At 37.1% G+C, this 144,179-nt stretch overlaps 1 protein-coding gene and 1 long non-coding RNA gene across 7 annotated transcripts; both read right to left on the bottom strand.

The window, feature by feature from the left end:
- Window positions 1-76,800: 76,800 nt before the first annotated feature.
- Window positions 76,801-127,411, bottom strand: LOC105092905 (CDP-L-ribitol pyrophosphorylase A). Of its 6 annotated transcripts, none has more exons than XR_010381664.1 (12): window positions 127,063-127,411; window positions 125,014-125,118; window positions 122,590-122,721; window positions 122,252-122,360; window positions 107,842-108,009; window positions 106,984-107,096; window positions 104,700-104,839; window positions 104,116-104,324; window positions 101,609-101,695; window positions 93,945-94,095; window positions 93,704-93,809; window positions 76,801-77,889 (listed from the first exon to the last, which is right to left on the bottom strand). XR_010381664.1 is itself a non-coding variant. In XM_064487525.1 (11 exons), the coding sequence occupies exons 8-11, from the start codon at window positions 104,137-104,139 to the stop codon at window positions 77,403-77,405; spliced, it is 588 nt and encodes a 195-aa protein (XP_064343595.1). In that variant the 5' UTR covers window positions 104,140-104,324; window positions 104,700-104,839; window positions 106,984-107,096; window positions 107,842-108,009; window positions 122,252-122,360; window positions 122,590-122,721; window positions 125,014-125,118; window positions 127,063-127,411; the 3' UTR covers window positions 76,801-77,402. The 6 variants fall into 6 exon arrangements, 4 of the variants coding, with proteins under 4 accessions (XP_064343595.1, XP_064343596.1, XP_064343593.1 ...); XR_010381665.1 differs by having other exon boundaries at window positions 104,121-104,324; XM_064487525.1 differs by lacking the exon at window positions 101,609-101,695 and having other exon boundaries at window positions 76,801-77,709.
- Window positions 127,412-128,726: 1,315 nt separating this feature from the next.
- On the bottom strand, window positions 128,727-134,349 carry LOC135321749 (uncharacterized). Its single transcript, XR_010381787.1, has 3 exons — window positions 134,323-134,349; window positions 133,911-134,004; window positions 128,727-129,120 (listed from the first exon to the last, which is right to left on the bottom strand). It is a non-coding gene; the product is annotated as an uncharacterized LOC135321749 (long non-coding RNA).
- Window positions 134,350-144,179: the final 9,830 nt, after the last annotated feature.

The raw sequence follows: 144,179 nt of genomic DNA, 5'->3' as shown, positions 1-144,179 counted from the left end.
CTCCCTACTTGAGGTTACTTGATAGAGCATATGTATTGTAACCAGCCCCTTGGAACCCACCCCTTACACATCCTCCTCACTCTTGGGTATTTGGACACTTTTTAATACTGACCAGAGCCTCCTTTTGAGTCTAGTCAGCAGGAAATATGAATGTTGGCTTAGTCATGAGCACAATTTAAAGACCCAACAGTAATCTTGAAAACCAACTGGATTTCTTTTGCAGTTACATAGCACTCCTTCCTTTGTCTTGCCTTTTCGCTTCTAAGTGGAAGGAAACAAAAGTTCCTGTTTATTTCTCTAAAGTGCCTGCCTGCCTGTAACACTGGTTTGTTCATTTTGAAGTGGAGAATGGTTGAAGCCAGCAGCCGTGTGACTTACCATTCGAAATAAGTCTTTCGGTCCATCTCAACAGACGGGCTCGTTGAGGCTCCAAGGCAACAATGCCTGGGTAAAGTGGTTTATCATTAACTCCGGGATCACATGATGCCAAATGCTGGATTTTTAGAGTCATAGGTGTTCTGTGAAACCCTCAATGCCAGGCGAGACGTGCCGAATACATTCTGTGCATTCTGGTAAATACATCAAGGTAATAATTACTTCCACATTTCCCCTTTTAAATACACATTTTTACTCAGGGCCACAGTTTGCCCTTACATACACCCAATGCATTTCAGATTCCTGTGTAATTTAAAGAAAAAGCGTTACTGAGGTGAGCCAAATTTATACAAAGAACTCATATAAGTTATTTCAGAGCTGCAAAGGCTGTGTGGACCCACTTCTGCGCAGTTTGTTTCCTCACAATGGCTTTCTGCCATCAATTGGAATACCCTTCTTACAGAGCCCTAGATCCCAATATGAAAAAAGTTTACTTATTTTTAATTTTCTAAAGAAAGACTTCTTATGTATGTTTCTAAGAGGACTGGTTTACATTTTCAGTACCCTCAATCTGGATAAAGTAGAAGAGGTGATAGGTTGGAGGGGGTGGGGATGGTGACTTGCAAGGCCAGGCGAAAGAATGGGATAGTTTTCTTGTTCTGGGAGCAAAGGAGAACATACATGATTTTTTTTCCCTCTATGGAAGCTGAAGACAAAAACTGTTGTATTGTGTGTATTGTGTATTCAACAGTGCAAATATAATAAAATATTTCTTTAAAAAACAAAGTAAATTTATAATTATTTATAAACAGAATTAGCTTCTGTTGTACTCATCTTCTTTGAAGAATGCATAGCCACTTAGTTTCCTAACACTTTGAAATCTTCCTTACAGTTATAATTCATATTACTATTTACACCGCTCTCTGTACAGTATTGAAAAATGTCATTTAAGAATGACATGATTCATCTCCATAGATTTTGGTTTCATTAATATTTAGGAGTGGCTTTAATAGTTCTTTGGTCATAGGGCTTTCATATAGAATTAGTTTTCTTGGTTTCAGTTGCTCCTTCTAGTTGTATTTGACTCGAGAACTATTGAGACTTGATTTGAAGGCTCTCTTTGAGCAATTTCTACATTTTCCTATAACAGCTGATAGTTTATGGATGTATTGAGAAGTCACTAGGTTTTACTGTGTTTCTTACTATTGGCCATGCTTTCTATTAAAATACTTATTGAAAATAGCACAAAATGTTGTCTGTGGCTTTGGGAACATTAAACTTAAGTGCATCTTGTGCATCAAATATGTGTCTGTTCAGAGACAATCAAAAAGGAAAGCAGTTGAAAACTCAACTGCAATGTTATGTTTTATTGAAAAGAAGTTTTTTTAAAGCCAGTTATTGTGGTGCCAGATACATTACTTTAATGATTAACTCCTTGATATCCTGTCAATAGATAGAACTTGTATCTGGAATAGCTTGATGGGATAAAAATGTCATAGCTTTGATTTTACTGCCTCTGGCTATAGAAAATTATTTTAACTGTGAATGTCATGTGGTCAGCACCTTCCATGGAGCTTTTGTGGAGAAAATTTCCAGGATGTATCATTTTTGGGGTGTCCTTAGATTGTTTGAGTAAGCTTTAAGTTAAAAATGACTTTTGAATATCTTAACTTGAGATAAATTCCATCCTAGACTTAATTGGTCTGTTATCCAAGTGAGAAGTCCGGAATTCAGTAGAATCTCATGAAAGTATCTTTATTATCTTTACTTGAAGCTTTTGCATGAGTAAATCAAAAGACAGTAAATGTATTTCGTAGCATGTATCCCTTTACATTTATTTCTCTATTGTAATTCATGCATTCGTATCCGACTTTCCACTTAGGCAGAGGATATTTGGAAAGTAAGAACAATGTATCTTTATATCTTCAATGTGAGAAGTGATACAACTGGATTAATATAAAGAACTCGAATGCCTCCTCTGTAAAAGGGGCCAGTGTGATGTAGTAATAGGTACACGTCATAAGTGAAATACTTAGGCCTGGTGTTCACCAAATGCTAGTTCCCTTCTCTGAGTAGTCAGTGACCCATTCTCTATGAATTACTGAAACATGCATCTTCCATTATCATTTGCCTTAGTTAATCCTCCAAACAACAACTTAAAGCAAGTTGTACCTGAAGAAGGGGGAGAAAGAGGAGCTGGTGCTACTGAACGCTAACCGCTTGCTACATGTCTCCGAGACAGGCCAGGGTGTCTCATTTGGGTTGGTGCTTCTGATTGTTCCTAGTCCCTTTCCTCTTCTTTAAAGAGAGGATAGTCAGGTGGTTAAAAGCTTTGGCTTCAGAATCACATTGAAAATGTTCAAATACCACATTTTATACTTGATAGTCACATGCATTTGGGTAAATTATTTTGTCCTTTCTGAGCATTCATTTTCCCAGGAAAATTTGAATAAGCTTTAACCTATATCTAGAACAGTTGGGAGGATCAAATGAGATTAATGCAAGCAAAGGACTTATCTTAGACTATGGCACATGGTAAGAGTTGTTCAGTCATTCCCCAAGTAGTAGAGATGAGGTTGAAGTACGGAGTGGGGACTGCACTGATGAATGGCATACAGTATCATTTGCTACCATTCTGGCAACAGCATGAAGTTGATAAAATTTAATATAGGTCCATCCTTATCTTCCCATCTCTCCTAGTAGTTCTCTTGCAAAGATCTAGTAAACTGAGAAGCGAAGCCGGCATTGGGAGCTGCCCAAAGACAGTGGCAAGCTAGAAAATGGCGACTATCTCTGAGCGCAGTGACTTCCCACGTTGTTTATCCTAGAGAGGTGGAGGGCGGGGCAGGTGAGCACTTGGTGAGACCACATCTGTTAAACCAGTTGCTCTTGATCACACTTAACAATTGGGAAAATTGAAACATGAAAATTATGTGCAGTTTATGTAAATCCACAAAATTTCCAAAAAGAAAATGCAAGTCATGCCTATGTTTTCTACAAAAGGAAAGTATAGTACCTGTAAACCCTTGCTCATGGTTTTGGAGAAATTGCAAAAGAAACATAATTAGCAACACATATATTTACTGAGGTGTTTCCTTCAGGAAAGAATTCATATTATTTAGAGGGCTAATGCCAGTATAATATAAAAGTGGCTGTCAGTGTTAAAAAATGACCCAGAATATTTTCTTAAACAATTGATGTAACAATTTAGCACACTTGCATGTGGAATGAAACTTGAGAGGGAACATAGTATCACACCTCATTGTTCAGAACAAGTCTGTGCACAGTCTGGCCTGTAATCTCTTGTTTCTGTTTTAGCCTCTGTCTCTCCACCCACATTTTAAGTTCTTTAGATACAGTGACCACCATCCTCTTGAATAAGGAACTGGTAAGAACAGTTCCTACTAAATGACACTGGTTTTAAAAATAAGTTGTTCTTCATCTGCCAAAATGTTGCTACCAAGGCATTACACTCAACACACACGCTCGGAGTTACGTCCCTCCAGTGTGGATGGTGCCGCTGAGTCACCCACACCCTGTCACCTGATGCCCTTTCTGATCAACAACAAACATTTGCAGAACAGCTGGCTGGCTGGATGGTTAACTGCAGTATGAGCAGAGTGCTACTTTTTGTTTTTGTTTTCCTATATGGCTCTAAAGGGATAAATATTACAACTCTGGCATCATTAACACAGTCTTCTTTACAACCACTGAGCTGCATGGTGAAATGTGTGTTTGAATTGGGACCAAAGTCACAGTGGCATACTAGAATCATTTTAAACTCTCTTGTATTGAGAAAGCCAAATCAGAATTTCTATGTGTATTTTGTGCCTAGAAGATTGGTGGACCAGAGCAGTGGTTTAGGAGAAAGAGATGTGGGTTCTAGGCCTAAATGAGTTATCCTTCGCTGGATTAACAATTTTCCTTTGTCTCAATCTTCATAGCTGAAAAACCAGGGATTGGGCTAGTTTGTGATTCTCCAAATTTACTGAATCTTTATAAGCTCACCAATTGCTGGATAATCCTAAACATTGCTATTCAGCAGGGATAGATCCTGTGAATTCATGGTTTTATCGAACACTCCAAATAACTAATCAGGTAAGAAAAGATGAAATACTGGAATAGGTGTTGTTTGATTTCCCTGCCCCCAATCTCAAAAAGTCAACAGTATGGAAGGTGGTCATTATCACATTGTTATTAGCACATTCATCTACAAATGGCTGTGTTGAGAAATTTACCTAATTGTAATGACAGAAAACTCCAAGAAATAAATTTAAGAACCCCTTATTTTCTTTCATTGTGTAACTAAATGACAAGATATACATTCACTAGTACACTGAAACCGACTGATAGGATGTAGTAGTCCCTAAAAGACATGGAGTTGAGTGAAGTCTGTTAACGAGAGGGAAAGCAGTTTTACTTTTCTGCTCTCTAGTCTTGCCTGTAGTCACAGATCCCTTTGCAACACACTAATTTTAGATCTAGAGCATGATGAAGTGTTATAAAAATCATGGAAATTTAGGCTCAATATGAGCGCAGCTGTGAAGATTCTGAGCAAAGCCCTATTAAAGGAATGCATGATATGAAACAATACCATTTCCTAACACGCACACACCTTTGCTCGTGCATGAATATCCACACAAGCCTGCACACTCGTGCCCCCACAAATATGAACACGTGTACACCCTCTTCAGAACACATGCTGTGTCACACTCTCAACCCTGGATTGAGTTTTTAGTTGATTAAACACATGAAACTGAAACTATCCAAATAAACTCTTTTGGCAGTTATTGAAAGTCTTTTGAAGTAAGCCAGAATGCGCCTACAGTCAGTGTTTCCATACTGAATCAGTCCCTGTCACAGTGATACTATGTTTATTTTTTATGTTGGAAAGTAAAGTTCTTCTTTCATTGCCCCAGCTCTGCAGAGGTAAAAATGAAAGGTAGTAAGGCCACATTCTGTGGGTTTGAAATCCTCTCTGGGTGAAAGCTGGTGCCCTGATTCTTTGTGTCATCTATAGTAAGAGTGCGCTGCTACTTCGTGGCAGTAATCTCCAACTTCTTCTATCCCCTCAAGAAGGGAAAATACTTTCTTGCCTCTGTGAACTAGTAAAGCTTCTTCATACTTGACGAATCCCCCATTCCTTTTATGTTTCCAGGCCATGTGGTCTGTTTGAGCTTGTCATCTGTGACAGGAACTGCCTGGGAGGGACCCATGTGGGAAATTCTCAAGGTAATTTTGAAGATTTCCTCCAAATCTTGTTTCTTTTTTCCAGAGCCCTTTACTGCTCAGAAGCAAAACATTTTGATATACCAAATTTAGAACTCGAGTACAAGATACAACAAAATCAAATATTTCCAAAAGTTAACTCGTGACTTTCTACACCCCGCATAAAACCACTCCCTTCCTCCAAAAGTTGCTTCAGATAATGGCATCAACTGAAGACCTAGCCTCTCATCCCTCCCGACTCACCAAATCCAGCTGTTCCTCATGAGCTATCTATTCTACCTCCAAATTTCTGTCCGTTCTCCTCTCTGTTCTCACCTCATTGCTGAGTAGAATCTTACTGAATGTAACCTGTTCATTTCCCTGCCATTTCTGCTTCCCAAAGTTCTAACCCTGTTGCCAACAGTCTTACTTCTAAAGTATGAATCTGATCTTGTCTTTAGGAACTTTGTAAATAGGGTGAAGAACAAATGCTCTTCTATTAAGATTGTCATCACCTTATAACCTGGCCATAGTCTGATGTCTCAGACTCATCAGCTTGCATTCCTTTAGCCCTCATTTAACCCTTCCAGCCCCCCTTTAGGGACACTGACCTTCTTACTATTCCCTAAACATGCATTGTTGTCACCTGGAATATCTCCTCAGAGGTGGCCTTCCCCTGCCACTCACATGGTTACACTTCTGCCCCAGTCTAGCAAACTCCAGTTCAACCTTCAGTATTCATCTCACGTCACATTCCCAATGATCGTTTCACAATTCCCTCCCAGAGTGCTCTGTTCATACTCTGTTACAGTACAGATCATGTTATGGGTAGTGCAGTGAGTTGAATGGGGGCCCCAAAAGGGTACATCCACCCCCTAATCTTCTGAACCTCTGAATGTCACCTTGTTTTGAAAAAGGATCTTGGCAGATACAATAAAGAATCTTGAGATGGGATCGTTCTGGATTATACGGGTGGACTTTAAATCCAATTCAAGTGTGCTCATAAGACATATAGAGGAGAGAGACACAGAGGGAAAGGGAGACTATATGAAGATGGAGTCAGAGATTGAATTGACCACAAGCCAAGAAACTCCTAGAGCCACCAGAAGCTGTAAAGAGACGGGAGGGAGCATGGTCCTGTGGACATCTTGATTTCAGACTTTGGGCCTCCAGAACTATGAGAGAATACACGCCTTTTGTTTATAGCCACCAGTTTGTGGTAATTTGTTGCAGCAAACCTAGGAAACTAATAAAAAATAGTTTATTCATACATCTGCCCCAAACTAGATCTTGAAATCTGAGAAAAAAAGACCATAGATTTTTTTAAATTAATAGCCTTTTTTAAAATTAATAGCTTAAGTTTTATAGAACATTTGAGCAGTAAGCACAGAGTGTTCTCATATACTCACCTCCTCCAGTTTCTCCTATTATTAACATCTTGTATTAGTGGTATATATTTGTTGCAGTTAATGAGCCAACACTGGTACATGAGTATTGACTACAGTCCATAGTTACAGGGTTTCACTCTTTGGTATATTCTATGAGTTTGGACAAATGTATAATGACGTGTATCCATAATTACAATGTCTTAATGGTTTCACTGCCCTCAAAAGCTCTGGTGGTCCATCGATTGACCCCTTCCATCCTCCCAAACCCTGGTAACCAGTGATCTTTGTACTCCCTCCATCTGCCTTTTCCAGACGTTCATATAGTTGGAATTCTATAGTATGTAGCCTTTGCAATTAAGGTTTCCTCATCTTTTTTCATGGCTTGATAGCTCATTTCTTCTTACCATTGAATGATATTTTAATCATCTGGATATAAGATCATAGATTTTTATTTCACCTTTGTAGCCTAAGCACCTAGCTCAGTGCATGACACACAATCAGTGTTCATTAAATGAGTGGGTACGTAAGTAGGTACATGATAGATGGATGAATGGATAATGAACTGTGAATGAGTTCAAATGATTTACTGAATATAAAGTGAAAGCATGAAATCCTATAAAATGACCAAAGTGAGTATTATTTTCTTGTCACTGAAAGTACCCAATGGCTGTTTTTCAGGGATTCTGGATTAGTTCTGGGTTCTGCCTTGCTTTGATGTGATTTGTATAAGACCCGAAAGCCAGGGGACTAAACATGAACTGATTGTGAAAAGGACACCAAAATGTCTGTCACATGAGAAAAAGTAAACTTAAACCTCCAAAAGGCATGTAATTCATATTCATGTGTTGAATAGGGTTCAAGTTTTATTACTGATAACTTTGATTATTTATTTTTGTACAGTTAAAAGGTAACTAATGTGACATTTAAGAATCTCCTTTAGAGCCAGATTTCAGGCCATTACAACTGCTCAGCCCCATAGCTGAATGGCTAGGATCAGATTACCCTCTTATTTTGCCCCCCCACCACTTTTTTTTTAAGAAAAAAAGTGTCTCTTAGGAGTGGTCACTACTGGTGAATGAAATGATATAAAGTAGAAGTTTTAATAAAAAATAATTTGTGTAGGTCTTACAGGAGAGGTACATTTGAAAGATTGGTCCTGAGATGATAGGTGTTGAATGTGAGTGATAGAAATATGAGGGTTTGTTTTATTATTCTCTGTAAATTTATAACTGTTTGAATTTATTTGTTTTATAATAAAGAGAATTTCAACATACTTTAAGGTAACTATATCTTAATGTGAATTGAACTCTATTCTATCTCGAAGCAGAAGTTTTTATATCCCTAAAAAGCTTTGAAAGACCAAAAATTCTGTATTAGTTAAGCAACTTAAGGATCTAAATGCAAACAATGTATGTATATACATATATATGTGTGTGTGTACTGAATTATTTATAATGAAATATATTCTTAGAAAAATAGATATTCCAGGATAATGATGCTTTTCAAAGTTACCATGTGGCAATGGACAGAAGCAGATTGATCATTTCCTTTTTGAATAGTGGAAAATATTCTCTTCAAAATGCCCCAAAAATATTGAACAAGAAAAAAAAACCCTAGTGTTTTATGTACAATTTCAAATGATTTTCAGTATATGAAGTCCTACAACATAAACTTGCTTTGATCAAGCTAATGTTACTTAACTTTATTTCTCCTTAGTAAATGTATTTATACTTATATAAGAAAACCTCATTTAAGAAAAGAGCAGAAGGAAAAATCCCAGCCCCTGGTTTTCAGAAAATGTATATAGCTCAAACATAGAATTTTGGTCCCCCGTAGATCTCCAGCCAGCCCCCTCTCAACACCTCTAACTCTGGTCTTCTGCTTTTGCATTCTTCTCTTCCTCCACTGTTTATGATAAAAATTTCTGGTACATTTATCATCTTTGGTAAATTGTTGAAATCTGATTTGCTGCCAGTTTTCTAGTGAACATGGAAAAGAACTGAAATCTGTTTTTTTGGAATAACATTTTATTATTTGGTTGATACTTCCTTTGTGCCTGAAGCAATGTTATTTTGGTTTTGCTTGTTTTTAAACTTCTTTGATTTTGCTGCATACTTTGGCATTTGACTAATAGAAAAATGTTTGCTTCTTTTCTTAGTCATCGTATGTCAAATGATTTATTTTTTTCTGCCTTTTTTTTTTTTTTGGTGGGGGTGGCTAACATCAGACATGTTTAGTGGTGCCTCTAAATTTATCATGCAACTGTGGAAAAAAATTTCCTCATGAGAATCCTGTGTACTTTTACACTGAAATGCACCTATTTAAAAAAAAATTAACTAATACTTTAATGTATATAGGATACATAACAACATCTCTGAATCCACTGCCTGTCCCAGAAGTCAGAATAGGCTACAGAAAAGACTGTTCAGGTATGATGATTTTTCTAGTGATTGGGGTTATAAGTAGTCACTACCTTCTTAGCCCCATACACCTTCCTAGTCATTAATTCAGTCTTAATTCACTTAGTTATTCAATAAACATTTGTGATCACTGCTTTTTTGCTATACATGAGGTTAAACATTGAAACCGTAAGATGAATAAGACATGGTTACTGCATTCAAGTAGTTCACACCTGAGGCACATCCTTGTTTAAATGGAAGAGAAGCCGATGTTAAAGACATGAAAAATGAAAGTAATAACGACTTTCTCTGACATAAGCATAACTGAAAAACTGAAACTGCAATATAGACAACTTTGGAAAGAAAATGGACTTTCCAAAGAACTTTAGATTGGAAGCAAACATTTGAATTTAAATACGACGTTTTCTAGAACCCACTCAAGTTGAATTCCAAGGGTCTCTGGTGACATTCTGGTAACAGTATGCAGCCAAGTAACATATGTTGATAGAGTATGGAGCTCACCAAGTGGAAGTGCAGGGGTTTGAAGTGAACAGAGACAGAGGGGAATTAAGAGACATGAAAGGAAGGTGAAACTGCTAAAGCTTGAATATTTAGAAACTGGGTTCTCTACCCAACTTGACAATATTTTTCATATCTCTTACCTGAGATTTTTTATGTCCCCAATCTACACCTTCTTCATATTTGAGCTCATTCTTCCCCTTGGTTTAAGTATAGTCTCTAACTCCTAAGTTTATTTTTCTGGCCTAGCTTTCTCATTGGAGTTCCATAGCCATATATCCAACTGCCTTGACGTTACCATTGGGCATCTTATAGGTTCATTAGATCTGCAGTCTCCACCTCCAGTGCCCTTAAATCACAACACCATTCACCTGGTTTTCAAACCAGAATGCTGCTTCATCTGTCTTTCTTGCCACGTCTCTGTCCTTCAGTGTTTATATCTAATCCATTATCAAGTCCTGTGGATTTTGACTCTGTCATAAATTTTGTAATTTTTTTCACTGTTCTTCATCTCCACAATCACTAAGAGGCCTCTCTGGTTGTGTTCTGGGTACTTTTCCAAACCATTCTCAATATTGTCTCCCAAAGAGATGTCTTTTGTTCTTTTTCTTTCTTAAAAAAAAAAAAAGTGCCTCTTTAAATGCTTGACTGTTTATTCTGCAAGACGTCCCATTATGTTATATTAAAATTCAAAATCCTTAATAGGACCCAAATGATCCTATATGGTCTAGTTGCAGCTTGTATCTCCTGAAATTCCTTGAGCAGCTCTGTCCTTTGCTCACTCCACTTCACAGTGGACTGACTTCTTTAAGTCCTTTGGAAGGACATTGTCTTTCCTAGCATTGGAGCCTTCACACATGGTCGGTCTTCTGCCTGAAATGCTCTCCCACCATTTGTTTTTATATTGCCTTTTATAATCTTAATCTGTATATTTCTTCACAAAACAAAAAGCCTTACCTTAAATCCTCCTGTAATAAATAAAGCCTACTTGATCCACATCCCTTTTTCAGAGGTGAAGTAAACTGTTGGGAATATAGGCTGCTGGTTGTTCATAGTTGCATCTTTCACTGGAAATGGTCATCTGCAGAAGGCTATACCATGTCTGAGGAGGGAATAAAAATGGTTGGCCCTTTGCCGTAAGTTGGGACAGCTGAGCTCCAGATGTCCATGTAGTGGTGACTGAGGTCTCAGTTGTATGGTGAATCAACATCTCTCTCTGTCCAACCCTGTCTTCCCCACTTCTTCACAGATAGCTCCTTAGAGCTCTTCCCAATAAACTTTTAGGACACAACTTTTTTTTTCCCCCTCAGTTTGTTTCCAGGGAACCCAACCGAAGATAGTATCAAGAGTGGTCCTAGGAAGCCAACTATAAAGTGAAAACCTTAGCACTGAAATGCTTAGTGTATGGGTGGCATAAGGACACTTTCACTGATGTTAAGATGAGCATGGGTCACCTCTGGCTTGCTCTAGTTTAGATAAACATTCACTGGTGATGAACTGGGATGGAATACCGGGGGGAGGTTACAACATCAACTGTAGTGTTTCTGGCACATGAGAGGGATGACCAAATTAGCTATAGTGCGTGTAGGAATAGGTGACTCCTGATGAGTTCCATTGACTCATTGAAAAGAGATGTCAGGCTCGGAGTATTTATTCCCAATTTAATGCAAAGTATAAAACCTACAGGGCCTCATCAGATGCACTTAAAAGAAAAAACCCTCATCCCCTGTGGCTGAGGGAAGACAGAGTGGAGGATCAGATACATGACTCTGTCCTAAGAATAACAGCTTCAGATGAAGCTGCCGCCTTAGCGCAGCAGCTCTTCCACACCAAGGTTAGAGCCCACGCAGGAAGAGAGGGACTCCTCGGGTGCAGAGTGAGGATTCCTAGATGTATGTTGTCGAGAACTTCGAGTTCCCAAATTACCTGACCCTGTTGACCTACGAAATTGAACATATACTCTTTTTATTAGAATTTAGGGGCTTCCCTTACTTGAAGATTGTGTACAGGCCTCAAGTAAGGCAGATGCTTTGCAAGACAATGCTTACCCCTCCAAAGATCTACTGCCACCTACCATCCTAGAAACCATTTCAGTAACCATATCAGTTTTTAAAAAGTCACATCCCATTGTCCCTGAACAGGAATGAAAGTGATCTGCTCTGGAAGGAGAGGGACACTGAAGGAACTCCAGGATCTGGCTGATACATACCAGCCAGAGCAGGGAGAGAATGTACGGAACTGATTCTGAGATGCACTCGGGGAAGCAGACATAAAACCGATAAGAAAGAGTGTATTGATGTGGGTGGGATACGTTTTGTGCTATAAGACGTAAAAATCTGACCAGAGTCCTAGGAGATAGTACTAATACATGGCTAAGGTGACTCTTGGAAACTGCTAAAAATATTTAGTGCTGGTAACACCACCCCAGCTGTAGGGAAAATAGGCTGCTGAAGCTCACGGTGTATCTCTCAATGTGAATCTCCCTCGGCTGCAGCAGAGAGCACCTTACCGTGGTTATAAACTCTTCCAGCAGAGCAACCTATAGCCAGAGGCTACAATGATGGGAAGATGCAGAGCTCTGTTCCTTTACCTCAATATGAGGCATCTTTGAAGGGCTATTTTAGCAACCAGATTTCCCATAGGATCATCTGAGACTTCAGGTGCAACCATGTTGTGGCCCAATGTCTACATTAATCCAATTCTGCTTCTTCAGTGTCTTCACAAGTCACAAAGAGAGCACTTTGCAGTAAGATTTCTTTGTGAAGCTCCCATTCTAAATCTGTTTCCAGGGCATCCAGTGTAAAACATTCCACCCTTTGTGTTCTCAAAATTTTATTTTTCTTTCAGAGTAATTAATACCATTGGTATTTACACATTATATGAGTATTCATTTATTTCTGTCTCAACTACTAACATGATTGAGGGCATAGTTACATATGTAACTATTTTGTTCACCCCTGTATCTCCTTATACATGATACATAATTGGTACTTATTAAATAGTTCTTAATTTTCTTTCTTTCACTACTCAAACTAGGTAACATGATCTATTTTTTTCAGCTCCTCTCTTAGTAATACATTTACCTTCTTCTAATGAAGTCTTCAGTTAACAGTATAGAAAAACCCCAAGCAGGCACGAATACAGTTGTCTGCCTTCTGCAGGATGCTGAATTCTCCTGGAGAAAATAGTACCAACTCCCAGGTCAGGCCATGAGCTGTAGCCTCAACTTGCTCCCCAACACTGTTTACTGATCCTGTTAGATTCCCCTACTCTGTTTTCCCTTTTACAACAAACAGCTAATTCAACCTTCTCTGAGCTCCTTTAGCAACTCTCCCTTCTCTCTGGCTTGCTGTATCTTTGCAGAGGTCTTCAACTTCTTGATTCTGTATTCATTTGCAAAATGTAAACACCTATGCCTACTTTTTTGGTGCCAGAATCATGTAGGAGTACTTTTTGTCTAAGCTTATCAGCCCTATTGATGTATCCTTTCTGGCCAGCACTCATTCTTGCCCCTGCCCTTCACAGATGAGCTTCTTAGACAGTTGTTACATTTACTATTTCTGCTTCTTCACCTTCCAGTTTTTTCCCCAGTCAACTTCAGCTTGCTTTGTGGAGTCCTTCATTCCATTGAAATTACTCATACCAAGATTGTCAACAATCTCATTGTTAATAAATCCAACAGAATCTTTTCAATCAACAGATTACTAGTCCTTTCTTAAAAATGCATGACACTTGTCCTGTCCCCTGAAATGCCGTCTTTCTTGGCTTTCATGATACAGCGAGCTTTGTATTCCTCTTAACCACTGTTCAAAATTGTGTCAGGCAGCTTTATTGACCACATCTTTTGGGACTTCCATGACTATTGGAGTTTTCCTGAGTCGTTGGCTCTCTTCTCTCCATATTTTAGGATAATCCCATCCAGTTCCTTGGCCTCATTGATTCCATCCATACCCTTGGTGCAAATCTCTTTGTGAGTGTTGCATTCTGCTCCATCCCCACACTCCTTAGTGCAACCCCACATTTCCAAACTCAAGTTTCTCATCTTTCTTTCTCACTTACTCCTTCTCCAGTATCCTTGTATACACATCCCATTCACCCAGCAACACAAACCAGAAACTTAGGAATAATGTGTATTTTTCACTTTTTTGCCTCCAGTTCACCACATGACTACCAGAGGGAGCTTTCTGAAACTGCACCAAATTATGTCAACTCCTCACTTATATCCCCTCAATGATCTATCTTGTCTTCAAGATGAAGCCCTATTTTGTTTGTAAAACTCACTAGACCTTTCATGAGCTGAACTCCTCTCACCAGAAATATGTTAATCATCCATCTCTATCTTATCTAGAAAGGCAGGATATTTCAGAAGAATCAAGCTGCCTAAATTTAAATTCATTGTGTACCATCTTTGTAACATTTATTTTCTGTGTGGGGCAAGAGAATAAATCTGTCCATGTTTCATTTTCCTTTAATGTTGAAAGGAATTAATAATAGTATCCATATGTGTATGTGTGAAAATTAATTCATATGTGACATGTAAAATTCTACAGTGGTGCCTGGCAAGTAGGAAACACTCAACAAATTTTACCTGTATTGATTATTATTACCAGCAGTAGTAGTAATATCTCGTTCTAGACATTAAATTTCTTCAGAGAAGGTGCTATGGTAGGCATATAATAGATATTAATTAAATGATTATTGTATGGATAAACAATAGAAGAGCTCTACTTTAGAAAACAAATGCATAATACTACCGAATATTTTACTACTTTAAACTCTGAAATAATTGCAAAAGTAAGCACATCTCAAAGAATTTCAATAAGTGTAAACTCTGAAATTATGGCAGGAAGAAAACATTCTGGGACATACAAAATGAGAAAGAACAGTAAGGCTATCCCACGAAGACTCAAGTACTTCACACATAGAGGCTTGAGAAGCAAATATTTTCTGAAATAATCAAGAAAATGAAAAGTTCTGCCATAAATTTATCATGCCTATGACATAGGAGAAAGCAAGTTTTGCAAAAGAAAGCTCAACCAAAGATGACTTTCAAACTTTGTTATTTAAATCTGGCAGAGACTGAAAACTCAACAACTTGGCTTATCAAAGACCGCAATCAGTATAGCAAGGCTTAAGAAGGATGGGAATGAGCAAGCTGCTCTGCAGACTGTGAAGGCTTAGAGTTTGATAGCATCAGAGCCAGCCCGCCATATGGTTGCTGAAAAATGCACTCATCAGGAAGAGCCATAAAATTGCAGTATATTTCTAAATGCATAAAATGCCTACCTATTAAGGATTTAAAAAAAAAAAAAAACCCGCAGAGAACTTGCCAGGAAGGAAAGTGAATCAAGATTAGAAGTCTTCTGAAATGCTCTTGGAGTGTTTGTGCTGTGTGCAGCTACACACCAGGCAACAGAGTGTGTCTTAGTGGCAGCAGAGATAAAGTGATGCATAGAAGTTCCAGGGTGTTTGCGAATTGTCTTCAGGCACGACTGACTCAGTTCTCACCCACTGCTGACGCGTGCCCCTCTGATGGCCTTTTCACCCGCTGTGTGTCCTCACTCAGCTACTGCCATGCGTTTCCTTTTATTCCACAGACCTTTTGGATTGAAGCAAGTACTATTTTGTTTGAATAAAACCACAACATGTAGGTATCAAAACATATGTATCTCTAAATCAAAATAAATTTGACTCTGAATCACTGGTGAGAAATTCAGTCTTTCATATTGCAGATTCCCAGGTCCCCCAAACTATATAAAATCTATAACATTTAAAGAGGGCCTCCTGTTTTTTTAGATGTCATTTTCTGTTGGTGTGTATTGATCAAGTGGGACTGGTCTCCTGAGGTTGGGAGGCACCACTAGTTCCTCACCAGGCTTGGGAGAAGGCATTTTGCCTAAATTTGTGGCTTCAAAGGCTGCCATCTGGTCTTCCAGGAATGCCCTGAAGCTAGGATCCTCTGAGGTCCTGCTACCCCCTCAGAAGTAGCAAGAAGCATGCATTGTAACTGATCAAAATGCAACTTTATTTTTGTTTCCTGCTCCATTAAGTCAGTGATAGAATTCTTCCCCATTTTTGGATGAAATCTTGGATAAAGTCAAGGCCCCTTCATTTTTATTCATTCTTTATGTAATTGGTCACTTTGTCACGAGTGCTGTCGTATTTCAGTTAATAGCCTGTCCAGACCAGGATTTTTATTAGAACTCTCAGACTGATTAAACATAAAGCTCTTCTCTAGCCTAGATCAGCTTTAGGCTGGAGCTTGCAAAAGGGGCCAAAAGAGTCGGAGTGAGATATTTTAAGTCCGCAGTATTCCTGGTCTTGATCCATGGTTAAACCTGACTTTCTCTTGTGAGGCAATTTCACAGGTTCTTCAGGGACCCTCACCTCTGGAGACCTCTAGTCTGCAGCCCCATGCTAGTCTCTGTTCTGAGCAGAGACTTTGCATTCTTCTTTCAGCATCCTGTGATAGACGCTATCAGGTCTCTCTCAGCTGAGGTCTCCTCTGTCTTCTAATCACCATCGTTGGCATCATCTTAGATAACCTCATGCCAGCTCACAGGGCCCATCCTGATCTATAGCACACACCCTTACGTGCTTGGCCCCGAGAAACTCTGTTTGCAATCCTGCAGCAATCTCCTGGCTTGTCACCAAGCAGTTAGTTTGCCCTTCTCTTGCCAACTCATGCTTTCTTTCAGTGTGACCCCCCCTCACCCAACTACAGAGACACACACATGTTCACTCTCCAGTCTTCGTGTGAAAGTCCTCCCTCCCAGGCTTGGGTAAATGGTGCAGACCCATGTGCCTTTGGCGGAGGGTAAAGCTCGCAACACTGTTTTCTCAACAGGTATTGTCCTCAGAGATCTCTCTCCGTACTTCAACCTCTTGCATAACTTCATCTGCTGGGAGTTCTTGGAGTGGTGACACTGGAACTCAGTTATTTTATGACTGTGTTGCATATCAAGCTGTGTCTCACGTCCATTCTGGTATCTCAGTCTCTCTTACTGGAGCAATTGAGACTGCGTCAGCACGAGTCTTGTTCCAGTATCTTGTCATGGCAGCACGACCTGCTAACACCATAGAGTTTTCAGTCTGGGGCCACGTTCCCAGGCTTTATACTCCTGCTGCTTTTTTCCTCCTTGTTGCTCTCTTCGTCCTTAGTGCTTTCTAGAAAAACAGACACAGTTTCTCCTCAATTTAAACTGGCTTTTAAATCTTCTATTCTTACATTGGAGTGGGTAAACAAGATGCTAAGATCAGTCTTAAATTTTTCTTGTCAACTGACCCCACTATATGAATAATAAAAGTGAAAGCAAGAGTTTCACATAAATAATGTAGCCACATAACTATACAGATCAGTAACTACTGGGAAATTACATACACACACACACACACACATACATACATACATACATACACACACACACTTATATAACTTCCCAATATTAGAAGATACATGTGTATGTGTGTATACATTTAAAAATTTCACTATACAAATATCCAGTGTATTTGAAAGCGTTAATAATCTTTGCAATGAGTGATAAATCTTTAGTACTATTGGAACATTCCTTGGGCTTACCATGAGCATTCAAAAGGAAATTTAAAATTTTTATGGAGCACAAATATAGCAAAATCAATAATCACAATTAACAACATGTGGTTATTCCCAGAGGTACTCTGACAAGTGAGAGCTAAGATCATTCATCTCTAAGATATCTCTCCTCTTCTTTCTCTATTGTCAAATAAGTATATCTGAGTCTTCGTTGTGGGCAGAAGTATAAACAATGCAATGAAGAATCTTACAGGAGGAGCCATTGATTTTTCAGTTAACAAAAGAGAAAGACAAGGACCAATCTGAAATGCTTGGCTGGGATCCCAGAGCTGAAGCTTGATACCTGCATTTTAATAGAAGTTTGAAACTGAACCAAGTATTGGAACAGAAGTATATTAAAAAAATGGCAATGCTATCAATTATTTGAGACATCAGATAAAATAATATCAAGTAAAAAGTTCATGTGGAGAACGAACTCTACTACAGATGAGGGTATTACTTTGTTTCTTAAACATGAATTATAATGCAAGGAAAAGGGAAGAGATATTTAAACTGCCAAATAAATAATGCACTTACCTCCCTCAAATACAATGAACATTCATTTAGTTCAATTCAAAATTATGTTTCTTAAGCCTCATTGCTTTAGTTTGTCATTGAATTTGTGTGTCTGTGTGTGTGAGTGTGTCTTGTGTGTATATATACAGAGAGAGAGTGTGTTAGCTCATTAATGGTAAGGAAGTAATTCAGTTGATGAATCAAATTGGCAATGTGGGAGGAAGGGTGGTTCATTGTAAATATTATACAAAATACGGTATTTTCTGATCACAGATAATTACAAGTCAGGGAGTGATGGTGCTCCTACCCTCTGCAGCAATTGGAATGTGTTTGAAGTGTGCTGAATGATACGTTTTTAAGTGTATTGAGATGAACATTAACTCACTTAACAATGTGTAATTAAGAAGATAAACATGACACCAATTTACATTTTAAAAATGACAGAAAGAGCTGAAAACATTTTCTCCGGAGAGTACAGTACTCGGTTGGATACGTAACCTGAGGAGCATGAGTATTCTCTTCACGTGTTTGAAAGTACCATGTGGAACAGGAGGTAGACGTTTCCCTAGATGTCAGAGAAAATGAGCAAAAGGTAAAGGGAGATGATGTTTGGATCAAAGGTAAAATGGGATGTCTTGGAAGGAAGCTCTCTGCCATCTGAGGTGTTTCAGTAGGAGATGTTAATCATGTCTGAGATAGAATTTCGCTCGACTCATGTTTCTAGGCTCATGAATCCTGGTCCATCACCTCCTAACACATTAGACTCATATGGAACATATTCAAATAGCTTAAAGAGGCAAATGTGTAGGGATGCCCCTTGGCTCCCTACCCCAGGTAGGGGCCTCATATTGACTCCTACTGCTGAGCCTGGGGCCGGGAAGATCAAGTGTCCAAATCACAAAATTCGTTTGTGTCTTAGACCCTTCAGAATGGATGGCTTCCTCCACTGGGCTCTGAATCAATTGCAAAGAGTCCTCTGTTTCTTTGTTCAATTAATCCATACCCTCCTTCTTTCGTTTTCAATCGTGAAGCTACTCTTTATGGATTTCATAACTTAAAAATTCATGTGATACATTGACAGACCAAGAAAGCACTTTCCCTTTTCAACATCTGTAGTATTGTGATTTATGACCTCTCTTTATTTGGTTTTCTGTCCTACGTTTTTTAAGCAGTAGGTAGAAGAATGAGAATCAGTTCTTTGAACTGTATCGTATATAAATATCAGAGCTGAAGTACAATGACGGGTCTGTTGTGCATCACAAAGTAGAACCAGTAAGATAAATAGTGTAGCCACATAAAAAATACCTTATTATTCATATTATAAACACCTCTGATTTTACCTAAACATGGCCAAGTACAGAGTAGCCGTGTTATCTTGGTGCTGTGCATAGCAACCTTGAAGCATATAAACTTGTATGGGTATTTTCAATATTTTCTAATCATTAAATGGAGGTTAGAGTTAGTTCATCTTTAAATTCAGAACATTATTCTATACATATGGTGCTATAACATTTTTTTCCAGATGGTGTTATATTTATTTCTACAAAGGAAAAGTGATGACAGAATTTTTTTTTAAAAAAGATTCCAAAAAATATGTATTAAAACAACAGTAGATTTCCCATTAAGCAAAGAATTCAGTACCTCATTTTTCAGCCAGTTGAAGGAGCGCCGAGAATGTACTGGCTTTGGAAGATACTTCTTTCCAGCCAGAACTCTGCAGAGAAGTTCAGTAAGAATAATTTCCATTCAGGAATTCCATCTTTCATATGCCAGGTGTCATCACTGTCAAATCTTTGGACTGTTTAGTCTTATCAAACCTACTAAAACAATCATACATAACCACTAGGAAACATTTTGTTGCTCTTTTCTTCACAGCATCACTTTTAAGTTCAGCTTGGTTTATGAAAAACCAGTTTTGCATTCTTGAACATCTTGTTCAGATTTCTAAAGAAAATTTTCTTGAAAGCATGTCAATATGAGGAGTTACTCAAATATACATATAATACAAGAGTGATATTCAGATGCTTATATATTGAATGTAAACTATGAGTTGTGGAGTCTGAATGGTATTCCTTCTGAGGAAAAAAATTGGTGGTAGAAACCTTTTAGCCTTATCTTATTGACAGTTCATGGGGAGTCAGATGATGCTGGCTGGATATTCCTTTGGGCCAAACTTTTGAAAGCAAAGTGCAGAAAAGGGTGTGCAGATGGCCTCTTTGCACCGTGATTCAGTTTTGTGATATGACGGCTTCCCCTGTGGAGCTTTGAGTTAAAGGGATCCTTGTTTTCCTTATTTCCTAGAACTTGTAGTTCTACAAAAGGAATGGGTGGAAAGAATTTCTCAAATATTTTGTATCGCCTACAACTGATATTGTTGAAACGAGTTCCTTGACTTAATAACATTTAATTAAAGTCTTCTAATTTCTCCATCAATATATTGGTGAAGAAGAACTCTATTTCCAGAGGGGGCTGATGCCATTGCTCAGTGTTGCTCCAGCATAGGATAAAGCGTGATATAGACTGCATTTTTATAATCTTCTCTGGGTTACACTTTTCTGTACTTGTGAGAGAATACTATAAATCACTCCTTTGCATACCTGTCCTGGAATGGTTGTAGATGATCTTAGCAATTCTTGGATTGTGCCAGATTATGGGCCAGGTGTTTTTATCCATATTGTCTCATCTCACAGTCTCAGTTGCCCCTGAGGTTGTCAGCCAGTCCTGCCTTGAGTTAAGCGGAAGTCTAACCTGTAACTTGTTTTCAAACCACTGGTCCAGTAGGATTTTTCTGACCATAAATTATAGTTCTAAATTCAAGAATTCTGCCTTAGGTTTAAGACTGAGTCCCTGACCTCTGCATCAGTTATAGTAGGTGAGTGCATGGTTTATTCCTTCAATACTGACCTGATACTTGAGTTCACCCAAGAATGATTGATCCTGTTTGCTTTAACCATGTTTCTCCAGAGACTTGTGTTCAGTTTTAATAGTTGCCACTGAGTCCTGATATTTTATTGTTGACTTTCAGAATGTCCAGTCATCTATCTGTTGTAGCCTCTATGATAAGAACCATCACTTTGAAATTACAACTAGTAGCTAGTGGACTAATAGAAGTATTTGGAAGCCTGTATATTCTCATAGCAGGGCGATGCATTTGAACATCAGCTGTCACATTTGTCATGTTAAAAAAAATTTGAAAATCACCATTTGTAGGAATTTTCAAGGTAATGTCAGAGCAGATTTTGTCATTTTTGTCTCCTGAGTTCATAAAATCCTCAAAGCCGGAGAGCCCTTTTCATCTTTGTATCCTTTGCAACTGAAATGGCACCTGGCCCCAGATGCCTCTGTCCTTTCTTGAAAAGGCAGGTCTAGTTCCTACATCCTAGTCCTTTTCAGCCTGTTTCCAGAGTTTAGTCCCAATATCTAATCACTTCTTTTTAGAGCCTTGGGAACTTAAATTAAAAAAAAAAAAAGCTTAAATGAGATTAGCAGTTGTGGAAGTTGGTGGCAGAACAGAGCAAAAAGTTAAAAAATTGAAGTGCAAGGGAGAAGAAGGTATACCTCTTCCTACCTTTAGAAGCATCATAAGTGATTTGGTGATTGTTCATAGAACCACATTTGACAGATAGCATTTAGCTTTAAAAAAAAAGTTGAGTTCCAAAGTCTAATTTAAAAAATGGATCTACATCATCTCCTTGAAGGATTCTTAATATGCTTTAAGTAGTTTTTTCCATTTCGGTTCCCATGGCAGTTGATGTCCTGTACCTGACACTGTGTGGTCATACCCACGTTCAGACACCAAATCTAGAATTTTCTCCCCAGTGGTCAACAAAGCAAGGGAGTGAGGACAACACAATACAGACAATGTATTCTTGGTTCTTCTCTAATCACTATTTAAAGTAAAACACAAATTTACAAATTTTGCACATCCATTCTTGTCAGTAGGAAATGTTTAATCAAAAATAAACCATTATTAATAATCATTATAAAATAAAATATGGAGTGACTATTAACCAGATGTGAAGGTAAATCTTTATACTGCTAAGTAAGTGCAATTTGAACACAGAAATATGAATTATCGCCAAGGACTAATTTAAGAAATGCAGGAGAAATCATTTATTGGGCAAGAGAAACACTGTATATTTTAGAGACTGTATTTAGCCTGCTTTGGTCATGAATAGTACATCCTCTCAAACATCAAGCTGAATGATCATGGAGTACAAAAGAAAGTATTTTTGGTATATGCCAAAATTTCATAAATTAATATGTGCAAGTTTCATAAAAGAATTTCTAAGTGATAATTTTTACATGGAGATGTACAAACATTCTTGTAGCCGACAGAACTTCACCCTTATTGAAGAAATATTCTTGAATATCAAGGATTATTTACTGAATTTTATAAGAATATTAAAAGTAAAAGCCAATAATTATATATATACATATATATGAGAAAACATTTTTCAGAAAATGTACAGAAATAATTAATATGGGATAGAAAAAGCATTCCTCCAGAACATAGTATGAAGAGGATGATACCAGTAAATATCTTAGCAAAATGTTTTCATGGAATCTCAGTCACATCTATGTTCTTACCTCTTGTCTAAAATCTCCAGCTTTTCACTGAAAAATTTTAGTTGAAGTTTTAACAGAGATTGAAAGCTGACTATGTGAGAGTATATGTGTGAGACATCTTCTAAAATGAGTGCTTTTAACATGATGTTTGTTTCTGTGTTTATTTTACTCATACTTCTACTCTTCTATCCTTTTTTTTTTTTTTAACATATTTTCCTTCAAACTGTGACCTGCATGTCCAGAGGTGGTTCTCCCTACTTCCTGACACTTGAAGTACAAAACTTTCTCCCTCCTTACATCTAGTGGGAACCATGGTCTCTTGTTATGAGAAGGTGTGTTGTGAGATTCCATCTCTGGCCACTCAACATAACATCTTTCTAATCCCTGGTGATGGTCAAAGGTCAAGGTGGCATATAATACTGTCACGTACACCACAGTGAAACACAAAAGATGAATATTCATATTCAAATGCTTCAAAGATGTACACAATGACACAGTTGTTAGTAGTGTTTCTGAGAATCAAATTTAAAAAAAAATACTCAGCTAACCTATCTTCAGATTTTTTCCCATGTATAATTTTAACATATCTTTATGCTTTAAAAACAGAATCTTGAAGGAAATATCATAAATATGATTCATGAAAGCTCAAATAGTGACCAGAAAATATTTTCAGCAAGCTGCAAACTACATTTTATTAATTGCTCACAAAAGGGTAGCAGTTTGATTATCTTCAAACTTAGTGTTGAATTCCTTTAAAGTGTTTGAAATTATTTTCCTATTTCTAAATTTCTCATCATCTATGTAGAATCACACTTAGAGTCAGCAGCATTTCATAAATGTATGTTACATGTATATTATATAAAGATATATGTGATATATATATATGTCCATATATACACATACTTTGGAGAATAGAATATTTATTGGTATGTTTCTCTGTTCTGCCTTGACTTTCAATTCAAAACCTGTGTTTTGAATAAGATTGTAAGTGGTTTATTTGTTAAAGTTTAATGAACAGCTCTTCATTTTCTGCATGTACGGTCTCCTTAACGATGATGCTCACTGTTTTTCGCTAGCTTCTCCACTATAAATTGCCATTCCAGATGGCATTCCATTGTTTCAAAATTGATGCCACTTGCCTTCTTTTAGGAAAAGATTGTATTTAATAGGAAGTCTGGGCAGTGTTTTTCTACAAAAAGGGAGAGAGGGTGTAGCTTGAGGAACAATATTAGGCTTTGCAATTGAATTGTTCTTGTATGAATTACTTCCTAAAAACTGATGTAAGCAAATAACTCTTCCAAGTCTCTAAGAACTGCTTTACAATAGGAAGTATCTCAACAATTTGCTCAAAGTATTTTCATCTCTTCACTCAGGAAGCAAGGATCAAAAGTGATTATGATTTCTTTTTCCTTAAAGAAATACATCATAGGTGCTGTGTGTCATCCGACACACACCCGAGCTGTGGGTGTGTACCTGTGTTGAGATACGCTAATACACTCTTGAAAAGAAGCATCTCCCTTCCCCCCATATATGTTTTTAAATAAGTGAAATGTAAAGATCACTGGGAGTAGGAAAAGACAGATTTGCTGTGTCCATCCCAGTGCCTCTCTCAGGGTCTGACACAGACGCTTCATAAATATTAACCAGATGAACGAGTGAAAGCTGTTCCGAGTCTCAGCTGCTGAGTGGAAATCTCGGAGTAAACCAAAAGAAGCTGTGCCCTCTCCTCCCTCACTACATCCTCCCCATAGTTAAGCGAGGCCTCACAGATCTCTCAGTGTTAGTTTACCCTTTCAGGTAATAAGGAGGTAAGAATTGCCTGTCTTGTACCTGGGGAACACCAAATATGCAAATAAAGGCTGTGTAGAAAATTAGGAGGGAAAAAAACAAGACTGAGCCAGGCAAGGTACCTTTTGTTGAGAATCCAGCCGATCACTGGCCTGTTGTTAGGTGAAGGACATGGTCTGGGTGTCTGGTCTCTGTCAGGCTTTATATTCTGTCGTTCTGTGACCATGTTGCCCACAATACACTCTAAGTTTGCGTATATTCATGGGTGTTCTTGTACTAACGAAAAACAGACCTAGATAAGATACCTTAGGAACTGCCTGTAGTCACTCAGGAATGTAGAACCTGGAGGGTCCTTCCCTAGTTCTGCTGTGGACATTTCTTTCCATGTAGAGTAACTTTTACTTCAGGTTTAGTTTAACACTCCCTTTGTAAGTTCTTTCTCAGTTGAGATTCTACAGAGTAATGACTTTTTTAAGTCCTGTAATAATAACTGTTTTTGAGGAAGAGATTTTAAGCTTATAGTTGTTAAAAATCCTGGTTCATCAATAATCATTTCCCATTTTCCCTCTCATCTGGACTTCTCAACTGGCACCCACTCGACCCTCGTCTCACAAAGCCACACTGCTCTTCCTCTTCTAATGTTCCAGTTATCGATAACATTGATCTGAATGTCCCAGTACACTTGGTTTTTAGAGAAAATGGGGATGATAGGTTTAAATTTTTTTTTCACTTGTATATGCTGGATACTAGAGTTTTATGGTTACCATTTACATATGAAATACTATCAAAGAATTCTGAGCACTTCACTCATTTGTCACATTTCTTATATTGAGAAAAGACAAGTGATTGCTTCTACCAGGCCCTTGGTGACAAAGCTGGAGCAGTTCAAGTCCCCCTCATTTCCCTTCCAGGTCACTCCATGTGGCTTCACTCTGCTAGGGGTCTTGGCAGGGACAACTAACTCACTGTTTATAACAAGTCCAGCAGTCTCCCTTCTTCTGATATAAACACCCTGATTTTCCTTAGGGAGCCACCCCTCCCCAAGTCTCAACCATGTGGTTAGAATGTGCCCAACATTGCTACTAGATTCAGGACTGGCCATGTGCCCCAAGTTTGTCAGATCATTTACATCACACTGACACAGGTTTGTTCAAGGGAGGTTTGCCACTCAAGCCAAATTAATAAAACTCCATTCTAGAACTTTATTTGGAACTATTAGGAAGAGAAACTAACTTTTACTGGACTTAAAGGTGCCATAGATATTTTAGGCACCATAATGTGCACGAGTCTTTCTTGGGACAGAGGATACTCCAGAGTGTTGAAAAGAGATAGATTGAGTTATGACATTATCCAAGTCATGATCCGGCTACATCAAAGCCACAAATCTCTGCAGTTTACAAATATATGAGGCAACAAATACCCTTTTTCTTTAATGAGTTTTTTAGGGAGGTAGAGTGGTGCGGTAGTCAGAAAGTAATAGAGAGGGGTAAATTGTCACTTGCAACGGACAGCATCTTAAGTAGGTAGTTTTACCTTTTGTTGCTGGAATTTAACAATAACTTTAAATCAGATTCCTTCATCCATGTACAGAATAATAAAAACTTGCCTAAACCTCATACATTATACCAAATCATCTGGAAATGGGCATGGACCTAGGTATAAAAAGTAAATCTATAAAACTTCTAGATGAAGCATAGAAGAAACTGTGTGAACCTGGGTCAAAGAGTTTTGTGACCCATGTTTGATGAATCAGACACCAAAGCACAATGCATAAGAGAAAAAAAAATGATAAACTGAACTTTATTAAAACTAAAATTTCTCCCTGCAAAATATCCTTTTAAGAGAATGAAAGGACAAACTACAGTGGGGGAAAAAACAAACAAAAAACCTGTGCAAAGTATACATGTGATAAAGCTATTGTATCTAAAATATTTTTTAAAAAACTAAAACTTCAACAATTAATAAGCTAATAGCCTACATTTTTAAAATAGGCGAAAGATCTGAACAAACACTTCACAAAAGAAAACATAAAGGGCAAATAAGCATATGAAAAGATGTTCAAGATCATTAGTCATCAGGGAAATAAAATGCAGATTGAAACCAGTGAGACATCATTACACATCTATTAGAATGTGTAAAATCAAAACAGTTAGCAATACCAAGTAGTGGTGAGCATGCTGAGCAGCTGAAACTCTCACACACTGCTGGTAGGGTTTTTAAAAAGTCTCAGCCATTTCCAAACTGGAATAAAAGTTTGGCAGTTTTTTTTTTTTTAAATAGTATTCAACATAAACCTTTCATATGACCAAGCACCCCTACTCCTAGGTCTCTACCTAGAATTTAAAAAAAAAAGGTATATTCACACAAAGACATGAGTATTTATATAGCTTTGTTCACAGCTGCTAAGAATGGAAACAGTCTACATGATCTTTAACTGGTGGAGCCATAAACTGCAGTGTGCATGTATCTGCAGTGGAGTATTAGCCATGGAAAGCAAACTGTTGGTCCATACAGCAGCATGGCTGAATCTTAAGTATATTTTGCTAAGTGAAAGAAGCCAGTCCATATGGCAAATGACAAGTCAGTGGTTGTTAGGAGCTGGGGAAGGGGAGACAAGGTCGTCTATGAAAGTCTAGCTTGAGGGCAGTGCTTAGTGATAGAACTGTTCTACATGGAACGGGTGTGGTGAGCAAACGACTTTACGCATTTGTCAAGACCCATAGGACCGTACACAGTAAAAAGTAAATTTTACAAAGTGTAAATTTAAAATAAATCAGCCAGGATGTGGATGTAGGGGAGGAAGGAGAAACGGTATTACAAAGAAATTATTTAATCACGTTCAAGGGGATGGGGACAGAAGCTGAAACAATGTGTTCTAGTCTGTAAATTTGCTTCTCAGGGGTATGGATTAGAAGTCTAAAATTATTTTATTTATATACTAGGGTTGAACAAATAAGTAAGTAGATTATAGATAATAAGAGCTAGGTCTCAATATTTTAAAAAAAATGAAATTTCTTGAACATTTAACCACTAGTAGGTTATCAGTGCTATTCACTCCATACTGCCAGTTTGAGAGTTTTTATTATTTAGAACATTTACTAATTTTCCCCACTGTTCTCTGTGATCATAGAGAAAACATGTTAGTATCTCAAAACATGATGTATATAACTTTTATTAGTTAAGATTGACTAAGGTGTTGTATCAAACAGGCACCAAAGACTCAGTGACTTAAAAACTACAGTTTATTTCTCTATCCAAAACAGTACAGGGTGGGCCTTCCAGGGTATCAGGCAGCTTGGGTCCATAGGGTAATTCAGAGACCCTGGTTCCAGTCACATATTTTCTTCATCATCCTCTAAGGTGTCTTCTTCATGTGTTATCACCATGTCCAAGTTAGAACTGGTAAAAAGTGGAAAAAAAAAAAAAAAAAAAACCTCAGGAAGCACTGCCTGGTCTTAAGAAATTATTCTGGAAGGGTAGGGGGTACAGCTCAGTGGTAGAGTGTGTGCTTAGCATGCATGAGCTCCTGAATTCTATCCCAGTACCTCCATTAAAAAAAGAAAAGAAAAAAAAGAAAATGATCCTGGAAGTGGCATATGTCACTTTCACTCACATAAACTGAGACATTTGTAAGGATGTCTAGAAACTGAATCACCTTCAATTCTATTGCTACAAAAGAAGGTAAGAAAGAGTTTGGTGATTGGTTACCAACCTCTAATACAAGAAGAAGGAGCATTTTTAAAAAATTCCCAATTTAACAATTGTTTAAAATAATGAGGATCTTTATACATAGAAAAGAATCTTTAAGAAATATGAATGTTACTAATATTAATGATAATAGCTGACATTTGAATAATAGGTTATACTTGAAAAATTGATTTTCCTCTGAAATGTCACATTTAATTCTGTGAAACTCATATATTAATCCCAGTTTACAAAAGGAGAAATTAAAGCAAAGAGAGATTAAATATCTAATGGCATTGCAAGAATACAATTCTAGATTTTCTGACCCAACGTGGGTATTTTCTTTACAGACTATTTTACATACCCTCAGTTTAATTGCTAAGAATGGTTTGAAAATTCAAAAGTAAAACTCTCACCTCAGTATCATTAAAATCACATTGTTAGAAAATTGTATACTCTGTTTACAGGGAAATAAGAGTTTTAGAGTGAGTCAAACTGTCCTTCTGAACATGACTTAACCATATTTGTTCAGTGTATAATGACCGAATGTTTTATTTAGCCCAAAGAACCACCAATTCCAGACCCTGGTTAAAAGCCAGACCTCGAAGTCTCCTATTATTCCAAGACTACATTTCCAAATATTTTATTTCCTTAATTTGTCTCATGCACTAGTTTTGTCCCAGGCAGTTCTTGTTCAAACAAGAGCCTTCAGTCTCACAGTCTCTCATCTCTACCCCAATTTGTTTTGGCTGATTGCCTCCCATCGTGGCCTCACTATTTCTCTCGTTTGCACAGTCGGCACTATATGTCACTGCTGTTTGCAAGGGAGTGCTTGACAGGGTAGGTTGCTTCTTAGAGAATGTGGTCGGAGGACAGAACCCAGAATGGAGGAACTCTTCAATCCATTACGTTCCATTATCAATCCCCTCACTGTGGAGTGATAAAATAAGTGTCACCCCTAGATAACACAAGATTCTAAGTATGTATGCTGGCCCTTTCCTATCCATATAAAATCAATGTCATGACTGTAATGAGGCTGCACAAAACGCTAATTTGAGTTTGCATTATTGGAAGTTTAGATGTCCGAATGGAGAAGGTGGTATATATTCTTGCTCTGTGATGGACAAAGCATACCAGAAACATTAGGCTAAATTCATAGTCTCATAGCTTAAGAAACCTGTTTAGACCCATATTACTATTAGAGAGGTGAAAGGACTCAAAGACATTCCAAGAGGAGTAACAAGGGCTCATACTAAGACTGGAGAAGAGTTGACTCCAAATATCTCAAGAGCAGCCCTAAAGCAGCCTTCAATAAGGCATCATTTTGTATTACCTAATAGAGAAGGCAGGCTTTGATAAATATTAGAAATCAGATATTAGTTCAACATAAAGAAAAATAAGAGGTGTCTTAAAAAAAAAATGGTATCTGCAGTGAGCTTTTTCTCATCCCTTGAAGGGCTTCAAGCAGGAGGCAGCACTGTGAGAGTCTGTGCTAAGAGGATAAATGCTGAGTCACACTGTCTGGGTCTGCAAACTTGGACATATGATTCTTTAGTGTCCTTGCAATATACGTGGAATAATAATACCACCTATCTTACATAGGTTTATTAGTTTATACACAAAGCACTGAGATGAATTTTTAGTACATACTAAATGCTCAATAAATATTTTAAATATTTTTGAAAGCCATAACTAGAGAAAAATCTGGTGTAAATGAGAAAAAAAAATAGGAGATTGAAGAGCTGCATTGAAGATAACAATAGATTTGTAAACTCCCTTTAAGACTTTCTAGGTCTGCTTTTCATATTATCTTGATTAAATTGCTAAGTATCAGAGGGCAAAGGGAATGTTCAAAGAGAATGCCAGTTGGAAGCCGGAGCTGAACATGAGATAGTGCAGTTTTACAACCAGTGAGCCATAGCTTACTCATGGGATGTGAATGGGTTACAGCTACAGTTACAAGAGATAACACAATTTAAATCAATTTTATAACCATTTAAAATTTTTATTAATTGAAGTTATTGCATGTAGCCATTTCAGTCATCAACATTGATACAAAAAAAAGTTACGTTCATTTAGCAAGTTTAAGTTGTTCATTAAAGCTTCTGAAAACATGAGACATTTTATTACTGATAAAGTACAGTGTTTCTCATCAAGCCTTACATAGACCATCTCCCTGAAATTACTTCCTGATAATGCCAATGTGCTAATTAAAAATAATTTTCTACATGTCATGATTATCAAAATGTATGAGAAGTACTAGATTCCATGCTTTTTTTTTTTTTTAATATAGTAGTCCCTGGTATCTGCAGAGGATTGGTTCCAGGACCCTCCCCACAGATACCAAAGTCCAAGGATGCTCAAATCCTTTGTATAAAATGGTATAGTATTTGCATATAACCTATACACATCCTCTTAAATACTTTGTTATCTCTAGATTATTTATAATACCAAATACAATGTAAATAGTACGTAAATGGTTGTAAATGCAATGTTAATGCTGTGTGAATCATTGAGAATACGCAGCAAATTCAAGTTTTGCCTTTTGGAACTTTCTGGAGTTTGCTTTTATTTTGAGTTTTTAAAATATTTTCCATCCATGATTGGTCAAATCTGCAGATGTAGACCTTGGAGATCAGAAGGCTGACTGTAATCATTTTTATTTATTTGTTTATATCTTTTACTAAATCCCAATATAAAAATGACAGTAAAGCCAGGTTATTCTGGCCAAAACAGTGGCATAAGTTTGTCTAGATACTTTCCTTCCAAGGAACATAGTTTAAAAATTATGTAAAACCACACTGCAGTGATTTTTCACGGTATGGGCTGTGATCTGCTGGGCAGGAAGAATTTACCCAATGGGTGAAAATTGACCTAAAATGCAAGTTTTTTCTTCTATTCTTATGACCAAATGATGGTCAGCTCCACACAAGTATATATTTGTGTGTAACTTAAAATAACTTTTTAAAGTAAATTAGTATGCTTTACTAAATGTAGCATTTATAAATAAAAATTCATACATCCCTCTTATTTGCTGTGGGCTTTTTCTACTATGAAGTCTGGCTCCCAGACAACATTCAGCAGTGTTGCAAAGCTGCTGTTGAGTGGTACTCATATACGTCGGGTGGAAATTTGGCAGTGTCCAAAAAAGGCATCATTTGTTTTAGTCTTGAGTTGGACATATTTTTCAATTGCTTTCCTTGCTTTCTAATAAATTCTGCTTTTAAACCACCCTGAACAACTTTTCCTTATACTGTAACAATCTATTTTTACTACAATTGCTCCTCCTTTCTCCACCAATAATAAAGTATAAATGAAAAGTTTAAGAGGACTTCATGCATCTAAATGTATAATTATCGAAAAGACTTGGGAGCCAATAGTATAGTGAAAGAACATGGAATCTTGAGTCAGAATGTTTGACTGTTAATTATTAAATTACTTTAGACAATTTATTCGGCTCCACTGGGTCTATTTTCCCAGTAGTAAAAAGAGAAAAACAACATCCCTATTGTAGATCTGTTATAAACAAAGAGAATTAAAGAATGGATACACTGTAGAAGCTTAGTGATGTGAGTTGTATCTGTGTCCAAATATTTTTAATGATCAGTTTAGTCTTAACATTGTAATTCAGAAAGGGGCTACCAAACAGAAGCCATGGTAAACAGTCTCCAGTAAAAGCAAATGACATGAAACAGGCTCTCCTTAAATTGTTTTCTCCCAGAACGTTGGCTGACTAGCTGTGATGCAGGCATTTATTTATAAATACATTCAGGTAAAGAGTATAATAGTAGATGGCTGCAACATGGCTGACAAAGTTTGTTTAATCATTTTAACAATCATCTTGGGTCTATTGCTGAATTTATTTGATTACCTGCACATAAATTTGTTAAGATAAATGTAAATAAATGCTAATGAACCAATTAAAGCCAAAAAGAAAAATTGGGGGCGGGGGGTGTGGAATGAAGAGGTAAATACAGGTTAATTGTGAAATAGCAAGGTGTGCAAATTAATTCCTAGATATATATCTTACACTGTGATTCAGAATTGTATAATATTCAATATGAAACCCCAAGAACGGTCAGAAATTTAAAACAACTTAGCAAGCATTGATGGATGTAAACTTAGTTACAGATGTACATTGAATATAGTTGCAACACTGAAAGTAATAGAAGTAAAGTCATGGCATACATGTGGTTCTGTTAGATGTTGTCAGGAAACTGCATGGGCTAACAGATGCATTAAATGTTCACGGTCAAAAAGTCAGCACTCTTACTGGTCAAAATATCCCTGGTGCTTAGGGAACAGTGATCCAATGAATTCTGTGAGAACAGTAAAGATTTAAGGTTATTTGATTAGACTTAACAAGCAACATAGACAAGATAGTCTTCTACAGCAAACCTTCAGGTTCCATTCCTCATCCAGACCATACCTGTCAACTCTCCCAAATGCAGTAATAAGGAGGGAAAGCAACATCACATGACTGGTAGCCTCAACTATGCCAAGGAATATTTGTTGTTCTTTCCTACGAGGGCTGATTGCTCTGAAGAGCACCAGCAGAGTTAGATGGGCAGCTCTGTGAGGAAGAGCCTGTAGCCAGAGGAAATTTTCCAAGCACTACTTAGAGGGGGCTGATTTTCTATTACTAAAGAAAATTGAAAGAAAAGTTTGTATGTTTAAATCTTATGCCCATTAACTTCAGATCACCTATCCCCAAGAAACAGTCAAGCTGCTCGACTTTTTCTTCAAGAGTAGTTTGGAGTTAATGTATGTACAGCAAGGTTGTACAACATGCAGAGAAGACTACAGCACTAGCAATTACAGAAAAATTACTTTGACTTTATTATATTCATTGTATGTGCTGTTTGGAAAATATAAAAAGCATCACGTTGTGTTCAAATAAGTAAATAGAATTTGTTAAGACCAAAGGATCCTAAAAAACAGGGATCACACTTTTATGAGCTTGCTGTGCTTTGAAAAATAAGGTAAACTATCCTGGTAAGCTGATTAACTATCCTTTGCTGGGTTGATAATTGACCATTTTTGTTGGGTTGACAAAAAAAAAAAACAAAAAAAACCCCTAAATCTGTAACACTAAAGGGCTTCCAAAATTCTGTTTAAAATACTTTTAAACTTTAAGGAAAAGAATCCCAGTATTTTGAAGACAAATAGAATAGGTTTCTTATACGGGATACAATTTGGCAGAGAGTCAGTGTCTCCATTGCTCTGGGGCTGGATGCCTTATTGAGATTTTAACTCCTTTTCTCCTTCCCCCATCAGGCAGGTAAATAGCTCTATATGTAGTGATTTTAGGAAAGATATCAGGCAGAAAAGAGGAATGAGCCACAAGTCTTTGTGGACTTTTCTCCCAGTTGTTAAGGTCTTAGGAGAACCTAGAGATTTTATGATGAAGCCAAATCTTCCTTGTTTTCATAGGTATAAATTTTTGAACAGAGGGAGAAGGATTATCCTTGACTAAGATGTGCAAAAGAAGAGACAGAGCTGGAGATTCACAGACAATGGGAACCCCATCTTGTTCTTCAGCGGTTCCCCTGTGGAGCTGACAGGCTGGTAGGTAGGTAGGTAGGTAGGTAGATGGCTGTTACTCAGCTGGACACACAAGATCCATGGAAGGTGTGCAGAAGGCTCCTGTCTGCTGAGCAGCAAGGAGCTTCTGAATTCAAAGAGCCTGTCAGCCTTCTACAGTAGTCAACATAAAAGGAAACCATAGGAACCAAAGACCAGGGTCTACATTTAGGATGACTTCATGCCCCAGGTTACCTAGGACTTCCCCAGTTTTAGCACAGAAAGTGCTGTGTCTGGGAAACCCCTAGGTCTCAGACAAATCAAGACGTTTGTCATCTTCCCCTTCTATCCCACCCCCCACAATACAACGTTAAATAAAGTACATGGACCTATGGAACAAGTCTAAGATGAATATTTCAAAAAGGACTAAGATTTGTACCTGACCTAAGGAATGGGAGTTGAGACTTAGAATTCAAAAGGAATAATGGGAAATAGATAAAGTTCTACTTTTTATAGACCATAGCTTGTGTACTGATAGTGACAATAATTGAGTACTAAAAGAAAAGAGTTTTCTAGTGAGAATTACTAATGTTAAATTCTATTTTAAGTGAAAACATTGTATAGAGCCACCAAAGAAACTGTGCACATTGCAAAATTCAGAAAATCTAATAGCATTCCTGAAAAAGGTGCTTGAAATACTATTAGTTAATTTAGAAATGAATCAGAAGTATAACTTAAGAATTAGAAAACTGTATAATAAGAATTACTTTAATTTACCAAAAAGTCAAAAATTACAACATTTGATTTTATAATACATAGGGTAAAATGTCTAGAAATCATCATTTGTAGATTTTTTTTTAATGAAAGAAAAAGCAAATGGCAAGATAAGAGAAATAGGAAGACAGTACGTATGAGATCCATAAAACAATTACTAAAGTAGGTCTAGTCATGTTACTTATAATGAAGGTTAGTGAGTTAACTCCTTAAATTATAAAACTCCATTTACATTTAGAAAATAATGTATTATATGCTGTTATAAGAGAAATGCCTAACTTCAGAGATATCTTTGTGTCATTGAATACTGCTGTCTCTTGAAAGCCTTCTGTAGTATCACTAAAGAGATTATTTTAAAAGACATAAACCCACAAGAATAGAGAAAGTAGGAGTGGAGACAGTAGGGCCAGGGCTTTGAAGCCTGGAAAGCATATGAATGAGTGACCTGGTACCACAGAATCTTCAAAAGTATCAGAAATTGATGTCCACGGCGACTGCAGCAAGTGGGGGTGCTGACTGAGAAAAGGAACGTTGGATGGGAGCTATTTGAGAAGCAGCTGTCAGCCTAGATCTCCTCTCCCAGTCTCTGCCTTAAGCGCCCCTCTCTTACCCTGTTCGTTGTCTGAAAGTTCGCTCCCTGGAAACTTGAAAGAGAGGCTCTGTAGATTGAGGGACACAAGGAAAAGTTGAGGGCAGATGTGCTATGACAAAAAAACCCCCAAAACCCAGGGAGATCAAGGGAACACCTGCAAACTGGATAATGAGACTTCCTCCTCAAGACCTCGTGCCTTTTTACCAGAGTGCTGCAGTGAGGACTTAACTTGTGGGCAGGGCTTCAGAGAGTTGTTCAGTGGAAGATCTGATCACCCCCCAAGAAGGTGAGGCCTAAGGAGACTGACAGAGGGAAGCACAATAAATGGCCCAGTCAAATTATCTTAGTGTGACCCTCAAGATCAATAGGTCCCATCACAGGTACAGAGTTTATAATCAACTTTTTAGGCCCTTCGCTCTTAAATACAGTAAAGAAGCCAGGATTACCAGGCATTTTAGGAAAGCCTAAATATGAAAGATAAGGGCTTAAAACAGAAAAAGAAAACTATACGGAGGAAAAGAAAATTGTGAAAAGAAAAGAAAAAATAATCAGAGGGAGGTACTGAATCTGAGATTCACGCATATAAAGACTGTATTATGTATGGCATTCTAGTTTTAATCTGTTTAATAAAGGTTAAAAACAGTAATTATTAATGATATAAAAGGTGTGAAATACTTTGCCAAAACTTTGTAGGAAAGAAATCTGGAGTAGTAAACCAAGTGACGTGTTTTTATGGATCTTTGCCCAGAAAACCCAATTCTAGAAAATGATCTTAAGTAAATAATTATACATGCACAAACTGATATATAAGGCTAGTCAATCTGAAATTATTTGTAATAGCAAAAAGTGGGAGAAATTCCCCATGTGCATCATAAAGTGGTTTGCATATAAAGTGACTCAAATTGTTTTAGTCATTAGAAATCATATCATATAACAATAATTAAAGACTTTGGAAATTTTTGTTAATAGGATATCAAATTAAAAATTACTTATGTATTGCAATTCCAATTTTGAAGAAATGTTTGGGTATGTGTGCACATGTGTTTCTGTATGTGTGTGTGTATATACATATATATATAAAACTATCAATGCTAAGAAAGAAAAAGAACTGAAAAATATATCAAAATTTAACTATTTCTGAGTAATGGGGTTATGCATTAAATTTAATTTTTATCCTTTTTATTCATGTTCTACTAATTTTTAAACTCAAAAATAGTAAATATTATTTTAAGTAGGAAATTGAAATCCTCTGCAATGAATTTGGCAAGTGACAAACATGGAATGAATGGTTGTCCAAAGCATTTGATTTGCTATTGTAGACTTAGTCTTCCTACTGACAGAAGAAACCCAAAGTAATCAATAAAACTTGTTCACACAACTGTGCTGACAATGATATTAATGCCTAGAACAACACAATAGTTAACGAAGAGAGAACCATGCTGAGTTCAACTCAATGAGAACCAGAGGAAGGTAAAAGCAAATGGAAAAAAGATGAAATTGACAGGGAAAGGCAACATTCAGTTCAAGCTCCCGGCCTGGGTGGGCAGTTTGGGTGGGAAACTAACCTCTCCAGAGTTTGGGTTCACTGACCACAACTGGAACAAAGGTTTGCAGAGCAGGCCAGATTGAAGTAAGTAGCTATAAAAGTGTTCTGCTTTGTGAGTACCACCCTGCAACATAATTAGCCACCTGAACAAAGGAAAGCGGTGCCCAGGGTTTCTCCATTCAGGAAGCAAATCTGAGGAGCAGGAACAGGAGCCATGTGCCAACACTTCCTCAAGATCAAAGGCCAAGAAAATAGCATAATATCTGAAAAACAAATCTGGTCAACTTCTCATAAGACTTTCTAACTCAACGATTTTAAATTGGCAGTATATTGCTAAGAATCTGGGTATTTGTTCTATCCTAAAACCAGGAGATATTGTGAGGTTATGTTTACATGGTAACAGACTTTGCTAAGTTATATGAATTATCATTTCTGACTTTGGAAAGAGAGCTAGTCTACCTGGATTGTGGGACTATAACTATATATATATAATTAATAGCCTCAATTCTTTTTTTGATTAATTCATTTGAGAATTCGGTCACTGTTATATATACATATATTGATTATGCCTAGGCATTAATAAGTATATGAAAACTTACAAGTCACATGCATTCTTACTCAAATCTAATGGGGAAGGAATAAGATTAATATGTAAATACCTGATTTATATAATTACGTGTATGTGTATATATAGCATTCTTACTAATTAGGAGAGCTAGGCAATGTTGTAGTAATTGGGGGGAAAAAAAACCCTTGATTTATCAGTGACTTCACATAATAAAGGTTTATTTGTCAGTCATAAAAAGTCTAAAGAGGGTAAGATGTTCTCTAGAACAAATCCTACACCAAATGGTGGCTCAAGAATACAGACCAAAACATGGCCTCCAAATTTGCTGCCAAAGAGAAAAGAGATGGAAGAGTCACACTGACTCTTAAATATCACAGATCAGAAATGATACTTGTATTAGAAGTGTGAGTGTATGTGTGTGGGGGTGAGAAGACATAAATAAGATCTACTCTCAACAAATTTGAAGTATAAAATACAATGTTACTAACTATAGTCACCATGTTGAATATTAGATCCCCAAAATTTACTCATCTCATAGCTGAATGTACCCACTCATCAGCTCTCTCCACTACCTCTAGCCCCCTGCCCCTGGCAACTGCCTTTCTACTTTCTGGTTCTATGAATTGAACTTTTTTAGATTGCATATGTAAGTGAGATCATGCAGTATTTATAATTCTGTCTGCCTTATTTCACTTAGCATAATGTCCTCCAGGTGCATCTATGTTGTCTCAGGTGGCAAGATGTCCTGTTTTATGACTAAGTAATATTCTACTGTGTGTGTGTGTGTATATATATATACATATACACACATATCGATATATAATATACATATATAAATATAATGTATTTTCTTAATCCATTTATTTCTTCATGGACTCATAGATTGTTGCCATATCTTGACTATTGTGAATAATGCTGCAATGAACATGACAGGATAGATATATTTTCAAGATAATAATTTCATTTCTTTTAGAAAGATGCTCAGAAGTGAGATTGCTTATACTTCATGTTTTTTAATGAAAGAGGATGCAAATAAATGTTTTATGCTAGAAACTATATTTACCAATTATATTTTATTTCACTTTTTATTGAGCTATAGTTGATTTACAGTGCTGGTTTAGTTTCAGGTTAGCAAAGTGATTCAGTTACATATATATATGTGTGTGTGTGTGTATGTATATATTTGTATTCTTTATTGGATTCTTTTCCATTGTAAGTTATTACAAGATATTGAAAATAGTTACCTGTGCTATACAGTAGGTCTTTATTGTTCATCTATTTTATATGCAGTAGTGTTTATAGATTAATCCCAAATCCCTAATTTATTTCTCCCCCCTTTACCTTTTGGTAACCATAAATTTGTTTTGTATGCCTGTAAGTGTATTTCTGTTTTGTAAATAAGTTCCTTTGTATCTTTTTAGATTCCACATATGAGTGATATCATATGATATTTGTCTTTATCTGACTGACTTCACTTAGTATGACAACATCTAGATCCATCCTTATTGTAGCAAGTGACATTATTTTATCTTTTTCATAGCTGAGTAATATTCCATTGTGTGTCTATGTATATATCACATCGTCTTTACCCATTGATCTGTCGATACTTAGGTTGCCTCCATGTTTTGGCTATTGTAAATAGTGCTGTCATGAACATTGAGATGCAAGTGTCCTTTCAAGTTAAGAGTCTTCTCCAGATATATGCACAAGAGTGGGATTGCTGGATCATATGTTAACTCTTACTAGTTTTTTAAGGAACTTCCGTATTGCTCTGCAAAGTGACAGTACCAGTTTACATTTCTGCTAGCAGTGAGGGAGGGTTCCCTTTTCTCCACCCTGTCTGCAGCATTTATTATTTGTAGACTTTTTAATGACTGCCATTCTGACCAGTGTGAGATGATACTTCATTTTAGTTTTGATTTGCATTTCTCTAATAATTATCAATATTGAGCATATTTTCATGTTTTTGTTGGCCATCTGTATGTTTTCTTTGGAGAAATGTCTTTTTATGTCTTCTTTTTATGTCAGTTTTTGATTGGGTTGTTTGTTTTTTAATGTTAAGTCATATGAATTGTTTGTATATTTTGGAAATTAATCCCTTATTGGTCCCATCATTTGCAAATATTTTCTCCCATTCTGTAAGTTGTCTTTTTGTTTTGTTTATGGTTTCCTTTGCTGTGCAAAAGCCTTCAAGTTTAATTAGGTCCCATTTGTTTATTTTTACTTTTATTTCCATTATTTGAGAGGACAGATACAAAAAAAGATTGCTGTGATTTATGTCAGAGTGCTCTACCTATGTTTTCCTCTAGGAGTTTTATAGTTTGATCTTACATTTAGATCTTTAATCCAGTTTGAGTTTATCTTTGCTTATGGTTTTAGAGAATGTTCTAATTTTATTCTTTTACATGAAGCTTTCCAGTTTTCCCAGCACCACTTACTGAAGGGACTGTCTTTCTTTCATTGTATATTCTTGCCACCTTTGTCATAGATTAATTGACTATAAGTGCATGGGTTTCTTTCTGGGCTTCCTATTCTGTTGCATTGAGCTATGTGTCTGTTTTGTGCCAATTCCATACTGTTTTGATTACTGTAGCTTTGTAATACAGTTTGAGGTCAGGGAACATGATTCCTCCAGCTCCGTACTTTTCTGTAGATTGTTGTGGCTATGTGGGGTCTTTTTTGTTTACATTCAAATTTAATTTTTTTTGTTCTAGTTCTGTGAAAAATGTGATTGGTAATTTGATAGGGACTGCACTGAATCTGTAGATTGCCTTAGGTGGTATGGTCATTTTAATAATATTGATTCTTCCAATGCAAGAACATGGTATATCTTTCCATGTGTTTGTGTCATCTTTAGTTTCTTTCATTAGCATCTGATAGTTGTTGGAGTACAGGTCTTTTGCCTCCTTAGATGGGTTTACTCGTAGGCATTTTATTCTTTTTAATGCGATGGTAAATGAGATTGTTTCCTTAACTTCTATTTCTGACATTTTGTTGTTAGTGTATAGAAAAGCAACAGATTTCTGTATATTAAATAATTTTGTATCCTTCAACTTTACCAAATTCATCGATGAGATTACTAGTTTTCTGGTGGTGTCTTTAGGATTTTCTATATATAGTGTCATGTCATCTACAAATTGTAACAGTCTTATTTCTTCCTTTCCAATTGGATTTCTTGTATTTCTTTTTTTTATCTGATTGCTGTGGCTAGGACTTCCAAAACCAAGTTGAATAAAAGTAGTGAGTGGATATTCTTCTCTTGTTCCTGATCTTAGACGGAATTCTTTCAGCTTTTTATCCTCAAGTATGATGTTAGCTGTGGGTTTCTCGTATATGGCCTTTATTATGATGAGGTATATTTCTCTATGCCCACTTTCTAAAGAGTTTTTACCAAAAATGGATGTTGAATATCATCAAAACCTTTTCTTCATCTATTGAGATGATCATATGGTTTTTATTCTTCAGTTTGTTAATGTGGTGTATCCCATTGACTGAGTTGTGTATATTGAAAAATCCTTACATCTCTGGGATAAATCCCACTTGATCATGGTATATGATTCTTTTAATATATCGTTGGAGTTGGTCTGCTGGTATTTTGTTGAGGATTTTGCACCTATGTTTGTCAGTGATACTGACCTGTAATTTTCTCTTTTTTATGATATCTTTGTCTGACTTTATTATCTGGGTGATTGTGGCCTCACAGAATGCATTTGGAAGTATTTCTTCCTCTGCAATTTTTGTAATAGTTTCAGAAGGAGAAGTCTTAATTCTTCGAATGTTTGGTAGAAATCACTTGTGAAGCTGTCTCTTCCTGGACTTTTGCTTGTTGGGAGTTTAATTACTGATTCAATTTCAGTACTGGTAATTGGTTTGTTATATTTTCTATTTCTTCCTGGTTCACTCTTGGGAGTTTGTACCTTTCTAAGAATTTGTCCATTTCTTGTAGGTTGTCCATTTGATTGGTGTATAGTATCTTGTAATAGTCTCTTATGAGCCTTTGTGTTTCTGTAGAGTTGGTTGTAATTTCTCCTTTCCTTTCTGATTTTTTTTTTTTCCCGTTTGTATTGTGTATTGAGAAAAACACCAAAGGAAAGAGGGAAGAAAATATGACCGTTCGACCATAATAGAGAGAATCACATTTTTGTTACAAACCTTTCCTCTGACACAGCTCCTCCTGCAACACTAACTATATACCTGACCAATCCAGGATGTCAGTTGCTGGTTGGGTTCCAGGTGGAATGTTGGTGTGTTCCCCGGGGCTCGTTGTGGCTGGTAGATCCATGGTAACTGGGCAGAGCCCTGTGGAGGATCAGTGCCATGGAGGGGCTGCCATCCTCTGTGGAGCTTGGCTTAGGGCTCTTCTTTGGGAAGCTGAGTGAGGTCATGGAGTTGCTGCTGCCCAGTGACCTGAGTTCATGGTTCACTTTCCAGAACCTAGAAGGACAGTGGCATGTCTGCATTTCATAAGCTTATTGGTGGGTATTTTATGTACTTTCAGACTTGTTCAGTCTTGTAGAAGTCAACTTTAGATAAATGATGAGGGTCAACCTGAGCTTGAGGAAGGAACTCAATCCTCTGGACCAAGAGAAAGTTTCATTTCTGATTTGATGGATTTGGCCCACTCCCTTTTTTTTCTTTGAGTCTAGCTAAAGGTTTATCAATTTTGTTTTTCTTTTCAAAGAACTAGATTTTAGTTTCATTGATTTCTTCTTCTTTTTTTTTTTCTAATTCATTTATTTCTGCTCTGATCTTTATGATTTCTTTCCTTCTGCTAACTGTGGGTTTTGTTTGCTCTTTCTCTAGTTACTTTAGGTGTAAGGTTAGATTATTTAAATTGTTTCCTGAGGTAAGCTTTATTGCATTAAACTTCCCTCTTAGAACTGCTTTTGCTGCATCCCATAAGTTTTGGACCATTAGTGTTTTCATTTTCATTTGTCTTTAGGTATTTTTTGATTTCCTCTTTGATTTCTTCAGTGATCTGTTGGTTGTTTAGTAGCATATTGTTTAGCCTCTGTGTGTTTGTGATTTTTACAGTTTTTTTCTTATTGATTTCTATCCTCATAGCATTGTGGTTAGAAAGGATACTTGATATGATTTCAATTTTCCTAATTTTACTGAGGTTTGCTTTGTGCCACAGCATGTGATCTATCCTGAATGTTGCATATGCACTTGAAAAGAATGTGTATTTTGCTGCCTTGGATGGAATGCTCTATAAATCACAATTAAATCCATCTGGTCTAATGTGTAGTTGAAGGCTTGTGTTTCCTTATAGATTTTTTGTCTGGATGATCTGTCCATTGATGTAAGTGGGGCATTAAAATTCCCCACTATTATTGTGTTACTTTTTTTTTTCTCCCTTTATTTCTATTAACATCTGTCTTACATATTGAGGTGCTCCCTTGTTGGGGGCATATATATTTACAATGGTTACATCTTCTTCTTGGATTGATCCCTTGATTATTATGTATGTAAAGTAACCTTCTTTGTCTCTTGTAACAGTCTTTACTTTAAAGTCTTTTTTGTCTAAGTATTGATACTCCAGCTTTCTTTTGATTTCCATTCGCATGGAATAAATTTTCCATCCCCTCACTTTCAGTATATATGTGTCTCTAGATCTGAAGTGAGTCTCTTACAGGCAGCATATATATGGGTCTTTTTATTATATTCAGTCAGTCAGTCAGTCTTTTGTTTGGAGCATTTAGTCCATTTAGATGTAAGGTCATTATTAATATGTATGTTCTTATTGCCATTTTGTTGTTTTGGATTTGTTTTTACAGGTCTTTTTTTTTTTCCAGTTCTTTAGTTTTCTTCTCTTCTGATTTGCTGACTATCTTTAGTGTTATGTTTGGATTCCTTTTGCTTTTTTGTGTGTATATCTATTATAGATTTTTGGTTTGTGATTACCATGAGGTTTTTGTATGTTATGCAGTCTATACACATATATATGTATATATGATTGTTTTAAGTTGCTGATCTATTAATTTCAAATGCATTTTAAATACCCAACATTTGTACTCTCCTCCCCTTATGGTTACTTGTTTTGATATCATAGTTTACATCTAATTGTTTTGTGTATCCCTTAACTGCTTATTACTGATACAGATGATTTTACTACTTTTGTCTTTTAGCCTCCCTACTAGCTTTGTGTGTGGATGATTTCCTACCTTACTCTATATTTGCCTTTACAATTGAACTTTTTCTTTTTGTAATTTCCTTGTTTCTAGTTGTGGCTTTTTCTTTTCTCTCTAGAGACGTTTCTTTATCATTTGTTGTAAGTCTGGTTTGGTAATGCTGAATTCTTTTAGCTTTTGCTTATCTGTAAAGCTTTTGATTCTCCATCAGATCTGAACAAGAGCCTTGGATAGAGTATTTTTGGTTGTAGGGTTTTTCCCTTTTATCACTTTAAGTATATTGTGCCACTCCCTTCTATCCAGCAGTTTCTGCTGAAAAATGAGCTGATAACCTTATAAGATTTCCCTTGTAAGCTATTTTTCACTTTTCCCTTGTTGCTTTTAATATTATCTCTTTATATTTAATTTTTAAAATTTTTCATTATGATATATCTTGGTATGTTCCTCTTTGGGTTAATCTTGTATAGAACTCTCTGTGCTTCCTGGAATTGGGTGATTGTTTCCTTTTCCAGGTTAGAGAAGCTTTCAGCTATTATCTCTTCCAGTATTTTCTTAGGCCTTTTCTCTCTCTCTTCTCTTTTGGGACCCCTATAATGGGAATATTAGTGTACTTGATGTTGTCCGAGAGGTCTCTTAAGCTGTCCTCTTTTCTTTTCATTCTTTGGTTGTTGTTGTCCAGTGGCAGTGATTTCTACTGCTGTCTTCCAGCTCACTAATCCATTCTTCTGCGTTATTTAGTCTACTATATATTCCTTCTAGTGTAGTTTGCATTTTAATTATTGTATTCTTTAACTCTAGTTGTTCTTTATATTTTCTAATTCCTTGTTAAGAACTTCTAACTTCTCATTCTGTGACTCTATTCTCCTCTTTAGTTCTTTGATCATCTTTATGATCTTTACTCTAAACTCTTTCTCAGGTATATTGCCTATATCCATGTCAGTTCTTCCTCTGGAGTTTTTCTTGTTTATCTGTCTGAAACATATTTCTCTTCTACCTCATTTTGTCTTAATTGCTATTTGTACTTTTGTGTATGTGGTAAGTTAGTTATGTTTCTAGACCTTGGAGAAGTGGCCCTTTGTGGGAGACATCCTCTGTGTCCCAGAAGTGCAGTCCCCTCTCACCACACAAGGGCCAGGGGCTAGCTGGTCCCAGGGTAGTGTCTGACCTGTATTTGCAGACTTGTTCCGCAAACTGCAGGATTATACTCTCCTTGCTTCTGATATCTGCACCCTGGTGAGTGAGGCTAATGTAGAGGATTGTGCATGTTTCCTTGTGGGAGGGGCCCATGCTTGCCCACTGGTGGGTGGAGATGTGTCTGCTTATGAGTGAGGCTGTGTCCTGTCCCAGTTAGTTGTTTGGCCTGGAGGCTAATGGGTGGAGCCAAGTTTTGGAATCGATGACCAAATATGTTACCCACCCCACCAGGAGAGCTCACACAGATGAATGCTTTCCAGTATGTCTGCCACCAAGTGTCTGTGTCCCCAGGGTGAGCCACAGCCGCCCCCCACCTCCCAGGAGACCCTCCAAGACCAGAAAGTATGTCTGACCCAGCCTTCTATCAAATTAGTGCTCCTGCCCTTGGTCCTGGTGTGTGAGAGATTTTGTATGTGTCTTTTAAGATTGAATTCTCTATTTGTGCCAATACTGTCAAGCTCCATCAATTAAGCCCCACTGGCTTTCATAGCCAAATGTTCTAGGAGCTCTTTTTCCCAGTACCAGACCCCTGGGCTTGGGAGCCTGATGTGAGACTCAAAACTCTCATTCCTGTGGGAGAACTTCTGAAATATAAAATTTATTTTTATAATAAATAAATAAATAAAATAAATAAATAAATAAATAAATAAATAAATAAATAAATAAATAAATAAATAAATAAATAAAATTTATTTTCCATTTAATGGAATGCCCTCCCCAGGGCTATAGGACTTGATTATATCACAAGCCCTCCCTCTCTACCTGTCTCATTTTGCTTCCTTTATCTCTTAGTTGTAGAAAATCTTTTCTGGTAGGTTCCAGTCTTTTTCACCGATGGTTGGTCTGTAGTTAGTTGTGATTTTGGTGTATTCATGAGTAGAATTGAGCTTAGGGTCTTTGTACTCAGCCATCCTGGTCACTTTCCTGGTATTTCTATTTTTAATTTTTTTTGTGGACCCTCCAAACTGTTTTTCATAATGGCTGCACCAATTTACATTTTTGCCAACAGTGTAAAAAAGCTTCCTTTACTCTACACCCTCCCCAACACTTGTTATCTCTAATCTTTTTGATAATAGCTATCCTAACAGGTGTGAAATGATCTCTCATTTTGGATTTGGTTTATAATTCCTTCATGATTAGTGATGTTAAGCACTTTTCATTACCTGTTGGCTATCTGTATGTTTTCTTTGGAAAAATGTTTACTGAGGTCCTTTTCCCATTTTTAAATCATGGGGTTTTGTGTGTGTGTATGTGATTCCGAATTTTATGAGTAACATATTTTGGATACTAATCCCTTACTAGATATATGGAATGAAGATATTTTCTCCCATTTCATAGGTTGCATTTTCAATTTGTTTATTGTTTCCTATGCTGTTCAGAAGCCTTTTAGTTTGATGTAGTCCCACTTGCTTAATTTTTAATTTGTTGCCTTTCCTTTTGGTGTGCTATCTAAAAAAAAAAAAATATCATTGCCAAGCCCATTGTCAAAATCTTTCCCCTATATTTTCTTATAGAAGTTTTATAGTTTCTGGTCTAACATTTAAGTTTTTAATACATTTGAAGTTCATATTTTTGGTGTCTGGTGTAAGATAAGGGTCCAGTTTCATCCTTTTGCATGTGGATTTTGAGTTTTCCAGATAAAATTTATTGAAGAGATTATCCTTTCCCATTGTGTGTTCTTGGCACCCTTGTCAAGGATTAGTTGACTGTATATTCATGGGTTTATTTCTGGGATCTCTTTTCTTTCCATTGGTCTACGTGTCTGTTTTTATGCCAGCACTACAGGACTGCTTCAGGTTCTGCAATTGGATGGAGTTTGGTGGGCCTGCCTCCAGCGGCAAAGATGAATGTTTCTCATACCAAGTCTCTGGGTAGGCAGGACAGCTGTCAGACCATAACTGAGAGGGGCTGAGGCTGAGTTACAGAGCCATTTCAGGATCTGCTATAGACACTGCCCTCAGACGGAGGGTAGTGGGTCTTCCTCAGAATGGATGGGTAGGGGAAAAGATGGATGTGTCTCCTGCCTGGTCCATAGGTAGGCAGAATTGCCTCCAGATCTCAGTTAAGAGGGTCTGGAGTGAGGTAACAGGATGGCAGCCAGCACCAGTGTCAGAAGGCCTGTTAACCAAGGCACCTTGGGCATGACTTCTGCTGGGTCCCTTGGTGGATGGTGCTGGTGGCAGAACCAAGGCCGAGTGGGGCTTGAGCCAAGTCCACAGGGGAATGGGGCTATTTCTGGGTCTGTATCCAGGACTGTGTTTGGTGAGTCAGCCACCCAGGCATGGGCCTGCTTTCTCAAAATAGTCCCCCTCAGTCTCAGGCTCCACTGGGGTTTTACAGTCTCCTGCATGGGTCCCAAGTTTCCCACAAAGGGACTTTGGTCTGTGGATGGCTACCAAATTATTGTTGCTGAGAGAGTATAGGAGCAGGGGTCCTAATATTTTGCTAGCTTGCTGACGTGACCTCTCTAATTTCTTATTTTTGTATTTGACGTAATAGACTTAGAAAAGATATTGAGACCATTTATTTAAAATTATATATTTACTAATGTAAATGAAGGAGCTTGCTTAGCAGAATGCCAGCACATAACAAGCTCTTCATGACTATTTATTTTGACACATATTACCTAAAGACCAATATGAAAATGATTCCTTAGCAAGCACAAAGTAATATCCATGTCTGACATGGTTAAGTGTTCAAGAGATTCTCTTTAACAATAATAAACTGATTTAAAAGGAACTGGAGGAGATAAGTAATCAGGCAGAGATTCTAGAAATGTAAGATCAGCCCTCGGGCCCAAATCAACCGAAGTTTCAATCCAAATAAGAAAATAAGGCAATTTTAAAAATTCAAAACCATAGCAAACATAATAATTTAAGTGACTTTTTCCACAGAATTTTCTACTCACAACTTTGTAGAAATTTCTCAACAAACCTTTTTTCAATCTTAATGTTTTATCCTTTTTTCTTCTCTGTTGTTAGTTGGCTCCATTTCTGTGTAATTATGCTTCTCTCATATGACAATTTCCCCATTAGATGACGCAGAACTACTGTGCTCTGTGATTACTGTCAAGGTGGGCTATGGCCCAGTGTTCCCACTGCTCTTTACTCTTCACTAACCAGTACCGAGAGAATGGTACCAACTTTAAAATACATAGTACTTGGGTTTAAACAGACATCTCTGTTGCAAAACTTGCTAATGAATCTGCAAACAAAATAATGTACTAAGTTTTAAAGATGAAAATGCAAACAAATACGTATTTAATATTTTACCCGTAACCGTATGCCTTGAAACTTGGACTTCTCTGATTCTGATGTCCTCTCTCATTCTAACAAAGAAAAATTCCAAAGAGGAGTAAGTTCCAAAGATAATAATAGCTGATGAACAAAATCTTAAAACATTGCTCCTAAGCATTTATCTTTAGAGTAGCCAGAACACAGCTCTCCACGGGCTTTAGCTGCCAAAACAAACCCCAAAGAGTTTATCAAAATCCAGGAAATTCAGTTCAACTGTTTAAAGCATATTTTGGAATACCTACTATGTGCTGGGCCCCACTGGCCTCTGGAAACAAATGTGTATGGCATTTTCATGTTGACACTGAAGTAAACACATTTAATCAAACTCTGATACCAAGTCTGGATAAATTATTGTTATCTGAAGAATATTCCCAAGGGCATCTATTAATGTTATGACTCAGTCAACACTTGTGCTTAAATGATAATTAACAATCATTTATTAAGCTCTCACAGCATTCTAGACTCTGAAAACCACCTGAATATACAAAACTCTCACTTACTCTCATAGTGATATTAGGAATAATGGTCCCATTGTGCTAAGATCTCTCATCCCTAATTACTTCTTTATCTGCAAAAAAAAGCACTATGCTCATTTAAATGCTTTATTTTACTATATTAAATGAAAGTGTACACATGGAGACTGCTAAGTATTCTGTACATATGCTACACTATTTGTCCTTAAGTCTGGGGATTTCCTTTACTTGGCATGAATTATAGGAGAGGTGCCTAACACTCAGACTGAGTGAGTTATACTAGCTTATGGTGGTGTCGGAGAGAAAAGCGCATAAACCAGAGGATGTCATTAGACCAGTGACAATGGAGGAGAAAATACCCAGTGCTGACAGCCCCGCTCACTTGCAAGCTGATTGGTGTCAACATGCAGAGCAGTACAGACAGAACGGCTTAGGAAGGGGTTTGCTGCATCTGGCGAGAAAGGAAGTGTAACAGCAAAAAAGAGAACAAAATATTGTATGTCTGTGTTTGCTCCACCTAGGAAAAGCAGACACAATGAATCTACAGTATGTATAGAGAAGGAACTAACCACATGTATTAATACAGTCTTTGTGCCTCAGCCATAAAACTGGTTCTGGGCTTGGAGTTAAAGTGGCTGCACAGATGGGGCCCTTTCCCCTTTCTTTGCAATATTCCATATTCTAATTATGATTTGCAGTGCTTCTGGCACGAAAGCAAGGCCAGTGATGTGGCCCCAGGAGCAGGCATGATAAAAAGCCAGGCCCATGAACTCGTGTGACTGCTCTTTTCCACTTCCCTTCTCCTCCCTCAGCTAATTCAGTCTGGTTTTTTGGACAGCATTTGGAATTCTTCAAGCTGTCTTTGGTTGCTTTTCACTCAATGAAAAAAAAAAAAAAAAGTCAGATCTTTAGAAGTAACTCTATAGTTACTGGCAGGAGAGGAGGCGCAGGCTAGTTAACAATGTGGTATAAAACCCCACAAGCATATAAAGCGCTAACAATTGATTCCACTAAAAGGATCTTGTGAGAGCTAGTGGAATCGTAGCGTTCACAGTAAAATCCAAGTGTAAGAGCCACGTCATGGGTGACAGTTTGCCCCACTTTAGCCCTAAATGTTTGGGTCTTCCATGTTAGAAAAAAAAAAAAAAGACATCATAACATTAATGAAAATTACTAAATAAGATGGTCTAAATCATCTTACTCTGTTTCTGTTATCACTAGTGGAAGCTTGCAAGTTTTCTGTTCTATGTAAATTAGTGTTTAATTATTGAGTATTGGGAGATGCATTGAACTGCACCTTAGTATCAAGTGTTCTTACCATTAAGTGAGCACCATGTAAGCTTTGTAGCTGTAAATATAGGAGAGTATCCTCTACAATTTTATGTTCTAGCTCTTTGAATATAGTACTAACATACTATAACATAATTCTCAGGTAGAGAATGTAAATGTGATCTTTTTATAAATATTTAAAACTTTTCCTTTCTCTTTTTCTCTTGCAGTCATTTTTCCCCTGAGCTCTCAGTGGTTTTGGTCATTTGGTAATTATTTGCTAATCAGGAACCTTGTTATATTTATTCATTCATTCAGTTACTCATTTGAGAGATATTTATTGAGAGCCTGGAAATACGGAAGTTAACACACCAGAATGAAACCCATACTCTACCAAAAGGAGATGGGTAATAGATAAAATAAACAGGTAAAATGAATGGTAAGTTAGATATTGATAGGTACTATAGAGGAAAAATAAAGAAAATAAGAGGAATAAGGAGTAGAATTTTAAATATGGTGGCCAGAAAATGCTTCAGTGAGAAGGCTATTTATACTCCTGTAGAGACAGACAGAAATCTAGTCATGTACAGTTATGGTAGAAAATTGTTCTGTGGGAGAAACAAGTTCAAACGCTTTGAAGACAGGTTATTCATAGCATGTGAGTGGCCAGTATAACCAGAATGGAGCAACCAGCACAGATGACCAGAGCCATAACCAGGACCAGATTATGTAGACCAATATAAGGACTTTAGCTTATACTCTGAGTGAGATGAGAGGCCATTGGAGGGTTTATGTAGAAGAGTGTCATGTTTGAATTCATGCTTTGTAACTTAGCTATATTGATAATAAACTTTTGGTATTACAGAAGCAGAAATGTGAATACTAGGTAGAAGCTTGTTACAATTATTCATTCAAGAAATGATGATGACTTGGACTAAATTGATAAAGTGAAGGGAGTCCAAAATGATTGGATTATAGGTATATTTTAAAGGTGAAGTAAGCAGTGCTTGGTGATGGATTGAAAGCAGGTGATGAGAGAAGAAAAATTGACTCCAGAGATTTGGGGCTTGACAAAGGAAGTGTGGAATTGCTGTTTAGTGATTTGGGGAAGACTCTGTGAAGAATAGATTTGGAGGGAAGGGTAAGAGCATGATTTGGGACTTGCTAAATTTGAAATGTCTATTAAATATCTAAATAGAAAGATCTTGAATTGAGATAAGAGGTCTAGGATGGAGATATCCATCTAGGAGTTGTCAGTGGAGAAGTGATTTCTGAAATTATGCAGATGATAATGCCAAAGTAGTGTAGGCAGAAAAGAGAAGAGTCTGAGGATTCAGCCCTGAGGTACTCCAGTGATTCCTGGTCAGAGGGATTAAGAGAAGCTTTCAAAGGAGACTTAGCTGGAGCAGCCAGTGAAAAAAAAGAAAACATGAAGAGTGTAGTATCCTGGAATCCACATGGGGAGACTTTTGAGGAGGAGGGAGTGATCAACGATATCAAATTCTGATGATGGGAAGAGTGAGATGATGATAAAGAACTGATTTGGATTTAACAACATGAAAGTCAGTGGTGATTAGATAAAAGCATTTTCATTAGTCTTGAGTTCAAAAGCCCGACTGGAGAAGGTGTAAGAGAGAAAGGTAGGAGAAGAATTGAGGACTGTTAATTTAGACAACATTTTGAAAGTTTGGTTTGTTTTTTTTTTTTTAAATGTAAAAGAGAATGAGAAATTCAGTGGTAGCTAAGTGGAATGAGAGTCAAAATCATTTTCCCTTCTTCAGATGGGAGTAATAAGAGCATGTTTGTTACGACTGATCTAGTAGAAAGTAGAGGACAATAATATAGGAGGGAGAAGAATGTTTAGAAGGAGAGTGAACAAGCAGTCTCCTGCTGAGTGGAAGAGTTGTCTTTAGATAGGACCACCCTTAAGTCACCCACTGTCAACGGAACAGAGGCAGGTAGATGACTAGTTATTCTGGTAGGACTTTGTTGATGCTCTCTTCTGTTTGTTTCTGTTTTATCTGGAAACAAGGTCATCAGCTGGGAGTTAGGATTTAAGAGGAAGTATTAGAAGTTTGATGACAGAAGAAAAAGGAAGTATTTTTCAGGGAGAGTGGGAGAATATATAATATGGGGAAATATAATATGGGGAAATATAATATGGGGAAATATAATATGATTGCCAGGCAACATTAAGAGCCCACCTGAGATTAGAGGTCATAAATTTAAAGGAAGACAATCATTATGGTTGTGTTTTTCTGCAGCCATAGTCGGCTGTATGGGAGCAGATGTGGAGTAAGCAGAGAGATGGGTTTAACCATGGGTGAAATTCTGCAAGACAGAATGCAAGGAAAGAGAGAGTGCGTAATTACAGTGATGAGTCATGGGATATAAAGTAGGTGAACAAGAAAGAGCGTTCATAAGTGGGACAATGATAAAGTGGTGTGATCAACTGATCTTAGCCACTGTGGGGTATAAATATGCATGAACTGGAAAGATAAAAGGTTAAAAGTCATGGAGAGAAAATCCTGAAATTGCAACTTTTGGGAGTTAGGAGTTTTTAGTGCAGGGAGGGTGATAGCTCAGTGCTGGAGCACGTGTTTAGCATGCATGAGGTCCTGGGTTAAATCCCCAGTAGCTCCATTAAAAAAAAAAAAAAGTTGTTAGTAAAAGAAACAATTTGGTGTAACCTTGGTACTGATTGTCTTATGTAGACAGAAGGTGATCATTTTAGAGGGAAGTCAAGGTACCCAGAAGCTAGGTAGAAGGAGCATCTACACAGATTTTGAAATCACGGAGAATTAAGACAGAAGCAGTTCAGGAGAGAGTGACTTTTATCTAAGAATTAAAGTCTCATAGGAGAAAAGGGAAAGCGGCCTAGCAGTCAGTAAATGGGTGCTAGAAGGAGGGGTAATATGAGCTGTGACAGCAGGCGCTTTAAAGCTGGAAGGAGAAAGGACTGCGTAGAAGTGACAGCGAGGAACAAGTGCATCTGCTCCATCTCCAGGCCCCGGGGTAGGAGAATGTAGAAAAGAGCCACTAATTAAGGAGACTTCTGGAGAAACACTGTCCTTTAGGAAAGAACCAATTTCAGTTATAGGCATGGTTCTCAACCTTAGCTGCCCATGTCCTAAATAGATTAGGTAGCTGACAGGGAGGATGGATGGATGGATGGATGGATAGACAGATGATAGATAATAACAGATGATAGCTAGCTAGATTTATTCTAGATAAATATTTTTCAGTTTCAAAGTTTCTTCTGAAAATTCTCATAGGAAGCCTGCCATATGATTAAAATAAGTAATTTTTCAGTCAATTAAATTTCGTGAATGACCTTACTTACAGTTTCTATTGTGTAGTGAGCAAAGTATCCACACAATCAGTTTTCATTATCCCAGAAGAATTAATCAAACGTAATTAGGCAGGAGATAATTCCACTGAAACATTCCTTTGGTATTAAGGAGGAATTCTCCAACAATAATAAAGACCAGTCCTTCTCCATATGTTATACTGAAGCTATGGAATTGCATGTGTCACTGGGTACAATTCTGAGATGGTGACTGATACAACTGTAGGGAGGCCACGGAGCCACATAGAACTGGACATCCATACTGCATCCATCTTCCAGGCACTGTACCCAAGAAGACCTAGAAATAGGATAGCAGTCTCCTACACTAGTGAGAAAAGGCGAGGTGTGGTGGTATACAGCTCATTGTGAGTTAATGTACAATTAATGCTAGAGGAAAAAGTTCAAATGCTTAACTGTAAAAGAGCCAATTCAAAACCTTTTTAAGGTTGAATATTTTATCGTTTTAAAATTTATTAATTTATTCCTTCAGACGGCATGTCTTGTGTGTCGTCTCCTATATGCGAGTTTGGATAATGGGCACAGTAGCGGTGAATGAAACTCTTAACTTCTCACAGTTTACATTCTTCTTTACTCTGGCGAAGAGTCTTTTTTATTCACCACCCAAAAAGGCAAGATCTATGAATGTGCCCATATAAATACAGGGGGCAGGAATCAACTTTCAATTGGATATTTCCTCTTAAAATTATTTCCCCATATCCCTTGTGAAGATATTAGATCTACAGGAGTCTTACAAAACTTGGAATGAGAAATCACAAACTCAGAGAAAACTAGGTTCGGTTCTTAGTAAATCTCTTGTGATTTTTGTGATTTGAAAAAATCAGAAACAAATGTTTCTGTCACCCCTAACAAGTGGATGAGGCAGTTAAAATCAACTCATTCGTCTTTGTTTTTTTCTTTTAAAGATGAATACTAAGAACATAGATGAGATTAAATAAGAACAAGAGAGATCTGAGGGTTTAAAAATAAAAAATGTGGCCATAATTCCTCTGAGAGGAAGAGCTAAGACAAAATAAGAGTGGTGTTGCAGAAAAGAAAAGAAAATCCCCAGGGCAACCCAGCAAAGGAAGAAGAAGTTCTCTTAGAGTATAAATGGGTCTTTGTTAAGTTTAACAAGCCCTCAAAGGACAGATTCCTGGAGATGTCTGAAGTTCTTCATTTAATGTGAAAATACTTTACACTTTCCTTTAAACAAAGAAATCACCCCACTGGCCAGGAGCCAGAGCTTGCACATTTTTTGAGGCACCACAGGAAAAGAGAAAAGAAGAAAAAAGCCGAGCACTTCCACATTCACCCTAGGGGAAGAATGTGCCCCACTTCCCAGCGTTCTCATCAGTGGCAGTTCTCGATCCTGATTAATGAGTCCTTCCATGATCCTGGCTTTGCTGCCCCCGCTGCTGCTCTACAGTTTCAATTTTCACCCCAAAGCTGGAAGTGCCTCCTCAGTGAAGAAAGCCCTGAGATGATGTGGAGGGAATAAAAGGGAAACGCAGATACTAGTGCTACCTGACCAGCAGGAAATTTGAACTGTATCAACTGAGATGGCCCAAAGAGCTGTTGAAATGTAAGATAAAGTTCAGAACGGGATTACTATGCCATGAATTTGGGGGCGGGGGGATGGGGAGCAGAGTTTGAACTAAAAGTTTACGAGTCGATGTGGCACACTGTCACTTTTTCATTGCTGCAGTGAAGCTTTTTACTTAACCTCTTGAAAAGGACTTTCTGTGTCTTTTGTGTGGCTGAGCAGGGATAGCTTATCTGTATGTTATGCTTTATTTAAGTATGTGAATATGATATTCATGGATATATATATAATCATAATAACACCTACATTTCATACTATCTGGGCTTTATAAATATAATGTAAATAAATCTCTACAACAAGGCTATTTGGCATACAAAGGGAAGCACAGGGAATGTCTGCGATTCACTCATGGTCCCACATAGGAGGTGATGGTCCGGGTTCTAGACTGTGCTTTCAAGCACTCAACCATTTGCATTTCCTTTCCAAGGGAAACTTGGATAGGAGCACGAATCATCATTTTCAAAGATGCACAGATGCTCCTTTTGTCACTGGCAAAGCCCAGCGGGGTCCCCGAAACAGAGGACAGGACCTAGGTAATAAGGTCTGTGCTCTTGTGCTGAGTCTAGTTTCACCTGCCAGTCGGGGTACGTGTGCAGAGGTCTTGCACCTACCACGTGGGACTAGAGTTCCCAGGGCAGAACAGCGGCGCCAGAGACCCCAGTTTGGCAGGCTGTGTGCGGAAGTTCCCTGCAGCTCAGCAGGCCATGTGCAGAAGCGCTGTGCGCTGCACTGCAATTCAGGATGGATGGAGCAGGCCACATGCAGAGACGCAGCTCGCAGCACTGCCAGCTGGAGCCCTGAGCAGCACAGCTGCGCCTGCCCAACAGGAACTCCGCCTCCCGGCTGACAAGGTCCCTGTAAAGCAGCCCCGCCCCCAGCCTGCCGGGGAGAGCATGTGCTCTGGAGCGAGAGCTCTCCCATCTCCATTCTTTGATCAAAGAATAAAGCTTTCCTTTGCTTCTGAACCCAATTCATTCTCATTCTATTAGCTCAAATGACACTGGGCAGGAGTACCCTTGTTAAGGACCAACTTAGGAGGTTAAGTAACACTTTCAAGAGAAACTAACATTTTTATAAAAGTAGAAAAGGCAGGAACACCTAAGAAGGCAACACAGAACAGTAGTTAGGAGTTAGGGCTGAGTTTGGATCCCATCTTCTGCCTGTTTTCCAAGCTGTGTGACCTGGGACAAGTAGCAACCTTCTTAAGACTCAGTTTTCTCATCTGTTGAATGGGGGTGGTAATAGGTTTGCTTTAAAGATTAAATGAGATGATGTACATTAGGTTACAAGTACCCAGGACAGTAACACTATAATAAATTGTGGCAATTAATTTAATGTCTTTAACATACATTGCCCCGAAACAATCTAATAGTGAATTCACCACAACATAATTGAAAGTTTCCTTTTGTTTTATTCCTAAATACTAGAAGATTTTTTTATAGAGATCAGGGATTTGAAAATGGCAGAGATATTTTTGTTTACAAGAAAGAATTGTGCAAAGTAATTTTAGTACATCCAAATTCTGACAACAAGCTGAAAACAGGAAGCAAATAACAGAAGACACTGAGAAGCAGTTGACTGAGATAAATCAGAACAAGTACTGCCTCCTTCTTAGTTCGCTCCCCAAATTGCCCGAGTCTTAGATTTCTTCTGGGCTATGTAGTTTACAGTCACTGTGTCCCTGGAGCAGAGCTGCTTAGAGCTCAGCATCGTGGCTTCTAGCACCAAAGGAAGGTTTATGACCAGATCACCCTAAGTCACTCTGTTTCAAGCCGCCAGAGCAGTTGCGGTTAAGAGAAATGGTAGAGGACTTCTATTATTTAAGACCAGTTTTTTTTTTTTTTCCCATTGGAGTGATTCAGTGTGCATTGTGTGTGCACATGTGTTCCAGTACAGATGGAGACTCAAATGACTATCAGACCCTTTGGTGTGAGTTCAAATTTCCTGAAGGTGTTGGAATGTCTGTAAAACATCAGATGCCCTTCTGCATGAGTCTTTTTTCTTTTTTAAGTAAATATATTTTAATTCTCTGCTGATTTGAAGTCTCACTTTACTTAGGGATAGACTGGACAGTCTTTGAAAAATTGTTCACAAAAGAGTTTTTGAGTTTCTGGCAGGTAGCAGACTTTCACATTAAGAAGTTAGATATGATTTGTCTGTAACCAAAAACCAGTCATTGTGTTTGTGTGTTTCCTCCCCTGAAAAAAAATCTAAAATCTTTATTGTTCCAATACTATTAGTCATATTTTATAGAATTATTGGTGAGCTGCTGTCATCACTCTTACAATGCATTTTTCCTGCTTAAGCTTTAGAAAGTGTTTTCAGGGAAGCTTGGACAATGTTATCAATATAAGTGCTGAGGTTTTATTTCTAAGCTTTTCGATCACTGAAGCATAGCTTCCTCGGACTTCTTCATTTTAAACTAATCTCATTTGTTAGAGGAAAGAACCCTCCCCCAGCGTTGAGCTGTAGTAAATTGTGCAGTCAATGACTTCCACCCAGCTACATTTGTAGTTGAGAATCTAAATGTTAAAAAAAAAAAAATTGCTGTGAAAAGATGGGGGTTTGGGGCAGATAGAAATTTTAGTTCACAGTATTTCCATTCTCAGCCAAAACCTGAAAACACAAAAATATCCATCAATTAAAACACCATCAGCAACCAACTGCAAGTATGCTGAATACGTAGCTGCTTACAGCATGCTTTGAGGCGTGTGCATGGCTTCTATTTGCCCAATTATTCGTCTGCATAAGATCTCTTGGTCCCTGTCCCATGACAGAAACTACCATTACAGTCGCTCTCATGGATTACAAACCAAAGATTAAAGCAATGCACTAGGATGCCCCTGTGACAATGGAATGTATGATAATGTATCACTCAGGATATGCTAGCTTACGCTGTGGTAGCCAGTGAACTCCAAGTCACAGTGACTTCAAGTAATAAAAGTTTGGTGAGAGGCTTCATGGTATGGAAGCTAGAGGGAGGGATCGGATCCTGTTTGTTTGGAAGCAAAGAGCAGATGTTAGAAAAGTTAAAAAAAAAAAAAATAGAGGGAAGTCAATTTACTATGCAACTTTGCTCATACCAATTTTTCTTAAAACTACATTGTTGCAAGTAGTATCAGAGCTTTTTTAAGGTAAATATTAACATACTTTAAAAATAACACAAGATAGTAAATATTGTATATAAGAAGATTATCGTAAAAAATATTACCTATTTTGTGGACCACTACACATAACCAAGCCCAGTCATTCATTATTTGCTTAGCATCAAAAGAAAATAGCTGAAATTTGAAATATGCATACACTAAGGTTTATGTGTACAAAGTTCTGTTTGCTTAGGTAAGTGTGTTTTATAAGTATCCTCAGAATTCACTAACGTGGATAACTATTTGCCTGGAAATCAACTTTTTTTTTTTTGAATACTATAAGAGGAGGTGGCTACTTAAAGTTTATTTCAACCTTAGATGTCAATGTTTCAGTATTTTCATAATTAATCATACTTTTACTTATCGTCACTCTCTGGAACCATGAAGCTACCTATGAATGCTAAATTACTTCACTATTTTTTTGTTGTGTCTCAGGAGTTAATTCCTTTTTTATGTCGAATAGTATTACATCGTACAGATGCATAACAATTATTTATCAGTTCATCTGTTGAGGAACCAGTTTTTGGTATTACACATAAAGGTGCTTTGAACATTTTGGCACAAGTTTTATACAGATGCATGCTTTTGGTTCTCTTGGGCATATACTTAGGACTGGAAGGACTGGGCATAGGAAAGAATTTTTAACTTTTTAAGGAATTGCCAAGCTGTCTTCCAAATGATTGTACAATTTTTGATTCCTTTGTGCGTTGTATGAGAGTTCCAATTGCTCCATATTTTCACAAACGTTTGGTATAGCCAGTCTTCTTAATTTTAACCACTCTTGTAGGTGTGTAGTAGTATCTCGTTGTAGATTTAATTTGAATTTCTCTAATATTCAGACTGTTTTCCTGTGTTTATTCATCATTTGAAGTGTTCTGTTAAGTATCTGTTCACATCTTTTATTCTTTCGGTAGTGGTGGTTGTTTGTAATTTACTTGGAAGAACTCTGCATAGTCTTGATACAAATCTTTGTCTGATATATGTGTTGTGAATAGTTTCCACCAGGCTGTTGTGTTTTTTTTTTTTTTCCATTTTCATTTTCTTAACTGTGGTTTTAGAAGGGCAAAAGATTTTTAAAAGTACATCTTAAGTTAGACAGTAGCTTTTCTAAAGAAAAGGACTGCTCTCAGAGTTGCATCACATTCCTTCTGGGTCTAAGCTATTAGGCATCATTAAGGTATAAACAGTCCAGAACTAAAGATAATCATAACAAAAACCACCACCACAACAATGTCCATTTCCTGAGTGCTGAGGCTGTGCCAAGCAATGTGGTTGGCTATTTAAATAGGAAGTGACTGAGACAGAAGCCTTCCCAACTACAAAATTATACAATTTTTATCTCTTCCAAAGCCAGCACATTTCTGGTGGTGCTTCATGGCTACTCTGACAGCTTGAAAAACAGTGGATAAAAAATACGCACTTGCAAATACCCATTTCTGTGACTCTGACTCTTAAATACTGTGATACTGAGATGGAAAAGTTGAATCATGACAGTGATAATCTCAAAATGCAAGATCAAATCTCTTTGCATTCATCTCACTTTTTAAGAATCGATTGGGCCAGTAATATAGCATTACATCAAATGACTAAGAGGGGTTGCTTGTTTTCATTTATTTTTAAATTATTTTTTCTTCAGAGTTACCTAACTTTTTAAATATTAAAGCAAACAAGTACACTGTGAGGAAAACCATATGAATTTTTAAAGTAAAATACAAAGCTTGTGGAAAATACTATTCTTATATTGGATTATTTCAATTGTACCCTCCTGGCAAAGTGTTCTTTATTCACTGGTATTTGTCATGTGTTTCTCTCTGAAAAAACAGCTAGTAACTGGGTTGCAAATCAAAGGGAGTCCTGAATGGTGGTGAAAAGTTCCCTATACACATGCTTAGAGTAAGTTCTAACTTCAGTGTAATCAGTTACAATTTTCAAGCAAATGAGTTGAGATTAAATAATAAAAATATTCAAAAAAGCAAATATACAAATGTGGAAAATATTATAAATAAATTATAAAGTATAGATTTAAACAAATAGGTCAATAATTATAGATATAAATATATTAAATTCTTTATTAAAATCAAAGATTTTCATACTGAATTTATCAACAACAGCAACAATGTTATGCTTGTTACAAGAGATACATCTAAACTAAAAAATAGAAAAATATGAAAAGCAGAAACTAGACACACACAAAAAGCAACTGTAGTGATAGTAATATCGAAGTGTATAAGGCAGAAAGCATTAGTAGAGAGAAAAAGGAAATTTTCATGGTGATAAAAGGTTCAATTGATCACAGTGATAAAAGCTTCAATTCTAAATACCTAATTATATAACTTCAATTTTATGGGACAAAAATTATTTGAAATTCAAGGAAAAGTAGAAAATTAATATGGAATACTATACGAATTATGATCACTGGGCTATAAAGCAAGAAATGAAAATAATATTAACCATAATAATATAAATGGTAATTAGGTCCAGATTAGGTCTTGAGGGTGGGGCCCTCATAATGGAATTCACGCCCTTAGAAGAAGAAACATCAGAGTACTTATTCTCTCTGCATCATGTGAGGACACAGCCAGGAGGTGTGGCCATAGCTAGCCTAGGAAGAGAGATCTCATCAGAACTCTACCCTGCTGGCATCCTGATCTCCGACTTCCAGACACCAGAGCTATAAGCAAAGAAACTTCTGTTAGTTAACCCATGCTGTCTATGGTATTTTGTTATGGCAGCCAGGCTAAGACAGTCATCGTTACATTATTCAAAATATAATTCCTTATATGTGAAAAATCACCTCCTCTTTAAAACAAGTTCATTGCCATGAATATCAAGGTCCTGTTGCCAAAGAAGAGTACACTGAAAAGCAGGATATGAGAAAAATGGAAAGCAAGTGAAAGCATTTTTCAAATTTAAATTAGCACACAGCTACCAGATACTATAAAGTCCACGAAGGCAGGAACCGCATGAGTATCCCCAGTGCCTAGTGCAGTGCCTGTCGCGTACCAGTGCTTAACGTCTGTTACATCACAGAGTGCAAAAATGAAACACAAATGGTAAAGCTCCACAAACCAATGTTCTTCTGAAATCCCATAAAAAAGAGATGAGGTTACAACAATAACAAACATTTATCTTTTCAGGGGCTGATTATCATGTAACAAGTTTTCCAACTTTTAACGTTGCTGTAAATAGCATATCTTGGTCTGATAAAACCAGTCTCCTAATACTCTCTTTACACAAATGACTAATTCTGGCTTCTACGATTGTGATTAAGCCCTCTCCCTTGCTTTCTTTACCATCTCCTTTCCCTTGTCTTCCTTTCCTAGTCCAAATCCTGGATCCTTTCATACTAAACGGGGGCATGTAATAGTTTCCTTCTTTGCCTTCTTTCGAGCTAATTGTCCCAAAGAGGGAATCACTTCTATTTTGTATCAGTCCCGAGAGGTGTATTTCAACTTATTCAGGAAAAGTGATCATGTTTTATTAGCCTGCATCACAGAAAGTTGAGAAGATTTTTTTGATTGATACACCAATAAGCTGTCATTATAGAGAACCACATCTAGACTATGGGCCTGGATAGAATTTCTAGAAATGGAACTATCAGGGAAAATCTACAAAAGAAAAGTGTAGCTCCAAGTAAGACTTATATGTATGGTTCTTTTCAACTTCGTATGTGTTTATACTTTCACTAAATTTCCAAACGTGTTAATTCAAATTGGTCTCCTAAGTATTCCCTTCTGTTGGTAGCATTTGGCTGTATCCTGAAACGAGCAGCTGCCACAGAGCATTTGCTCAAGCTTCCTTCCTCACAGGGAGATTAGTACACATTTAAGTTTGTGTTAATCCCCACCTGTAGTGCGATGACCTCTGTTGGTTTTCAGTGAGTTCAAATAATACAACAAAAATAGTTTGCTCTCATTTGCATAATACGGGACTATAGCAACAGTATCTGCACTGTTATTAACCTGTTTTGCAGTAAATGATGTTTACGTATGGTCTTGGACATGTGGTATCTATTAAGTAATGTCTCCAAGAATGGAAGCTTACTTACTTGTTAAGTGGAAACCAAAATGTCAAAAATAATTTGGGGGAAAGTAAAAGTCAGTGGCAAACGTTGACAGTCGTGAGGCTTACTGAAGTTATCAAAAATGCAGATGACTTAGACATTAATAAAAAAAAGATAACAGGTTTTCAGGCTTGACTGGGACCATGTATGGCAAGATTTCAACATCACTTCACACAACATGACACATTTACTTTTTCCCAGGGCGGTTAAGATTTCAATTATAATGTAATACACATTTTATTAGTCTTCTAGTAATACTGTAGAAGAGCAAATGATTTTTAAAACAAGGACATTGATTCTGATTCTATGAGGCCTTCTTGATTTAAGAAGAAAAAATAATGAAACATTTTTTATATAAGGGGAAAATACTATCCTCCATGGTTTTATTTTTGTTGTAGAATTTTTGCTCTATTTCAGATGTCTTCAAAAATGACTTGTAATGGCCTAGCATAAACATAATGAGAATGCATTAATTACAAAATGTTTTCAAGTGTAAATGATCAGGATTCATTTGGGAGAGTCTGGAGTACTTTGGTCTAAGCATAAACGTGGTATCTCACCGAGTGTTTTATGCTTAGTAAGAGAACTGTGATTGCTGGCATCTCGTGTGACTTGAGATCCAATAAAGAAGTGTTCAGCTCCTCTAAGGCCAAGCTGCTCAGAGCCTGAGTGTGGATTTCTGATAAACTCTTCTGCACAGTTCAGCTACCCCATTCATAGTGTGAAAGAATGATGAGAACAAACAGAACATCCAAAAATGTTGGTACCATTAAGTAAATCCTTTTGTGTTACGTCACCACTCAGCCCTTAACGCGGTAGAGGGTTGTAACATGAATTCCAGGACGGAAAAAAATTTGAAGTGTATTGTATATATGGATAGGTTGAAGAAAGAACAGAAAAAAACCCCACTACTTTGGATCTTTTATTCCCCAACTTAACTAATTACCATTGATAAGTCATAAAAAAATAAGAAAGTTGTATTTCTATTTTTTTGTTTAATCAAACGCATTTCAAAACTGAGTTTCTCTTCTATTTTTTTAATCAAACTCATTTCAAAACTGAGTTTGTGTCCTGCAAGGCTGGTGTAAGATGCAACCTCAGTTTTTCTGGGGCCCCGCCTAGACCGGGTAATACAAAGGTCCCAGAGGTAAGAAATGGGAAATTGCTCTGGTCCCCTGTGGACACTTGACGCTGGCTGCTGCAGGGAGGCCTGTGGTCTTCTTGGTGGTCTCAGAAGCCCTGATGCTCCTCTTTGGGAATCTTCAGAAAGGCTGAGAAGCTGAGAATGTCAGCAAAGTTCTAGAGGGTTATGTGATCTTTGTCCCTCTCTGGGGTCAGAGAAAAACCGCATATTTTTCTGTTTCTTAAAGGCATACCCCTCTCCCTTGCCCCTACTGGACCCCAACACTCTACCTTCACTGATTTTAGAAGGAGTCTGCTTTACGCAGCTTGTTTTCTGCTCTGCAAAAAACCCCCAAGGAAAGAGATGACAAAGATCAGCTACCTGCCTGGAATGAAGCAACTCGCAAACCTGTATGGAGCACAGCTGCTATTTAGTATTAGAATGAAATGTTGCCACAAAAATGAGTAAACAAATGATGAAAAGTTTGCTATAATTTTTTAACTTTAATGGTAATTGAACCAATATAGGAAAACATTTTGTCTTCTCCCTTCAGTACAATCCATTCTAAGAAGCCTTAAAGCACATGACTTAATTTTTTCCCAGCCATTTTTGTTTAGTTTCCTTTGGACTCAAACTAAAATGACTTTATCACTCACTAGGCTCTGCTCTCCAATCTCTCCCTAATCCACTCATGTCTCCTCTCTCATCTTGACTGCACTGGTGACTGCACTGCTAAGGTAACTCCTGAGAAGGGTACATCTTATATTTACTGACTCTCAATGTTTCCAAAAATGTTGGTTGATACAAGCTATATTCTGTCACTGCCATATTCCCTCACCATCAACTGGTGATGTTTTGCTCCCCACACACTCAGTTCCCAGGTCTTCTTGATTTTACTGTTGTCTACTAATTTCTGTGTGTTGGCATTTTACGATGCTCTGGTTACCTTCCAGCACTTCATCCATAGCCTTGTCTTGAGGAATCTGCCTGCCTACGTGCAGATTACCCTTCATTCCACCCTGTAGAACATCATAAGTCTTCTGAAAGTACTGGTTTAGCTTTGTATCCTTAGTCCTGCTCAATAGTGTTCATTCTCTCCCTTGTTCAGAAGGATTAATGCCATGCTATTCAGCATGGCATTCCCAACCTACAAACACATGGACCCACCTTTCTTTTTTCACCTTATTTCTTTTTGTATTTCTTCAGAAAATCAATCTAGGCAACCTCTTGTGGTTCCCTCTCTGCAACCCACAGGTCTCTATCCCTGTTTTTATAGAAAATATTTCGCTAGTATACAATATTGCTTTCCTTCTGCATCTGGGGAAATCCCCAATATTCTCTGAGTTGGCGTCAAGACCTGCCTTCTCCAAAAAAAGTACCTCCCAGCCTTTAGTAAAGACGGTGGCTTCTCTTGTCTGAAAACTCCCAGGTATGCTTTCCTGTCACCATTATTTCCTTGAGTGTATACTTGCTTAGCCTTGTCGTTGCTCTTCTTGTATTTTAAATCATTCATATTATTAATGAAGTTTTACCCGAGTGGCTGTATATAGACTGTGGGCTTGAGTGTGAGGCTGTGGGTCCTCTCTGTAGACCCGTGGACAGAGATCTGCACCACCTGGAGCTATTTGATCCTGCTATCAAGGAGCCTGGAGTGAACGTACAGCCATGCCTCAGCCTAATGACTATGGCAGAGTTCAGAAAAGAACATGTTTTTAGTGTAAATTAACATAGAATAAATGATCTAATGTGTGTGTATACATACATTTATGCACCAATATGAATATATAGATACAGCTTCTGCTAGAAATAAAGTCGCTAAGTACATCTTGATTTTTGATAGTCAGAGAAAGGGATCCCACATTCCTCTGGAACAAAATAAAAAGAAACTTAACTAGTGTAGGGGATGTCTTTCCTCCAAGAGAGAAGGAAAAAACTTGCCTCCAGCAACTAAAATCCAATAATCTAAAAAAGTGTTGTGCATGCATGTAAAAGTGAATAACATTTGAATTATCCATTCATCAAAGCATTAGAACTCCAAAACTCATTTCTGCTCTGCAGAATGGCGCCATTGCACATTTCTGCTCCAGAATAATTCGTGCGGATGGGTCTGGCAGGCAAACATGAAAGTGTGGGTGCTGCACGGCTGGCAGCTGGCCCAGTATTTAACCCTGCTGTTTTAGAATGCCATAAAATAAGCACAATTTAATCTTTCTAAATCATTGGGTCAGTGGCTGTGATTTCCGTGGAAAATAACTTCAAAGAAGACAGGCACCTTTGTTGATGCTTGTTTAAGCAGCCTTGAGTGCCAATATGTTTAGGAATAGGAAACAAAAAAACCTCAAAGTCTGTATGTAATACATTCTTGGGATTATATACCAACGGGTGTGTAGACGGGCCTATTAAGTTTTCCTGGTGGTAAGGATGTGTTCAGATTGATACAATTAAGAGATGATGTCATCTGCTAAAAAGTCATCACAGGTGGATAGATACTGCTTGTTAAAATCTATCAAAGCAGAGACTTTGTGCCATGGATTGAACAGATTGGTGGTTGCCAGAGGTGGAAGTTAGGGGTCAGTGAAATGGGTGAAGAGATGCAAAAGGTACAATCTTCCAGCTGTAAAACACATATGTTATGGGTATGTGATGTCTCGCATGGCGACTGTAGCTAATACTGTACTGCACGTATGAAAATTGCTAAGAGAATAAATCTTAAAAATTCTCATCTTAGGAAAAGAATTCTCTAAGTATAGTGACAGATGTTAACTAGGCTTATTGTGATATATACAAATATCAAATCATGATGTTGTACACCTGAAACTGCTATAATGTTTTATGTCCATTATACTTCAATTTAAAAAAACAGATTTTGCTATGGGGAACACAAATCAGTATGTAAAATTGTGATGTCCACTTGTAACCTGGAAAAAGCACAGGATACTCCTCACAATAGTCTCATTTAATGAATGACTTGGATCTGAAATACAGATGGCATCAGTTTATCTGGGAAACTTAGAAGAAACAAGTTTATTTAATGCTGTTATTCTGTTTTTGACAGTTTGGATAGTATTGTGTGTTTTATTTCAATAACTGTGTCTATCATATATGGAGACAAATTCTGTGGAAAGTAACTGATCTTCCTTGATTAAAGCAAAGGATATATTCCAAATTAAGGAAACTAAACTTGAAGTATTCTAGCCTGAAGGACCCTATTGTCATATTTAAACAAATTTTATCATGGTTAGTGAAAATCTGAGACATGGTTCATTACTAAGATTTTCTCACCTTTTCTTGATGAAAAAATAATGTATAGAAGACCAAAAATGCATTATTTTTCCAATGCATTTATCTTAAACTACTCTTTTTGTCTAAGTCTAAACCAAAATTACTTTCAATATCAATAACACAAAGCAGTTCATCTTCTTTACCTTCAAGGGCTACCATAGATAAGTCACATTATGTATTTTATTAAGAACCCTCAGGTACTTTTTCTGTCATTAATTCTGTCCATTTTCTGTTGTGCAAATATTTTACTTTGCCTCCTTTCTTTATATTTTGTGATGACAGCTTGTAATTATCTTGTCAGTAACAGTCCCTTATGTAACTCAACACACTTTGTTGATATTTAGTTCCTTTCTCCTTTTATATGTTCATTGCCAATCTGTATTTTTCTTCCCTACAAAAACTAACATGTGCAATTTGTCCTAATACCATCCTCAAATGCCTTGCCTCTTGGATATCCTTGTACTTTTTAGACTGTCAATCTCTATCTCTGGTCTACTCCAACCAATGAATTTTGCTGTTATTTTCCCTTGGCTCTCAATGATTAACCAGAAAAAATTAAATGGTCTAACTCTATTAACAAATGCCATTACCAACATGACAGTGGCTGGAGCAACTTTTATACTAATTCCCATTTCACCCAGAGATTGTTGCAGGTGTTTACATTCTTACCCAATCTGTAGGGTTCACTCTCTGTTAATGATCTATCCTTCTTAACCACAGGGTAAAATTTCCTCCCCTCAAATCCCATGGAGATACAGGTTTGGATCCCCCCAGGAGACAAACCTAGTTAACAGAGCTACTAGTTGGAAGGGATGACAGTACTAGTTACTCTCCAAAAGACGACCCACCGACTAACCTCATAATAAACTAACACTTTCTGATTCCCTCTTGTAGCAAAACTGTACCCATTTTTAAAGACTGAAGTCAGTCAATCACCCCTTCCACTATGGCAACTCATTTACTTCCCTCATAGTCTTTAGCAAAGGAGCCTGAAGTAACGATTAATAGCTATAGCCTAGATTTCAATGGGACTATCTTTATGTCCATCGGGGAAGGATTCTCCTTCGGGAACCAGAACTTCTCAATCCACAGACCCTAAATTTGTGGCAATGAGAAGCACAAGTTCCACAAGTATGTCACTGGGAGTGATGGTGAGTAAGATCACTGTGACGTCTACCACTTGGGTTCCAGATCCATGTATTCTATTTGAAGACAAAGCGGCTAATGGTGTGTGATTCAGAGTGTACACTCAGTCCTGAGGATGGTGCAGTCCTAGAGGAGAATCCTGGCAGGGTATCATTTCCAAACTGTGTCTTGAAAAGGTCAAAGTACTGTGCTTCCAAGCTAGAGGCTTCTTTATGGTCTTGTATATGGGAAATAACCAGTGGATCCTTTAGTCATGTTTCCACTGCCATGTGTCCTCTACTGTAATTATCAAATTATTTGGTATTATGTGTCGGTGAATAAAACACTCTGTAAACCCTCAGATAGTGGGTCCAGACAAGGCTCTGCTGGCATGAAAGTCAAGAGTGTGGGTCGATTACAGTTGAGATGAATTGCTGCTGCTTTCAGAGTAGGAGGGTCCTATGTAGTCACCCAAGAAACTGATTGGACCCTTCACGGTACAGTGCTGTACTAGGGTCCAGGACTGGTCCCTTTGCTGACAACATGCACATTTAACAGGAGCAGTCACTAGATGAGCATTGGTGAGTAGCAGCCCGTGCTCCAGAGCCCATCCATAGCCCCCACGTCATCACTCTTCATGCGTCCGCTGTGCCAGCACTGGAGTGGACAGTCATGGAGCCTGGGTGATGTCTACTGGCGGAAGTCGAACAACTTGGTTGGTTAGTGCCTCTTCTGTGGACAGTGTATGTTCTCTGATGGACATTGACCGGGATTTTGTATCTTCATACTTTGTGTTTATTCCATAGGTCCATATACCTGTCACTTCTCTAGACCTTCCTGTCCCCAGTTTTCCATTTTTAGTTTTTTCTGCCGGTGACCAGTCAGCTGGGCTACTTATCACTGTCCATTAGTTCATGTGCCCTTGGGCTGTTTCTCTTTCCACGCAAAGTGGGTGCTAAATTCACCACTCTTGAGTTCTGCCTATTGTGAGAGTTTTCCTACACCACTTCTTTTCAGGGAAATCCCTGAATTGAGCTATAGTGGATGAGCCATCCATTTTCACTGAGCACTAACATAAGTTCCACCTTTTAGTGAGCCTGTTACTGCGGGGTATTCTCCTCCATCAGCTGGTTATGGGGGAGTCTTCAGTACTGCCACAGGTGTGACTTGGGGGAGATCTGCCGATACAACAGTGGCAGATGATGTAAGGGGTGGTTCTGGGCCACCTGCTTACACAGAGTACCTTTTCTCCCTGTCCCTGCTTATGCCTGACTCTGGGTGTACTCCTTCCATTTCTAATGACTGCTGGGTCCACCTGGCCACATTACTTCAGTAATATTAGAGGACTCAGTTCATGATGGCCACCTCTGACTGCTTGGTCACTTGATGTCACATGATCAGAAGCTCCATTCTACAAAGGCCCAGTTTGCAGTAAGTACATAGTTCTTACAAATTCTAGGGCCTACTCCAGAACCCAGGGGTATGTGTTTGAATATTTCCACGATAGATGCCATAGTCAATGCTTTGATCCTCTCGTCACAGATACAACTGGTACCACAGTACAGTATGGCTCGTATGGCAGGGTGTTTGTATCCCATTCTGTCCTTTCCTGCTTTGAGCCCCATTAAAAGCTGGGGACCTTTCATGTCACCAAAAAAATATGTTAGAACATTATTCCTAAGTGCTGAAGATGATGGCTGCAGACTTCAGAGTTTGGGTACCAAATACAGAATTTTGTGCTACTTTTGTAGATTCTCTCTATCCACACTTTTCCTTAAAAAATTATTTAAATTTCCACTATCACCAAACTTTGGCTTGGGCCAGGGGTATATGAACTTGTATTGGAAAAATTTTACCTCTTTATTAAGCCTTTTCTTTAATTTATGTTCCATGGTTGTTACTTTGTCATTAATAGGAATTGAGGTATAGATATTTTCATATCACATTATAGTTATTCAGTGTATCTTGAACTATTGTTTCTATATTTCATTAATATTGTGAGTTAGAGACCTTCCTGCGAGCTCCTGATTTTAATAATTTAATTTACAAGTGCATATATTACTACATCAAAAATGCATAATTTTTTACATAACTGATATATTTCAACATAGTTGATTTGCTTTATAGTTCTACATGTTCATGTTATGTATTTACAAATATTTTCCTGAGAAGGAATCCATAAGTGTCTACAAAAAACCAAAGAGGACTAGTTCATGGTGTAGATTTTCCGAACCTGTGCCTAAACCAGTCTCCTCTCTCCTGCACACTCCTTTATGACATTCAGGCTTCGGCTTAAATGGCAGCCCCTCAGAGGCCTCCCTGACCACCCACTCTAAAGCAGCCTCCTGGGCACTTCTAACCACACTATCCTGTTTTTCTTTCCTTGGAGTATTTATATGCCTGACACTTCCTTGTTCACACGGGTGTTTGTTGGCTCAGTCCATCGTACTTGATCTAGTTGTCATTTCCTTCTTAAATGTCCCACTGTAATATTTCAGGCTTATCCCTCTGGATCTCCTTCAATGGATAAATTCCCTTTAAATGATAATTCTCCTTGGTGTCTCTCCACCAACACTTCCTTTTTCTCAAATTCATTTTCCTCCCTCATCCACTCCCAGCATCAAAAGTGTATTAGTCCCAAGGAGACATACAGGCCCTCAGTCCTTTTATCTATCTTGTGTCCTGTGAATATTCATACATTACCAACAGAACTCATACTTCGGCTTATTACATGCTGCTGCCCAAGATTCTGCTAAAAGATACTACCTTTTATAGGATGTAAGTAACATACTACTTTTTAAGTCTAAAAAACTTAACCTCTTGCTCTCTTACCCCTTCCAATTTATTTCTAGCCTACATGTAGAGAAAGACCCGACTATCTTCTGAGCATCTCTTAACTCAGCACAGCTGCCCTGCTCGTCTACTTACCAGCCACATGTCCGCTCCCTTCTCTAAGAACATGCAGTGATTCAGCCACATCAGACCAGGCACTCCACACACCTGCCCCTGGAAAATAAATCATCCCGTGTTGTTCTTGTAATGCCTACGTCTGTCTGAGAATGTTTCCCTTATTTAACAAAGCAGAATTACTAAATGTCATTCAGGAACACTTCTGATTGAATAATTATTGCTGAAAACACTTACCACACTAAATAACAAAAAATATACTTTCTGGCATTTCTTTTGCTCCTACACAAGAAGCTCTGTGAGTGGTGGAGACATGTCCTATTCCCACAACGGTGTCTGGCTCTGTTCTCAACATGTATCTGTTGAATAAATTTACCATCTTTCCCAAGCCCCCGCCTCCCGGTGCATTCCCCATTTCTGTTAATTGCACTAACAGGTCTCTAGTCATTCAAGCAGCGTTCCTTCATTCTCCATCTCATTATTCTCTTTAATAACCATAACATTAATCGCTCATGCCTTTGGAATCCATCCTCCCTTCTCTATCTCATCTGCCACTGCTACATTCCCTTATTATCTCTCACCCCGTGTTTGGAGACACAGTCTTGTTTCTCTACCTAAAAACTCGCTTCCTATGCAGTCTGTTATTACTCTTCAGTGAATGGTTTAATTGTTACATGGTAATTTTAAAGGTTTTAACATGACTGTACATTACCTATATAGTGCTTAGAATCATTAGCCTGGCATAAATGCCCCTCCTAATGTGCTCCAGATCTACTATTCAAGCATCACTTTGCGTTATCTAACCCCAAAGTTTTTACTTGCCAGCAAACCTTCTGTGACTTGAATCTTCTTTCTCTTTTTGGAATGTAAGCTTCCATATTGGTCACATGTCAACTTTCAAGTCAGGTTAAACAGCCAGCTTAAATATTTACATTAAAAAAAAATTCTACAAGCACAGATAGTATCTCCCACATTTATCCTGTACTCTATACTAATCATATGTATACTGCATATTCCCTAAAGATAAGCACCCTGCCTTGTTATACTTACAGAGCCTGACTTTATATATTTATTGTATTTAAACAACTTAGTGTTTGCCAGCGTACTCCATTCAATGCGTATTCCTTTACTTAGATTATAATTCTACTGCTCAAAAACAGGATATCAACAGGAAATGTTATAATCAAATTATAATCATAACTCAATAGCCTAGTGGTGGAAGCCCCAATTTAAAGACATGGTGAAATAATAATGACAAATTATTAGGTAAAAAAATTCAAATCAAAAACAACATAAAGTGGAGAGACCAGCCAGGATGGTGAAGTAGAGGGACTCTGAGCTCGCCTCCTCTCAGGAGCTCACCAAAATCACAACTATCTGCAGTACAACCTCAATGAAAAAGACTAGAACCTAGAAAAGATCCGCTACAACTAAAGACAAAGAAGAAACTACAGGTAGGAGGGCAGATTCATGATATAATCAAATACCCTACCCCCCCGGGTGGGCAACCCACAAAACTGGAAAAGAATTACACTGCAGAGGTTTGCCCACAGGAGTGAGTTTTGAGCCCCACATCAGGCTTCCCAGCCCAGGGGTCTGGCAGGGGGAAGAAGAGCTCCAGAGCACTTGGCTTTGAAGGTCAGTGGGGCTGACGTGCAGGAGCCACACAGGATTAGGGGAAATAGAAGTATCACTCTGAAAGGGCGCACACAAAATCTCATGCATTGAGTCCCAGGGCAAAAGCAGTAATTTGATCGGAGCCTGGGCCAGACCTACCTGCTGGTTTTGGAGTCTCTTGGAGAGGTGAGGGGTAGCTCCAGCTCACCCTGGGGACACAGACACTGGTGGCAGTCATACTGAGGAACATTCAGTCCCATGAACATTGCTGCTGTGGCAGCTGACATCTTGGCTTATTAGCTTCAAGATCTGGAACCACCCACAGCCCACAGGCTGCAGAGGGACACCTTAGGCCAAACAACTCACTGGGTGGGGACACAGCCCCAGCTATCAACAGACAGCCTAAAGTCTTCCTGAGACCACAACAACCTCTAGACATGCCCCTAGAGATGACCCTGTCCCCCGGAGGGCCGAGACCCAGCCCCTCCCACCAGCAAGCCTGCACAAGCCTCTAGACCAGCCTCACCCACCAGAGGGAAGACTCCTGAAGCAAGAAAACTACAATCCTGCAACACAGGGCGGACCCTAACCTGGGACCAGCTGGGCCCTGGCCCTGCACACTAGAAGGCCAAAGCAACCTTTGGGACACCCTGGAACCCATACCAAACTGCCGCTGAACAGAAACAAGAAATGAGAACTTCAGAGACCTCTGGAACAACATCAAGCATACTAGTATCTGAATTGTAGTGGTCTCAGAAGGAGAAGAGAGCGAGAAAGGGCCTGAGAAAATACTGGAAGAGATGATAGCTGAATTCTTGCCTAACGTGGGAAAGGAAACCATCACCCAAGTCCAAGAAGCGCAGAGGGTCCCGTACGAGATTAAACCAAAGAGGAACACGCCACAATATATTGTAATGAAAATTTTAAAAATTAAAGATGAAGAGATTAAAAGCAACAAGGGAAAAGCAAAAAAACAGCATCCAAGAGAAATCTCATAAAGTTGTCAGCTGATTTTTCAGCAAAAACTGCTGGCCAGAAGGGAGTGGCATGTTATATTCTAAGTGATAAAAGAGAAGAATCTACAACCAAGAATACACTACCCAGCAAGACTTTGATTCAGATTTGATGGAGAAATCAAAGGCTTTACAGACAAGCCAAAGCTATAGGAATTCAGCACTACCAAACCAGCTTTCCACAAATGTTAGAGGAACTTCTCCAGGGGGAAAAGAAAAGGCCACAACTAGAAACAAGGAAATTATGGAATGAAAAAGCTCACCAGTAAAGGCAAACATACCGTAAAGGTAGGAAATCATCCACATACATAGCTCATAGACAGGTTAAAAACAAAAGTAGTAAAATCATTTGTATCCACAATAAGCAGTTAAGGGATACACAAAACAATGAGGTGTAAAATGTGGACTCAAAACCAGTAATTGTGAGAGGAAGAGAGTACAAATGCAGAATATTTAAAATGTATTTGGAAATTAAAAGAATCAGAAACTTAAAATAATCACACACAGAGAGAGAAAGAGAGACCGTTATACAAAAACCCCATAGTAACCACAAACCAAAAATCTATAATAAATATACACACAAAAAAGAAAAGGAATCCAAACATAACACTGAAAATAGTCATCAAATCACAAGAGAAGAAAACAAAAGAAGGGGAGGGGGGAAAGAGCCACAAAACCAAATCCAAAACAATTTTTTAAAATGGCAATAAGAGCATACAGATCGATAGTTATCTTACATGTAAAGGGATTCATGCTCCATCCAAGAGACACAGACTGGCTAAATGAAGTACAGAAACAAAATTGATAAACCTTTAGTCAGACTCACCAAGAAAGAAAGGGAGTGAGTCCACATCATTAAAATCAGAAATGAAAAAGGAGAAGTTACAACTAACACTGCAGAAATACAAAGGCTCATAAGAGACTACTATGAGCAACTATATGCCAATAAAATGGACAAGCTAGAAGAAATGGACAAATAGAAAGTTACAATCTCCCAAGAACAAACCAAGAAGAAATAGAAAATATGAACAAACTAGCTACTAGTACCGAAACTGAATCAGTAATTTAAAAACTCCCAACAAAAAGTCCAGGACCAGATGGCTTCACAGGTGAGTTCTATCGAACATTTAATAAAGGTATATATGACTAGACCCTCACCTAACATTGTACTCAGTGGTGAAAAGCTGAAAGCATTCCCCTAAGATCAGGAGCAAGACAAGGATGCCCTCTCTTGCCACTTTTATGCAACATAACTTAAATAAAATTATGTCTTATTTTATCCCCACAGCAATCAGAGAAGAGAAAAAAAAGGAATCCAACTGAAAATGAAGTAGAACTGTCACTATTTGCAGATGACAAGATACTATACATAGAAAATCCTAAGGATACCACCAGAAAACTACTAGAGGTCATCGATGAATTCAGTAATTTTGCACGATACAAAATTAGTATACAGAAATTGTTGAATTTCTATACACCAAAAACAAAATATCAGAAAAAGCCGTTATGGAAACAATCCAATTTACCATCGCATTAAAAAGAATAAAATACCTAGGAGCAAGCCTACCTAAGGAGACAAAAGACCTGTACTTAGAAACCTGTAAGATGCTGATGAGAGACTGAAGATGAAATAAACACATGTAAAGATATACTGTGTTCTTGGATTAGAGGAAACAGTATTGTTAAAATGACCATACTACTCAACACAATATACAGATTCAGTGCAACCCCTGTCAAATTACCAGTGGTGTTTTTCACAGAACTAGAACAAAACATTTAAAAATTTTTATGGAAACACAAATGACCCGCACCTAGACTAAACAATCTTCAGAAAGAAGAACACAGCTGACTTCAGGCTATAGCACAAAACTTCCTGACTTCAGACTATGCCACAAAGCTAAGGGATGGTACTGGCACAAAAACAGACACACAGATCAATGGAACAGGATAGAAAGCCCAGAAATAAATTCCTGCACTTATAGTCAGTTAATCTGGGACAAAAGAGGCAAGAATACACACTGGAGAAAAGACAGTCTCCTCAATAAGTGCTGCTGGGAAAACTACATGTAGAAGAATGAAATTAGAACATTTTCTCACACCATATACAAAAATAAACTCAAAACGGATTAAAGACCTCAAGATAAGACCAAATACTCTAAAGCTCCTAGAGAAAAACATAGGCAGAACACTCTTTGACATAAATCGCAGCAATATTTTTGGGGATCCATCTCCTAGAGTAATGGAAACAAAACAAAAACAAACAAATGGTACCTAATTAACCCTAAAAGATTTTGCACAGCAAAGGAAACCATAAACAAAACAGTAAGACCATTTACAGAATGGGAGAAATTATTTGTAAATGATGCAACCAACAAGGAATAATTTCCAAAACATATAAACAGCTTATATAACTCAATTCTCAATAGCAAGCAAACAAAACAAAACAAACACAGCCCAATCAACAAATGGGTAGAAGACCTAAATACACATTTCTCCAAAGAAAACATACAGATAGCCAACAGGAACGTGAAAAGATGCTCAATGTTGCTAATTATTAGAGTAATGGAAATCAAAACTACAATGAGGTATCACTTCACACCAGTCAAAATGGTTATCATTAAAAAGTTTAAAGATAATAAATGCTGGAGAGGGTGTGGAGAAAAAGGGGCCCTCCCATACTGTTGGTGGGAATGTAGTTTGGTGCAGCCATTATGGAAAACAGTATGGAGATTCCTTAAAAAAACTAAAAATAGACTTACCCTATGATCCAGCAATCCCACTCCTGGACATATATTCGAAGGGAACTCTAATGAGAAAAGATACGTGCACCCCAATGTTCATAGCAACACTGTTTACAATGGCCGAGACATGGACGCAACCTAAATGTACATTAACAGATGATTGGATAAAGAAGATGTGGTATGTATATCCAAGTGAATATTACCTAGCCATAAAAAAGAATGAAATAATGATACTTGCAGCAACAACGATGGACCTAGAAGACAATCATACTAAGTGAAGTAAGTCATACAGAAAAACAAATATATACCTTCTATGTGGAATCTTAAAAAATAATTCAAATGAACTTGTTTACACAACAGAAATAGGCTCACAGACATAGAAAACAGACTTATGGTTACCAAAGGGGAAAAGGGTAGAGGGACAAATTAGGAGTTTGGGATTAACATACACACACCACTATATATAAAATAGATAAACAAGGACCTACTGTATAGCACAGGGAACTATTTTGTATTATCTTGTAATACCCTATACTGGAAAAGAATCTGAAAAAGAATATATACATATAACTGGATCACTTTGTTGTCCATCTGAATCATTGTAAATTAACTATACTTTAATTTTAAAAATATGTCTAAGACTAAATTTGTGATACAGATTACATCACAAATGTTAACAAATTGTACTTAGGTAGTTGAAGAACCAAGTATTTGTTTTTTTTGTGTTTTTATATATTTTACAAATTTCTATTCATTGCTGGAAGTTATTTTGATAAAATAATTTAAAGAAAAAGTATCTAGAAACAAGTATTACAATGAAATTTTACATAATAATGTATAATATAATGCTTATTATGTTATTATATTATATTATTAAATATTGCCCTTTCCATACTACTTAACCTAGACTACTTGCTTTCCATGGCATTAGCAAATTAAAGTTGTAAGATTTTCTAAGGATAAACATATTAGAATTATCTCTTGGTGACATTGGTACTAATGCTTCTATATTTCTACTTCAAAGTTTGAGTCTAGGAAAGAGAAATACAGTCTTTTAGCTGAACAACAATGTAGCCACCAGTTAGCTTCATTTACATAAGAATGTATAATGGAAAGCAACTAGAAAATAACAAAAATACATGGATTATGTGTTTAATTCAATTAATTTGAAGGGACCTTTAAAATAAAACATAAGAGAAAACAAAGGAAAGATTTAAGTTAGAAAAAAGCATAGTTAAATGTTTAGAAAATAGAAAAATAACAGAATTAGAAACAAAATATACTGGCTCTTTTGGGTGGGGAGCACAATAGCATGAGTAAAACTAAATAATCAGGAAAAATGGAGGTAGAATAAAAACACATATTAAGAATGAGTAAAAATATTTATGGACATAGAAGAAATTTTTAAAAATTTAATAGAAAACTCAGTATAACAAAAATTACTTTGAAAACATGGAAAATATAAATTACCAAACTGAAGATATAAAGAAGTGAATCAGACAATAAATATAAAAGAAGTTCAAAAGTTATTAAAGACTTGGCTCACAAAAAGGCTAGACACAATTTCACTGATAAATTTATAGAAAATCTTAGAAACAGTAACAGAGCAAAAATCTTTGCCATGTAAATGTGTCAAAGCACAAAAGAAGCATGTATTTTGATTTTAAATAAACTGTCTGCAAAAAGGTAAATTTTATTCCAGTCTAAATAACTTAGGTTAGCTAATCTACTTAAAGCATACAACAAAAATATCACATTCCAATCTACTTACAAGATGAACATAATAAAACAATACATATAAAAACCCAACAGTACTTTTAAATATCTTAAAAGCTTTTTTCATGGAAAGTAAATATGTTTTCTATTAGGAAATTTGTTAATAAAACTCACTATATTAACATTTAAATGATGAAAATGACAAATCCATCTCAATATAAATGGATAATCATCTGAAAAAAGAAAAGCCAGTATCTACTTCTAAATCAGAAATATGTGACTAGATCTCTAACAATGTTAAAATATTTTTTCTATCATAAACCAGTAAGACGAGTATACTTTGCAGTGTAATCTCGTTCCGTTAGTATTAAAGTAAGTGTATTAATCAGGGTTGTCCAAAGAAACAGAACAAACAGAATATACAGAGATACAGATGAGAAGATTATAGGAACTAGCTCACAAGGTTGTAGAAGCCAGGAAGTCCTACAATCTGCTGTCTGCAAGCTGGAGAACCACGAAAGCTGGTGGTATATTTCAGTGTCAGACTTAAGGTCACAGAACCAGGGGAGCCAATGGTGTAAGTCTTCGGTCCAAAGGCCCAAGAACCAGGAGCTCTGAAGGCTGAGGGTAAGAAAAGATATGGACATCTCAGCTCAAGAATAAAGAGAGACAATTCACCTTTCCTCTGCATTTTTGTTCTGTTCAGGCCTTCAATGGGTTGGATGATGTACAGCCATACTGGTGAGGGTGGATCTTCTTTATTCAGTCTGCTGATTCAGATGCTCATCTCTTCCAGAAACACTGTCAAGAACACACCCAGAAATTATGTTTTACCAGCCATCTGGGCATCCCTTATGGAAGGCAAACTGACACTTAGAATTAACCATCACAATTAGAATTAAGGTAAGGGTATCTATTATCACCAGTATTATTTAATTACTCCATAAAGTAGTCAACAAATTGTCAGTATGTCAGAAAACAATAGCAACGATAAGAAGAATGAAACGAAATTTTAATTATTTGTGGATTATATGATAATTTCTTTAGAAAAGCAAAATAGCTATTGCATAAATTATTAGAAATTATAACAAATTTCAATAAAGTAGTCATTTGCAAAATAAAGTCTTCTTCTATGAACAGTATCACATATAAAATACATAGTCCATTTGGAAAATCACTTAAAATAACTTACCTATAAGTAAACTTTAAAAGAAATAGTTAATATTCACATGAATACGATTATAAAACTCTATTGAGGGACATTAGAAAGATCTTTAATGGGATGAAATCATCCAATATTGTATTTACTGGACAGTAAAATTTCAAAATATTTACAAATATCAATCCTTCTTAAATTAATGTGAAAATTCAAGGCATCCCCATTGAAAATAGACATTTGTTTCTTTTTGGTCTTAAATTGGACATGAATAAAGCAGAGAAAGTTCTTTGAAATAGAAGCAATGGAGTGTGACCTACTCTTACATAGCAGTAAATTTCATTATAAAGTTAAAATGATTGGAAACATTCAATACTGAGGCAGAAACAAACATCAATGGCACAAAATAGAAAATCTAAAAATAGATGTAAATATGCATGGGAAAATAATATATGTAAAAGCTGGCATTTCTACACAGTCTAGATCATTCATCATGTGGTATTGGGCCAACTGGCTTATAATTTGGAAAAGAAAATAAACTTGGAAAATAAACCTGGGCAACTTATTCACTTCTATGAAAATAAATCCCAAATGGGCTTCAAAGTATTATACGTGTAAAAAGCAACAAACCTAAGAAATTGTTTGCAGGTATCTTTCATCTTTGGGGTAGGGAAGCTTTTCTAATTATTCTGCAAAATTCAAAAGCCAAAAAGGAAAAAAATTAATAAATTTTAGAACATAAAAATTAAAATACATAAGAAAAAAAAGGAAAATCCTTAACAGAGTGGAAAGACAAAAATAAGATAGCAAAATGGGTAATAATTACAACAGAGAAAAAAGTCCTATAAATTGTAAGGTAAACGAGAACTAACACAAAAGAAAATTTAGTGCTCGCTTCGGCAGCACATACACAAAAGAAAATTTAGCAAATTGTCTTAACTGATATTTCAAACATATTCAGTGACCTAAAAACATGGTTAGCTTTTTCATCTCAACAATACAAAAAAATTACAAATAAAAATGAATTATTATTGCCATATGGATGGCAAAGATTTTTAAAAGATTAGTAAGGCAAATTGGCAGTATTTATCAAAATTTCTGTTGTGTATATTCTTTGATTCCATAATTCCAATTCAAAATACCTATTCACAAACACACTAGTGGGAAAGATTTCTGTATGAAGTTAATACAAAGTAAATTTGTAATAGGGAAAACCTGAAAATAACCTAAGTATTATTCAATAGAAGGATTAAATAAATTAACATAAAAAGTACATAATCATATGCAGCCATTAAAAATAAAACAGCTAAACTTGATATATTTACAAGTGAAGAAAAGGCTATTGTAGAATAAAGTATAGAATAAGACCCCACTTATGACTAAGAAGTAGTATTAAGAACATATGCCAAAATAGATTTCTGAAAATGCACAGAGATAACTGGGAGTAACAGTGGTTGTGTGATTGGTGGGAAGGAGACAGTGAAAGAGATCAAAAAGAAAATAAAATTTGCCTTTTAACCTTCTTATATATAGTTCTGTATTGCTAGACATTTTTAATATTAGCATATACACTTTGTATTATTTTAAAAAGAAAAAGGAAAAAGAGAAATTGTGATAAAATTCATGTTTGTAGAGGAGTAATAAACATCCTCTGTCAATTTTGTTGGCAATTTATCACTATTTTTTAGAAAGCATTTGTTAGCATCAATAAATTGAATAATATGCATATACAGTGAGTCAGTAATATTTTCAAAAATTACACAGTAAGTATATGAGCTCAAGAATGCAAAATAGTTTGAGAGACTGCTCAGTGAAGAATTGTTTCTAACAGCTGATATATTGAAACAAATATTTTATCAATAAGGAAACGTTTAAATAACTTATGATATATTTGTTAAGGGAGTATAGTGCAATATTAAAAACATTGGAGCATATCTTTATATAGTGGCAGAGGAAGTGGTCCATGTAAAAAGTTGCAGGACAGGACCTAAAACTAGTATCTACAAATGATAATATTATTATTTACATAATAAGTTGGTGTATACATGTGCAAAATCAGAAATATACATGAATCTGTTAACACATGTATGTTATACATAAACACACATATATAATCTTTGTTATCATTGAAGAGTAAGATTTGTTATTGTTGAAGATGAAGCAGATTTTCTAAATGTCTGCTCTCATATTGGTAAGTGCTTTCAAATGATGATTTATGACTCAGATCAGAAAACTAAGAACATACTATTCAAAACCATCTAAGTTTTTAGATGTCCAAAGTATTAACATAAGCATAACTTAGTGAAATTAAATAAGTTGCCTTCTTTGCAAAAAAGCAAATTTAATCTATTGAATGTAAATACCTATCAATTTGATGTCACTCTTGTTAAAATATAAATATCTAAGAGCTCAAATACTGCCTGTTTGCACACCTCACATGACTCCATCAGGTGACGTTCAAGGGTAGAAAGACCTGCAAGTTACTCTCACAGAAAATAGTTCACTTCTTCGTAAATCCATGCACTACCAACACTTCCGTCAATGCCCGTATCTTAAAATTGGTATTGTTTTTTCATTCAGTAACATTAAAAATCATTCTCAAAGAAAGGTTTTGCAGCCTTACCTCTGTGGGTTATAGTTGAGAATTTTTTCTTTCCTGAAACTCCTAATGTAGAAATGGATTAACCACATCATTATTAACCCAACTATCCTCTGCATTATTTATATACTCTTAAACAATTAGTGCCTATATTCTCTGGTAAAAAAAAAAACAAAACTATTCCCTTAAGATAGGACATTGAAATTGAAATTCACAAAGATAGTATTAAAAAAGAATTAATTATGTTTTCAGAAGACTATCTTATTTCAGATTTTGGTCATAAATAAAATCTCAAATCACTTTTATTTATGAGTTTAAAAATATGCAGATATTTAGTATGGTAATGTACATTTTAAATGTAAGAAATCAAAATAATTTATGAACTGAATCTAAGTATATTTGAAGTTAAGAAACAGATGTTAAATACCTAATTTACACTGAATTATAAAAGGACAGTCAGCCTGATTAACATAATCTCCTTAAATGTATGTTGAGTAAAAGACTACCTTAATGACAGTATTAATTTTTTATGAATTAACTTGAAGTTAATTGTGGAAAGCAAACTCTAAGTAATTTTTAGTTTATATAAAGTCATAGAAAGGCAGAACTCTAAAAACTCAAAAACTCTAAAACTAAAATCCAAGCTAATAAGGAAAATACCAGGAGGTTCTCTCATGAAGTCAGAGATTGCATATATGAATTTCCATTTCTTTTGCACTTATTATACATACATGTAATATACATATGCTTACTTCATTATATGCCTACATATACATATACAACATATACACACACACGCCTAATCTCCTGGACTCTAGAAGCAGAATGGCACCTCTCAACCACAGTTGCCCTCACTTAGCAGTTTGAAGGCAAAGTTACTTCATCCTTTTAATAAGGCTGTTTTTAAATTTTGAATCATTTCCTCTAGCTTTCCATGGTAAAGTATATTTTGTAATATTTTCTATATATAAAAAATACTGAATGGCCTTATTAGCTGCAAGCAATAAATGCCACAAAACAGATTTGGAAATTGGAACATACCCAACATAAATGGTTACCAACGATGAATGGGAAGGCATACAGAACAGGGCAGTAAAGCCACCAACACAATATGAGGAAAATCATTAAACGATCTGGAAAAGCATCAAGATGGCTGGCCTCTTTGTAGTTCCAGCACAAAGACTGAACCTTATTTCTCAATATTTTCCCTGGTGGGGGATAACAGCTTGAAAATAATCCCAGATGTATTCATTTGTGTAACCATTTGCTTCTTGTAGCATATAGGCATGGAAAAATTATTGAAGGCTTCAATTCTGGACTTGTATTTTTTTAAATGTCAGGCTTTTGAAAAATAGCACCATTTTTCTTTAAAACCCATTCATTTACCTGGAATGTTGGCCACCAGGCCTATAATATGGACTTGGTTTTGTTAAGATTGAAAAAATGCCCAATGGCAAAAGAGGAATGGGCAATTTTAGTGGATATAACTAAATACGAACCCAAACTCAAATGAGCAAATGTCCAAGCAGGGTAAAAATCAGTGCTTTTATGATTCTAAGCTAGCCAAGGAATTCTAGATCCTGCTAAAGAAACATCAATTTAGAGAAAGAAAGTAATCTAGAAGGTTTTCTTTAGAGATACTGAAAGCAGAAACTTTGAAATCAAGTTTCAGACTGCCAACTTTACACGTGTGCATTTTTTTCCTGAAAGCATCTTCTTGTTTTGAGATGATTCTAGATGTTGAGAAGAGTTTTAAAAGCTAAAAGTCATTTTTAAAAATCAACTTTAAAACATCTCACAGATAGCTGAGACAATTTATAGTTCTTAACTGTTGACAAATTGGTTTAAACTCAACTTTTCAAAGTTCTAAAAATGTATCAAATAATTTGTTAAGTATTCTGCTTTCTACATTTGAGTATACATTTTTTTTAAAGTAGAATCTGCTGGGAAGTGTATTGTATGTATGTGTCTGTTTGTGCACAGAGAGATTTTAATGTCTTTTTTTCTTCACTTGATCAGATTTTTTTGTTGTTTTAAAGATCACTAGGAAATATAGAACTTTTTGGTAGCCGTTCTAGTGCTAAAATGAATGTTGAGTTTTATTATTATTATAAACCAGCTTCTTGTGTAGAATGTGAAGGGTTGTGTTTGAATCCATCATCCATTTTACAAATATTTAATGAGCACCTGTGTTTTTCCAGGCACAGTTTAGCAACTAGGATTTCAACAGTGGCAATGACACCTCAGTATATCATTCCTCTAGAAGGCTTCTTCAGGAAAACTAGACTTATATTTCTGATTATCTAAAGAAAACAACCTGGGACAAGAAATAAGTAGGGAAGTATTCTTTCATTACAGAACTCTATTTTGTAAACATTACATCAGTTTCTCCATAATTTATGTAAATGATTTATCACCTGAGCACATGTAACTGATATCCTGTACCTTAGGAAAAAGATCTCTGACTCAGTGACGTCTTACTTTGAGACACACTATCAGCCACATGATGATGACACTGGAAGGAATGGATTGGATTCATTTCAAGCGAAAATAAGGAACTCAATCTAAACTATGTAAAACTCACCTCACTAAGATTTATTGCTTTTTTCAGACCATTGAAGCTACAAATAAAATTTATGAGGGACGAACAATAAATTAGGACTGGATAAAGGCACAATTTTAGGCCTCAAGTTGCTTGTACAGTTAGATTTTAACACATAAAATTGGGAGCATAATGCTAACAAGTTAATAAAATCAGCCAAGTGCTGACATGTAAAAACGTATTTTTTTAACAATTGATTGGTCCAATCAGTTAGCCTTGTTGACAACTCGAAATTTCGGAAACCTACATTACTTAGATTCAATGAACATTAAAAACGTGGAAAAGTTCGTAAATGCAAGCAACAGAAGTTCACTGCTCTTCGAATATATTTGGGGGGTGGTGTGGGTATGTTGCCTTTAAAGTTAAAACTGTAAAATTACCACATAATAAAAGCCTGTGCTTTGAACACTAATTGCCGTTTAGTTAAAAAAAAAAAAAAAAAAAAGCTCTTTCCTACAATTATGAAGGTGTGATGTATAAACTTTCTTTGGTTTTACTGAGGTGTGTTTTCTATCTTTTTAGTTCTATTGCTTTTTTTCATTTATTCTTGATCTGAATTGTACTAATATGTATAGTATCAAGAAGGCATTACCTCTGAAGATTCCTACAGCGTTTTAATTGAGAGTAAATTGCCTTCAATAAATGGGGCTTCCTACTGGCCTGGAAGGCTGGCCCACCCTAGTGGCCGGGCACAAACGCTCGTTTGAAGAGTTAAACCCGAGGCACGATAGCCCACTTTGTCAGCTGCCTAGAGGGAAGTTGTCAAGTCTGGGACCCTGCTGCTTTATTCCTATAACTGTGTTTTAGAAACACCTCACAAGTGGAATTGTGGCTGCCTCATCCAGAAAATGTGGAAAGGATTAATGTGGCATGTAAAACAAATCACTCCTGAGCTCAGCTGAGAAAGTGGGTATTAAAAGCACTCCAGTCAAAAGAGCTTTAGTGAGAGGGTCACGGTGATATACAGTCAGCATATGTTGGACTGGTAATGCTGCAGGGTGTTTGGAAATGGTAATGGTCCATGGGTGTAAAGTCTTTCAAGACCTCTTAAAGGCACATGTGTTTCTTGAGCATGTTCTCCAAACAAGGACCTGTTATGGGTTAGATTCACTGAAGCTTTTAAACTTTATTGATTGGTTTGTGGGATTCCAGGTTCACTTGCTGCTTTAAAAAAAGAGAAGGAAAAAAAAACCTGTTGATAAACATAGGCAAGAATCCCACTTTAATCTTAACCTTATGAATCAATAAACAGTGTGGGATGTTGCCTCCTCATCGATTACAGTACACACTGTTTATTTTTATTATGGAAGTGCTCGCTAGTTTTCAGAGTTAATGGCACTGTATCTATGTTGTCCTTCTAAATCCAGGTGCTTTGTAGACTTATTTTGAGGGGGAAGAAAAGGGAGACGTGAAGATTTCTTGCTATTTGAAATATGACCCATAGCCTTAATAAAAATTTGTGGGTTTCAAGTTGAGAGAGAACAAATAAACGTGCTAAGTGTAATTTCATAAACTGAGACGATTTTCCTTGGAATTCCCACGTTAGGGATGAATTCATTCAGAGCTCATATTATAATGCAAATGGGTAATTGTAGCCAAAGCTGAATGAACTCTCAAAGAAATAATATGCACTAGTTTTCTACATACGAGTACACTGGTTTCAGGTACTCTCCTCTGGTTCATATTTGCACTTTTTATGGTATGCTTATATATTTTCCCTGGAAGGTTAGACCTCATCAATTCATTCATTTTTCTAAAAAACCTACACCAAAGGATCATGCAAAATCTTTGAAAAGATGAAAGCACAGGCAAAGGTTGCAATAAATAAGGAGTGATGCATTTAAGTAGTTGTCAGCACATGGACTCAAAACAAGCATGTGTTTTTGGGTAAGACCTGATAAAATATCAAGACAGGTTAGCAGGAAGTACTAGTTAACTAACCTAAAAATCTCATCAGTGAAACTAAACAAATAAAAATATTACGTGAGACTGGAAAAAGTCAGGGTGCTTTTGGGTTTGGGTTCAGCGCTCCCGAGTTTGGCCCCAACTTAGAACCATGACTGCAAATATTTTTTCACCAACTTCAAGCATGACATTATTTGTTACCTCTGCTTTACTGCAGGCCTGCTAAAAGTCAAGATCAATAATTTCTCAGGACCATTTCCACTCTACGCTGAAATTACAACCAGCCTGAGGGACACAGCAGATATAAAATTTCTTGCCATCTCTGTAAAACTCATAAAGCATCAGCACTGCTTTGTTTTTTAATTGCACTTCCCGTCTTTGTCCCATTCACGTCACTAGTCTCTAACTAGCACATTTGGCTGGGAGGACGGTGTATGGTGAGCGCTCACGGCCGTTGTATTGAGTAGGAAATGGACATGTAACAGAAGATGAAAATGTTACAATAAAATAGCTAGATGGTAAGGATATGGGAAGCTGTCAATCATCACTGTGTTTTGCTAAGCAGGCGTGGGATATTATGACTGTGACTACTTTATATTCAAAGAAGCAACTGATGCGGCTGCTTTCCACGTGCCCAGCTGTGGCTGAAAAGGACACTCAGTTTTCCGTGCACAATGCTCTGTGTATATGAGCCACCGTTCGTGCACGGATGGCTCTTTGCCTTTTGACCTTCAAGTGCACTTACTCTACAGGACAAGTCCTCATCAGCCACAAGTAAGAATGTGTCTGCAGCCGTATCTCCTCAATTTGCATGTAATTACTCTTCTAGGGGCTTCCAGGGCAATAAGGTATTTCTGCCTTCTATATAAATGGATGTAACTTTTATTCTCTATTAGAAGCCACCACTTACGAATGTAAAACTACTCAAAACTGTCTATTCTAGTCTTAGAATTTCTCAAATGATCTCCTAAATATGGTAAACATCCAGAAGATTGATGTGCAACACTTGTCTGTTCCATATTATTGGGAAAAAAAGTATTTTCTTTTCACACTGGAATGATGATAGGAAGTGGATGATCTTGACAACAGTCTTTCTTTGTTAGGTATCTGTGAGTCTGGATGCCCAAGTGACATTTTTGCCACTTTAAACTGAAAATGGCGTTGGACCTGAATGATAGATTCTGAGCTGTCTAACCTGTCCTGAAATCACTGACCAGTCATTCCCTCTGCTCAGGCGTCCCGACTTTGAACACCTCCCCAAACACACTAATTGGGGACCTGGACTGTGTTGAGTTTTGCAGGCTTCACATCTCCCAGACAAACTGCACGTGAAGCCAGACTAACCCACACCAAGATGTGCCGCACACCTGTACAACAGATGACCAATTTTAAATGCGCAAAGAAAAACCTCCACAGAATAATGTGATGTTTCCTTCACGTGGTATACATACAATTCAGACAGCTCAGGGCCCAAAGCATGCCATTTAGCTGTAAGTTTTCATTGCTAAAGACATTTTATAGGGCTTAAATTTTATATAGTCCAGTATCAAGTAGTACTCCTAATTGCATGACTTCAAAGTAGACATGTGAGCCATACTTTTGTATTATTTTAGTGGCAAGCAGTCACTGCCCTTCCAATTGTTCCTACGAGGTCCCATTTTAACATTATTACTGGGAATTTTATTGAACTTCAAATTTAGTGAAAACTTTGCCTCCTTCTTTGAATGGGAGTTTGAACACTGAGATTAAATTGATAGAGAAAAATCAAGTCTGAATTAGTTTATAGCCCAGGGGTACATTGTGAATCCCATAAAGCATTGTTGCAGGAACCTGGTTAGTGTTCTGTACACCTGCTTAATGTTTTTTTCATCATCACAAATGTCAAAGTGCTCAGTAAGTCACTGGGGTTTGAATGACAGCCGTGCACTAAGCAAGCAGTTACGTTTTTTCACTACCAAATTGGACCATAAATGATGAAAAAGAGGTCAAAAAGGAAGTATGGAACCATACAAATTTGAAAGGGGAAACTGCTAATAGCCATAAACCCGGTGCAATCAAAGGCTTGGCAAGTCATTGCAAATTACCTGCTCTGTGAATTACTGATCGCACTGCATTATGATATAGAACTTTCTAACTCCTTTCATCTGTAGTAACAGGGCTTCTAATAGCTCACAGATCAAAAGCAAAACACTGCCAGTGGAACTTTGATACAAATACGCCAAGGTTGCACCAGTATAATGCACGCGAACAAAATGTTAATATGCATCCAATATTGCTTTTGGTCAAACGATTATTTACTATATGTGTTTTACAAACCAAACTTACCAATATAATTCTTATAGAAAGGGAAGATTAGTAAGGCATGCCTGACTAATATAAAAGGAAGAGTGAAATCTTACGTGATACTTTCATTAGGATTAGTGTAGGGTGGTGTGCTTTAAGCAAGATCTTGGCAGTCTTTTAGATACAAGATGTCAAGTTCCTAAATCCTTTTCTAGCCCAAGACTCAGACATATGGGAGTCAGGGGTGCTCAAAATTACGCCTCCAAATGTTTTTCCTATTAGGGAAAATATCTGTATCAATAAGTTTTCATTTGAAAAATGTGAAGTGCCCATGAAGGAGGAAGTCTGGCGCGTATTTGCATGCCGCTGCAATCAGACTGCTTTCCTCTTGCCCCCTTGTTGGAGATCATGGGTACTGATCAAATGGACAATTTTATTCTATGTAAACAGGTCCCAAAGAAAAAAACAAAAAATCCTTGGTCCATCAGACATTTTACAGCAAAGATTCGGCTGAAGTGCTGCCAAGCTAGATTCTGTACCGATGCAGTAATACCCTGGTTTCTGGGAGGTGGAGAAGAGGAAGAAGGAGATAGTTGCCAATATACGTGGCTCCTTTATACTTGACCATAACTGATATGCTTGAAATTGAAAACCATTTTCTTATTAGTTCTTGGATCTAAGTTCTTAGGTAACTCACTGCAGCTCTTTTGTAAGAATAATTTTTCATTTGTCTTAATTATTCATCACTTAGTGTTACTCCTCACTCTAATGGTGAAAATACAGTGATGAAATGAGAAAGACAGCATTCCCATCTTTATAGGAAATGCACCAGAGTAGACACATTGATATAAACAAAGAAATTCAGACTTTGATAGAGCTATAAAGAATATAAACAGAAGGCTGAGAAGGTTTTTGCATATGGGTGCTATTTGAGGTGACATGGTCAGGAAAGGCTGATGGATGGAATGATGTTTAAGCTGCGATATGATCAATATGAAGAAGCTAGACTTGTAAAGAGCAGGGTAGATGAAAAATGATAGAAATGAAGAACAGTAAGTATGAAGGTCTAAAGTATGTGAAGGACTAAGAGTGATGGAGAGCAAGAAACACAATGTGACTGGACCACAGTGAGCAGGGAAGAGAAGATGAGGAGGGCAGATGATGTAAGGCTGTGAGTCAGAGTAAGGGAAAGAGCAATTATAACTAGCTATTCTGGGGAGAACAAATGATCTGTGAGAAAGCACTGAAGCAAAACCAGCTAGGTCAACAGTGAGTTGCCCAAGTGAGAGATGAGAGTGGTTTGGATGAGGGTGGTGGCAGTGGGAGAGGATAGAAATGAAAGCAGTCTGACTCTGTACCCATCAAGTCGTCAGAGAAATTCTGAAAGGTTTACAGCCTTCCAGTTCTTGTGACTCCTGGTTAAAGTGTTCCAGTGAATTACACTGTACCTCAAATCTCCAGTCAGAAAATTTGTCTCTCCCACCAATATCCCCTTGAATTTGGCAAAGTATAGTATAAAAAAAAATTACTTAATGAACTCAATATAGAACACACTGCAACACATGAATTACTCCTGCAGTGTCTCTTTCTAAAGTGGTTTCAAATCTCTGTGGCACCAGGTGGGGTTATATATCCACTGGTCAACAAACTGTAGCTGACAAAGTCTGAGCAGCTGATGTGAAGTTCTGTATATTATGTGAGTGAGTGAGTGAGAGAGTGTGTGTGTGTGTGTGTGTGTGAGAGAGAGAGAGAGAGAGAGGGAGAGAGAAAGGTTGCTGGGGCCAGGGGTGTGAGATTGGGGAGGGCTTTAGAAAGAATGACTGAGTTCTTTTATTATTTTTAAAAATAGCCTGCATTCATGGTTCTGTATTCTGTATACATGGAGAAAGTTTATTTGAAAATTGTTTTAAAGCATTTGAAAAGAGTGTCTGGAGGCTTTCTGCACTCAGTCCCAGATCCAAGAGGGTAGAGCAGGGAACAGAAGGGCAGAGGAGACAAATTTGAGGCTGTTGAAGGACTACATGTAACAGAAATGCAGAAGTCTGCTCTGGCAGCCGTGTCCAGGGCCAGGGTCCTGGGAGGAGCAGCTGGTCACTAACGCCACAGAGTAATGCCTGCATGTCACTTATAAATGCTGTTGCTGTGTAGTTATTTTGTGAACTACATAGATTTCATTATTGAGTCCAGGTCAGTGTTCATCGATTTCTTTGTGTTTTATAATTTCTCACTAGAGGAGGAAACTTTAATTCATTAGCAAAGAGAGGAAGGTGAACAACACTGGTCCTTAAGTTCCCAGTAACTGACACCTATAAAAGGAAGACCAGTGACCAATACGCCTTGCTGCGGGGCCTCCCCCTGCTGTCCCTGTCACGGCACACAGAGAAAATGACAGGATTTGTATGGCTCACAGGAGGAAACTGGAAAGGAGTTAGGAGAGTCTTACTCATATCTTTTTGGGAAAAAATATTAAATTTTCTTGACATTATATAATTACGAAGACAGAGCATTAAGAGAAAATATTACATGTTGAATTTTTATCATACTGGCAAACAAAATCTTTTGAAATTTCCCATGAGAAACTTAACTTTCATGTTTAAACTGCTTACATTTGAAGAACTCCTCCATGTCTTTCCCTGACAAATATAATTAACATGGGCATTTCTGAAGACAAAATAATTTTGAATCCAATTGAACTTTTTCATATAAGATATTTCAAACTAGGGGACAGAATGCACACATGCATGGCTAGAACATCCAACAAGCTTAAATGTCACTGAGAGCACAAGGGTCAAAAACACATAGAAGCATCCCACGTATGCAAAGACAGAGATTCCGGCTGCCACTCACAATGAGACCTACCAAGAGTCCTTGCAAAACTTCCTTACGCCATCAGGCTGTGTGCCACTCAGCTACCATATTTTGTGGTCCCACATCTAGTGAGCCCTCAACAGATGTCCATGTACATACAGAACACTCCTTAGCTATGGAGAAAGACTCTTCAGATGGTCAGATAGCTTAAGGTATCACGTGGCCTTCCTTCAGACCCAGTGGTTTGTGGTCATCACCCATGGATCATTTCAGTGTTGCCCATAGCAGCAGGCTACTGAACCAGGATACCAGCTACCCCTAGCCCTACCTGAACCCCCCAGAGCCCAGAGAATATGTGGCTATATATCCACAACTCATCGCTGACACCATGCACAGGGAAGTTCTACTTTACAGAACAGTCACTGACCCAGGAACGCGCCTCTCTACACGCACACACACACCACACTTCAGACCAGACAGGCCCAGTCAGGCTCCAAAAGACGTGTAAGCTGGAAGTTCTCTTTGATACACTCATCCTGATAGGCACAGGGAAATGGGGGAGAAATGGAAGCAAGGAGAAAGAATAAACAACCGGTTTCCCATGAGGATAGTTGAATTTTTCTCATTAGCATATATTTCTGGCTAGTATTTACAATATGGCATGTGCTGGGCTCTTTTTGGAAAAAAAAATACAGAAATGCTCCAAATTATTTCATTCCTACCCAGCAGAAATAAAAAATTAAATAAATTCAGACAGCATAAGTTCACCACCTACCTTAGGCGACAGTGTTAAATTTACAGTGACAAAGAAGCAGGTATACTGAATAGTAAGGAAAGAAAAATTCCCACTCCTCAATTTTGATTAAAACACCTTAATATTTCTGTTTGAAACACTAACAGCTAATGTTCCTCAGATAACCAATTTACATATTTAAAAATACTTTTGCAACCCTTTCATTATGGTGTAACACGTCCAATTATTGAGCTGGAATTTGGGTTCCTCTGATTTTCAGTCCCTGCTTTGTTTGCTATTTGTGCTCATTGCTAAGTTTCCTGTTTCATATTCGTGGAAATGTCTTTATATGAAATACGAAATTACTTTATAGCTGAGATAAATTTATTTAAATGTTTCTCTTACATGGGTCCAATGCACATCCAGAGGTGTCACAAAAAAATTAACGTATCAAAACCAAAGAGTGCATTTTTGTATTTATATGTGTGTAGTGCACTATTTTTGAGTCACAATCTATATGTTTCCAGTGTTTTTCCACAATATGTGTTTTCCTCTGAAAAAGAGAATTTGAAAAGAATTGCCAAATCTGTCTTGGAACTTCCACTTTAAATTCAAAACAGATTCCCAAATGTCTACTGGGATATATCTCGAGTATGACTAAGAATGTGCACCTGCGATTACCTAAACCAGCCAAAGAATGGCACCACTGCTTCACATAAATGTAGTCACAGATATTTTTTATTTGGTTCTAGAATTTTATCATAAATCCCATGGCTCAGTGTAGAATTCTATCTTTCCTACAGGTCCACTTCTTGCCTTTAGATAATATTTTACAGCAAAACCCTGATGTATTGCTTGTCACCCTTTGGCCACTAAAGGAACGTAGAACGGTACAGTGGGTGAATAATAAGGAGACAAAGGAACTCTCTGCCCTTCTGGCTCAGCCCATGCAGATGGTCATCATTTTCCAACTTTACGACAGTAAGGGGAATGCATTTATCACTCCTCTGCTCCTTCTCACATTGATCCTCCATTGTTGAGTTTAGCAGTTGGCCATATATATTATAGAATCATTAAATAATGAGGAGGGTAAAAAGGGAGATGGCCACTCAAGTTTCGCAAGGAAATAATGAATGTTGGAGAAAGAGTGGCAGGTTTGAAGGACAGGTTCACAGAAGCATTAATCAGATAATTATCTTACAATTCCTGAGAGTTAACCAGAAAATTGAAGATAGCCTGATGGACCCAGGGCTCACCTGTCCTGCCGTGCTCCGTTCTAGACAGGATAGGCCCATGTCAGCCCTGGAGTAACTGCAGTAAAAATCATGTCTTATTTTCTTCTTTATAGTTACAGACCACACCTAATATCCTTTCCCTGATTTATCTAGAATTACTCATACAATTTGGATGGTTTTATAAGATTGACTTTTCAGACAACTAATTAAAAACACAGTGATTTTACTTGTATCCAATATTGCTCAGTTTTGAAAATCAGGCAAAGAAAACAAGAAACAACCCAATTTTTTAGAAAAGGCAAAAATACTGAACAGTTTACAAAAGAAGACAATTGTAGGGTTGATAAACACATGAAAAAGTGCTCAATGTCTTGACTCATTAGAAAAATGCAAAATCAAATGAGACACCACTGTCTACTCACCAGAAAATCCAAAATTTAAAAGACAGACAATACCAAATATTGGTAAGCTTGTGGAGCCACCAGAATATTCATGTATTTGCTAGTGAGAATGTCATATGGTGTATCTACTTTGGGGAACAATCTGGCAGTTCCTATATAAAACTACACAAATGCCCATCCCCTAATCCAGCAGTTCTACTCTCAGGTATTTACCTAAGAAAAATGAATATATACACGTGTACACCAGAAAAAGAAACCTTGCACCAGAATACTTGCTAAAAGCCTAAACCGAAAAACTAGCTCAAGTTTTCTTCAAAAGAAGAGTGGACAACAAACGGGGGTATGCTTATACATTGGGATGTTACTCAGAAAGAGAGGAATAAATCACCACCCGCAAGTGGGTAAATCTCACAAACATCCTAAGAAGCCTTACACAAATGAGTCATTACCGTGGGATTTGTTTGAATGATCATGACGACTAAAATGGGTAAACCTAATATGATGTAAAAACTGGGACAGTGATTGTCTCTGTGGGCAGGGGGCTGGGAAGTGAGGATTATCTTGGATTTGGCATAGTAACATTCTATACCTTGAAAGGTGTTTTAGTTACATGGGTGTATATACACATTAAAAATCATCAAATGATACACAAGTTTTCTGCATTTCACTTTACATACAATTTACCTTAAAAAAAAAGTCAGCGAGTACTGAACTCTCGTTGATGATATGCATACTAAATGTTTTGAAGTAAAGGGCACTGGTATCTGCAGTTAACTTTAAAATGTATCAGAAAAACGAGATAAATTGGTAGACAGAGAAATTAATGGATAGAAAGGTGAAAAGTGAAGCAAACGAAATTTTAGAATCCAAGTGCTGAAGATAGGGGTACTCACTGTGTAAAACTTTCAAACTTGATGTTTGGAAACTGCCGTAAAAAATTATCAGAAAAAAACTCGGGCTGATGATTTCTCCTTTCTTCCTTGGCATGGTTCTTGAAAACTAAAAGTTGAAATGAAAAAAGCAAAAGGAACATGTAATGTAGCTGTCTAATTTAAATCAGGCTCTGATGTTCTGCTTGCTATTCTGTTAAACCAGCCTCTCCATGATTATTTAACACGGAAGTGGTTTCCTTACCCGGAGGGACTCTGTTCTCACAATAGAGAGCAAGCATGGAAGCCAATGAAGAGAGCGTGCTGGCCAGGGAAGGCACGATGAGCCTGGCGTGGGCGATGCCTGCTCTCAGACCTGCACCCCACCAGTGAGCAAACAGCAGTTCTTCCCTTATCTGTAGGAGCAAGGGACACAGTGATTAAAAGGCTTTGAAGTCAGGGGCATCTAAGTTTGAATTTGGGCTCTCCCCCTAGAGTAGCTTTCTTTCCCTATTAACATTTTTGAGCCTTTCTGAGTTTTGGTTTCATCATTTACCAAATGGGCAAATTATTAGCATGTACATGAGGAATAATGAGGACTAAAGAAGTACTGTGGGTATTAACAGTTAGTATCACAGATGCACTCACTCATATACACACACACAACTGGAGAAGAAAGTACAGAAAAGAAGAAATTAAGTTTGATGGAATTTAAAGAAAAGTAAAGTTTTTTGAGCAAGGGGTGTAATGATAAAATGAGAAGCTAGAAAGAAAGTACTAAACTACACAACTCCTGGTTTTTCCTTTATTGCTTTTTTTTTTTTCTGTTCACTACATGGGTTGCAGTAGTGTTTTTTTTTTCTTTCCTTTTGAAAATTAAAGCGGGGACAGCAATGATTATTCCTAAGCACAGATCTGAATAAAAAGCCACACTATGGAATATTTTACTTTCTCTGCAAATCTCTCACAACCTTCTCATAAATAAATGGGGCTAGACTCAAGGAAACTGGGCTAAATCCCTCCCTTACTGTCTGGACTGTTCCCAAATCATTCATCATGGACACAGGACGACGCGAGCTCCTCTTTGGCATATATCTTAGGGGGGTCTGGCAGGGTTAAGGAAAAGGGACAAAGAAGCCTATGCTCAAATATCTGGGGTATTTTTGTCAATCTAATGCTTTAAAAAAAATACACAGGATACTTTTGTCAATAAATCCTTTATGTGCTTACATTGAAGGTGCTGAAAATTGCTTGGTTAGTTCAAAATTGTATCTGGAACTTTTTTGCAGAACAGTGTTCTGACAAGTGAAGATGAGAATTCGTATGTCTAGATCCTACAGTCTGTGACCTCTGAGAATTGCCAATGGCTTTTTTATTGGATTAGAATTGACTGACTCTTCCAATTTGGGTGGTATCTACTTCAATTCTACCATTATTTCTGGGCAAGGATGATGATCCTGTACTGGGCCATTTCAAGGGCAAAAATATCCTGGTCCCAGGGAACATGTGCATGTTGTGTGACGGTCACAAAATCCATGATAGATTGCTCTGTGCAGTTGCTCTTAAGTCGGCGAAGGATTCCATGTCTTTGAGATGAAACTATGTCATAGGATCCTCAATGAGAGGAAAAGGTAAAGGAAAAAACGAAGAATAAAGCTGAAGCAAGACAGAACATCTGTTATGGTATGAATGGCTCTTACAATTCCCTTCTGTTGACTCAAAAAAAGTCTTATTGTTAACTGTTTCATTTGGGAGGTATAAAATTATTTATGAGGTTTAGAATAGAAAGCCACCATATTTTATCTTTTTCTGGCTCCTATGGTTAAAAAAAATTGCCAAACTGTGGTTGTGGCAAGGAGACTTAAGTGAAAAGTGCATTTTATAATTTCTTTAATTAAACGTGATCAAAGGTGCCCTTAGAGCATTTTCCTAGTTATGTGGCACTGTCTATATTCTCTTAACATAGCCATTGGCTCAGGGTCCCTGTTGTTGGTTCAAGGGTTCCTTCTGCTGTGAACGACCAAATTTTTCCATTCTTTGAAACCTAATGTTTTACTATACACAGATGAAACACACCTGTTTCTGATATACAACTGCTTTCAATTCTTGTTAACTGTGAGAATTCATGAAATGGAAAAAAAAACCTGTGTTCCCTATTCTGGTGTAAAATATAATTTGGAGCTTCACATTGTTGACTAAAAACATAGTGAGTACCTACTATGTGCAAGGAAGGCACAATGGGATTCAACAAATCTGAAAATGTTGATTGAGCACCCACTCTGGGTCAGGCTTTCTTGTACAATCTAAAAGATGGGCTATGACAACAGAGGAAACAAACACCAATATCAAGCAGGGAAGGAATGGGGCTAAAGAGTGCTGAGGGTAGGTTTAATTTTAACTAGGATGGCCAGGGAACTTAGTATTGGGGAAAATAAGAGTATAATGGGGAAATCTGAAGACTGAAAAAAAAACAATGAGAGTGCAAGCAATGTAGGTCTTTGGGGAAGACCTATCCCAGCAGAGGGAGCTATAAAGCCCTTGAAGTACAGGAACACTGAACACTCCTGAAGTAAAGAAAAACACCCAGTGATGCTATAACTGAATGCCTGGGTTGGGAAATAGCACAGTATAAGTTCATCGATGTAACAGGGAGCCAATTATACAGGGCTTGTAAGCCATTATAAGGACTTTGGTTTTTACCATGAGTGAAATGGGAGCTTTTGGAGGGATGAATAACAGAAGACATTATCTAAGTTTTAATAATACCTGAATCAGTATGGTTGCTCTCTCTCTCTCTCTCTCTGTCTACATATATATATACACATATACATATATATGTACTCTGTATATATATGTACACACACACACACACCATGGGATGGGAGTACAGAAATAGAGAAACCAGTTAGCAAGCCATTGAGTCACCCAACATAAGAGATACTTTTGACTTGGATTGGGGTCATAGATACGAAATGATGAGAAGTGTTCAGATTCTGAATATATTTTGAAGACAGAACCAGTGAGATCTGTTGAAAGACTGTATTGAATGAATTAAGAGAAAGAGATCAATCAATGATGCTTCTAAAATATTGGTTGCCATTGACTAGAGAGGGGAAGCTAGGAGGGAAAGCAGATTTTGTGGGGGGAAATTGGGGTTTCTTTTTTGGACACATTTCATTAAGAGGCCAAGTGAAAAGGCAAGTGAAGATGATTCAGCATGCGGGTGGGGATAACCATCTGATGGTGAGGTAGAGAGCCAGGCTTGACATGGATATTTGGGAGTCATCAGCATTTAAATGATATTTGAGATCATCTTGGGAGTGAGTAGATATCGACCAAGTTCAAAATACATAGTTAAGAGTCCAGATGATGAGCCCAAACCAAGAGAGGGAGAGAAGGAGAGACAGACAGACAGACACCAAGAGGAAATGGCCAATGAGGGAGGAAGAAAACTGAGAAAGCATGATGCCCTAGAAGCCAAGTGAAAAAATAAAATGAATAAAATGAGGATTGTACTCCTTGATGTATAGAAATAATTCGTTACCCTATCGTAGAGATCTGGTGATATAAAAGTATTCCAAGTTTAGTACATGAGTGGTAAGTGCTACTGAGGTCTGTTTCCAGCTGCTACAATCGCACACGGAAGAGACTTCCTGACGCTCGGCACATGAGAGGGCCCCATGAAGTAGGCAGCATCTCAACCCAGCGTTGACAGGTGTGTAGAAACTGGTAGAAGGGGAAGGAGAGAGGACAGTTATGTGAGAGGGAACAGCTTACAAAGAAGCTCAGAGAAGGAAAAGAACAAAGTATATCTGAGGACCAGGCTGGCCTGAGTAAAGGATGTATCGCCCACTTTCTACACACCTGTAAGGCAGGTTTTCAGGGGCCGAAAGAGATGTTCACATTTTGCTGTGTTGTTTTTGGTTTTCTTTTCTTTCTTTCTTTTTTTTTTTTTTAACAACTTCAAAATCAATGGGTATAAGAAACAGTGAAGTTTACTTTCTTTTCAGTCCTTTCCCCCAATCTAACTCTCACCTACCAAATCTTGTATTTTCACCCATAAATACCATAACAGCCATGCACAACATTTCTATCAATTTAGAGTTTGGAGATTTTGTTCTGTGTAAGCTCCGGTGGGAGGAAAACAGGGCTAACATAAATATGCACAAATATTCATTGTAATATGAGTCCGTACTGTGTTTCATGTCTGAAATTGGGAGAAAGGAGGTAGGGAGAGAAATAGGAATAAGGTAAGTCTCACTCTTCGAACAGTTGCACAAATTTATGAGAAGAGTCTGCCTTAATAGCTGGAAAGTAGAAAATTCATTCTATAGATTTGGAGTTAGGCCCAGCATATCTGACCTTTGCTCCAGTTCCCTGGAGACAGAGAAAGTTATGTTGCCTGCAACCATATACAAAATTCCTTAGAAATAACAGTCATCATCTCTGGGGTCTGATCAACCCATGGCACTGGAATCACATGAGATTTTCTTTTCAGTAACAGACAGGAAATATCTTAATAGATTCCATTCCTCAAAAAAATAAACATGGTAAATTTTTTTTCGCAGATTTTTTAAATGTGATTTTAATCTTAGGGCCAATTTCACAGGTTTTCTTTTCCCCCCTCCATCTTTGTATTCCCAATGGCATAGTGGGACGAACTGAGTCAGAGGACCTATTATCCAATTCCAACTCAGACACCAATTTAAGTCCCTTAGCCTCTTTGCACCTCATGGGTCTCATTTGCAAATTAAGAGGACGCTGATGTAAAGTAAAGTAGGAAAGACTCAACACTTCGTAGTCAACAGACTTAGTAGCTATGTGACGCTGGGCAAGCTACTGAATGTCTGGATTTCAGCTGTCACACTGCAAATTAGAGAGAATCACAGCTCTCACACAGGGCTGTGAGGAGGACTGAAAGAACTCATGCACAGAAAATTTCTGGCACATAGTAGACCCTCAATAAACAGTCATTTCCTTCCTTCTTTTAACTTGCACATTTCGGTTTCAATATAACATCAAGCCTTAATCTGAGGGGAAAAAAAAAACCTGTGAGAGAAATTCTAGAGTTTCTCACTATTAGTTGTTTTGATTTTTTTTTTAAATTGGCATCCAGTTTGTTACAGAGAGTAAGAAGGCCTCTATCTTTAGGGTAAAAATAAAGAATTTGTGTGTACCACATGAACAGTGAGGAGAAAAGCGGTATTCCCCTGGGGAGAAATTTTTAGATTATTTGGGGACAAAAGAGGAAGGAAGGAAGGGAGGGAGGAAGTTAGTTGATAAATAGTTTTAAAGCCTATAAATTAAAAATGAGCCAAGTAGGAGAAAGAAAGGTATTTGCTCTGTTGCCCTTCCCATTAGGACGGGTTAGGTATTACGGCTGGCATGACACAGTCGTCTTTTTCCTTACATGGAAAAAAAATTTTTTATGAAACTGAGTTTACAGCAGGAATGTCAGCTCAGTGAATGATTCAATGCTGTATGTAAGAGGAAGTGTATACTTTACTACTTTGACCTTCCTGTATTTTTCATATTTTGCCTGGCTATGTATTGCAACCATTCCTTTCAGTTAGCAAATAAAGTCTAATTTGCAGCTGCCTTTATAAAACTAAAGCTTCCCTCCTACAAATGAAAATGTTAAAGTCCTTCCGTTTGATCTCTAGTATCATACAATTCAGTATTTGAGACATAGAAAATGCCCCAAGCATGAAAAACACACAGTAAATAGTCACCGTCCCTTAGCGCCGTCCATTACTCAATGTTTCAGTTTGTCCTGTAGTGTGAAATGTAAATGAAGAGAAAGAGGAAGGGAGACAGAGCAGTAATTCATGCCTGTCCAGAAAGTTTGGCGCTGTTGCTCCAAGTAGAGGGAGCCATTTACAGGAGAAAAACGTAACCAGAGCTGATGGAAGTATGGAAGATGAGATCATCCACCAGCAGCAATCTTTCAAATTCATAGACACTTTCGGATTCATGAGGTGAGAATGAGCAGTGCGGAGGGCTGTGAAATTCATTTGTAGGGTTTGAATTTGTTAACACGCATTCTCAAGCTGTCTTTGTTATGAGATAGTGCTCAAATTGTAAGTGAAAAAAAAATCAGTATGGAAAATATCCCTGTTAATTGAAATCATAATAGTGTGAAACGTAAGACAAAGGCTGTATGTAACTCTAAAGTGTTGTTTAAAAGAGGAAAAAAATACGTAAATTTAGAACTTTGGAATCATCTTTTTGAGGGGAAATACTTACCTAATCTTTTAAATGGTTAATTTAAATTAATTAATCAATTCAAATTTATTCAAATATATTTGCCTTCTATTAAGTATGATCAAAATTTGTCTTGAAATTTTTTAAACTGAACTTTTGCTTCAAGGCAGAATTAAACATCAGTGATTTAAGATTTAAAAAAGTAATTTATGGAATGAAGCAATAATCCATACTTCTCTTACATTTCTCCCACAATACCTCACATAGATATTATTTCAATTTTAAAATCAGAAGGGAATGCACCTGAGATTCTGCATTTCTCATAAGCTCCCAGGCCATGCTGATGCCGCTGGTCCACGGACCACACGTGGAGTAACAAAGCCCCAGATCATGACAAAGGAGGAAAGTTTACCCTAGAAATTGCATCTAGAGAAGTCTGAATATCAAATGATCTTTCTCACCAACCCCTGTTCCCACTGTGTTATTTTCAAAGGAATCTACTCTACAAAACATAAACAAAAGTAACTAACATATTCAGATAATCACAATGTGATATTTTACTAGGGTAAATACATGAATTATTTAATTCAATTCCTGAAACAGCCTGTGAAGTAAATGCTTTTATCATCTTCACTTTTTGGAAAAATAAGTAGGCTTGGGGAATTTAATTAATCAAGTCAAAGCCATAGATGCATGATTTAGAAACAGTTCTGAATTTGGCAAATCTGACTCCAGAAACTAAATATTTTAGTCAGTTTTGCTACTATTATCCATATTGCTCTATTGCATTCTTAGTTATCTTGCAAACAAAGCACTAGACACAAAATACACAGCAGGGATACAATTATGTATGAACTTTAGGGCATACCATCTTCATTGACAGCTTCCAGAACAGGAGTCACTCAGGAATAACTGCCCTTGACATTAGTATCTAAAATGCTTGGTGAATAGCAGCCTTGATGCACTAAATAATCACTTTCAAAAGCCAGAATGAATACAAGGTGAAGATAAAATACTTACTGGATTCAGCTCCTTTAGACTCAAGAAAGGCCAGATAGAGTCTAGATAAGGACGCATTGGAGGCTACACAGCCCTGAACACATGGGATAGCCCCTAAAGCTCCACACCTGAAAAAACAGCCCTTAAAATTTAGGATCCCTGGAAGATTTTTACTACATGAAGGGTACACTGTTAAATATTTTCTGCATTCTGTTACTTTTAAAGAGTATAATCCCTCCTAAGGTGTACTGGCCCAGGGTCTTTGAACTAGTCTAGACCAGAATTAACTAGGAGCCATCATTTTCATCCTGTGTTATAATTATGTTTGCTTATTTCACACTGTTTAACACACTCCCTGCTATTAAACTACATCACAAGCCCTTCAGCACCTGTTGCTTATTTCTGCCAGACCGAAAATATTCCTTTCTCCTTACTATTTGTGTGCAAAGAGAAGATGAACTTGCCAAGAGCTGTCATTCTTGAATGTACCTGCCAAGTGTCAGACACTTTAATAGCTGAAATGCTTATAGCATATGCTGTGGTTGCTGCCGCTACCAACTGCCAGTGCCCAGTATTTCACAAGAGATTGAATATATGCAGGATGACAGATTCATTCCCTGATATATGCATATGTGACCACGTGCCCATGGGTTACACCATGCTTATATAACACACCCCAGGTTAGCCCTGGCTGAGAATGTATCTTACAGTAATTTACTACCTTACCTCTTCAGCTTCTAAAACCAAGAATAAATCTCTTGGTCTGTATTTACTGATTTGTTGGCAGTCCCTTTCATGTCATCAGGCCGTGTCCTAAAAATAAAATACAATTGGGTTTATGGCTACAAGGTTGCAGCACCTACTACCTTTTCTTCGCTTTCCTTTTCTAAGGATGCCTGATACTTTCCCCCTCTTCTGTGAGGTCTTTAATCCATCCCGATGAAAGTGAGTACTGCCAAGTTACAGTATCCAGAGTTGAACTAAGCTTAAATAGCCAGGGTGAAGCTACCAGTTACTGGGGCTGGGTCACTGGACCCTAATACTCTAGGGACACTAGTCCATTCTCATGTATGGGACAGCAACCAGCATCCTACATAAAGGCTTTCCCTTAGATGTAACTGAGGAACGGGGCCTGGAACAGAGGTGTCCATCCTTGATTCTTATTGAGGAACCCATCAGGGCGAAGACAGAAAGGAATGTGTCCCTTTCCCATGAGTTACTCATCTCTATCCTGCCAGTCTTGTCGAATCTTATCAGAGGTGTGGAATAGAAGGGAAAAGGGGAAGGGATGGTTCTTCAGAATGCTGACATGGGACTAATAATGCCAAGAAAGATGGAGTGATGGAGATACCTTTCTGCTTTCATTGCTTTCAGTGTGCTTGGCCCTCCCTGACCATGTGTATATACAGTCGGCAGAACATTAACCCCTTTTCCTTGACAGATAGCAAAAATCAATCTACAACTTTCCTGCAACCCACAGTAAAACTGACCTCTGCAGGAGGCAGCAGTCTTATTTTATGAGCACCATGCTTCATGCAACCTTAAGAGAGGACGACTTAGGACAATTAATTTTCCCTTGTGAAACAGTAGAGCAAAATATTCCTAGATAATCTCTCTCTCTTCCCCCCTTCCCTCTCTCCCTCCCTCACCGCCCCCCACTCCCCATCATGTTTATAAACACCACTCAGAGCCAAGGTTCTTGATAATTAAAGAATGAATTACACATCTTAAGACCTCTACTATTAGAATATATGTGAGTTTATTTCATTAACAGCAAGCTGTCATGAACCAGGTGGTCAGAAGCTTGTTGGTGCAGCACAAGAATGAAACCAAAGGACCATTCTCAGAGGAAGAATTTACAAAGATGTTATTCTAAGTCAGTCTACCAAGTTCTGCACTGACAATTCATTATACCTTCTGGAATGGGAGGTCTTGCTGTACAGGGCTGTAGTCGAACTGGATTTTCCTTATCCCAAGTTAACTTATGATGCTTCGGGAACTAAACTTCCTTGGATGTGATACACAAGTCACAAGTAAGATTTTTTCTCAGAGCTTCTTGGCACATCTAATTTCTAACTGATGCCAGTGATGACATAAAAACTGGATTGGGGTATACTTGAAGACAATAAGATTCTTCAGGTATACTCAGAATGAGTTCATTTTATCCAGCAAAGGAACAGAGCACCTGTAGGTAAGTTGTCTTTGTTCCTAAAAGTCTACCTCCTGCTGACAGTATTATTGGATCATTATCTAGGAAAACAACTGTAGATAAAGGTCAGAGCTGGTAGCTCTCAGTGCACTCAGAAACTAACACATATGGGACAGAGTTAGAACTCTTTTAGAGCCTAGGCCACTGATCAAATTCCAAAGAGAATTCTGTGCACAGTTACTGCAAAAAATTAAAAAGGAGATTAGAGACCTATATCCAGCCAGAATAATTGGAAAGCTCTGACATATACCATTATATTGTTTGATGAACATTTCCAGAAGAAGATGTCTGTTTTGACCTTTGCAGTGTGAGTAACACATGTCGAAAAGGAGGACAGAAGGCTTATTTTTATATAGATAGCAGAAAGCTGCTCGCCTTGTTAAGAAAGTATGGCAGGCTGATTTTGTCTTTCGTTTTCCTTTGTAATTTCAAAGTCCTCCCAGATAAACCTTTGCGGTATACAACTTGGTTTTGACATCCTGGCTTTATGCCTCTAAATGTTTATAAGTCATGCAAGGAAGTCATCTATCTTGACCAATACGGCTCAGACATATTTTCCTTGTTAATTACACATGTTTGGACTGACACTGCAGTGATACAGTTTCATTTGTTTAAAACAACAGAATGGATGGCTCTTTAACTCAGCAAATGTAGGTAAAATTCTTCCCTGAGTAAATGCAACAAGTCTGGAAATTATAAAGGCACAGGCACTAGTGGCTGAAACCCCAGAGACTAAGAAGCTGATATTCTGCAAGGATCTCTTATTTGGATTAAGAGTATGTTGGAAAAGTATGACATAATTATCCAAAAAATTGTAATTATAATAATCTATATGTTAGACACGACAATAAGATTGGTGTCCTGAAAATAATTGCCAGTTTAAAAGGAAACAGAGGCATTTTTAACTTGGACCCAATGGAAATGTTCAGATTTTGGCTGTGTGTTTGAGAAGGACCTCAACAATTTTTTACACTCGCCAGAACACCAGCAGTTAACCCCGTAATGGCCAAGTGCTGGTTATTACCTTACATTTGGTCCACAGCTGCATGGTTCTGCTCGCTTTATTGTCATTTCAGCTCTCAGCCCATTAGATGCCTGGTGACCGCTTGCATGCAGAGGGGCCTTTGGTTAACTAAACCCCCATCAGGATCACAGCTGTTGTAAAATATCCAGTGACAAAAATATCCATGTGCCATGCGTGGTAGATAAATCCATAAGCCAGTTCAAGCAAAACTTGAAAAACAAACGAGGGCACTGGTCAAATTCTCTGGCTTCTGAACATTACAAACTACATTTGCTTTACTTTTAGGAATGTGCTTTGTAAAATTCCAGCATTCCCCTCTCAGTGCAATGGGTGATTGGGGCTAAATTTCAAAGTGATAGGCTCAGTTCAGCAAAAATACACCTTTCCATCTTCCCTCACTCAGCAGTTAGAGAATGAATGTCATGTTCAATAGTTCAGACAGATTCCTGATTTTTGGCACAATACTAACCTCACCGTTGGATATTTATTCACAATGCATATTAACTTAAACATCAAACCCTTGTCCAGTTTCTCCCAGCCTAGAGGCTTACCACAGTGGTTATATATGTGCAAGTACATCTTACCACAACTGTTTGCCAAAGCTGTCAGGGCCGGTTCACGGCACTGAGTCCCCTGTAGGTAATTATACTTGGGGTTCACATGGTCAACCTTATGTCCAGTTATGACATTGAGAGATTGTGCTCATTGTTCTTCCTCTTGCTACCTGTAAGCATTTAAAAACAGAAAGGAGACAAGGAAGTAAATGACCTGTAACAACAACAATAGGATGAAGAGTTTTGTTTTGCAGTTTATCACCAATGCCACTCCTTTGTCATTTTGTCAAGATCCAAAATTAAGTACCAGATGTGATCTGAAACTCTCTTAGATATAACTAAATTTATACTCACAAAGGGGGAGTTGTTTCTGGTTCTGACTCATCTAAAATTTAGTTTGTATTACCTGTGTTGATTGATTTGGATTCCTACTCCACACAGGTTCTGTTCTTTCCATTAGATTGTTGAGATGTTCCTTAAGAGTCAGTGACCTAGATTTGTGTTCTTCATTAACTCATTCAAACATGTCTTAAGTACCTACTAGGTGCCAGGCACTGGGATAGAATATTAATAAGCCACAGTCCCTGCATGCAAGGGATCTAGGGTTCAGAGACACATAATCTCTCAAATATAAGAGAAGATTCTTTTTCCCCCCCTCTCATTCATTCTCCATCCTGACCCATATCAGGTAAGCCCTCAAGAAGAAGGTAAATTAACTCTTGAAAGAAAAGCAAAATTTAGGAAATCAAAGAAAACGGAATGACATGGACTCTTACAAGGAAACACTTTCTGAAAAGAAGAGAGACAAAATACGCTGAATTTTAGGGAACAACAAATAACTCAATACAAAATGCTAGAGATGGAGAGAAAGAAGAAGAGACTAGAAGAGAAGGTAGGGCTGATCAAGGAGGGCTTTACATGCCAGACTATAGCGTCTGGAATCTATTAGATGATGAAGGTACATTTTAAAATGTTATGAGACAGAACATCATGATGAGCTAATAAGGGCCTATGCTGAGCACTACTTGCCGTAAGCAGGGAAAATAAATATATTGAATATATTTAGGAAATAAAATGGATAGGGTTTCTTGTGGGAAAGGTAGAGGAAAAGCTGGTGTCAAATACGATGCCCAAGTTTTGTCTTGAGTTAGCCGATAGATTTTACTACTTGAAATAAGACACAGAAAAGGTAATGGGACCAAGAGCGTAGGAGAAAGCTTAAGACGTGAACTGGAGGTAGGGAATTTTAAATCTGAAACTACAGAAGAGATAAAAAGTAAAAATATAAATGAGCTTGTCTAATCATCAATTTTCTCTGAAACTAGAGTTTTAGAATCTGTCAGACAACATCTATCTAAAAAAGTTTTTTTCAAGATTATGCTTAAGAAGATTGAATCTGAAAGTCAACCCTTCCAACTGGGAAAGAATGGTAATTAAGAACAACACTATTTCCTGAACACTCTAACTACAATATTTAGTAGTTTTAGAGAACATTACAATTGCACTGTTATCTGAACCTAGAATTTGTTTATGTAACATACAGGCTTTGCATTTCACTTACGTGAAAATACTGTGCTATAAACCTTTTAAAGCCAATGTTGGAAACTATACATTTCATTAGATATTATTCAATCTTTAATAAAAAATAAAATGTATAGACCAGCCATTTACGAGAGAGAGAAAGGTAATAATACGTGTGTGTGTGTGTGTGTGTGTGTGAGACAGAGAAAGAGGTAATATGAGAAAATATCCACATTTAATAAAAATGCAAGTTAAAATAACAATTTGGTGTCATTGTTGATCTGATTGGCAAAGTTGAAGAAATGGTAAGAAAACAAGAAATAAGTACTTTGAAATAGTGTTAAAAGATATAGAAAGATAATTTCTGAAAATATAGATGAAAACCTTTAAATTTTGCACATCCTTTTTTATCAAGTATGTTATTCATAAATTATGGGTGTACTGAAGAATTAAGCTGCAAATAAATGCATCCCGGTTGTGTATATGCTACAAATGAAGTGGTAGTTCTTTTTATCACTGTGGGGTTTTTTATTTTAAAGGGACCATCATCCAATATTCAAAAAACACTTAAAAATGAAAATGTTAATATTTCTCAGAAGTACTTTTGAATGGGCAATTTTAGTCATGCTACACAGTACAAAATTCTACACTCCCCAAAGTCCTCGTCTCCCATTTCTCTCTCTAAAATCCTCCTCATTACAGTTTGGTGGCTGCTCCCAGTGTCTCTGATTCTCTACTAAAACTCTCCAAAACTTTTTCTACAATTGAGCTCTGACCGTTTCTTCTCACTCACCTCTTTTCTCCATCTTTTCAGCTCAGGTTTTTTTTTCTTTTCTTGCATGTGTCTTCCTCACATGAATTAATACAGCGTCTTAGACTTACACAGAGCTCTAATTCATCCATTTCCTGGATCAACACAGCAAAACCCCATGCCTGAAACTGCTTAGACAATAAAGTATCCTTCTCCTTTAGAAGGTAGAAGAGAAGGCTTTAGAAGAGTGACAGCTGAAAATATGTAGATGTTAATTTTTGGAATTTCCTGTCATGGAGAATTTATCATATTTATCATGTTTTTCACTGAGATACTTTGAAAATCTATTCAGCAATAGTAGATTGGTTTAATTATGCTAAAATAATGCAATAGAATTTGAAGACATAGTTTTCAAAATGTGTGTATGTACATACGAAATATATTTAACACAATAATATTCATATATTAAATTTGAAATCCAAGAAATAAATTAGTGTGTATAGTTAATCATTTCACTTTTTATTTCTGGCTATGTTCATATACTTATATCAAAATATTCTCAATAGGATTAGAAATTACGCTTTTTCTTATGTCCTATATTTTCTAAATATTTTATCATGAGCATTTATGATAAGATTAAATTATTTGTGAAGGTGAAAATCTTTACTGCTCTAATAAAAATAATGTTTAACTCAGAGAAAGGAAAAGGCCTCTAATGTCATCCAAACTGAATTTTTTCTTTTACAGTCATGTATGCTGGTACTTCTAAAAGACAGATGGATGCGAATTATTTTTAGCCACAAATTTAAAAAGATACAACAGTTTCCAACTATATTACTTTGCTAGGGCTGCCATAACATGCAGACAGGTTGCTTAAATAGCATTAATTAACTTTCTTACAGTTCTGGAGGCTGGAAGTCCGAGATCAAGGTGCTGGCAGAGTTCATGTCTCCCGAGGCCTCTCTGTGTGGCTTGCTCGTGGCCACCTTCTTGCTATGTTCTCACGTGGCCTTTCCTCTGTGCATGTGCATCCCTGTAATCTCTTCCTCTTCACATAAGGAAATCGTCCTATTGGATTAGGACCCCGCCATTATGACCTTACTTAACCTAATTACCTCTTTAAAGGCCCAGTCTCCAAATACAGTCACAATGGGGCTTAGGACTCCAACATATGAATTTTGAAAAGAGACATAGTTCAGTCCATAATACCAACTAAAATATACTCTATTAGTTAAAATAAAATTTAAAAGTTCCATAAGGTGGATAGCAAAATAATAAAAGATAAAGCTTATATAGTAGCGCTACTGTGTATCTTATTATATTCAAATTCTTTGAAAATGTGTTATCTACAGAGTAACCATTAACTAAGAAGTATAATTAATTGAAGATTCCTTTTTTCCGTAATGCCGAAAATGGAAAGAGGCTGAATGTACTTCCTCCATTTGTAATCTGGCTGTGCCATTACAAGGTGTCACATACACAACTATGCTAACAGATACAGTCATCCAGAATGCAAAGCTGGAAAGGAAATGGTTTACCCCAGGGCATGCCTGAAAGAGATCGGGAGGCTTACTCATTAGTTGCTCTTTGTTTTCTACTTTGGATTACATCAAACTGACCAAAACTCTTATTTATTACTAGTCCACTAAAACAAAAGCAGAGTTTAGACAGAGAACATTAATCAATTCATATTTCAATAAGCACAAAGATTACATAGGCTAATAAATCATGCAACCAGCTGTGTCTTTTTTAAAAAGCATTGGTAAATAATCACTTCAACTGAAATTAATTGCATCTTTTTTACCCCCAGTCCCTCACACACACAGCAGTGTGAAAGTATCTGGAGACAAAGAATAAGCTGAGATTCAGTCATAAATAAGATAACCAATTCAGCATACAAACCAGGTAGTACATGGTAAGATCACTGAGTTCTTATGTATAGAGCCAAAGCAAAACAGAGTGCTAAGAAATTAGATCACAAATTTTTTCAAGGGACGTAGAGAGTTTTTTAATGTGTAAAAATTCATCCATATATGAAGACTTCTTTTTGTGGTATCTCCATCGGTAATGATTTTATTTACCCAATTTTCTTCACCTTTCATCAAATAATTTAGTCAAATTATTCCTGATTGTAACACTTTTTTTGAAATGTGGATTTCTAGGATTAGCTATGGGAAATAAATCATCTCATGCCCCGAGGCCCATACTTTATCCACTACATGCATCAACATGGCAAAAATCCACACCCAGAACCTTCCTAAAAAATGAAGTCTCTTTCCTCTTTAGAAAAGAGCACATGAGAGATGACTGGGAATACTTTTATGTTACGTATTCCAAACTGTTCGGACAGTGTTAACTGCAGTCACCATGTTTCATATTAGATCTTCAGACTTAGTCATCTTATCGCTGCAAATTTATACTCTTTTACCAGCCTCTCCCTATTGCCCCCATCCTCCAGCCCTTGGCTAACCCTTTACGCCTCTGTTTGCATGAGTTTAACTTTTTTTTTTTTTTTTTTAAAGATTCCATATACATGTCATACCATGCAGTATTTGCCTCTCTCTGTCTGGCTGTTAAACCTAGCCTAATACCATAAGGTCCATCCATGCTGTCACAAATAGGAGGGTTTCCTTCCTTCTCATGGCTGAATAATGTTCCATTTTATATATACATTCATATATATACTTAAGATATATAGCATGTCTTCCTTATTAATTCAGCCATTGTCTGTCTGACACTTAGATTGTTTCTTTATCTTGGCTATTGCAAATCATGCTGTAATAAACATGGGGGTGCAGATCTCTCTTGGATATCCTGTTCTAATTTTCTTTGGATATATGCAGTCATGATCTAACATAAAATACATAACTATATTTGATAACACCACATTGTGTAACAGATTTGCTAAGAGTAGAACTTTAGTGTTTTCACCATAGAAAAACAAAAAATATAAATATGTGAGGGAATGAATGTGCTAACTAGTGGGGGGGAATCTTTTCACAGTGTCTAGGTATATCATCATGATGTACACTTAAAGTATCTCATAATTTTATGTCAACTGTACTTCAATAAAGCTGAAATAAAAAATGAATATAAAACTATACCTTGGCAGCTGATTCTTCTTCTTCTTCTAGGGACTTCATGAAGTCTAATTCTATCACATCTCACACTTCTGTTTACTTTGGTCAACACTAAATCTGAGGCTCCCAAGCCATCAATTAACATGAGGACTGCTGACAGGCAACGTAACCTGTCTAGAATCAGGCTGCAACTTACTGTGACCTTGGGCAAATCACTCAAGTTTCCAGCATTTTAGGTTCCTCATCTGTAAAATGGGGAAATAATACCTACCTCACGTTAGGAGGAGTAAATGATAATACTGGCCAAGCATTTAAACAGTGGCTAGCACATAGCAGTTTCAAACAAAGAAATACAGTGTATCTCTTCATCTGACCAAATGCTGCTCTTTTCCGAATCTTTCTCCTAGGCCTTGGAAACCCCAGCACAGGTTGGGCCAGCTTCATGGGCTTGCTACCTGTGCAGTTATGCAGGACACCACACTTAGACGGGCCCACTTTTGATGTAGTGCTCTTCTTTCCATCTTGAAATCCTCAGTGATTCTTGAACATGTTGTCCTGCATTTCCGTTTTACGCTTGGCCCTGAAAATTATGTAGCCAGTCCTAACAGTATGTTATCCTGAGATTCCCCTATCACTTCAAACTCTTCTCTATTGTATTTAACTTCTTAACTTAAGTCTTGGTATAGCATTTTCCGTGTCTGATGCAGTGGTTTTTTTTTTTTTTTTTTCCGTTATAGTGCACCATCTACCACAGGAAGGTCTAGAGTCAGGCTGCAGCTTACTGTGACCTTGGGCAAATCACTTAAGTTTCCAGCATCACTTTACTCCAGAAGGTTAAGGAGATGGGTGTGTATCACTCCCTCCCATTTGAAGCTTGCACCATCAGATTAAACCACCCACCATGTCTCCTCCTTAGTCTCATATTTTGACCCAATCACTCCCTTAAATCTCCTCTTGATTCATTCTCTTCTTCTCCATCCCAAGTCATGCCATCGTTCTTGACAACTCCAGAATTCATACGGATGAACCATTTAGCCTGCCCCTCATATCCTTCCCTTCCTCTCCTCCAATCACCTGTTCCTCCACTCTCTCCCATCCAGTGACACTGACTTCGTCCGCAGAAACTCACCAAACCTGAAATCTTAAAATCAGCCCCTCCTTTCTCTGGCGTGGCACCTGCTGTTCTTTCCACCTACATTCTCAGCTACTCATTTTGCAAGGATTCTTCAACTTCAGTCAGACATCTAAACCACTGACTTCACTTTTCTCTCTCTTTCAACCTACTTCTGTTTCCTGTTCCCCTTTTAACCTGGCTTTTAGTCCATGTTTCCTAACAGAAATAATTCCATTTTTATTATTTTACCTTGCATCCTTTTCTTCTCTAGCATCTTCCCTGGAAAAACTCGAACATTGGCTGAAACCATTTTAAAACTTTTTTCATGCCAACATCTGAGAAGCTAAATGTAACTGTAGATAAACAACTAGGAAGCTAAAACCACTTTAAATTTCTGCTAAATTTTTCACACAGGGATTTAACACTGCCTGGTAAACCCACTGTCCTCATGCAGTAGTTCCAGTAGTAGCTTCACTTCCCCAAACAAAAACATAAATAATCTTTTTTACATTCTCTCTAGTCTCTTCATACTACTGCTCGTTTCTCTGCTCTCCATCTCAAAGCTGCTAGAATGATTGTTTTAATACTGATCGTATTTCCTACCATTCACTCCTCAACATATGATTTTGTAGGGGTTTCTTCCCAACAAACTCAAGAGTCTTTTCTTCTTACGGTCACTTATGGCCATAATCTCACCAAATCTGCTGTTCTGTGCTCTTCTTATTTGACATTCACCAACATTCTGTGATTGACATTCTCTCTGCTTAGTTTCCCAATGTTTGACAATTTTCTGTCTTGACCTTACCTACCCCACTGGCTATCCCTTCCAAGATTCTTTTTCCTCTCAGTATTTGCTTGATTCAATCCTTGTGTGATCTCTTTGGTTCCTCTTATCCAATCCCATGGCGTAAATATCATCTGCAGAGGGTGAACAACTCTCCCGGTTTGCCAAGAACTAAGAGGATTCTCAAGTCTTAGAACTTTCAGTGCTAAAATAGGGACAGTCCTGGGCAAACCAGGATGGTTGTTCACACTATATCTATATGCTAATAACTCCCAAAATTACACCTCTAGCCCAGACCTTTCTGATGGGCTTTATTTCCATTTTGGTTTGTAAGATACATTTCAAACTTAAATTTGTCCGAGACAGAACTCTTAATTTTTGCCTTCAGTTTTTTCCTTCACTCATTATCCCTTATCTCTACAGATGTCATAATATACCAGTTCTTATGTCAAAAAAAGGGAAAAAAGAGAAAAGGAGGGGGAAAAGGAGGAAAGGAAAAGAAAAGAAAGGAAAGGAAAGGAAACAAAACATCATCGATGGTTCCTCATGACCCTTCCTTTTCCATCCTCCAGTCCAGCCACCACCACCTGGTCTAAGTCATCACCATCTCCTACCAGCATCACCCCAACAGTCCTCTGACTACTCCCTATTTAACCCTTGGTCCTTTCCAATCCATTCTGCACAATGAAAGCTGGAATAACTCTAGTTTTAAACTAAAGAATTCTTTTTTAAAATATATAAAGACTCATTTCTTCTTAAAACATTTCAATGGCTTCCTACCACTTTAAGAATAGCAAGGAAATACTCTCCAGGGCTTGTAACAGTGCTTCTCTACCAACCTGTGGCGGGGATGGGTTTCAGTTTATGCTTTTGTTTATTTATGTTTCACCTTGGACTGACATGTGGGCCTACTGCACATGGACCACTGATCCAGTGCTGGAGTCTCAGCAATGTGAAGCTGCTACAAAGGTTTTAAAAATTTAAGCGCTTATCTTGTTTGCTGACTGGAAGTGGTCCAGCTCAAACTTTTATTAGCAGTGGTCTGCAAGTCCCTGCCTCTCTGACCTTAATTCACACAACCAATCCATTCACTCCTGATGCTGCAGGTAGCCTGGCTTCCTTTCTGCCCTTCAAAGGAGCTATTGGGCCCGTGGACTCAGCTAAGAACAGTCTTTGTCTGGCTCTTCACAGTAAAGCGTACTGTCGTCCTTCAGGTCTCAGCTCGGACCTCTCCTCAGTGTCCCCAACGCCCTCTCTCAATGGATGGTCCCCAGTTATTCTCTGAATTATAATACAGCTTATTGCCTTTACAATACATTCTAGAATGTTAACATATATTTTAATTTCTCTTTCTATACTTTTTAAATTTTGAAATTAATTAGCATGAGTTTAATAAGTAAAACCACCTTTTGCTTTCTAATTCTACTCTCTCTGAGGAAAGCAGAATAAATATATTCAGTATCTTGCAGTAACTTATGGTGAAAAAGAATATGAAAACAAATATATGCATGTTCCTATATGACTGAAGTATTGTGCTGTACACCAGAAACTGACACAATATTGTAAACTGACTATACTTCAATCAAAATATATTTAAAAAAATAAACAGATGCATATCATCTTGGTGGTAGAAATATGTACACACAGACACACACACCCCTTTGTTTTTTAATGCAATCATTCTCTACATATTACTCTGTAAAATAATTTTTTACCTAAGAATATACTTTAGGTATTCCTAGAGACCAAGACTAAACTTTTCTAGTTTCTCTTGAGGCAGGTACACATAACTCAGGGAGGCAGTTTCCCATAAATGAGATTTTGGGTATGTTTTTAATTTGCAAGTCTTGTTTTCTTTTTTCTGTTTGCTTCCCTACTCCTTCTCTCTTCCCCTTCTTCCCCTGCGTTCATTCACCCTCTCCCATTGTGATTCTTGTTAAAAACTCTGTCTTCAGTTTCTTATAGTGTGTGTTGTGTGTTGTTCTATTGGTTTCTCTGTATCTTGCTTTTCTCACTCAACAACTTATTGTCAGAGTCACTCCAAGACAAATGACATAGGTCTTACGTACTGTTTGTAATTGCTTTTTAATAGCCCACAGTGTGAGTATATCATAATTTTTTTTTCCAATTGAAGCCTTTCACTTTTTCAGATTCTTGCCTCTACAAAAAAAAGTACAATAATCATCCTCGTGTGTATGTTTTTATATAGTGGTGATTTTACCCCTGAGGAACAGAGTTAATTCTAAGGCTATGGTTATTTCAAATTTTAGAAACACTGTTAAATTGTTTTTCAAAAAGGAGGGAATAATTCATAATTCCAGTAGCAAAGAATACACCGTTTCCGTCATACGCACCAGCAGTAGACTTACTGAAATTTTAAAATTTTAAATGTCTGGTAAAGTGACATCTCTAAGTACGGGAAATTTGAGTTTACTCTTTTGTGAATGCCTTATTCATATCCTTGATGTAGTTTTCTATTGGTAGTTTGTCTTCTTTACAATTTGTAAGGACTCTTTCTATATTACGGACATTCAACATTCATCATCATCTGGGTTGCAAATCTTTTCGTTTTTCCCCTCAAGTCTATCATTTGTCTGCTGACTTATGTAATGGATATTTGTCATGTTTCTGGCTGTTCCAGGATCTGCTGAACATTTTTTCTATATATGAAGAATTTTTCACTTATGGGTTCTGTCCCCTAAAGTAGAAAGTAGAAGCTCACTTTCTTTCCCAGGTTCCCTTGCAGCTAGGGCACAAGAATATACCCCAGCCTCTTCCTATCAGATTCACCTGCACATAACTTTGAGGTGGAAATGATCAAGGCAAGACAGTGAGCTGTGCAATCAAAGTCCTACAGAGGCAGCAGTGGTATCTTTCCAAAAGTAGTCCTTTACTGTGGTTTGGGCATTTTCCTTTCCAAACTGCTTTTCTGAACATATAGCCAAAATATACATTGTTTTCAACCAAGCACACTGATATTGGGATCACTGTATATACAATAGTTATAATTTTTATGTCAAACATATCTCTTAATTTTTTCTGGGTTTCTGATAATGTTATGAAGTTCCCCCTCGATCCCTGTATTGCATATGCAGCCTTGATGGTCTTCTAAGTATTTTATTTTTAAATTTTCAATCAGTAGGAAACAATTAAATAGAGATGTATATTTCAATTAAACACACACACACACACACACACACACACACAAACCCTCCACCTAGAATTCTAGCTATGGAGGACATGTCCTTCCAAAATGAAGGTAAAATAAAGGAGCTTTTCAGCCAAAAAAATAAAACCCCTAAAAAAAAAAAAAAAGACATGTACATATATATTTATATTCATTTTTAGATTTATGTTTATAGTAATATATACCTGTAAATATTACATATATGGAGAGAGAGAGATAAGTGCTCTCCAGTAAAACATTTTACAAAGATGGAAACCTTCTATAATATGCACTCCCCATTAAACACTAGCCATAATTTAAAATGTGGCTAATGAAGCTGAGAAACAAAATTTTTACATTTAAATTAATTTTCATTTAAATTTAAATAGCACTTGTGGCTAGTGGCTACAGCATTGAACAGCACATATAGTAAGAGTGAACTCAACTGAATTTCCTCCTGGATAAATAATTGTCATCCCCACTTATTAAATAAGTCATTCTTTTCCCACTGAATAGAAATACTAATGTTACCATATATGAAATTTTCTTATACAGTCATTCATTTTCTAGATTCTCTATGTTTTATGATTCCATATGGCTAATACCATATTGATTTGATTATAAGGATTTTATAGTCTGATGAATAATATGTAAAGCATATTTCGCAGCTTTTCATTCTCCTATATCAAGCTTTTCTTGGCTGTTCTGAAACATACATTCTTCCAAGTGAACTTTTATGTCATTGTATCCAATTCTAAAATCAGCCTTGATGAAGTTCTCTTTATTAGTGCCTCAAATTTACAGAATAATTTTGAAGAACTGACATTTTTACTGTATTAATTCTTCCCATCCGAGAACACAGCATCTTTTTCCACAGGTCAAATATTGTTCTGTGTCCTTCAATAAGATTTATAGATATTTTTACACACAGCCTGTGTTTTCTTTTTAAATTTTTCGGTAAGAATATTATGTTCATTGTAAATAGATATCTTCCAATTTTTACTGCCATTTGCTTATAGATAATGTAGACAACAGCTCCTGATCTTCACATACTTATCCACTTTTATCTTAAATTCCCTTATCCATTTTTCTATTCATTCAGATTTTAATTAGAATCATAGTATTTCTAGGCATGTAGTATTTTTTTTTATTGAAGTATATAGTCAGTTTACACTTTTGTTGCAATTTCTGGCATGCAGCATAATGTTTCAGTCACATATAAACATACATATTTTCGTATTTTTGATGATGGCCATTCTGACTGGTGTGAGGTGATACCTCATTGTGGTTTTGATTTGCATTTCTCTGATAATTAGCGATACTGAGCATTTTTTCATGTGCCTATTGGCCATTTGTATGTCTTCATTGGAGAATTGCTTGTTTAGGTCTTCTGCCCATTTTTGGATTGGATTGTTTGTTTGTTTTTTGTTATTAAGTTGTATGAGCTGTTTATATATTCTGGAAATTAAGCCCTTTTCAGTCTCATGTTTTGCAAATATTTTCTCTCACTCTCTAAGTTGTCTTTTTATTTTGCTTATGGTTTCCTTTGCTGTGCAAAAGCTAATAAGTTTAATTAGGTCCCATTTGTTTGTTTTTGCTTTATTTCTATTGCCTGGGTAGACTGCCCTAGGAGAACATTGCTAAGGTTTATGTCAGAAAATGTTTTGCCTGTATTTACTTCTAAGAGGTTTATAGTGTCTTATCTTATGTTTAATAGACAAAGAGTTTTTTTTTCCTAATGCCAATACTATATGTCTAATTTTCCAATGTTTATACTAATTTTTTTAACTTACCATTCCAAAGCAATGGCAGCAGTAGAAATTTTCATGTAATTTTTCATATTAATTGCAATGAGCATTTTCTAATTTAAAATGATAATTAGCTCTGGTTTGAGGTCAATTATTTTGTCATATTTTATTCCTATTAATTTATATATTTTTCATAATGTATTGATAGTGCCATATGATTTTGATTTTTTATAGATTGATATAAATAATTATGCTGATAGGTTTCCGGATATTAAAACTTTCTTGTTTTACAAAGATCTTTGCATCTGTATTTACACAGGAGGTTGGGCTACATTTTTGTTTTTTATGCTCACTTCATAAGGTTTTATATTAAAAAATTTTTCCCATCAGTTGTAGTAGCTTAAATAACACAGGAATTATCTATTTTTTATAAAACTTTGATACAGTCCAGCTGTGAAAATCTGTGGTCTCAGTGGTTTTTATTAATGGCAGATTTTTAACCTTCCCAATCACTTTTTTGATTATTGGCTTTTGTAAGTTTTCTACCTTCTCTTGGGATAATTTTAGAAACTTAAATTTTGTTAGAGAAGCATATATGTCATCTATGTCTAATGTTTTCAGATTTGTTGCCACAGAATTGTCTGCAGAAATGATTTTAATCACATCTCTAGTTATGTCTCATATCTCATTCTCATTCCTGCACACGTCCCTCCTTCTGTTCTCTTAACCAGGATTCTTGCTCCTCATGTTTCATTTGACTTTCAGTCTAGTCCAGTGGTTATAGAAAATGTGATCTCTAACGTCTAAATAGTTATAATTTTATGGCAAACTTTTATAGAATATTTCTAACTAAATTATTATAAAACTTTTGTCAGTTATGAATAGTAAGAAATTCTATTGTTACCTTGAATCTTCAAATATAGCTCAGTCAGAAGATCTACCTCTATCCAGTGATTGAAACACACTCCCCCAGTTAGGGTCTATTGCGGGGTAGAGAGGTGAGATGGCACGAACTCTATTTAATAAAGGGGTGAGGGCAACTATTCGCTGGCAGTGATCAGGAGTGGAAGGAAGCAAAGAGAACAAGAAAATTCTTGTTGGACTGGCACTGTTATGAGCTGGCGTGGTAATCCTGGAGTCCTGCAGACATAAAAGCTGACCCTCAAGAGTTTATTTCTTTGGTTCTTCAGAAACCTCCATCTCTAGGGAATAGGCTCTGTTTTGGCTGGTTGATTACTCCTCCTATATTCATTGAGAATCCTTCAGGTCTGGGCCTCTTCAGTGTCTCTCTGTTGAGATCACATTTCTCCTTCATAGAGTCCTGAGCCTGGCAGGACCTGAGATGATCTTATGCAGGCTCCTTCTCATTGCATGGCCCAGGTGTGACATGTGTCGAGTGATTCAGGTGTGTTTGCTTTCATAATTTCTAAGGGCAAAAGTTACTCTCTCCCTTCTCTGTCCTTGGCTTCCCTATCAGTTGCTGGCCAGTGACTCATTTTGTGATCTTTATATTTAACAAGCTGAAGTCAGACATTAGGCTACTATCTCCCCAGTCTGCTATGGACTTACATTAGATTCTCAATGTTCTCTTCAAAGCCTTTCTCTTTAGATCTGAAGTGAAGAAACAAGCAATCCCCATCCCCTGCCTTTATAGGGTCAATTCACAGAACTGCTATGTCTAAACAATTCCTCTTCTAAATTATAACAATGTTTCAGTCTCAGAAAAATGACCTTACTTAAGCAATTCTGAGCAGAAAGGGGATTAAGTTATCTAATTAGTGCTTAGCAAATTTTGGCAAGGCGGCAGTAGCGGGCCGGAAGGACTGACTCGCAGAACATCACTACAGAAAGGACCCATCAGGCACTGGCCACTTCTGCCACAATGAGGAAATTTCCAACCAACGCTACCTGCCAGATCATACTGCAGTTCCTGAGGATGCAGTGGGGAACAGATCAGACAATAAATTCCTACAACAATTAAATTTTACTTTGGGGAGTAAGGTGCGGATGGGAAACAGGGACCAAGCAAGGTAAATATATAAAATATGTTAGATGGTGATGATTGCTATGGGGACACAAAGCAAAGGCAGTCTGCAATTTTAAATAGGTTTTTGCAATTGAAATGTTGTTACTTTTCTTAAAATATGGACACATACAAATATATCTGAACACTTTTTGAGTGATTCTTGATATTTTCTGCATGTACTACCTCCTGGGATAATGCCCCACGTTTCTCAGCCAGTCGCTCTGCCAGTAAATGGTGGAGTGAGCACTGGAACTCAGGTTTGGCTGTCTCCAAAGCTCACGCACTTTCTACTACATACTATTTTTGTAGTAAAATATAAATGACTTTTATATTTGCCACACTTCAGTTCTTCTGTATTTGTGTGTATATAATTAGGAATTGATATTATTTAAAGAAGTCATTGGGCTTAGCTAGATGAAAGCAAGTATCTGTGTGGCTTCCTAGTCATAAGGCCATTCCTGGAAAGTTCTGACCACCTGCCTTAATGCCTAGTTATTGCTCAGTCTGAGAACATGGGGCCTTGAGTTGGGCCTTGGAAGATGCTAACCAAGATTAGCTGCAGATTTCATGAGGTATGTTCAGTGTTATCTGTACTTTCTCCCGGAATTTCTCTAGTTCTGCCAATTTGTGTACTGAAATTCTCAGGAGTAACCACCATCCTTAAGAGACTGGATCTTGTCCAGGCCCAGATTCTTGGACTTCTCTGAGTATCTTATGATGGTCCCAGAACCAAACTCTTTTAGCTGCTAAGGACCACCCAGGAGTAGCCCTTAAACTGGAAGTAGACAGATCAAATTTCCCAGAGCTCCTTCAAGCTAAAGTGGGTCACCCAGGACCACACAGAGGCAGGACAGGAGATCTAGTGGAGTTTCCGTTTGGACTCAACTTCCAAAGAATGAGCGAAGTCTTCTCCAGCATTGAGAAAACAGGCCAGAAAGGCTAAAGCCTATTCACTCATGGGAAGAGCTTGGATGCAGCGTATCATCCCACCACTTGGCTTCAGTAATGTGCTTGAGTATCAGCTGTCCTCATCTGAGGATCACAGCCTACAAATCCTCAACTGTGAATTTTCCCAAGAATGTTGTAAAAGCCATCTCTCCAATCTAGTCTACTCAAAAGATTACAGAAACCTTAGCTTTGTTTCCTCTCAATTGTCTTTGATTCCTGGTAAATTGAGAATATTTTAATCAAGATTTTTCTATAAAATTATTAACTAGCTAATTATATAATGCATTACCATTTTTAGAAGAAATGTGTTATATACATGAAAGATATTGACACTGCTTAGAGTTATTTCTGCCCGTAAGTTTTGGGAACAACACAATCAGAAATATCTACAGAATAAAGATTATGAGAGTCAATGCTGTGAACTGACAGTAGTAAATTGGGATTTGCTACACATTTTTTTTCCAAAACCTAATTTTGCTGTCACAGTAGTATAACTTACACTTAGTTGAATGTCTTTGCTTTACGTGAGCAAAAGTAGACAGTGATGAATGAGCATACTGAACCATTCTCTAGCTGAGAATTTTTGACCTTCTGAGTACGTATTACCACTGCCATGTTCTAAGCCTTTCTATTAAATCCCTTGAGCAACCCCAAATTGATACTGTTATTTAAAAGAAATTTTTCTTGTGTAAAGAGATACTAGTATAGTTACACTGCGAGTCACCATATGACGCGATCTAAGCACAGGCATACCTCTGAAAAACCCAGAATTCTGCTTTTTCTTCAACCATCCATCAACCTAATGACTGAGAACATAAGACAATTCTATTTATGATATTCCACTTTCCCCCAAAACCAAGGACAAGAGATTTCATCTGAGATAGATAAATTGATGTGCAAGTGATAGTTCTATTGAGAAAAGAGAACATTCGGCTAATTTGTCTATTTCTTGAATAAGAGGAGGGGCTAACCCAAGAGTCATTTGTCAACCACCATGTGGAATCACTTATGCCAGACTGGGCCATCAATTAAATTTGAAAGCATCGCCCTGTACTTTCTAGATTGTAGAAATGAGAAAGAGGGAACAGGGAGACTGTACCTGCTTGATCCAATCCCCTGAGTTCCTCCAACTCTATTACCACAGATTGTCTTTCATCACCTCCTGGACTTCCACCTACAACTGCACTGCAGTACCAGCATCCAGTTACACATCCACACCACTGATTAGCAGACAGACTAAGAAATCCCTCCAATTCAGTCATTTATGTGTCAGCAAGCAGGGAGCCCCACTTCCCTCATTCCCAGAAAACTTCCTTCTGCAGCACTGGAGTGATGGCCAGGCATTTACAAGCCCTTTTCTTTGGCTGACAGTTTTGTGTTTAAACCCTTAATGGAGCATCTGCAACTACCGTTTTATTGAACTAATTTCAAATACAGTCGTGTTTCCAGTAAGCTATGACAGTTTTAAAAGTTTGAAGAGACCAGGAGTTGGAGACAACAGTAGAGCAGATGTGTTTCATTGGGATTTGTTAACATCTTACTAAACTATGTTATAGAGACATTTCAGGAAGCAAGCAGCAGCTCAAGCAACAACTCCCCTTTAAGCACACGTAATTCCATGTCAAGTGATAAAACAGGAACACGTAAGCCACCAAACCCCCCAGTCCAATACACACTGTCATAGATATATATATAAAATACAAGGTGAATGGGCAAAACACAGTCCTGTGCGTGCCACAGGTTATTAACTTTAAAGACGATACACTTATTCATTAAAAAAATGAAGTAACTATTGAACACCTATTATATGCCAGACACCACCTTAGGTTCGCGGGATTCATCAGTCACTAAGTTTTGTGAGTCCAAGGAGCTTCTGCTCTGGGGGTTGGTGAAACAGACTAAAATTAAGATAACAAATAAGTAAATATCCAACCTAGAGGTAATAAGGGCAATGAAAAGATGACAAGGTGGAGCAGGGTCAGGGAGCCCCAAAGTCCAGGAACTGGGGAGGCGTGTCAGGTCACAGAATTTGGGTAGTCAGTATACTATTTGACAAAGTGATATTTGAGCAAACACTTGAAGGCTGCAAGGGGATTAGCAATTATTTTTTAAATAATAAATAACCAATATGAAAGTCTAAAAAAATTAATCTTATAAGTTGCACAATCTGATAAACAGAGCTGAAGACTAAAGTCAATTGTCAGAGAGCAAGAATGATGGTAAAAATCCACTGCCCTCAAGTACTTCTCAGTTTGCTCCTCCCAGCTGCTGCTTCTCTGTAACCTCCTTATTCCTCACTTCCTGCTTCGCTCTTCTTTTCTTTCCCTGACAAATTCACATGGTTCCTCTCCCTTTATACATGTATTTTTTAAGCTATATGAATAATTAGGTATATTTCCAATAATACATTACCATTTTCCCAGGAAAACAACACACTCACTTACCTTATTCTTGCTAGAGACACTTTTTTCTCCATTCATCTTGTGACCATCAGAATTATAGTAAAGTTGATGTCTCATTTAATCATTTTAATTTTGTTCCTGACACCTTGCCCTAAAGTGAAAAGCCATAAATTGACAACAAAATCCATTCATTTTAAAGGATAATTATGGAGTATGTTATCCCAATCCAAAATACTTTATTTTTATAGATTGGAATATATGTGTATATTTAAGTGAACAATGAAAACATGTTTATATAAATAGCGTGAATAAATATAAACAATAGTGTGGAAGTAAAACAAAGCTGGGACATAATTTGTAAAAAAGTTTATTTTACTCACCAAGGAAGGAAGAGAGTGAATAAGAGTGGCAGTTGGTCCTTATCTTCAGACAGGAATTTGATGTCAAAGTTGGATATGCTGGATATATTAGTTTCTTAGAGCTGCCATAACAGATTATCACAAGCTGGGTGGCTTGAAAGAACAGAAATTTACTCTCATCATTCTGAAAGCCAAAAGTCCAAAATCAAGTCCAAAAGCCTTGGCAAGCTTTCTGGAGTCACTGAGGGAGCATCTGTTCCACGCCTCTCTCTTAGTTCCTGGTGATGGCTGGTAATCCTTGGTGTTCTTTAGCTTTGTGGATGCATCATCTCCATCTCTGTCTTCACATGGTGTTCTCCCTCTGTGTCTGTGTGTCCAAATGTCCCTCTACTTATGAAGACATCAGTCTCGTGATGAGCACCCAATCTCCATGGTGATATCGTAATTCAGTTACATCTGCAAAGACCCTATTTCCAAATAAACTCATATTCACAGGTTCCAGATTTGAAGACTTGACCTTATCATTTTTGGTGGACAAATTCAACTCACTGGAAAATTATTTCTTTCCCTTAGGACTATGACAAAATGCAAAACTTGAGAGCAATGAACCACGTGGGAACACATGGGAACATGTAGTAAAGAGACTAAAGATTCAGAAAATGCTACATCTTCTTTCCTCTCACCCGCATCCTAACACAGGGCAAAAATGTTGTGTTTCATCCAAACGTGATGCTCAGTTTGAATTGATTTCAAATGATATTCTCACAAGAAATTATTGTGTTAAATAAATGGTGTGTCTTTTCCTGGAAATACATTGCTGATTTAAGCGTGTAGTTTTCAGTACATTTTAAGATTAAAAAATGTTGTTACTCCAAAAAAACGTATTATTTTGAGAAAAGTGAGCTGTTATGGTGAAAACTGGTCAACTGAACAGTCATAATGTGGAATAAATCTGTCTTGAGATTCAAGAGTAATTCAGCTGTAATCCAAATGCATCATATATTTTCATGATAATGTACTAAAAGCAGTATTTCCAATGTACGGCACTGAGTAGGCCCTTAAAAATTCTTAAATATTCCTATAGTGTAAATTTTTCTGTAACAATGGAGGTAAAGAAAAAAGAAAAAAAGACTGTTGCAGTGTGGAGGCTGCAGGTTCATTTTCTAAGTAAGTCGCATACCAGCTGTTATGGGTTGAATTGTGTTCCCTCACAGTGTATGCTGAGGTCCAGTACCTCTGAATGTGATCTTATTTGAAAACAGAGCCTCTGCAGATGTAGTTGTCTTCTTCAAGATGAAGTCACTAGGGCCTTAATCCAGTATGACTGGTTTTCTCATAAACAGAGAAAATTTGCATAGAGTCAGACATTACGTGATGATAAAGGCAAAACACCACGTGTGGATGAAGGCTGAGATCAGGCTGAGGCATCTATAAACTAAGGAACACCAAAGCTTGGCAGAAAACCACCAGTCTAGGAGAGACGCATGGAACAGACTGTCTCTCACAGCCAATTCTGTCAGTACCTTGATCTTGGACTTCCGGATGCCAGATCTGTGAGACAATAAATTTCTATTGTTTAAGCCACCTAGTGTGTAGTCCTTTGCTATGATATCCCTAGATAATGATTACACTTCTCTGTGTAAGAAAACTTTATGCCTCTGGGTGTGGAGGGGGCTAAAACTGACATAAGGTGAAAATTTAGTTATTTGTTACATGCCATGGGCCTTCAAGGCTAGTCTTGAACAATGGAAACCTCAAACATTGAATGCCAGGGCTCTGTGTATCCTATCCCGGAGCTTCCCAGTACAGCGGTGTCTGGACTCCTCCAGTAGAGTGAGGTCTAATTACTGCTCCATCAACAGTGAGAGATAAACTCAGGCTCCTATAACAAGCGTGGTCAGTGGGTGACGTTTTGTTTCTTCTCTTTCACTCTGGGTGACAAACTCCAAAGAGGAGTCTGAGAGGGCACTGAAATGTAACACAGATGTGGCAGTAGCTCTTCACTACCAGTATCATACCCATTTTTCACTCCTCCTTTTGTAAGAGAGGATGGGGGAGGCAGTATACCCAGCTAAAACATATTTCTCAGCCTCACGTGCGCAAAAGATGGTCAGTAAGATGTAAGCATATCCCGTAAACAAAATGTAATAAACAGTTGGATGAGACCTCTGGAAAAGTTTATTGAGCTGACAAGTGCCCTTTCTTTTCTTCTTTCCCAAAACATTCCTGTGAGGTCCTGTGGTCCAGAAGCTATTTTGGACCATGAATAGAAGTCTAAGAAATTCACCCCAGAATCCTTGGCACTCTTGTGCTATTGAACAGCTGTCAATAACTGCCTATCTCTATACTTTTTATTGGTTGACAAAAATAAAATTATATATTTAAATCACTCGAGTCAGCACACGAGGTACCCAAGTACTACTCTTACCTGATATAAAAACTTACCCACGTAGTAGGCACTCCTTTGGCTTCCAAGTTTCCAGGTAGCTTAATCTGAACTTGTCGTACTTTACAATGCAGATTAACACACTCACATTCTTCATTTTTGTCCTTGAAATAAAATGTTTGCCCATGAGAACATTACTGTACATTTCAGGGAACATAATTCTAATGAAATCCCAATGAATATTTTTATTTTGAGGATTATTCTTATTTTATCAGGCAACAACTTGAGAAATAAAGAAAGTAACACCCTCCAATAACTTTTGAATTACTTTAAATATTTTTTATTACTCAGAACAAGTAATAATTTTTCAACAGCCAAAAAAGGGTGAAATCTAACTGTTTGATATGAGTTTAAGAGAGTTTTAAATTTATATGAAGGTGATGATGCCTATTTACTGATTCACTGAAACCTCTCAAAATAGCTTCATTAGCAGAGGAGTAGAAAAAAGTGGAAACTTAAAAAGGCTGATCTTGTCGGACCCTTTATTTTCTGGGTGTATTAGCCAAGGAATGTCTAGAGCATGATTCTAAGAAGAGCACAGGTAGTTGTAATGTGGAAAATACTTAAAAAATATACGACAGAACCACTTACCTGGGGACCTACCAGGTGGGTTTGTTTTGTTCATGTTCTAAGAATAAAAGAATAAATGGAAGCCATTCTTTGCTTCTAATAATTTGTTTCCTTTCTCCGTTCAAAGAAAAATTAAAGAAAATAGAGGACAAAGAAGGCTATCACCTGATTTCCTTCTAAATTAGGCTATAGCATTGCCCAAGGTTAAGCTTATATAACCTTTAACACCATAAAGTTAAAAGTATGTGGTCAAGATACCTTTTAAAAAAATAAGAAAGTGAGGTTTTAAGAGACTCCCCCATGCTTTTGTAGTTACATGAGCTTATAAAAAATCTATACTTTTTTTAAAAGCAACTTCCTTCTTAAAATTGTATTATTTCACTTAAGAAGTCTTGGCTCAATTCAATTACTTGGCATCCTTTGAGGGGCTCATCTTCCACGTGAAAAAACATAAGCTGCCCACGACGACCAAGTACCTGAGATGCTTCAGATGGTTTGCTTTTTCCTGGTTACAATAGACTCAGCCAAACTGTGTTAGTCAAGGGCACAAGTCAAAGTATTTTTAATTGATAATCATTCCAGAAACATCAGCCACCAAAACCTTTTAGGATAGGTCTTCCCAGGCCTGTAAGTCACTGACAATTTTAAGCAACAACAGACTTCACTTAAGAAATATCCTATAGTTCTTAGCTAAAGGAACACAAGCCCTACGTGGTCCCAGCATTCTCATCTTCCTTCCTCCCAGCTGTAGACTTTCAGTTCAGGACTTCTGACTCTGCTGCTGTTGTGAGTGCTTTTTCTTCCCTTTCAGTCACTACTCTCTTATCTTTTTTATTTTCATAGCTATTATCCTTCCAAATCCTGTTTCTGAATGAAAACATTTTTGAGTTCTCTGACACTTACCTTGATACTTAAGTGTAGTATCTCAAATGTGTATTGGTATCTGAGAGTATAAAGGAATTCCATGATGATTATCTTATTTCTGTTAAGGGAGGTCAGGTAGGGAGAATTGTAAATACAAATTCAGGCACTGAGGCTCAGAAGAGCTATTTATAACTCAGCCAGAATCACGTTCATACTAAGTGACAGAGCCAAGACTAGAATCGAGTCTTCGGTTTCCTAGCCCACTTCTTCATTCGCTTTGCTGTATTTCTACACTTGCTTTTGAAATGGGTACTTTTGTCCCACAGACTAGGAAGGTGACTGAAGTGACTCACAGGAGACAGAATTCTCTCCCAGTCAGACATGTCTCCAAATTGAATTATTAATAGTGGTGAAAATTTAAGGAGCTACTAAGGTATAGAAAATGTCAGTATGAAATAAACAATTTACATTATGTTACTCTTGACAATTAGGTCATTTACCAAAACTATAATATTAAGTGCTATTTAGTGTGAATCTAACACAAAGCCATTCTTAAAACCTTAACAACTGACAAATGTTTCCAGAGGTATCCTTTGCCTGAACTATGTGGTTACCTTAGGGAATCTTCTGAATCCAGGTACAGGATGTCATAACAATGTCTGCTTGGATCAGAGGGCTTTTGCTGCTAGATTTACAGGACATTTGGCTTGAATCCTTTGTTCCTCTATCTCATTGGCTATTTCTAAGGAGACCTGTATTGCCACAGTCTTGGAAAATGGTCTTCAGGGTTAGCGAAGGATGAAGAATGGTGGCAAAAATCCAGTTTTTCTCTTCTGTTCTTCCAATTCTTATTTAATTTTAGCTCAATCTGTAGCCACGAGAATCAGCCGAGCACAACTATAAAAATAAGAAGCATACCCAGAGCCTAAAGAAAATAAAACAAACTTTGTAGGTGAGGGTATGAGTAGCTGCAAGCTTAAAAATCATGTATATCTGTATTTTATCTTAATTATTTTTCTATTTTTCTTAGCCATCTTTGTGGGAGGAATATTCTAAATTTATGTAGTAGAGAAAAAATGTTAGATCTTCTCTCACATTAAGAAGTAGTTTGCTAAATCAATATCCATTCAGTAAGTACTTATTGAGAACTTGTTCTGAGAGACACTGTGATATGTACTGGGAATATAATATGAACCAGGGAAGTGTTTTCTTGCCTTCAGGAAGCTTACAGTCTGATGAAAATGGACAAAAGGAAAAATAAAAATTAAAGGTAAGTGCTACAGCCATGAGAATGTAGAATCTATGAGAAAATTTAGAACATTCCCATGAGCATATTAAGATTAAATATAATCCACTCTGTATCTGGTTTAACTCAATTCAAACTTTGTTCTGCTTTTAAGAAATGATAAAGAAATTTTTTAAAAGGTGATATTATTATAAGAATAACCTTGAGCTTGCTGTAATGTAGAGGAAAATGAGGATCATTCTTACACTTTAATTCATTAAGAAGTTTTTGTATTATATTAATTGCAATACAATGTATAGTAATACTGTGTTTGTGATGTCATCTTCCTAAATATGAAGAGATTATTTTGAACATTAGTTTAGATTAAAATCAAAAGACATGCTCTTCAATGCTAATAAATTTTATTTTATAATAGAAGACTCTATCTTCCTTGGTTTGTTGGGTGCACTTAAGGGTGTAATTCCATAAGAAAATAAAACCAACCAAAATCCATTAATATGGTAGGAGATAGGAAGCTACAGCTAATGTCCATCTGTATTAAAAGTAATAAAGAAATTATATTATCCTATAAGGTAGTCATTGGTTTAGTGTGGTCATATAATATATATCACATTTCCAAATTGCTCACCTAAATTCACTGCTAAGAAGCTACATGTGATAGCCTGATACTGATTTTAATAATCAAAAATAATAATGAAATAGAGCACATTACAAATTACTTTTCATAACTCTTCAAATTTACATAGTGTTTCTGTGGGATGTAACCAAGAAACCTTGCCTAGATTCTGTACTGATTTTACAGTGTCATTCCAGGGAAAGAATTTCTTGTTATGGTAGAATCCCTAAACCTCCACTGCAAAAATCTTAGCTCTGAGTTGATGACTTGAAAAACCACCACCACCACCAACAAACTGAATGAACGGGAACATTTATTTCTGTTTATGTATCTGATCTGTACTCCTAACATATTGTTTAGAAAATACATTCCACAAGAATTTTATTTCAGTCATCCAGACAGCCCAGTGGGGACAGATGATAATAGATGCTCAAAGATTAGCTAGCTGGATTTTGAAGGTTTATCACAATTTGAAGTATCTTTAAATTTCAATGGTAAGGGTTAAGTCTATTAAATTTTAATCTTGAGTCAGACCAGAGTTATCGTGATACCAATTTAATAAATAAACAACTTACTGAAGGCGTATTTCTTGTCTTTCTAACATAGTACATATCCACTAGATCAGTAATGCAAATTTAACTACAGAGGATCCATAGAACTGACAGGGATCACCATGGTCCTCTAGATCATAGAAATGTTTTACATCATGTACATCAAACCAGAATAAATACCTTCTAACTTCTCCATGTAGTCATGTCTCCTCAAGGGCCGCCAGTCCTGACTACTGCTACAGCGATAGCCAAGCCTTTTCTAGAACAGACAGTACACACACACACACACACACACACACACAGTTTTTTTAATGTTGACAATTCCCAAGAGAGTAGTTGTCAACTGTCCAGGGAATGTATCAATATGGGCCAGACCATAGAGAAATATTCTTATCTACTGTATATTTATTTTACTATTTGCCATATCATAAATATAATCCAAATTTCCCTTTCTTCATGAAATGTTAATATATGTGTTCTGATCTAAAGCCAGAATTTTTGTCATATCAGTGCTTTTAAAAGAATAGCAACATTTTAAAATTTTGTATTATATCCTGATGTTTTGACTCAATACATTTTGAAAATCTACATTTATATAACTGGCTTCAAATAATATTTAAATTATACATAATATTCCAGAATAGAAAAACATTCTTATTCTTTGAATACATTTTAAAAGAAAATATTCTAATTCTTCAATTAAGTAATATACTTTCTGTGAATATTTTCATTTGGTATATGGTATATAGAAAATGCTTGAAAAATATTTTTGCATTTATTGAAAGAACAAATTAAGTATATAATTATATATATACTTCTAATCATATTAGCATATTGTTAACTGTGATATTCCAAACGTTCATATATCCAGTCCAATATAAAACCCTTTTCCACTAATCCACTTAAAATATCCACTTTCAAAATAATAAAAAACAAAGAATATTTATTTTTAAAAATTTCTTGCTGTCTTCTATTATGAAAAGTAATAGTTGCTAATTAAAATTTAACTTTCTAAATAATTCGTAGCTCAAGTAATTTCAGCACACATATTTGCTTTCCTTTCCTATGGCACCGCACTTAAAATGACAGTAACAACCACAATAACAACAATAAAGAAGACACTCATAAACAGTGAAAGAAATGGAAGGCAAATTACCAAGAACAACAAAAAGTAGATAAGGAGAATTTTTTCTGGCAGTTGGGTAGCCGAGATAACCTAATATAACTTGCCCTGAAAACAACAAAAAATGCTGGATACAATGTACACAGCATCAGTTATATTTGTGGGTGTGTTATAAAGAAATTAGGATTATTTGAGGCAAAAATGTATGCCTTCTACAATCTACTCCTCTCCCACCTCCACACCACCCCTCAACTTCTACCACTACTTACACCCTTTCTGCTAATGGTAAAAAGAAAAATTACCTGTCTTGAAACTTAGTGCTAGCAGAGAAAAAAAATTAACTCTCCTAAGAATTCATAAATACAAACAGTTTCTCAATGAGTTTTACACATCAATGCTATGCTAGCTGGAATGCCTAAAGAATTTTAAGTCATGAGTTTATTTCTAAGTGTTCCCAGATTAGTAGTAAATATAGGCACTGGGAGAAACAACTCCGTATCTTGTCTGAGGGTCACCAATCTTAAACCAAGGCCTCAGGGAAGTACCAGATAAACTTTCAAGAAATAAGAACTCATCCTCAAAAATCATCAGACATGTAGGAAATCAAGCACCATGAAGGAGAACCAGCAGAATTAACAAATAGCAGAGCCAGACAAAAATAGGAATAAAGAAGGGCAACAAATAGAAAACAGTAATGAACATGGTAGATATTAATCCAGTTACATCAATAATCACTTTGAATGCAACAATTAAAGACAGATTTTCAGAGTGGATCAAAAAGCAAGATCCAACTATATGCTGCCTACAAGAAAACACTTTTAATATAAATATGAATATAGATGAAAAGTAAACATATGGAGAAAAGTATATCATACTAACATTAATCAAAGGAAAGCAAGAGTAGCTATACTAATTTCAGACAGCAGAACTCTACAATGCCATCAATCAACTGGATATAATTGACATCTATAGACTATTTCATCCAACAACAGAATACACATTCTTCTCAAACTCATACGGAACATTCAGCAAGATAGATGACATTCTGGGCCACAGAGTAAACCTTAACAAATTAAAAAAGACAAAAATCATACAATGTCTGCTCTTAGACCACAATGGAGTTAAGCTAGAAATCAGTAACAGATATTTGGGAAACAGATTGTATTTGAGAAATACCCAAAATACATGGAGATTACACAACACAGTTCTGAATAACACAGGGGTCAAAGAATAAATCTCAGGGGAAATTTTAAAATATTTTGAACAAAATGAAAATAAAAATACAACTTCTCAAAATGTGTGGGTTGAAGAAAAAGTAGTGCTTGGAGGAAAATTTATAGCATCAAATGCCTGTATTAGAAAAGAAGATCATCTAAAGTTTCCAAATTAGAAGACTAGAAAAAAAAGAGCAAAATAAATCCAAAGTAAGCAGAAGAAATAATAAGAATTAGAGCAGAAATCAATAATTTGGAAATAGGAAATCAGTAGAGAATATTCATGAAACTAAAAGCTGTTTCCTTGAAAAAATTAATAAAATTGATAAGCCTCTATCCAGACTAAGAATAAAAGAGAGAGGACACATTTTACCATTATCAGAAATCAAAGAGGGAGCATTACAGATTCCATGGACATTAAAAGGATAGTTAAGGAATACTACAGCCAACCCTATTCCCACAAAATTTGAAAAACTGGATGAAATGCACCAATATTTGAAAGACACAATTTGCCAAAATTCACACAGGGAGAAATAGACAATCCGAATAGATTTCTATCTGTTAAAAAAAATTGAATCAATAATTAATGACCCTCAAAAACAAAGCACTTGTCCCAGATGGGTTCACTGGCAAATTCTACCAAACACTGAAGGAGGAAATTATACCAATTCTCCACAATGTCTTTCAGAGGATAAAAGCAAAGTAAACACTTGCTAACTCGTTTTATGAGGCTAGCATTACCTTAATACCAAAATGAGACAAAATTACTGTGAGAAACAAAAACTGAAGACCAATATTTCTCATGAACAAAAATCCTCAACAAAATATTATCAATTTGAATCCAAAAATGTATAAAATGAATTATATACCACAACCAGGTGGGATTTATCCCAGGTATGCAAGGCTGGTTCAACATCTGAAAATCAATTAATATAATCCATCACAGCAACAGACCAAAAAAGAAAAATCACATGATCATATCAATAGATGAGTAAAAATCATTTCACAAACATTATTAACACCCACTCACGATAAAAACTCTCAGTAAGCTAGAAATAAAGGGTATGGACATCCTCATCATCAAGTTATCTACAAAAAAACAAAACAAACAAAAAAAAACCTACAGCTAGTATCATACTTAATGGTGAGAAATTCCAGGTCTTCCCACTAAGACCGGGGAAGGATGTCCCATCTCACTACTCCTTTTCAACACTATACTGAAATTTCTAGGTGATTCACAAGACAAGAAAACAAACAAACAAAAAACATATAGAGATTGGGAAGGAAGAACTAACACTGTCTTTGTTTGTAGATAACATGATCATCTATACAATTATAGCCAGGCTGCAGGATACAAGGTTAACATACAAGTCAGTCATTTTCATATACCAGTAGTTAACAAGTGGAATCTAAAACTAAAAATGCAATACCATTTACAGTCGCACCCAAAATATGACATATATGGGTATAAATCTAACAAGAGATATACAAGATCCATGTGAGGAAAACAATAAAACTCTGATGAATAAAATCAAACAATAGCTACGGAAATGGAGTGATTTTCCATATTCATGGATAGGAAGACTCAACATTATCAACATGTCAGTTCTTCCCAACTTGATCTATAAGTTCAATGTAATCCCAATCAAAATCCCAGCAAGTTATTTTATAGATATCAATGGAAAGATCCAGGATAGCCAACACAATATTGAAGAACAAAGTTGAAAGATTGACACCACTCAATTTCAAGACTTACTAAAAAGCTACAGTATTCAAGACAGTGTGGTGTTGGTGAAAGAGTAAAGAAATAGATCAATGAAACAGATGAGAAAGCCCAGAAATAGACCCAGACAAATCTGATCTTTGACAAAGGAGCAAGAGAAAAGACAGTGTCTCTTCAGAAAATAGTGCAGGAATAACTGGACATCTGCATGCAAAAAAAAAAAATCTAAACACAGATGTTACATGGAAGAAGATATTTGCAGAGACACATCTGATAAAGGACAGCTTTCCAAAATAGAAAAATAACTCTTTAAAACTCAACAGTAAGATAATGAACGATCTGACTAAAGAATAGGCCAAAAATCTGAAGACACACTTCACCAAATAGGGTATAGAGATACCAATCAAATAAGCATATAAATGCTCCACATTAGGTGCCATGAAAGAAATGCAAATTAAAACAATAATGTGATACCACTGCACACCTATTAGAATGGCTCAAATGGTCAGTGCTCAAGTCTAGAACACTGACAACACTAAATTCTGGCAAGGACATGGAACAACAGGAACTCATACATTGTTGGTGAGAATGCAAAATACAGCCACTTTGGAAGACAGTTAGGCAGTTTCTTACAAAACTAAACATATTTCCACCATATGACCCACCAATCACTCTTCTTGGTATTTACCCCTAAAAGTTGAAAACTTATAACCACATAAATACCTGCACACATATGTATACAGCAGTTTATTCATAGTTTTTAATACTTGGAAGTAACCAAGATGTCCTCAGTAGGTAAATGGGCACATAAACTGTCGTACATCCAGACAATGGAGTATGATTTAGCACTAAATAGAAATGAGCTATCAAGCCATGAAAAGACTTGAAGGAAACTTAAATGCATATTACTAAGTGAAAGAAGCCTATCTGAAAAGGCTACATACTATAGCACTTCGATTATATTACATTCTGGAAAAGGTGAAACTTACGGAGACATAAAAAGATCAGTGGTTGCCGTGGACTCCGGGAGGAAGAAGGATGAACAGACAGAAAACACAGGGCTTTTGGAGTACCACAGATATTCTGTAGGATAACATAATGATAGATACATTTGTCCAAACCCATAGAATGTACAACACCAATAGTGAACCATAATGTAAACTAGAGACTTTGGGTCGTCATGATGTTAATGGAGATTCATCAGTTATGACAGATGCACTCGTCTGGTGGGGGTTGTTGATGATGGGGGTGGCTATGTGGGGGGGGGCAGGGGTGTATGGGAAATCTCTGTAACTTTCCCTCAACTTCCCCCTGGGAACCTAAACTGTTCTTTAAAAAAAAACTAGGGAAATAGATGTTTTAGATTAAAAACAAGTAGCAGAACACAAAATTAAAACTTACAAGTATCTGCCTCTTCGGAGCAGAACTGTGGGGAGAAAGACATGTGGGTTACAGAACTGCTGGTTTTCATTATAAGCCCTCCTGTACTAGGTGATCTTTTTTTTCTATCAAAATGAACCACTTTCATCTAAATCGATGAATGGCTAAGTAAATAACACAACACCAATAAAATTCTGCACAAGAGTCAGTTTATGTCATTCATGTAACCAGCGGCTGCCCAGCCTTATCTTACATCGGCCACTCAATACTCTTTTCACTTCTGTGCCAATATATGCTATCCCGTATCATGAGGTATAATGATGTCTATTCTCCTTTGCCTGGAGAGAGCCTAAATAAATCCCAGATCTGAGTTGCAGGAACTTTCTTCAACAGTCTGTAAAATATTTCCTAATCATCACTGTAAGTCAGCTGAGTCGCATGTCAATCATAGAGGAAGAACAGAAAAAGGCAACTGAAAGTCTCTGGGATCATTCAAGCTAATTTATAGCCAGAGCACAACTAGAATTTAGAGACCCCTCAGGGATGCATGGATAGCAGCTCAGCCCTCTGAACAGCAGCGCACCTTAACTGGAACACACCCAAAGAGAGACAACAATGCTCCTGGTCTGAGGTTCACTCAGTGAACCTGGCAGTGACCCAGGGATAGCTAGCCTGACTCACCCCTGAGTCAGTCCCATTTTGTCCCCAGTTAACCTTGCACCAAATTCCCTTGTTGTTTTCTTTTTTAACTTTAATTTTTAAAATTTATTTATTTTTAAACAGGATTCACAAGTTGAGAAAATAACCTCTTTTCTTCCCTCTCTTCCTGTAGGATCCAGAATGACAAGCTATAAACTTGTGCTCTAGTGAGGTGGCTGATGCCTCATTGGGTAGTTTGCCCTCTGTGCTATCAAAAGGACACAGTTATCTAGATGTCAAAGAGAGTGCACAATCTCATCAAGGGGCCAAATGTACTCTCTTTCTCCTACAATTAAAAGAAGAAAAAAAGGAAAGTTCCAATCTTGTCTTCCTATTGCTAGTTGTAATTCAGTCTTCCCTCCAATTTTCTTCCCAAGAGACTACTCCCAATACACAGCAACCCAGGAACATGGAAACCCCAAATCACACCTTTCTAAAACTATCCCACGTTGGCGAACAAACATCCATTACAGTAGGGAATTGTACTAAAGGGATACCCCAGGATCCACACGTCACTGTGCATCATCTCCAAAGCCATGCAAACGGAGAAAGGAATTTCACAGACTAAGTTTCACAAAAAGAACAGATCAGTAAGAAATCATTGCCAATCTCATGATGAAGTTCATTTATAGGTCTGGGGTACTTACTATACATTAGCACAATATAATCACTGTGGTGATAAAACAACCACAGACACATCAGAATCATGTTTCACCTCACTGGACTTACAAATACTTTCCATTCTCATGCTACGAGCAGATATTCAAAGTTTACCTAAACCTGAGTCTTGAATAGCACACCTTCGTATTCAGTGACAAAATTATGTTACCAAATGTGTTTTTGCTCCGAATCTCTCAGGCATGTTAAAGTGCCTGTATGTATGTTTCTCTAAAACACCGCATGTCCCGCTGGCTTGGGGCTTTTCATGTACTGTTTTTCTGCCCACCATGCTCTCCTGCAGAACGCAACATGGTTCGCTCCTCCCACAACTTTTTGCTTTGCTCAAGTACCACTTTCTTAGTGAGATGTCCCCCCAGATCACCACATTTAAAATGAAAACTCCTCCATCCCTGCGCTCCACATCCTCCTTTCCTGTTTTATTTTCTCCATAGCACTTAATACCTTCTACTATATCTATAATTCACTTATTTCTTTTGTTCTCTAACATCAATACACCTGGCACATCAGGATGCTCACAAAGCACTTTTTGAATGAATGAATTTAAAGATGATGCAAATGACTTTAGCTAGGTATCTTGATAAACTTTTCAAGTGTTAACTTTCCACTATAAACATGAATTTTCTTTTACATTTCAGTAAAATTTTATGTTCTTTCCAATATCCAAATGTTGTTTCATTTTTTTCCTCTCAAGAGATTTCTTAGCTTCCTCCATTTTCAATTTTTAATATCTCACTGGCCTCTTAGTCTGTCTCCATCCAGTGTTTATTTGACACTTCCTGGTTCACTGAGGACTACCCTCAACAAAGAGGGGTTTTCCAAGCAAAAAAAAAATTCCCAGAAAGAAAACAAATCAACCCTGCCACAAGGAAGTAGAGAATTTGCTGCAGGAGATCATATAAGCAAAGTGAAAAATATCTAAGACTTACAGGCTGTGGTCCACCCAGAAAGAGAGAGAAATTGTAGTGCCCAAGGAATCCTTGCTCCCCTTCCTCAGATGAGAGGTCTCTGGCAGGAGTCCCATCTACCCCAACTCAAAGGGCAATAATTTTCCAGGAGACTCATTTGGACACATGGCTACTTTCCAGTCACTTGAGAAGTTCTCCGGCAAATGTGTCCTGAGATGTCTACAGCCTAGGTATGATTTCAGAAGATGGATCTGCCTGAATGATTTCTTGCCGGGACTTGGCTGGGATTTTTTTCCATCTATTCTAATTTTTTTCAGCCTAGATTTTAATGAGTATTGAGTAATAAGAGTATTTTAGATGTCTCTAGTAGCTGAGATCGAGTCTTAGACAAAAGACTGCTAAGACTGAAATATAAATAGAGAAGAGTTCAGGATGACATCATGGTGTATGCACACCAGAAGTGACCACAAATAACCTACAATAACCTTTAAAATTAGTTTTTTCCTGACTTCATAGAACAATATTTTATTTGGCAGGCATATATTGGCAAGCTCTTTCAAAAGCTCTATTTGTTTTCTGTATCCAGGAAGACACAACCAGTGTTTTCACATAGGTTTCCTTCTATGCTGTGGTTTTGCCATTTTCTGCTTCTTTATGAGTGGCTGCTGCAGAATATTTTTCTTTGGGACATTTATTAAGAGTAACAAGGATATGAATGAAAAACCACCCTTATAACAATACAGGGTGGGTTTTTGCTTCCATATGCAGTGCTGACCAAGTCCAAAGGACAGAAGTCGAATATATCAACAGTGATATGGTTGCTTTATTCTGGAGTTATATAATAGCATGCAGCTGGACAAAAATATATTATAGTACATTGAAGGGAATCAGTCCATGTGTCCTTTGATGTGTTAATTAAATCCAAGGTTAGAAGGAGAATATTGCATCACAGCACAGCTTTAAAAAAAGATATACAATTGTCCAAGCCTAACTGAGGTGTTAACAGAGAGCTGGAACACAATTTCAGTTATCTTGTAGGCTGGCCAATTGTTCTAGTTTTTGTTTTTTTTAATGTTCCCGTTATACAATGTAAGTATTTTTTTCCTAAATATTTTAACAAATTATAAGATCTTTCTGAATCTGATTAATTTCATATCACCCAGCTTTTAAAATTATTTTACATTACACAGGTTTTCAGAGATGAGTATATATAAATCCTTTCAAATACAATAAAGGCAAAATTTAAATTTCCCAAATAAACAGTGTCTCTGGAATAAGTCACTATATTTCATTTTCTTCTTTTGGTTCCTATTAATCTTTTACTCTCACACAAGCAAAAGAGGAAGGTTCCAATAATTAACCTTGTGCTGTTGACCTAACCAAAATTAACTGGCTATGCAACAATTTAGTTGTCCATATAAAAACAGGAAGGGAGATTTCCCCAAGTAACCCTTATTCACCATGAGAAAAACAGCTGGTGCTCTCTCTTTCCGTGCAAGCCTGTGGGGCATGGATGGAAGAATGTATGTCTCTGATATCCTCTACTTGTAAATGGGTGGTTTTTTCAGTGGACGTACGCCAACACACAGTTCCTGAGAAGCAGGGGCCCCAAGAAGTCTGGTCAAAATTTTTAGAATGATATCTTTATAAGATGAGGTATGTGAAAATGAACAAGGTTTCCTCACCAGCATTACATGAATAATCACTGCAAAATAATAGTGGAAACCTACACCCTTTCCTCCTACGAAAGGAGGGAAAGACTATTAAGAAACATTGCCTTCCATCAACAAAAATCAGCTTTAGTACCAGACTTCTTTGTGTCCTGTTTGCCAGTAGTTCTGCTACATTTCCCACAGTACACTGCTGGGATTTTTTATTTTTTATTTTCGCTACGCATGCTCACACATCTGTTGCACACGTGTGATCAACCGACTAGATTTCTGAGCCAAATGTCCTGTTAAATGGACAGAGTGGGCAGAGCATTCCTTTGAGAGTTAGATTCTGCCTCTGGTGGATTGCCTCCAAATGCAATGGTGTAATAAAGAAAAGAAATCTGCTCATTTGAATTGCATTGAAATGAACTGTGTCCTCCCCTAAAATACCATATGGCAATGATCCCTGGAGGTACGGCACATAACACCTAGGTCTGGCAGACTCCACTGGAAGGCTGTAAACGTCCCTGTGTAGTCAGACTGTGAAAGGCAAGAGAGCTGACAAGAAGCATGCAGGGTGAAACAAGAATACTATCTGATGTCCCTCAGTCAACTCGAAATGAAAGAAAGTAGACTGAACAAAGAAGTCCTAGCAAGTTGTCCTGGAGAAATCCTTCGTCTCCCATTAAAAAGCGGTTCTTGGATCTCACCTCGAGTAAAGTAAAACCGTATGGAAAGAAAGCTGTTTCACCTGAGCAGTAGCCAGAGTTTCTTTGCAGCAAATTATCTCAATAAGACTCAAGTGTATGTCTGCAAAGCAAAAATGCAGTCTTCATAATCAAACCTCCACCAGAGCTGAGAGCAGATGGACCAAGTAACCGGAGACGCAGAGTCGTGCCTCTACTTTTGGTTAACACTCTCGGTGAACCTGATCCTACCACAGGTAGCAGCTAGTGACCTGCACACCATTCTAGAAATCCCCTCAAGGGACTGACACACACAGACACACAGACACACACACACACACACACACACAAGCCCTTTTCAATGAAGAAAAATTCAGTAACTTTGGTGGTGAGGTACTGATAGGTCTGTACGCCAAACAACAGGAAAAAATAGCCTGTTTTATGCTCTGTAGCAGTAAGGCATTGCTATAGAAATTCGAGTTGGGATTTAAGGACAATAAAACCCCAATAGCCATTGGGAGTTATAAAATTTTCACCTGTATCATCAATTCAATTCTGGTCTTTTCTTTCATCTTTCTTGAAAACGGACAAATTTTATACCAATTTAGTCCCTGATCAAATATATTTCTAGAAATAATATGAGAAACTACCACAAGACATGAACTTACTCCTGCCTGAATTTCTTCATATTCTAATAATTTGATCATAATAGTATATGTCTACTAATGGAGTAAAAGAAATCCTAAAACTTTAGTTTCTTTTCAATCTTCACTTTTCTTTTTCTAGAAGCTTTGACAACTAAAAGAAAGTCTATCCAGATACCCCAATTGATATAATGGATTTATATCCTTGTTCTTGACTTTCCTGAAAATTTTAAGTTTTCTTTTTCATTTCAAATGTGACTTTGTGTTTTGATTTCTACAATTCCCTTGTGGTAATTTGGAGGAAACTCAGTTATGATTAATTATAAAACACAGATATGGTGTCATGGACTAACAGCAGCTAGCACATATTGGGCAGTTTTACCTTAAATAAGTTAATAGTAAAAATTAGCTAACAGTAACTCTTAATCTTAACTATAATCCAGTAACACAGGTGTTATTATTCTGCCTGTATTGTACAGATGAAGAAACTGAGATTTATTAGGATTTTGTAACATGCTTAGGGTCAAAAGTAGGCAATATAGCTAAGGGGTGGCCCAGCTTGCGGTTCCAGAGGCAGCACTGTGACATGTCTATGACACCACCAGGCTAGAAGGGTTTTTGGTTTTGTTCTGTTTTTGAAATCCAGACTCTCGAATTGTCATTTCAAACATGTCTTCTCTACATTCTAAGACCATCAAAAGGGTAAAGTTCTACTTGCCTCCATAATTTCACAGTATTTGTTAGAAATCATCATCTTAACCATTTTTCCTTCTTCACATCTGCATCTTCCCCATGACCAAAGTATTAATCCATTGTCTCTAAATTCTGCCTCTAATAATATTTTAAAAGCTTAACCTTTTCTTTAATCTTTTCTTTCACAGGAAAAAAAAAAGTATCTTCCATTTTACCCCAAAAGTCATCTTTTTTCCCTGCTTTCTAAACTGAGGAACTTTGCCAAAAGTACTGACTTATGAGTAGAAATACACAGATTTGATTTTAAACTATTTTGAAAGAACTAAATGTGTTTAATTGAAGTCTATCAATAGGCTCTTTTCCTCTCCTTATTGGAGTCATTTTTCTTGAGGACCTCTATGAATGTTGGACCACAAAAAATGGCTCTTGGGAATCGTGTAGCAGGCTGACGCCATTCCAGTGATATCCATATTTCAGAACAATCCTCGTAATATCAACACAGATGTTTCTTTTTTTCATTAACTGTAGTATCTTCAAATTTGATACTGAAACACCACATAAATGTCAGCTCTTCTTTGTCGTTGATAAAGATGGCATTGAATTCTAAAGCAGTATTCACATTCATATATTACAACCCTGTTTATTGTTTCAGCAGAGGAGTTCTGAGTGCAAAGTGTGTGGGAAGAACATCTATCTCTTACAGATCAGAAAGCTGATGCATAGAGATTAAATTGTATTTGTGAGGTCAGTGAAAATATCAACAGAACTATGATGAGCCAAAACTGCATTCCACAAAACTCTAAAAATAAAGTGGATTTTCAAGTGACATGTAATGAACATTTTAAAACATACTGTAAAATTAAAGAATTCATATATTCATGCCTTTCATTTCAGCCTTAATTTAGGCTATCAGCATTTTATCAGATTCACAGGAAATTCCCAGCACAGTTTACCAATTGATCTAAAAGTATAAAGTCCAAAGGAGTCATATGTGTGTGTGTGTGTGTGTGTGTGTGTGTGTGTTTACAGGATGTATTTTTGTAAAATGCACAGTATCATCTGTGCTAAGTAGACTTTAAAAGTACTGAATTTGCTTTTCAAGGGGGACAAGACTGCAGAGACACACACTCTCCCACTTCTCAGCTTGGTTCTAATAGCAATTTTCTGGCCATTTTAATAATGCTACTAATTGTCCTGGATGTCAATTGGTGTAGCTGCATTTCTTTTCAGATATCTGGTGTCTTTCTTATAATTGTTTAGATTCTTAATAATTCCAAGAAGACTAATCTGTTCTTCGGGGCACTCCTATCAATAATCTCGATCTCTTGCTGAATTTAAGTAAAATTGTTAGCTGCGTTTTAGTGAAAACAAATGGCAGTCTCTACCCATTAGCGTCTGCAAGAATCTGAGCAGTATGCTCTTGATCAGACATACAAGCGGAGTCTGATAATATTCTCGAAAATTCTTCCTGAAATTCCACATCTGAATTAAAATTAAGAAGTTAGCTGGAGAGACAGCAAGAGAGAAAAAGAAAAGCAAATAAACCCAAAATAGGGACATTGCCGACTGGCCTGACGGACGCCTCAGAGACTTCTTAGTTGTTTCTCCAGTTAGCATCCAACGTGCTGTGTGTGGAAACACTGGTACGTAAACAGCAATCTGAGCTCGGCAACACTCCTGCTTACTTTCTTTTCCTCTCCCCCTCCCTTTCCCAACGTCCTTATACTTCCTAATCTGCCAAGTCAAATGCTAAATCAGGAGCAATAGCCCACAATTAGCCTTTTCAATTAAAATGCAGAGTTCAAAGTTGACTCCAGAGTGAGTAATTGCTTTCGAAAACCACAACCAGCAGGCAGCTGCCAGATTATTACAACAGTTTATTTAACCTCAAAACATCTGATCAATTTTATTATCTCAGCAGAAGAAAGATCTCCTGGAGAGTCGGGTTTAAAATGTACTACTCATCCTAGGTGTCTGAGAGAAAATAAAAAAACCCCTCAGTGCTGTAAACAGCCTTCTGCCATCACCTTGCTGAGAAAACACACTCAGATCAGACCTTCTGCATTCGAAAGTCAACAGAAACGAAGAACCTGGAGGCAAGAGCATCCTGGTATCAGCTGGGGCGAGAGTGCGGGGAAGGGGGCCGGGCACAGACAACCTAGGAAATTACAAGATTTAAAAACAGTCAAACATCCGGCTCATGATGTTTGGGGTTTTTAATCATCCAGAAAGGAGACACAGTGAGGGCTGCCAGCCTCACCAAAACAAAGAAGATCACGTTTCGCGGATCCTGGTTTGGCTGCCTCCACGCTGCCGACTTTATTATTGTGAAATCCGCTCTGAGGCTCCAGGGATGAAACCTTCTGTTATACAAATGGTCCGGGAAGCCCTCAGAGCTCCTGCCTCCAGCCGGCAAGGCCAGTGCACAGAACACGTAGCACGCCCCCTCCGGGCCTGCACCTCTGGGGTCTCTCCCAGCCCTGCCTCCTGACTCTCTCCCCATTTGCCAGGCCTTCCCTAGAGGCCTTCGGGTTTAAGCTCCCCCACCACTCTCTCTGCAAGCCCAGAGGAACCTACTGCACTGAACAGGTTGCTCACCTTCCCTCAGAGCTTTGTTGTGAAGACTCAGTGTCTATTATGTCCATAAAGTGCCCGGAACTGGGGCTGGCACACAGGCAGTGCTGTGTAAGTCTCAGCACTTTGTTTTTATCATTCACGGAGGATGCAGTCCTTCTCTTTGGCTCTGACCTGGCCCGTTGGGCAGTTCCACCCACTCTCAGGCCCAGCTCCCAGCTCCTGGAACATCTCTTCAGAAAGCCCAGGTGGAGGGGTCAAACGGCTAGTGACCGGGGCTTTTTCGGTGGCCTTACTTTATGGTCATGTTATAACCAAGTTTTGAGCTAATCACGTATCTCATCTTTCTAGCAGTTTAACCACCTTGACCCAGATGGACACAGAATACAGGTAACTAACTCCTAATTATAGTTATTTCCAAAACATAGCATCATTCCCAGCCACAAAAGTATACTAATTCCCATCACTGCATTTGAGGAATATTAGTTTTGCATCTTTTCTGCCCATTTTAGCAACTGTCAATTTGAAAGAAAAACAACATTCTAAGAATGCCAATTTAGAAAATGTTTATGGGGATATAAGCAATTAATTTCTACAAAAAGGCACTTCAGTATCCCCCAAAATCATGAAAGCACTGTCTATATAGGTATATTTTTTTTGCATTTTATTTTCTGATTGTCTTTCATGTCTATTCCTCAACCTCATTTCGCTTTTCCTTCTAGAACCATGTTAACACATTTGATAGTCTTGAATTCCTAGGAATTCTTGTATAATGTTGTGTATATTCTGATGTAAAGTACATTGATGTATAACCTAATAATCCATAAAGGTTACTGATTTATAAAAAAAAATTGATTCATTCTGTTTATTACTTTCATTGAACCCAGAGCTCTTAAATCATATTCATGTTGTTTTGTGTACATCTAGTTTGTTGTTTTAATTACAGCAGAGTACTCTAGAGAGTACACCCATGACATTTTTACCTACCCACTCAATGCTTGCCATTTAATTAACAACAACAACAACAACAACAACAACAACAACAAAAATAGTAACATCCAATAGCTAATCTCATTTTTAATCAACCTGATCTAAAGTCACTGTTATTCTGATAATTCACTGAGGGAATTTTTTCCCCTCTAATCTTTTACTTAAGCGTTTCCACCTGAATTATCAAGACGACTTTTTCACTTTCTAGTAAAGATACACTCGGAAAAATTAGCATTTTTTGTTTTGAAATCTGATTGTTGGCAGCCAACGTGCTTTGTTGATAAAAGTAAATATCTTTCAGAGACACGGAGCAATACAAAACACAGACATCGTAAAAGCCTTCTGGAAATAGTC

The sequence above is a fragment of the Camelus dromedarius genome, chromosome 7, assembly GCF_036321535.1.
Source record: "Camelus dromedarius isolate mCamDro1 chromosome 7, mCamDro1.pat, whole genome shotgun sequence".
Lineage (NCBI taxonomy): Eukaryota > Metazoa > Chordata > Mammalia > Artiodactyla > Camelidae > Camelus > Camelus dromedarius.
Note: the sequence above shows the minus strand (reverse complement) of the source record. Positions and strands in the feature narration are given on the sequence as shown.

Coding starts and splice junctions, on each gene's coding strand:
- LOC105092905 (XM_064487523.1), bottom strand. CDS start 104,162: ATGACAATAAAGCGAGCAGAACCATGCAGCTGTGGACCAAAT. Junction 94,096..104,120: donor CATGCAGCTGTGGACCAAAT/GTAAGGTAATAA, acceptor TTGCTCCTACAG/ATAAGGGAAGAACTGCTGTT. Junction 77,710..93,703: donor AAGTTTGAAAGTTTTACACA/GTGAGTACCCCT, acceptor TCTTACCCTCAG/CCTTCAGAGCTCCTGGTTCT.